Here is a 124668-nt window from a genome sequence, read left to right as displayed (position 1 = left end):
TTGGGTAGGACCCTTGGCATCTAACCTTGATCCAATAGCTAAATAGTTTTGGAAACTTTTAGTTGGAAAATACTTTATTCTAAGGGATAATTTCAGGAAATACTTTATTATGAGATTTCTACACTTTTGCTACCCCGCTCCGAAATTTTAAAAATATGCTTACTTCATTGACTCTTACAATTTAGGAGATTTTACATGGTTATATGGGGGGGGGGCACAATTGAGCCACTTATAACTAAATTAACCATAAATTGGAATGCAATAAATTTGAAAATCTTGAATACTAAATCTTTTAATGATAATTGTTAACATTTTAAGATTCTTTTTCTATATTTTAGTAGTTCTTGTAATTTCTTTCCTGAAAAAAAGATTAATTTTCCTTTTGGTATATTATTACATCATAGAATTTTCACGAGAATAACTAGATACATATAAAAAATACGCAAAAAAGAGGGTGAAGTGTTAAAAGATGTTTACAATTGGATTTTATTAAATTACAAAGAAAATGTAATCACACATAATCTTTTTGTTTCCTTTCTTTTCCAAAATATTTGGTGTTTCTTTTCTTTTCTTTGCATATGTAATCCAAATAGGAAGGTTAGAATTCGATTTTCTCTACTTTGATTTCCTTTCTTTTCCATTAAAATCATTTCCTTTCTATTAATCCAAACATTGCATGAAAGCTGTTACTCTTTAATTACAAACAATGGAAATTTCTTATTAATTATGTGAAATAAAGGAACTCATAAGCGAAACAATAATTAAAAAAAAAACATATTTTAGCATATTTTATGATTAGCAATCTATTGTGGTATTTCTTCTTGAGGAGGCCATACTTTGTCTTGTCTAATTTTTGTTCAAAATCTTTCAAAGACCAATACTAAGAGTTTAGGAATTCTACATGTAAATCTTGATTCCGAAGTAACAAAATTTCCTCTCTAGATCTTTGATTTTGTTTTTTTTTTTTTTTTATGTAGTTTGCTTGAAAATAGCCATTGTTACCGAATTCTACTATAGTCATGCTGGTGTTGTATTTCCCTCAATTACGTGATACTTCCTAACTTTGGCCTTTACTTTTTATTTTTAACTAATATTCCATTTTGATTTTGAATCAACTAACTAGTACTAAGTGGAAGGTCACTTTTGGAATGAAATAATCTTCTCACTCTAGAAATCATTTTTTTATTCTTGATTTTTTTGAATTGGGTAGATTTGTTAAAAGAAAATAAGTTTTAAGGGCGGTTGTGATATTTTTAAAATCTCAAAATAGGACAGTGAAACTGTTAGAAACCCCAAAGGAGGTTTTTGAAATTATTTCTTATTTTGATGGAGAAATTTAAAAAAAAAAAAGAAGGCAAGGAAACAAAAGCCTTCTAGCTAACTAAGGCGCACAACATGGGCGCCCTTGCAAGGAGCTGATTTTATTTATACATATATATATATATATATATATATATATATATATTTATTTATATCAAAGGGTAAAATATAGAAAAATCCTCATGTGATTTTGCCAAGCTTAATTGGCCACCCTATGGTTTTGAAATGTCTATATAATCTCAGCATGTATTAAATTGATATGGAATTTGACCTACAACTAGTGTTGTTATACTCGGATAGGACTGGTCGATTCGACCAGTCCGATCGTGAATCGGTCAATTCGACTGATCCGATCATGAACCGGCCTTTTTCCCGAGTTGGTTTATAGTACAAAACTATTTTGGTCAAAAATTAGTCCAAACCGTTGAAAATTGGCTAAACTAGTGACCTAATTTGATTGGTTGAACCAATTCTCAAACATTTCTTTCTTATTTTTCCCAAACATAATTTTTTTAAACAAAATACTTATTATTATTATTCAAACTCAAAGGAGGTACAAACTACGCATTGGTAGTAGTAGATTTGACCCTACATCTTCGAAAATAAGGAAATGCAAGCTTATCTAACCGATAAGCTCCCTTGGCTACTGATAGCAATTCAGCTATACGTTCATAGATACAAACCAACCGGTCAGGAATAGCACACCCTTCGTTCGACAATACATCTGCCTCCTTGTTAGCTTCCCAATAGCAATGTGTGAACTTGGCACATCCCCGAGCTGTTTGCAATATCTGCTCCACCTCCCCACGGACAGACCACGGACACCGGCATTTTTCCAACAGAATACGTACTAACATCATGGAATCTGATTCAATAATCAGATTATCAATGAAGCCTCTCTGTACACATAACTTCAGCCCAATGAGTAGTGCTTTCGCTTCAGCTTGTAAGCTAGTTTCATCTCCAAGGTACACATAATTTGACTTACCAAAATTGTAACACTTTCATTTATAAATCGAAATAAGAAAATACCACCCACTTAATGCAAATACCAAAATCACTCCCTTTTTTGATTGATCTCTGAATCAAGATGTTTTCATCCCTATCATCTTATCAATTTAGTAGCAGTGATTCCAACTTGGATTAATTTATTTTAATTTAGTTTTTCATGTAGTTTTGGGGAATGGACATATTTTAACGATGAATTTACATTTTTATATATAATTATTAGGTGTATATTTGATTTCAAATCTAATGTTTTTGGAACATTTTGTATGATTGGCCGAATATAACTAAGAACTTAATTTCAATATTTCTGAAACTTATAAAAATATAAAATAATTAAGACATCATGTTGACGTCAACAGATTTTTGAGAACGGTCCAATTGATCCTACTAGTTGACCGCTAATCCAGTAGTTTAGCCGAATCGCTATCCGATCCAAGTTTAACAACATAGCGTAAAATTGGTGCATCATTTGCAAGTGACCCGTAAATTTTTTTCTTTTCTTTTCATTGTCATTCCTTTTCTTTTTGGTCTTTTTGGTGTTAAAATTCCGGTATGGGTTTGACTTTTTCTTCCTTTTCGTTTCATTATTGCCTAACCAGCTTAGGGTGCTTTTAAAAATGTTAGAAATTTTGAGTTATTTTAAAATTATTGGAGGGGGAGAAGGAAGAGGGGAGGAGGGGGGAGGAGGTGATGGTCAGGGAGGACAGAGCAGGAAAAGGGAGGAGATAGCAAGAGGTGGTGGTGGAGGTTCTGGGGTGGTGAATGAAAGCATAGGGAAAAAGGAAGAAAAAGGAATATTAAAAAAAGAAAAAAAAAGGAGGCTGAGGAATAGGTAGTCTTTCTAAATAAAAAAAAGGAATGAAAAGAAAGAAAATATAAGAAATAATAAAAAAATACAACTTGTTTAATAAATGAGGGTATTTTACTTTTTACTGGTAACATAGTAGGTTAAAAATCAACTTTCTACATCTATCTACGGTATATGTAATGGGGGAGATCCCTTTTGTGTAAACAATTTAGGGTAAAATATCAAAAACTCCATGTGGTTTGATAAATGTTTAATTTAACTCCCTTTAGTTTGGAAACCTACACTATAATTCCCTGTGGTGTTGACTAAATTGAAAATTGGACAGAAAGTATCCAATCTAACAGTTGTGTGTGAAATGTCAATATTGCCTCTACTATGTAAAATGCTTTTCATTCAATTTTCAATTTAATCCATATCACAGGGAGTTATAGTGTAATTTTTCAAACTAGAGGGAGTTAATTGAACATTCAACAAACCATAGGGCGTTCACTTATATAGCGGCAATATTGACATTTCATGTACAACCGTTAGATTGGATGCTTTTTGTCCAATTTTCAAATTAGTTGAAACCACAGGGAGTTATAGTGTAGGTTTCCAAACCAGGTGGAGTTAAATTAAACATTTAGTAAACCACAAGGAGTTTTTTGGTATTTTACCCAACAATTTATATAATTTATTGTTATACCAAAATTATCATCCAGAGTTAGTTTTCAAATTACTCAATTTCCCTCTCATTCTCTACCATTATTGAACTTTTAAGTACAACTACCCACATCCCTTCTTTTTCTCTACCACGATTTTAAATATAATAACTTCCTAAATTAAAAAAAGAGCAGTTTTATAGATTTCTGAAAGAAAAAAAAAACATACATGCCCTAACATGATTTTACATAGAACAACTTATTGCTAAAAAGTTAATTATATATTTTTCAAATAAGTATGCATGTAGAGTGTGCCAAAAGCACTAGTTAATTTAGAATACGAAGGGTTATGTGGATATTTTAAAATTATAGGGTGACCGGTTAACTTTTGGCGAAGCCCTTTTCTGTATTTTACCCATATTAAGGGAAATGTTATTTGCACTCTATTTTTGTTATTTCCACTCCTACTATTTGTTTTATCATAGAGTCTAATGAATGAAAGCTATATGATTAAAGTGATAGTAGGAGTGCGATTAATAAAAATAGGAATGCATACAACATTTTCCCATATTAAAAGTTACAAGGGATGTGGGAAACATAGTTTGGCACATCCAGGATTTTTTTTTTCCTTTTAAATATAGGCACCAAATTTGGTAGATATGGGAAAACTAATAATTTTTTTGAGATAATTTCAGAAACCTCCTTTGAGGTTTCCAACAATTTTGACCTAACATCCCTTTAATTTTGAAACTCACACTTACTTCCCTTTATAGGTGGAAAAGACTATAAAAATCTTCCTAAAAGAATGATACTCATCCTAAGCAACAATTGAGGCCAAAATTTGAAGGGTGAAAAATTGAAAGTGTTAGTAATAAAATCAAATGACTAGCAAAATTTAAAGAGTAAGACCCTATTTAATAACCCAGTTAACACTTGAATTTAATGGTTCTAGTATTCTGAAAAAAATTAATGGATTCAGATCGTTTGATAACCAAAAATTGAACATCTGAATTAATTAAGTGGTATTGAATTTTCTAGGCAAAACTTACTCTCAAAATTAAGTGATAAGCTATTCATTTATCACTGAATGTGATATGCACTCAAATGTATTAGATTTAATACTTAACAATTCAATAACTTAATGTATTCAGATTTCAGATTTCAAATTTCAATTTTATCAAACGCATCTTAAATCTTGTATATACTGACAGTGTATACACCAACATTAGATCTATGACATATGTGCAAAAGTTGAATTTCAAATTCAAATTTTACATAGTTGTTATTCATCCAACAGTGATAATGTAAACATTATCAGTGTTGGAAAGATTAATCCAAATTTAAAACAGTTGTAACCAACCATTTCCTTTCACCAAATAGTCCCATCATTGCAACTGTTATTTATTTCTCACAGTTTTGTCCCATCTCTTCTGTCTATCCAAGTTGTTCATTCTTTCCCAAAATTTCAATTTCCGAATTCCATAAATTTCAGAGTTGCTGATTTTTTTAATCCATTTATCTTTCATTCTTCTCATATTCTCATTTTTTTCCTCAATTGTCACTAACTCTTAAGTTGTAATTTACAGAAAAAAAAAATCACTTAAGTTGTAATGTCCATAATTTTGCAATTTTCCCGCGCCAAACAATTACCAACATTACATGAGTTGCTGTTCCTTATTTTTCACAAACATAGGTATTATTTGCTGTGTAATGTAAATATGTGCAATAATATGATACAACCAATTTTTAAATTCATCCACCGGGAGCAAACACCACCATAAGCTCCTGTTAGAGACAAAGTTATAGACCACAAGAAATTTGAATGGCAGTAGAAAGTATTTGCTAAATGTGAAAAAAAAACTTCAAGCTAACAGTTTTAGTAAAGCCAATTATGGAGATAGTGCTGTATATTATAGTAGTAATTCTTATAAGTCCATAGTTTCCAGTATGACAATCTTGGAAAATGATAAACATCAGGTGCAAAATCTATCTTAATCCAAGATGAAACCTAGGCACCAAAACAGAACAAAACCCAATCTAGAATAGAAGGATTAACAGAAGGCGACACGAGGGAGCAAGAAGAAGGTCATTCATAAAAGCAATATCCAGAAGCTGTAGAAGCCCAAAAATCCTCCAGAATTTCCTTCTTCTGCCCACGGTCACTCCATATCGTGGACCAAAATGCCGAGTCACGCAAGGCCATGAAAACCAACCGAGAATCCCATGGGTGAAAATTTTGAACAATGGCGGAAAGTAAATTTCATCAATCCGAAATATTATGTAAAAACATTTAGGAACATCTTTGAGGATCCTATTTGAACTCACCCGATACTTCCTGACCCAAATCCAATCAGTTCTCCTCCTGAATTCCTTCCGAACCCACACCTCAAAATTTACCTTATCGCATCTAGCAAAGTGTACTTTACCCACACAGGGACCAAAGCGATCACTCATAGCCTGAAACTTGTTCCCATCCAGCCTTACTGGCCTCTCTATTACTGTCAAGCGTGGCGTCCTGTCACGGTTGCACAAGGATCATATGCCAACAGGGCATAATCGAAATGACCTATGGCATCATAGTTCCAAGCATTCTAGAAGATCATCAATCACAAATCCGGCTTGATAATCCAATCCACTATTCAGAAGAAAGGTTGAATCAGAAGAAACTATGGTAGCCTCACTCCATTTGTTTGTTAGGAAACTAAACGTTTCAACAAGTAGCGTTTTAGTAAATTGCCTATGATTTGGCACTATTGCTGCTTGAACTACCTCAAAATAAACAGCATCCAGAGATAGCACATATCTCCTTTGCTAATAAAGGCAAGATGGCAAACCACAGCTGGCTTGTGAGTCTTTGGAAGTCGTTGAAATTGTCTTGCGACCATGGTTAGCCATCTGGCCGAGTGGCCCCGAGTCGTGGCCGAGTCCGATATGACTCGACTGAGTTATAATCGAAACGGAAAGGACCAGTATTATACAAGTCCCTGAATCATGGATAATTCCATATTTGTAACGATTCACTGTGACTCGATTGTTATTGACCGATTTGAATCATGATGTATGGAATGAGCTAAAATATTCGAGTCCATTCTGATATTTTTTCAAATTATGATTTTTATGGTATTTTTATTTTCAATAATTTTTTGCATATTTTTTAGCAATTTTTATGTGCTAATATACGTATCACTCGATATTCAACCGATATACCGCGAAGAATGTGGAACAACCGCGACCGCAACACACGACGGCGAACAATGCTTGTGACCGGCTTGCAAATGAAATAGCTTTTTTCTTCACCTTCTGATGTTACAACTGTAACATCCTCTTGGTACTCAACAGTACGGCAAAGGAGAAAACCATTGGAAGAAGCAACGACGACAGTAGGCTCGTCAATAAAGCTTAATGATTCATCCAAATAGCGCCATTTTCCCTCCTTGAGCGCCTGCACTTCCTCAGAGGCATCGATGAATGAAAACAGAATTCGATAAACGTTGCCTTTTACAGCAAATTTTTTCGCCACCGGAAACTGTAATGAAGCGTGGGAACTGGAATGATATCAGAAGTATGCAATAGGAAGTAAGAAAGCTGGAAGCGTGGAATCCAGTAACGGAAGGCGTGATCAGAAGGAGGAGTTCCAGAAAAGGCGCGTCTACCAAACCACGCCTTTGCTGGGGTTTCATCCGTTCTAACAGAAAGCCCAGAGACGCGGCAACTTGAAGCAAATTGCAGCTGTAGTTGGGACACGTGTTCGATTCTTATTAGCATAGTTAATAGTTTGTTAGAAATTAATAGCTTTATAAGCAGGCATGTCTGCTTCATGGAGCTCAGACTTAGAGTTTTGAATTCAGATTTGCTGTATTGACGTGAGGAGCAATCCTCATTTTCCCTCTCAATTTTTCCTTCAAATTCTTCCACCTTCTTAGTTAAATCCATTATCTCTGTTCTTGTAATACGTTACCAGAATTCAATTAATGAAAGCTGAAGTTCATTCGTTCACTATTTCATTGATTCATTGTTGATTGATCCCATCTCATTAAGCTTGATTTATTCTGCTTCATGCAAATTCTGGTTCCTCTGGTTTCTGGTCCATAACAGTGGTATCAGAGCTAGCTACAAGCCATTGGGAGAAATGACTAAAAATCAAGATGAGATGAGGAAAGAGATAACTGAGCTAGGGAGTGTAGTTAGAACTTTTGCTAACAGAAGTGATGGACTGGATCAAGCTGTGAGGATCATGGAACACAAGCAGGAGAACACTGAAAAAGCCCTAAAAAACCTGGATCAGAAATACGAAGGTATGATGAACATGATGGCACAAATGTTAGCAAAGCTGAACAACAAAGGAAAGGAGGTAGAGAGCAGCAACTCAGAGTCTGATTCAGGATATAAGGAAGATAACAGGAGAAGGGAGGCGCAGAAGGGAGTTATGGATAAGTCAGAGGCTAAGGAGAGCAAAATATTCACCAGACTTCCTAAGGTGGATCTACCAACCTTCACTGGAGAGAACCCCAGGGAGTGGATCAGGAAGGCCAACAAGTATTTCAAAATCAATGGAATAGAGGAAGAAACGAGAACTGAAGTTGCAGAACTTTATCTCAGAGACAAAGCAGATATATGGTTCCACGGCATGTTTTCTGGAAGGGAGGTTATTCATTGGGAAGAACTCTGCAATGCACTTTGTGAGAGATTTGGAGAAGGCACCCCTGAAGAAGCTATAGAGGAATTCAACAAACTGATGCAGACAGGTTCAGTAGCTGACTACCTGGAGAAGTTCGAAATACTCAAAGCCCTGGTAATGCCTTCCCTTCCTCATCAACAAGATTGTTATTATAAAACCTGTTTCCTAAGTGGTTTGAAGGAGGAGATAGTAACCATGGTAAAGATGGCCAAACCTAAAACATTAGCAGATGCTATAGAGGCTGCCAAATTACAAGAGAGGAACCTGAGAGCATTGTAAAAAATCCACAAATCCACTACCTATAACTCCAACTTCCAGAAACCCCTGTTCAAAGCCCCAAGCTATTCAAAACCCCCTGACAAGCAGATTCCCAAACCTTATAATAACCACCCCCATACTCAGAACCAATTTAAAAAACTCACACCAGCAGAACTCAACCACAAGAGAGAGAAGGGCCTTTGTTTCAAATGTGCTGAACCTTATACTATAGGGCATGTGTGCAGACAATCACATTTGAACCTATTGGTTATGGGAGATGAGAAGATAGCAGTTACTGAGGTGGAAGGGGAGAAGAAGGAGAAGACTGAAATATTCTGTGACTGTATTGGGGGGGGAATTAGAGAATGAACACATGGAAGTTTCTATCCATGCATTAGCAGGGGGAAGTGAGCACCAAACCATCAGAATAAAGGGAATGATTAAAGGTAGAACCATTTTTGCACTAGTTGACATTGGCAGTACCCATTGTTTCATTGATGAACAAGTGGCTAGAAGCATGAAATTGGGAACAAAGGGTGGGGCTCTATCAGTCAGAGTGGCAAATGGAGAAAAATTGCAGTCTAAGAGCCTTACCAACCCTGTGGTATGGAGGATGCAGGGGTATGAATTCCAACATCAGTTCAATACTCTGAGGCTAGGGGGTGCGATATGATACTGGGAGTGGATTGGTTAGCTAGATATAGCCCAATGGAATTTGACTTTAGAGGACTGAGTATGAAGTTTCAAAAAGGGAAAGCAACAGGTGGAGCTAAGAGAGGAAGGTAACACAGTACAATTGAAACTGATAAGGGGAAGTAGATTATACAAGTGGACTAGGAAACAAGCATATGGGATTCTGGCACAGGTGAGTCCTATAGAGGATAAGGAACCAAACTAGGAGTCAACCCCACAAAAAATGGGGATGTTACTGCAGGAGTTTAGGGATGTATTTCAAGAACCTCAGGGACTACCTCCTGAGAGGAGCCAAGATCACAGCATCACACTCAAAGAGGGGGCAAAGCCATTCCAAATTAGACCCTACAGGTGTCCCTACATCCAGAAGGCTGAAATTGAGAAACTAGTACAAGAGATGTTACAATCAGGGATCATACAACTGAGCAGTAGCCCTTTTGCTTCACCAGTACTTTTGGTCAAGAAAAAGGAGGGCACATGGAGATTCTGTGTGGACTATAGACAATTGAATGACCTCACAGTCAAAAACAAGTTTCCAATACCACTTATTGATGAACTACTGGATGAACTGCATGGATCCAAATACTTCTCCAAAATTGACCTCAGAGCAGGGTACTTTCAAATAAGGTACGTGAAGAAAATATTCCCAAAACAGCCTTCATAACATATCAAGGGCTATATGAATTTAAGGTCATGCCATTTGGGCTAACTAATGCACCTGCAACCTTTCAAGGACTGATGAATCAGGTATTCCAGAAGCAACTCAGAAGGTATGTGTTGGTATTCTTTGATGATATACTAATCTACAGTCCCTCACTGGAGGAGCATGTCAAGCATGTTATTGAGGTTCTAAAGATCCTGAGGCAACACCAACTCTTTGCAAAAGAGAGCAAATGCTCTTTTGCCCAGAAGCAGGTGGAATATCTAGGCCATATTATTTCAGTAGAGGGAGTAAAGGCTGATCCTAAGAAGATAGACAGTATGATGCAATGGCCAAAACCAGGTAACACCAAGCAACTGAAGGGATTTTTGGGTTTGACTGGTTACTACAGGAAATTTGTCAAGGGATATGGTGCTATTGCCAAGCCATTGACTACCTTTCTCAAGAAAGATGGTTACCAATGGGGAGAGGAGGCTGAAGATGCTTTCCAGAAGCTGAAGTTAGCCATGTGTAACACTCCTGTCCTAGCTCTCCCAGACTTCTTCCAACCCTTTGTGATCGAAACAGATGCTTGCTATGGAGGTATAGGAGCTGTTCTGATGCAGAATCGAAGACCATTGGCTTTTCTCAGTCAGAGTCTGGGACAAAGGAACTTGGGATTATCCATTTATGAGAAAGAATTGTTGGCCTTAGTCACAACAGTCACCAAGTGGAGGCACTACTTGGAGGGGCACCATTTCATCATCAACACTGATCACCAAAGCTTGAAGTATCTGTTGGAACAAAGGATTACTACTCCCCTCCAACAGAAGTGGCTGACTAAACTGATGGGATTGAGTTATGAGATATGCTATAAGAGAGGAAAAGAAAATGTAGTGGCTGATGCACTTTCCAGGTTGGGGAAAGAAGAAGCTGAGTGTGTAGCAACTACCACAGTCATACCAGAATGGATGAAGGAGGTAATAGAAAGTTATGTGGGCGATAACTGGGTTCAAGATCTCATCAGGGGAGCCCTGGCATGTCCAGAACCAGACTCAGATTTCAGCTATCAGAGTGGAATTTTAAGGTATAAGGGAAGAGTTGTAGTGGGGAAGGAGGGAGAAATAAGGAAGAAACTTATCACTGCCCTTCATGACTCTCAGCTGGGGGGGCACTCAGGCATACAGGCTAGCTAGATAAGAGCTAAGCAGCTATTCCACTGGCTAGGCATGTTCAAGGAGATCAAGACAGCTATACTACAGTGTGATACATGCAGGAAATGCAAGGATGAACGTGTGGCCTACCCAAGTTTGCTCCAACCACTCCCTATCTCTCAGCACTCTTGGAGCCATGTCACCATGGATTTCATAGAGGGACTGCCCCAGTCAGAGAGGAAAGACACCATCCTGGTTGTGGTGGACAGGTTTACTAAGTATGCTCATTTCATGAGCTTGTCTCACCCTTTTGATGCTCCTAAAGTAGCTAGAGTTTTCCTGGATCATGTTAGTAAATTGCATGGCATTCCACAGAGTATGATCTCAGACAGGGACAAGGTTTTTGTCAGCCAATTCTGGACTGAACTATTCACTCTGTTAGGAACAGGATTGAGCCTTAGCACAGCTTACCATCCTCAAACAGATGGGCAAACAGAAAGGGTAAACCAAGTACTAGAAATGTATCTCAGGTGTATGGCTCATCTAGAGCCTAAGAAATGGAACTCCTGGTTATCTTTGGCTGAATGGTGGTATAACACCACCTTCCACACTGCTATACAAATGAGCCCCTTTGAAGCTTTGTACGGGACCAAACCTCCCCAGCTAGCTCTTGGACCATATATGCAAACTAAGGTAGCAACAGTAGAGGATTAGGTGAGGGACAGGAAAAAAATGGATTAACTTCTGCAGCACAACCTGAAGGTCGCTCAGGAAAGAATGAAGAAATATGCTGATGAACACAGAAGTGAAAGGGAGTTCCAGGTAAGGGACTGGGTATACCTGAGGTTACAGCCCTACAGACAATCATCTGTGATGATCAGAAACAACACCAAACTATCAGCTAAGTACTTTGGGCCCTACTGTATAGAGGGGAGGATTGGGAAGGTGGCATACAGGCTCAAACTCCCTGCCACATCAAGGATTCATCCTGTGTTTCACGTGTCTTTGTTAAAGAAGAAGCTACGGGACCAGACCACTCCTACACTACAATTACCAGACGTTGATGAGAGAGGGCAGATTAGAGTGGAACCTGTGGCACTACTATGCAGGAGGATGATCAAGAGAAGGAATGCAGCCTCTACTCAATGGCTTATTCAGTGGTGGGGCACTGAACCTGCAGAAGCAACTTGGGAAGATGCTGAGCAGATAAGGGAGAAATTTCCTCAATTCCGACCTTGAGAAAAAGGGTCTTAGGAGGGGAAGGCATTGTAATGAAGCGCGGGAATTGGAATGACATCAGAAGTATGCAATAGGAAGTAAGAAAGCTGGAAGCGTGGAATCCAGTAACGGAAGGCGTGATCAAAAGGAGGAGTTCCAGAAAAGGCGCGTCTACCAAACCACGCCTTTGCTGGGGTTTCATCCGTTCTAACAAAAAGCCCAGAGACGCAGCAACTTGAAGCAAATTGTAGCTGTAGTTGGGACACGTGTTCGATTCTTATTAGCATAGTTAATAGTTTGTTAGAAATTAATAGCTTTATAAGCAGGCATGTCTGCTTCATGGAGCTCAGACTTAGAGTTTTGAATTCAGATTTGCTGTATTGACGTGAGGAGCAATCCTCATTTTCCCTCTCAATTTTTCCTTCAAATTCTTCCACCTTCTTAGCTAAATCCATTATCTCTGTTCTTGTAATACGTTACCAGAATTCAATTAATGAAAGCTGAAGTTCATTCGTTCACTATTTCATTGATTCATTGTTGATTGATCCCATCTCATTAAGCTTGATTTATTCTGCTTCACGCAAATTCTGGTTCCTCTGGTTTCTGGTCCATAACAGAAACAACCCTAATACTGTGGAAGGATCTTTGGTTCTAGAACTTGACCTTCAATTCAAGGAAAAAAATAACTAGGGTAAGAAACCAATGAAAATGAAATCTTGAGAATCTATTTGGGATTCGAAGAACAAGTGCAGAACAATTAACAAATTTTGATGTATAAAATCAACAAACGTGCAATAAGTAACAAGAGGAAGACATTAACTATACATTGACTGCAATCTTTTGCAATCACTAAAACCTTCGTGCTAATGAAATCACAATACACCACAAGCTAATTGTTTAAAAGATAATTTACCCAAATTCTACATCAGGTTGTGGCTCCGTGTTCATCTCTTCGATCTTCATTGTACATGCACAAATGACAAAACTCTTTAAATTTTTCAAGCTATATTAGTTTTGTATTAATTTTACCAAAGTCCAATATTAATAAGTTTGAAATTGATTTGATTCCTTAGCTGAATCATTTATGTTGTTGGAACTTAGTATGGTTTTTTATTTTAAGAAATCATATTACGACAAGATGCATTTGAGTTAAATTGAGCTCGAGATAAAATATCTAAGCTCGAGCTTGTTGAGCTCTAGCGAGCTTTTAAAAGTTGAACTTGACTTCATTTTATCATACTCAAGCTCGAGCCAAGATCTCAAGCCTAATCAATCTTACATAAGATAAATTAATATTCCATAAGTTTCAAACAGGAGATTTAATTGATATTTGAAACATACAAACATACATACAAGAGTTTAACATTTCATGACTCGAAATTGACTTGTAGACAAACAAGTAAGCTCAAAATTGACTCCTGCTTGATGAACGTTGAGTTCAAATCAAGTGACTTGGTCAACTTGTACTCCTAAATTTCATTGATCCTTAAGGGCAAGTTGGCAGATCTGGAATGAAAAAAACAAAAAGAAAAACAATTAATGGCTCAAGTATCATAAAAAGATGCAAGAAAGAAAGAAGGAAAAACAAAAAGATTTTACACCCACCAATCATTTTGCCACGATGGCAGTTCTTGCCACTAAGAGCATTATGTATGGCTCGTAGCAGCAAGATATACGATTGTCACGGTGTGTAAATCTATTCCATGACAGGTTAAGCCCGAAAGCTGAATTCAATGTTCAGAAATTTTTTTTTAAAAGAAACTATTCAATGTGGAGATAGCTATCCGACAGCAATACCATATTCTTTTCATGTCAATTCTGATTTAGCCTCGTTTAGAGTTGTGGTGTATTTATAATAAAAACAACACTTTTAAGTATTAAAAATAATTCTAGGGTATTTGATAATCAATTTCCCATAATTTAATGAATCCATTTTTGATAATTTAAAAGTACTTTGTTTGGTTAAAAGTACTTGTATCAATAGTGTTTCTTTATAAGTCATTGTAATCCCAACGGGACCTTAAACAGTTGGTTTGGTTGATTATATCCACTTAAACAAAAGTTCAGTTATCCAATTTTTAGGACAAAAAAAAAAAGAAATACAATTCTAGGGTTTCAAATCCTCTATCCCCAAAGATTGTCTATGCCCCCTCAGTTTCCAGAAGGATTGCCTGCTACGTTGTGAATTAATTCTATTAGTTAGTTATCTAGCTCCTCAAAATAGTAGTCATCTCCTAATAGTATCCTAATTGAATTCTAAAATGGACATGTTGGACTTAATACACAAAATAGTCTTGAAAATGGCTCACAATCATTCATGTTAGTCAAATGAACACGGCTACGAAAATGGCCATTCAGGTGGAAGAACTTTAACAGAGTCAAGTTTCAGAGGCATGAGCAGTAGGAAATGACCTAGAATAGATGCACAGTGGCTTGTTAATTGGAAATTAATTAACTGATAGCAAGAAAAATACTAACTGGTTTAATTGCGATAATTGCTTTTCAATGTGTTCCCTTTGTCTGATGGTCTGTACATATACAATACTTTGTGTCACCATCTTCGGTTCATCATCAGTCCAGATCTACAGCAATCCAAATCGTCATCGAAACATCAATGGCTGCAAGAGGGGCAGTCCTTTCCTGGCAGTTCATGGCCAAAATTTGGCCAAAAAAAGTGCAAGATTCAGATTTCATTTTGTATCTCGTTTTTTACACTATGTGTGGGACCTATAAAATTTTATTCTATAATTACACGTTATTGAAAGTAAGTTATATTGTGTACAAATAAAGTTACGTCGTATGCATTATACACAAAATCATCCCGAACAGTTTTCCTGATAACCGTTCTAGCCTCTTGTTCTCAATGGCCGGAACATCTAATTAAAACTGAATGGAGCTTATAAGAAATTGATGTAGAATGGGTGTCTGATGATTTTTGGACCAATATGGATCTTGGGAAGGAGGCTTGGATCCGCGACTCGACACACGCGGATCCCCCTACGGATCCACATCGGTCTTTTACGTTGCTTTGTTATTTTACATCATTTTTTTTCCTTTATCAACATATATAGAACTAGGAGGGATAAAGCGTGCTACGCACGGTGGGAAAAAGGATGGAGATGCCCAATTTAATAAAATAATTTGTACTAATTCAAAATGGATCATTAATGAAATTTGTTTTTCTTGATGGAATTAGTTACAAATAAACCAAAAAAAATATTAAACCAAAATTAGAGTAAACTTTCATTTAAGTGTGTAATCATATAAAAAATAGTAAGTATCATTCTCATTAAAGAATCAAAATATTATAATACTCTGTCTAAGTTGTCATCTACCCTTGCTATTTCAAGGTTAGGTTGCATTATGATTTAATTACGAGTTCAATTAATTTCCTAATAATGTAGCTACTTAAAACTTATAAGCATCATTAGGGGTTATATTTTACTATCTTTCCATGCTCTCAGATCATTCTCAAAATTAGAAAAAAAAAGGAAAAGTGAAGGAGGAGAGTTAATAGAGCTGTAAGCAAGAAAATGCAAAACAGTAAGGGCCAAAGTGAGTAAGAAAATAAATGAAATCGACTTTATATTATTGATAGAAACAAAATACTTCATCCCATTTGACCTTAAACAAAGGTATAACAACCGTATAATCAATGTTTTAATTCATATCAACCTACAATAAGTTTCCTCACTTATCAACCTACAAATTGCATACAACAAATCTTAAATCTGAATAACATCCACCATACTCATGGTTAACTAAGTACTATGGCTATATCAAAGCGCGTACATAAATAAGATAGTATCACATTTGTGAAACACTATAGTTGGGGCCTTGCTTAAAAGAAGTAATAACAACCAGGAATTGCCGAGAATCTAGCCAAGCAAACTTATTGAAATGTTTGACAGCAATCTAAGAGCCGTCATTTTCAAGCTGCCCTTTGTAGACAAACATTGAGAGCTTTATCCCCATGTTCTGATACAATGTATTCAACTGAGAATCCTGTAGTCGCCATCTTCAGCTCATCTAAACTGCATTCTTTAAGTGATGGTAGTTTCATACTCTCATTTTCTCCACGTTGCTCTAAAACCCCAGAAGAAAAAAATTAGAAAAGGGAAACAAATATTACATTTTTATACATTTAACATAGTTTTAAGAATTACCAAAATCAGAGGAATAAGCGATGTTGGATTTGAGGTTAGAAGGCCACCAGCAAAAGCCTAATTTAGAGCAGCGAGCTCCCATTGGAATGAAGACGAATAATAATGAAAAACGAATCTGGCAATCAGGTCAAGAAAACAGACATAAAGAAATATCACAAATGGATAGAACTAAATTATAGGGACATAAAATGTAACACAAAAATTTTCACCAAGCAAGTCAATTCAAGAGCCATTGCAGCAAAAAACTTGTAAAAAAAATGCGCAAAGAAGTCATAAACGATCAAAACACAAGGACAAAACACGAGAAGCAAAGGTCAAGGGTAAATCCAAAAAAAAGGAAAAAAATAGGGTTAAAAACATAAAAGCCCCCTGTGATATAGCTATTACACATAAAAACCCCTCGTGGTTTCAAATCATACCTATCGGTACCCCATGATTTGAAAGAAAGTGCATTTTCGACGGAAATCGTTAATGAAAATGGAGGTCAGTGAAAAGACATAAATGCCCTAACGATATAAGCGAAAAATTGGTGAAGGAATTAGTCAGTTTGGCTGTTTCGGAGCAAACGAAGAGACAGAACGATTGAAGAGAGAAACAAAGAAGAAGAAAAAGCCCTAGAGAGAGAGAGAGAGGCAAGTATCAGCCAAATTCCCGATTGTTATAGCAATCAAACTCCGACAGCGACAGGAACTACAAGGAAGTGAAGATTTGCTGAAAAAATCGAAGAAAAATGGGTTTGTATGCCGTCCCTCATCTATTTCGATTTGGGGTTTGGGGTAGTTTGGGATTTTTATTGTGATTTACTGGTTTCATACTACATTTTAAGGTCATTATTTAACAAAAATAAGATTTTTGATATATATATTAATGTTGTTAATGAATTTAAGGTTTTTGAAGTATGCCCTACATTTGCTATTTTGATTATCAATTGGCAAATTTGTTAGGATATTGTGTTTGGTTGACTACGAAAAAGAAAAGCCTTATAATCTGGAGTTGTTAGCGGAGATTCTTAGTTGCTGAATCTGAATATGTGATTGTCTTTGAATCTCAGTCAACTAAGTTGTTCGTCTTGGAATCTGTTGTATTATCGAATTAGAGTAGTTGGCAAAAGACTGAATCTGTCCAAATTTGTATTGTTATCAGTTTTCAGGAGTTAATGAAAACATGTTGTAGTCAAATGTGGTCCCCCATCTCATGTATAATGAATTATTTGTTCTGGATCTGTTGTATTATGTTAGCTTTTGTATAATTGTGAAAGATAAATTACTGAAAAATGAGTACTTTATTGTTTGTCATGCAATAACAGAGGAGAACAACAAGGATAAAGTAGATATAAAGATGTACTTTGGTGGAAAATTCAAAGAAAAACCAAGGCTTCACTACACGGGAACCCACATGGCCATTTTCAAAGAAAGAGTTGAAGATAAGGTAGACATAGTGAGTTTGTGCAGAATGTTTAAGAAAGTAGATGAAGGAGCAACGAGAGCAACATTTTGGTTTTGTGCCCCCTTTGTTGATTTGGATGGTGGCCTACATCCAATTAAAAACAATGATGATATTAAATTGATGAATTTGGCATATGAGGGGACACCAGAAAGACTAATTTATGCTTGCAGTGGGGATGGGCCATTTGAAAAAGAGCCTGAAGATGGTGGGGTCAATGATGGTACATCTACAAAGGAAACATCCAGCGACACAACAATAAAAAAGAAAGGCAGTGATACAAAGGATGGTGGGGTAACTGTAGTTACTACAGGGACAGATACAAGTACTGATGATGATAAAGAGCCAGCATGATTAAAAGAGGGGTTGGAAACAATAGAAGATGAGGACATATTTGCACCCAAGAAAGATGCCGCAGGAGACAACAACCAGACCAATATAACTAGTGGAGGCAACAACCAAAAAGCTGATGGAGACAAGGACAAAGCTGATGGGGCCACTATTTCAGCAAGACTCCCTCTGCACGTATTCTCATTTACTGAGAATAAAGATGAAAAAAGTGCTGCTAAAAGTGTGGATGCAAGGAAGAAAAAGACAAGTAAAACCAAGCAATCAAAAGGGCTTGATGTGATTCAGAAAATTCCACCAACTATTTCAACTCAAATACCATTACAAATTCCATCAGAAAATGAAGCTGTTAGAACTGAAAAAGACCCTTCAATAGTTGGAGATCCAGATTTGAGAGCAGACATAGAACATCAAGTGAATGATGATGTCATTGAAGAGAATTGGCAGGAACCAGTGATTTTGGATGAGGAGTTGCTGGATGCAAGAAGATATGATGGTAGAGAAGATGATGATTGCCTTGACTTTAATCTTAAAGTTGAGTTTAAGAAGCCAAACTTTGAGCTGAAAGTGGGGTAGAAGTTTACTAATTTTAGAGTGTTCAGATTTGTGTTGCGTGAATGGCTAGTCAGAAAAGGATATGAAGTTACTTGGGTGAAAAACTACTCCAAGAAAATTATTACCAACTTTGCAAAAGGCTGTACATGGAGGATTCGTGCAACACCAATTCAATATGAATCAACCTTTCAAATAAAGTCATTCAAGGGTGAGCATGTGTGTGCTCGAGAGTATAAAAATAAGCATGCAACAGCTGCATATTTGAGCATCAAGTATCAAGATAAGATCAGGGATAATCCAAGAGGTGATTTGATAGGGCTGAAGAATAACATCAGGAGAGACTTAATGATCAATGTTTCAATTGCTAAGGTCGGCAGAGCTAAGCGTAAGGCAAATGATCTGATACTTGGCACGGACATGGAGCAGTATCAGAAACTTTGGAGTTATGCAGCGACAGTCCGAGACACAAATCCTGGAAATACTATCAAGATTCAGATGGACAGACCAACTGAAGGTTCAAATGGGACATTTGAAAGATTATATTATTGCTTGCATGCATGCAAGCAGGGTTTTCTTGATGGTTGTAGACCAATAATTGGTCTAGATGGCTGTTTTCTTAAGACAACATTTGGTGGCCAATTACTGTCTGCACTTGGGAGAGATGGCAACGACAACATGGTGCCAGTAGCAGTTGCAGTGGTTGAGGTAGAGAGGTATGACTCCTGGAAATAGTTTTTGGAGTTGTTAATGGCTGATTTGGGCATGGGAAAGGATAACATTCCTTGGACATTTATCTCAGATAGACAGAAAGGGCTAGTACATGCTGTGAATGAACTTTTTCCTGATTCGGAACATAGATTTTGCTTGAGACATATGTATCAAAATTTCAACCAAAAGTTCAAAGGAAAGGAAATGAAAGACATGTTCTGGGCTGCTGCAAGTGTTGGCAATGAATGACTTGGAAAAGGCAAATAAAGAAGTTGCTGAATGGCTGAACCGGATTCCACCAACTCTGTGGAGTAGATCACATTTTAGAGGAAGTAGTAAGTGTGACATTCTAGTGAACAACCTAAATGAGTCATTCAACAATTATATATTAGAAGCAAGAGGGTTACCAATCATTTGGATGCTTGAATGGATAAGGAGGAAGTTGATGCATAGAATTCAAACAAAAAGATCTAGAATGCAAAAGTTTCATGGACAAATCTGTCCAAATACAGCAGAAAAGATTGATAAGAATCAAAGGTTGAACTGGACATTTGTTGCGACATGGGACGGACATCACAAATATGAGATAGATTGTGGTCCGAGAAAATGTGTGGTGGTTGATTTGCATGAATGGACTTGTACCTGTAGTTATTTTCAACTAACAGGTTATTCTTGTGCCCATGCATGTGCTGTAATAAAAGTGTGTAGATTACCTATAAACGATTATGTTCATGCTTGCTACACTAGAGTAGAATATCTGAAGACATATGCACACACTATCACACCTGTTCCAAGTGATACCTGCTGGATAACATGTGAACAAGAGGGCTTAAACCCCACTGTAGTTAGGAGAATGCTTGGCAGACCAAAGAAGATGCGTCAAAGAGCACAAGATGAGCCTAAGAAGGGGCAAATATCAACTAGAAAGGGTCTATCTGGGCATTGCAAGAGGTGTTTTCAGGCAAATCATAACTCACGGACGTGCAAGAATCCCATTCACCCTAACTCCAAATTTTACAAGGTAATCTTTCATTGTACACTTAAATGGCATTGTTACAGCATTTATATTTATTATTACTAATGTTAAATGCTCTTTGTAGGCACTTGAAGCAAGTGTTACAGCTTCCATTCAGTCACAGCCAATTGTTGAGTCATCTATTGAACCACAGTTATTTACTGAAGAGGCTGCTGCAACCGGGACTACTACAAAGACAAGCAATAAGGCTCGGAAGGTGTACACTCTTTCCATAACATTCACTGGATGAAAGACTTATCAGTTCAGTGGGACATTTCTAAATTATCTTTTTGTTTTAATTTCAGTCTGTAGACTTATCAGTTTAGTGGGACATTTCTAATTTATCTTTTTGTTTTAATGCATCAAAGCGCACAAGATGAGCCTAAGAAGGAGCAAATATCAACTAGAAAGGGTCTATCTGTGCATTGCAAGAGGTGTTTTCAGCCAAATCATAACTCACGGACGTGCAAGAATCCCATTCACCCTAACTCCAAATTTTACAAGGTAATCTTTCATTGTACATTTAAATGGCATTGTTACAGCATTTGTATTTATTATTACTAATGTTAAATGCTCTTTGTAGGCACCTGAAGCAAGTGTTACACCTTCCATTCAGTCACAACCAATTGTTGAGTCATCTACTAAACCACAGTCATTTACTGAAGAGGCTGCTGCAACCGGGACTACTACAAAGACAAGCAATAAGGCTCGGAAGGTGTACACTCCTTCCATAACATTCACTGGTTGAAAGACTTATCAGTTCAGTGGGACATTTCTAAATTATCTTTTTGTTTTAATTTCAGTCTGTAGCTGGTACAAACCAAGGGTGTAATAGGGCTGATGACACCACTGCACCAACAAAAAGAGCTCTGGCTCGTACTGTTACTGATGTCCTGCAGAAGTTAAGGCCAAAGAGAGCAAAAGCTGTCCAGCCTTAATTACTTGCCTAATATTTGCCTATCTGTATTTACACTTTCATTTTGGAATATTACGTCTGGTTGTAATGATGCCTGCAGAATGATTGGTTGCCTGTAGAACGTCTGGAAATCTTTTGTCTAATTTTTTGTACACTTGACTTGGTAGTAGTTGCCACTATTTGGTTGTACCTTTTGAATGAAATTCTCTATGCAGCCAGGTTATTTTACAGAAATTTTCCACCAAGTGCTAAACCTTTTGTCTGTAATGGCACTTCGTGCCTCTTTGATCACTAGTTATTTTACAGGTTATTGAACATCTGGAAATCTTTTGTCTGTAATGGCACTTTGTGCCTGTTTTATTTTTTTCTGTTCATTTTTTAAAACATTTGCTGCTTATGAGTATTCTATTCAAAGTTTTAAGCTACAACATTTTGAAAGCAGTTGAAACAGTCGAATTATACTTCATCAAGAAAGCATAGCATTATAAGGTTCTAGCTGAAACAGCCAAATGATCAGCTTTAGCAACTCCATACAACTGGCTACCAAATTCCACAGTCTTATTTGGTAGATATCAACAACAGTAAAACAGAAAAAGCAGATACCATAACACAACCTCTAACTAGCAATTTTAAGTTCTTCAACTCATTATCCAAATTTTCCAGTTTTGAGAGCACGCCATTCACATAGGAATGTTTTGCAACAGGTTGGCTCACAAATTGATTTTTCCGATCTGGTTCATCTCTGTAAATGGGATTACACCAAGAAAAGAACCTACATTCATCTTTTTCACACACAAAATATAACATTCCCTTTGATGGCTTTTCCGACTCAACAATCTTTAGTTTCGCCTTCTTTCGACAATTACACATCTTGTACTCGTATCGAAGATCTCTAGCTCCGTTTCTCCCACTGCCTGGTCGAGAGCTTGAGGAAGACATCATCGTACGGTTTCTTAATTATTCCCTTCACTATTTACACAAAGAAAAATATAGAGTTCATTATAAGAATTTATTGATATTCCAAATGGTTAAAGGTTTTACCTTTTGAAACTTGCACTTAAGGAGGCACAAGCCTGCATATTTTCCTCCTGAGGCACGAGAGCTTGAAGAAACCTTCTATCAAGGAAGCTAGACTTCTCCAAAGTCCGAAGAAGCTGATTGGCTTGCAGTTTTAATAAGTTGTCAAGGGCACAAGAGGAATATCAGCTCAAACTTTGAGTTAAAAAACCATTTTCCGAAGCAACCACGCTCCTTTTCAGTGCGTGGATGATAATCGCGTTTTCATTAATGATTTTCGTCGAAAATGCACTTTCTTTCAAACCATGGGGTATCGATAGGTATGATTTGAAACCACGAGGGATTTTTATGTGTAATAGCTGTACCATAGGGGGTTTTTATATTTTTAACCCAAAACAATATTATGCTTCTGCAGAAATCTTGCAGAGGCTACTTCAGAACTTCAAGAAACAAGCAAGGAAAGAGCAGAAAATCATTACCTGTTCCATTCCGCCAGATTGTGTGCCAATATGTCTTTCACATTCACAAGTAAGTTGAGCAAGTTCTTTCTGTTGAGTAAAAGTAAGGTAAATAAATTACACGGACAATCCGTTCCACAATCAAAATAGGCAAACTTCAGCTAAATGCTCATTCATAGCCACATAACCTTTGAAATCCTTATTGAATTGTATGTGCATAAATTACAGGTAAATCATGACTAATTCATGCTTGAAATCATGAATCATCACCACAGAAAGTAAAAATAATGATGAAGCAAAAACCTGAGAATAAAAACATATTTGAAGGAAAGCATGGGAAATATATACTTCAGAGAAAATACTAATTCGGCAACTTCTAAGGTAGAGATGATGCCAGAAAGAGGCATGTCACATCAGGAAAGGCACATTTTACACGGCCACAGATGCAGCTTCTCCAACCCAATAAGCCGTAACAATCTTAAACCTAATTCCAGTTACTCTAATAAATCAGGAGCACGTATAACATAGCACAACAATTCCTTTCCATCAAGAGCATCAGCAACCCGGAGGTTTAGGCTAACACCCTGCAACACTGACAAAGTATAGCCCAAATGTGTAACAGAATTGAAAAGTTGATAATGCAACAGTAAGCATTCAAATTCGGTTTTAAAAAAATTTTTATGCTGGCAACAGATAAGGCAATTAGGTGATGTGGCTTAACTACAAAAGGCAATTAATATATAATTTTTAGAGTCAAAACAAAAAAATAATACATAACAAAGCTCTAACTGAAGCGGTACATATAAATAGCAACATAGCAACTCTAGACTAAAAGGCACAGAGCAAAACAGCAACACAGCACAAAACAACTTCAATATCTCGAGGTAGACGCCATAGGGTTTTTTTAAGAACCACAGAAGCAACGTAAGCATAAAGAGATGCTTAACGCATAATAAGTTCAAAAAGTTACAACTTACTATGCAATAAAGGAAGGCAATATTTACCTCAACTCTATATCTCAAGCCCTCCACAGCATTCTTAGTGAGCAATGGAAATGGAGCTATAAAATTGGAGTCCATGTTATCACTTTCACCGATGATGGGTTTAATATCTTTAAACATGTCATTCTCCTCAGGGGACACCTACTCAAGATCAAGCAAGAGGGAGATAAGAAACATATAAGAAAATGATCACAATAATTTCAAATGCATTACCATAATCAATTTAATCATATTAGGGGAGACATTATTCATGTGCTAACATATATTAGGAATTCTGATATAAAAAAGAACAGCAAAAAATAGGGGCAAAACCTATAGCACAATCCAATATTCGATATAAAAAAACAAAAGGCTTATTTCAGTATGCAATAAACACAAAGAAAAAACTGAAAACCAAAACCATGATTGCGAAGGATGACAGAACTTCTACAACATGGATATATATGAGCCAATGATTTACCAAAGATTCTAGTCAATATTCAAGCAATCCTACTGTTCATCAGTTCTGCTTGCAAAAAAATGAAGATCAACCAAATTCAATCTGGAAGTCAGGGTATAAATTCAATTACAAAAGTAATTCCAATTTAGTCTTTAGAAAATTACCAGAGAGACAGATGCACCAGTGTTATACGCTCTTCCAGTATGGCCAATTCGATGTACATATCCCGCAGCACTTTGAGGCATCTCAAAATTTATGACCTGCAAGAAAGAAAAGAATCAATACAAGTTGATTATCAAACTGACAGCCTCATCAGCCACAGACAAGTAGATGATACGCAAAGCAATTCCTGTATGGAAGAAAGCTCAAGGATATGATAAACCACATACATGGAAAAGCTCAAAATTTTCACTCAATATAGTAACATACTAATTACTAATCGTGCAACCATCCACTTTGATTGTAATAAGAAGATTAAGTAGATATATGTTGTCTGAGTATCTCCAAATATATAATAACCTATGCATAATGATACCCGCGCTTATCGAAAAAATCACATAGCAAAGTAAAGATATTGTAACAAAGAATAAGATACTGCAAGATGACGGCTATATTGTATTGAAAAAAATTAAAAAAAAAATTAAGCGTCAAGAAAAATGTATTTTAGAAAAGCAGCCTACCATGTGAACATTACAACACCAAACTCTGCATCAAATGCTAAGCCCTAAAACAGCACAAATGCAGCCTAAGCGTTACAGACGCGCAAGAGTCCAGAGCATCAAACAGCAGATGCGAACAAGGGAGACAAAGACACAGAAAAGCCTTTAAAAGATAATAAGAGTCCCATTTTTTTGGACGCCAAAGCCATAGAGATTTCCAATAACACAAGCGAAACAGCAGATTAATTAACAACGTTCTAGATTAGAATCAAGGCCAATTTTAATTTGATATGAAGTGGGAATACCCGCTCCTAGGATCTTTTACCTTTTTTATTTTGAACTATATTTCTCTTTTAAATAATGATAAATTTTGGGTAATCATTTGCAACCCAAAAAAAAATGGCGTGATTTATTAGCTCAATGGATCTACCGACTCTACAAGCAGTCATATGAAAATCTTCTCTTCCATTAAGTTCGTAAATAACAAAATTATCTCGGTTTCGACCCACAAACTCCTAACCTCTTGTAATTAATCACATTGCTAACATTGTTTTATATTCTTTTTCATTAAGGTCACGTATTAGTAATCGAATTGTAATAATGTGAGCATAATAAAGGAACAAAATCAAAATCATAAGTCAAGAGCAGCTGAAAACTGTAAATTCAGACCCAAAAATAATAATAGTATACATTCCATATGACCAAATTAAAATTAAAATGACAAACTTTAGCTGTAGAAAAGAACTACATAAACTAAAATCAAGTAAAAGTAATCAATCCCCACAAAATTTTACCACGCAATAAGCTTACCCCAAAGGGGGGGGGAAACTAAAATTTACCATTATATACTGCCACTTGCCTTAGCAACATCACGGTTAAGCTTTTTCACAGTGTTCGATAGCGTCTCATTCTCCTTCAACAATTTCCCCTGTTCAATTAATTAAAACGATGAAGAAGAAGAAGAAGAAAACTTTAGCTCTAACTTATAAGTAGTAATTGGAGAAGTAAAACGGTTCAAGTGGGTCGGGTTGGTTATAAGAATCGGACCTTTTCTTGGTTAGCGAGGGTGAGTTTTTCGGAAGCGTCGGAAAGGGAGGCATCGAGGGACTAAAGCTAGGACTGAAGGTCGGCGATGATGGCATCCTTCTCGGTGAGCTTGTGACGGAGAACAGACGCCTCTGATTTGAGGGAAAATAGCAACTCTAGGCTAAAAAATGCAGAGAGAGCCACAACGAAGCACGATCCAAACGGATGGCAAGATCGAACCTTTCCCGAGAGCAAAATAGGAGCCGCTTGAAAAGGGAAATAAAGGAAAAAAAAAAAACTTACAAGGGAAGCTAACAACGAAGACCGCACCTCAACGTAAAGGAAGAACAAGGAAACGTACAACGGAGGAGAAGGAAGAGAATCGAACGCACCGCAGCTGATCTGGACGACTGAGACCCAGGGAACGCTAGGGACAGAGGTTCGATGGTCCTTGCGTGGCAGGAGAAGGGGAGTAAAGAACAAAAACATCACTTCCAGGCTAAAGATTCACGCAGAAAGCTAATGGCAAAAATTGTACCTCACCGGAAAGGAAGAAAAGGAAGAAGAAGAAAACTCACAACGGAGGAAGAGGAGGAGAGCCAAATGCCTGGACCACTGCAACCCAGAGAACACGAGAGACCGAGGCTCACTGATACCTGTGTGGTTAGAAGAGAACCGGTAAGCTCAACAGGCTCTCGCACCAAGGCTCAGAACAGCCGGATAAGCAACATAGCAACATTGCCCAAAAGAAAGAGAGAGAGAGAAGACAGTGGGAAGAAGAGGCATGTGATACTGCCAGATAGAGAAAGAAGTCTATCAACGCAGCAGGAGGCACATGGGAGGCTGGCAGAGGAGAAGATGATAACCTGGCGTGCAATGCGCGAAGAACATAATGCTGCCAATCCACATGCGCGGCACATGAGGGGACGACGAAACTCCTGGCTGAAGGGTGTTGGCACTTTATCTACTTATCTACTTATGTTGATAAGAGCCGAAGAGCTCTCATGACCTGGAATGGTTTTCGTCGTCCTCTCACGTGCAGCACATGTGAGTCACCAGCCTTTTTTTTTTCCGCGCGATGCGCCAGACGTCTGCATATACTTCCTCTCTAGGGTTTTCTTAAATTTCCTCTGTTGCTGCCGCTTTCTCTTCTCCCCTTCTCTCTTCGCTTCAGCTCATTCTCAGAAGCTCCGTCTCCTCTACTTTGTTTTCTCTTCTCCTTTCTCCTTAGGGGTGTTTCTCGAGCTCGAGTTCGAGTTCAAAAATATTAAACTCGCGAGCTCAATTATATATTTATTTTTTATTTTTTATTTTAATAGTAAAATTACATATATATCCCTAATATTTTATTATTTGTTAAAATATTATTATTTTATTCATTTTTAAAAATAAATAATTATTGTTTTATTTTTTAAAAATAAAATAATAATAATTATTTTTTTTTTATTTTTTAAACTCGAGCTCGACTTGAATTTGAGTTGAGCTTGAGCTCGAGCTTGATATTTTGAGCTCGTCAAGTTCGAACTCGAGTTCGAGTTTCATAAAATTAATTCGAGCTCGGCTCGATTAGCCAAAGTTCGACTCGAACTCGGCTCGTTTGCACCCCTATTTCTTTTGCATTTGTCTTTTCTTCTTTTCTATCTCGTCTTCCTCTCTTCTTTCTTTTCTCCTATTGTAGATGGATTTAAGCTGTTTTCTCCTCCATTCTCCTCTTTCTTCTCTCCGCCGCTCCTTGGTCAGATTTTTCACTCTGCCTCTTGCTCTCAAAATCTTTATTATCTCTCTTCCTTCTTTCCTTCTCATTCTTTGATTTCATTCATAAATATTATTTTCACCTTTTTATTGTTTTTCTTTTTTCTTTAAATATTTTGCCCGATTAATCGGCTGATACCATGAGAGCTGCATATTTCTTTTCAAAAATTATTTGTAGCTTCAAACCTGGTAAACGAAATCGCGGCTACCATAGTTGGCCATACACAAAGTATGTAACTCCACGGTGGTCTTTTCCACTAATCTTTTTTTTCCTGTTCCTTGGCTCGGAGACTGCTGTTTTTTGTCTTGTTTTTCTGGTTGCAACTGGAGAACTAATGTGGATTACTTTTGATTTCTTGACTTTTATTTTTCAGTCTCAGATAGAACTAGAAGTGAAGCATCAACCGCCGCTTCCTCTCTATTGTTTCAGGTAGTACCTTGGTTTTTCCGCTACTTTCCCTTCATTGGTGATTTTTTTTTCTCTCTTTTCTATTAAAACTTTGGTTACATTGATGTTTTGTCTTGTTTTATCTAGAATGCAACTAGAGTGTAGATCTGTGGAGCTTTCAATTTATGCACTATTATTTTCGTCGGAGAAAGAGCTACAAGCACTGAAGCATCTTCTATCCATTAAGGTACTGTCTTCATTATTTTGTTATTTTCTCTCTATTTTTGTTTATTTTCCTTCCATGTTTGAGATATTGTGGTGTTGCTGTTTTTTGCACTTCTCAGCTGTTCTTTGTGCTTGTTTCATGGCTGTTTGTATTGATTTTTACCCCTTAGAATTTTTTTTTTGGATTTTTACCCAGTAAAATCCTTCCTATTATGGCATTTTTTCCCTCCTAGAATTTTTTTGTTTTCCTTTCTTTTAAGCTTTTTTTTGCTTGTTTCATGTGCTATTTGGGTTATTTTTGAGTTCTAGGATTCCACCCTAAAAAAGGCAAAAAAAAAAAAAAATACCCATGACTTGGATTTCCTGCTGGAATACATATTTTGTCTTCCTACCTTAAATTTGCTCTGTATTCATGTTTTTCTCCTCCCTTGTAAAAACTTGTTTGATGCTAATGGTTGTTGTATTTTGTTGTGCAAGCATTTTTTTCATTGCTTTTAGGAAACTGGTTTGTGATTTCTTTGGTGGTTGTTTTCCATTAACAGTTTTTTTTTTGTGTTGCAGCTACTGTACCTTTTTCTTGTGTTGTGTTTGCTCATTTTTTTTGAGTTGTTATCAGGCTTGTGATGCTTTTTCGTCAGTGTTGTTGGAAATTCTTTTCCCTTCTGTTATGCCTTTTACTAATCAGTTTGTGGTTACATTACTAATGCTGTTGTACTGTACAATTTGTAAGTTTTGCATTCAGATCATATTTAGAGTAACAAGTTTTGCATTTAGATCATGAGTTAATTTTGGAAAGAATGAGTTTTGCATCAGATCATATGTGAGGCTACAATTTGTAAAGATTAGAATAATAATTTTTCATACCAAGTGCAAATGATGCTTGAAGTTTCATTCCTTGGAGCAAACATCTTTTATGTTCTGTTTTTTGTATTTTTGTGGGTTTTGCTTTTCTTTATTTAACTTTGAAGCTTTTCGTTCTGTAAGTATCTTTGTGATTTAGTTTCAAGAAGAAAGAAGTTTTGTCCCTCTACAATTTTCCTTAAAAATTGGAAACTTATGTAGTTCGTTAATCTTATTTATCTAATTTTGCTTCTATCTTTCTGTCAACATAGAGAACATCAGGTTTTATGAGACAAATTATGACTTTGTTGTTCCTGTTCTCTTTTGAACATTGTTGGTATTTCTGACGAATTCTTTTGGGAATCTAGAATGCACCTTTGTAGTTGTAGACCGCAACAAATTGAAGGATACGGAGTGGATTTCAAGACAAAATCCTTACATTTGCCTGGAATACGCCAACACTAAATTCCGTACCCGTACCCACATAGGTATGTAATTCATATTATTTCCTCTTTTTAACTCTGTTTGATTGTTTTTTCAATTACTACTAATATTCGAGCTTGTAAGAAAACCCTCCATTTTGTTGCCTAACTATTCTATTCTACTGTACTTAATTACTCATGTAATTCATATTATTTCCTCTTTAACTCTGTTTGATTGTTTTTTCAATTACTACTAATATTCGAGCTTGTAAGAAAACCCTCCATTTTGTTGCCTAACTATTCTATTCTACTGTACTTAATTACTCATGTAGACGGTGGAAAAAACCCTACTTTTCAAGAGAAATTCGTCTTCTCCTTGATTGAAGGGCTAAGGGAGATCACTGTTGCTGTTTAGAACAACAATACCTTTACCTATGATAATTTCATTGGCAATTGAAAGTAATAATGTCTTTTTTAACTTTTTGCTTTTTGTTTTCCCTGTATTCTATTCGTTATATTAGTTTGAGTATTTTCTTTTTTGTTCTATACTTTTAGATGATTTATTATTTTTTTCCTATTATTGTTAATCTATTAGGGTTTAGCTACAGAAAGTGCTTTCTCAGGGATTTGATGAAAATTCTTGGCCACTCCATAAATAAGGTTCTGAATATGTTTCGTCATAAATGGCCACTCCATAAATGGCCTTGAGGATATTTAAGAGGTCTAATTCTCTGGAAGTGATGCATAATTTTGCCATTTTTAACATTGAAAGAAACATTTGTTTCCATTTGTTTTCTTTGTGCAATTTTTTTTAAAGAGAAGGTACTGAAAATTCGAAAAGTGATTGAATACTTTTGAACCATGAACTATTTAAAAAGATTATCTGAGAGATATTTGGTGAATTATGGTCCATAAGAAAGAATAATTGGCACTGAGAATATTTCAAGCAATAAAAGATGAAATCCCTTCAAAAGTTGTATAATTGAAATTACATTGTTGATGTTAAGTTCCAAAGTTTGAACTTTAAGCATCATCAACTCAAACTTCATATTTATAGGATGAGGTGGTGGTTTAAGAAGAATTATTCTCAATTTCGCAGAATGACGTTGGATGTTAATGTAGGAAAAATTTAATCTGATTGAAAAATTCTTTTGTAATAATCCATTGTTCATTCTCTTCTGCTTGTTATACATGTACTTAACCCAAATCGTCATTTGGTTTTTTTGTAGGACTGGTTCCGAAACTGAGCTTGCTCCAGTTTCAGATTCAACGAGTTCTCATACTGATGCAATACCATATTCTGGGAAATATGATGGGGTAGTTGACATGTTGGGTTCAATAGAAGCCATCAACGTTCTAAAGTGGTATGTAGGCTAAATTGGCTTGACTGACTCTTGTTAGCCCTCTTGAGTTCTTAACTTGTACCATGGCCCGAAATTCAAGGTTGCAGTTGTTTGTTGCTCTGCTTTACCTACATTTTTCACTTGTTCCATGGTTGGTATTCTTTTTATGGAGTTGGAATCTTAGAGAATTGCCTTTCCCCCCTATTCCTTTATGTGTTTCTTGGATACTTGCTTTACTAATGCTTTTGAGCTATGCAATGGTCTTAATGCTAATTTTTTTTATCTTTTTTTCCTTGTATGCTTTGTTCTTTCCCTGATACTAAATATCTGGCTGTGATTGTTTGCTGCTTTTTGATGTTTTGTCTTTTCTGGTGTTTTGTTTGATTTCTTTTGCATTTGTCATAAGAGATGTTAAAAAGTAGGAACAAGTTTTTGGATACAAATCTGGAGAAAGTTTCTGGAGCTTCCCACACATTCATTTGGCAACCAAGATACACGTGATGCTTCATCTGCAGCAATCCACCATGAGAACAAAGCTGTCATGTACCACTGCAAATATCTGCTTTTAAGGTTAATTGATGACTTCATTTTCATGTCAACGTCAAAGAAACAGGCCTCTTTGTTCTTCTCCCGGTTGCAAAGAGGATTTCATGGATACAACTGCTATATGAATGAAGGGAAATTTGGTGTAAATTTTGATATGAATCATGTATCAGGATTCAGGTCAAATAGACTCTATGTGGGTGAAGATGGGTCAAATAGACTCTAAATTTTGCCTTCTACTTATTCATGTATATTTATATTTAGCTGTGTACACAATTATTAACTGACAAACATTTTTGTTCCATGAATCCATATGTCTAAGTGGGCATATTTTCTGTTTATCCCAACGCGCGCAGCGCGTTTTATGCCTCCTAGTTTTTACTAATAAATATTATCAACAGAATATACAACGTGCCAAGAGGTTTCGTCGTCGTAATGTGCCGCTCGCGTGAGTTATGTAATGTTCCACTTCCCCGGCTGCTCCATTCGAATGGATCGGGTAATTGGATCGCCCATGGGTTTTCTGCTTTGGAATTAAGGAAAAATACCGGTTTTCATCCCCAAATTTTGGACACAAGACACATTTCGTCCCTCATCTTTCGGACATGACACATCTGGTATCTGAATTAAGAATTTTAGACCAAATGTCATTCTCAAACGGCAATTTACCCACCATTTAACGAAACCGTTCATGTGAGATTCACGTACCGTTAAGTGAAAGTTTCTGTCCGAAAGAACCCAGGTGGAAAAGGATGTTGTCTCCACTTTCCCTTTTCCTTTCCAAATCTGAACTCTCTCTCTCTACAAGCTCGCTTATATTTGTGTAAAACCCTTTTCCCCTTTCCTTTGCCTTTCAATTTTTACACTTTCAAAAGCACATTCCAAAAAATTATTGAAGATCGAAGAAGAAGAAGCTGACCTGCTGGCATCCACTAAGTAGCAAAGCGGAAAAATATGTTGGTGAGAAAGAAGGAGTTGAACGATTGTGCCCCACCAAATTATGGTAAGTTGTCCAGGGTTTAATAATTTGTTGATTAAAGTATTAATAATGAAAATGTTGACCTTTTAGTGGCAAGCTATGTAGATGTGGTCCTTCACATGTGTGTTTGTGATATATTTTTATTGTTTTTTTTAGCTAAAAATACTAGCAGCAGCTTGTCACATAACCTTTTAAGCAATCTTAGTAGGAAAAGTTGAGCTCATATTCATATCATATCAGCTTTACATAAAAGGGCTATATGATTGGTATAAAACATTATTCTTAATGAAATGGAATTACCCTGTTTACCCACAAACACGCTCTACACCAGTACTCGAGGAGCATTTCATTGAAGAAAGAAGGCGGCCGAAAGTAAAAACAAATCTCATGGATCCAGTGTTTATTCCAAATGAAGTGATACTCGAGTACGGTTCTCCTTTGCCCAGTAGCTTCAAAGCTGGTTCATTGTGATACATTATTGTTAATGCTAGGTCCAGCTACAAAGTTTGAACTTTTTTTTTTAATATGATACATAGGGTCCTTGATGTCTATTTTACAGGTGTAAATCTTATTAATGTTTAGTCGACATTGTTTGAAAAGATTAATTTTTGTAATGGTTAGAACATATGTGTTTGAATTATAAATCTATGGTCCCTAAATTATTGCACTTTGCCGTCTTCAAATTATTGTTAAGCTTATAATAATAAGTTTATCCAATATTGTTAAAATATAAAAGTAATGGTTTGGTTGCTTATTCAGTAGTTGATATATTCTTTTTTTTAACTATCAGAAAAAGGTAGCTCACTGATTACACTAAAATGTCACTGTGGAGGGTTGATATTTTACACTCCCCAACCGCATTATAAGGGTGGAGATGTATGTGTCCTTGATTATGTTGAGAGTATAGGCTTGAGTATTTTTGAAATGGATAGATTGACTGAGGATGCTGGTGTGTTTGGTCACAAATTGTACTATGGTTTGGAGAATAATAGCTTTAAAAGGATAGACAATAGTAGAGAATTGCATGGATATATTCTAAGGACTGCTGGTTCAATTAGGGAAGTTATCTTGTACCTTGAAATCTCATTTCATGAAATTTTGGTTCACCGACTTGGCAATGATGCTTATAAGGTTGATAAGAAGTTATCTTGTACCTTGAAATCTCATTTCATGAAATTTTGGTTCACCGACTTGGCAATGATGCTTATAAGGTTGATAAGAATGAAGAAGGTCCTGCTAGTGGTAAAGATGGTAAACATGATCATGAAGAGAGAGGAAATGATAACAGTGACTCTGATTCAGCCAATGAGTCTTTCTTCTCAGCAGTAGATTCTGATTATAATCAAAGTGAAGAAGATGATGCTGATTTCAATGATAACATAGATACAAATGCTGAATGGTTTGGTGTCTCACACTATAAGGAATTGAAAACTAATTTGGCAAAACAAGGACAGGTTGAAGCTAATTTGGTTCAGTGTGAAGATAATGATGTAGCCCCTGACTCTGAATTAGATTTTGAGAGTTTGCATGGGTCTGATGATGAAAATGGTAGTAATAGGTGTGTTATGTTCAATCCCAAGGACATGGATAATCCAAAATTGAAATTAAAGATGTTTTTTAGTACCATCAAAGAGTGCAAGTTAGCTATTACAAACTACAGTGTAAGACAGGGGAGGCCTTGTAAATTTGTGAAGCAGGATTTGGTTAGATTGAGGGCAAAATGTAGAAGTAAAGGCTGCAATTGGCATATTTATGCTAGAAAATTTGGTGGAGAAGGAAGTGTGCAAATTAGGACATTTGAGGACATTCACAAATGTGGCTTTACATATCAAAATCCACTTGTAAATTCTGGTTGGGTTGGTAGAAAGTATTGTGAGGAGTTTACATCTAATCCTAAGGTAGATGTGGAGCATTTTAGAAAAACGGTGATGAAGGAAAACAAATGCCCCTTCACAAAAAAACAAACATATAGGGCTAGAAAAAAGGCTTTGAACATTATTCATGGTAATGAAAGTGACCAATACAACAAGTTACGAGCGTACATGCATGAAATTCAGAAATCTAATCCTGGTAGTTCTATCATATTAAAGACTATGGATGGCACTTCAAAAGGGCAACAAAGATTCCAAAGACTTTACATGTGTTTTCATGGAGTGAAACAATGATATTTGGTTGGGTGTAGGACTTTGACTGGGGTAGATGGCACATTTTTGAAAGGAATAGCAGGGGCTGTTCTATTGATTGCTGTTGGACTAGATGGTAATAATGGCATTTTTCCTATTGCATATGCTGTAGTTGAGGGTGAAAACAAGGAATCCTGGACATGGTTCTTCAAATTACTCAAAGAAGATTTGAAAACTGAAAGATATTATGAATGGACAATCATGAGTGACAAGCAAAAGGGACTAGTTCAGGCTTGTATTCATGTTTTTCCAAATGCAGCTCATAGGGTTTGTGTAAAGCACTTACACAGCAACTTTTCTACTGCTGGGTTCAAAGGGGAAGCTTTAAAGAGAACGTTGTGGGCTGCTGCAAAGGCAACTACACCAGCAGAATTTGTTAGGAAAATGGAAGAAATGGCAACAATTGACTTGGATGCTGCCAAGTGGTTTGATGATAAACCACCATCTCAATGGAGTAGAGCTTACTTTAGCACCCATTCGAAATGTGATATGCTATTGAATAATATTTGTAAATGTTTCAACGGCAAGATTTTGGATGCTAGAGAGAAGCCAATCATTGAAATGATGGAATTATTAAGGTTGTATATGATGCAACAAATGCAGCAGAATAGAGACATTGCAAGACAAAAATGAAAAGAGTATATGTATTGTCCTAGAATCATTGAGAGGGTACAAAAGAGAATGGATAAGGCAACACAATGTTTTCCTTTCAAGTCAAATGATGATTTGTATGAAGTTTCTTGTCCATATGGTGATCATTATACTGTGAACATTAAAGAGCAAACTTGTTCATGTAGGAGATGGGAGCGGACAGGAATTCCTTGTCCTCATGCAATTGCTGCACTTTGGTTAGCTAAAAAGATCCCATGTTATATGTATCTAGCTGGTATACAGTTGAGACATACCTAAAGAGCTATGAAGGAGCTATTTGTCTAATGAATGGGGAAGGAAATTGGGAGAAGACTCATGTTGATGGTCCAAAACCCCCTTTATATGGTAAAACAGCTAGAAGATAAAAAAAACAAAGGAGAAGGACTGCTGATGAGGAACAGCAAGCAAAGGAAAAAAGGCCAAGAAAATGAGTAGAGTAGGGCAGGTAATAAGGTGCAAATACTGTCTGCAACAAGGCCACAATGTGAGATCTTGTAAGCTTAAAAAGGATGAAAACAATGCCTCAGGATCTAGTATAAAGAGCAAAGAAGCTGCCTACAATACAAGATCTGATGAAGTTGACAATGGAGACTACGATGAAGTTAATTGCACTGAGATTCTGGTTACATGTACTCCCCAAATATTCGACAAGAATCCAAATAATAAGTCTGCCAAGCTAGCAGTAAGTCTTGTATACAATTGTTTTGATGTTAAAGTTTCATTTTATCTCCTTCTATTCAATAATCTATAAAAATTAAATTACTTGAGTTGTTTTTCTTACTTTGCAGAAATGTCCACATGCAGAAAGTAGAGTTCAAGATGGATCAATGCATGATGTAACAAAACTTGCAACTTCAACTGTGAGTGCTGTACATGCTCACCACAGCAGCAAAGTTTATCATAGCAAAGTTGATGTTGAGGCAGGCACTATCTAGTGAAAAGTAACAGGGAATTTGTTTTTGTCCACACATGGCCAACCGTTCATTATATATTGGAGTAATTTCTGTTGATGTTCATTATATATTGGAGTAATTTCTGTTCATTGCATCTGCCTTCATTGAGGGGTTTCCTTTTAGAGTCTTAAGTCCTTTCTATATGATCTAGTCACTTATTTGTTATCCACATACCATTTCTGGTGGTGCCAATACAGATTTTTTCTTTGTAATTTATTTATATCTAGTTGTTTTCCATATGTAAAGAAGGTCTTTTATGTCATTTATCCTGATTAAAAGAAATTTAATACATGTTCTTTAATACATTTAACCTCTCAGGAGACTAACCATTTAGAAGATGTTGCTGTTACAAGTTCAGCCCTAACTTCTCATGATTTGTATGAAGTTTTTGGTCTAAAAAGAGCTCAAGTTAAATACAGTCAACCAGTACATGGAACAAAAAGAAAGAGCATGTACAGATACCTGTCAAGACCAAATCTGTCCACAGGGAAGTTGCTGCTGCTGCTGCTACCAAACGAGTTGTTGGTTCTTCAAGAATGAAAGGGAAAAACAAAGCACTATAAATATTGATAGTAGAGCCTTAGATTGTTTTTTTTTTTTGTTTTGATGTAGATTATGGACTGAGGTTGACAATAGGAATGGTCCTTTTTTGAAGCAGACATCATATTTTGGTGTGGTCACTTTTTTGTTTGTTGTCCTCAGAATTAGTGCTACGATGTGAACACATGGTTTTGGTACTTTATTAATGGAAATTGTCTGGTGTAAAAATTTGTCTTGTCCATATTCAAGTGATTGGTACATTTCTTTATCTTCAAACCAATCTTATTGACAGATTATTTGTAGTCTAAACAAGAAAAAGAACAACCAAATTACCAAATTAATGCTACATAAACAAAAGAGGTATATAGAAGCTCAACATTCCACATAAACAAGAAGGATACAAAGAATCAAGACCTAATCCTATATTCTCACTCGGTAAGGTAAGTTAAAACATGCCACCATTTGCAACAACCAGTCAATACTACTACTACTGCTGCTAATCCAATCAAAATTGTACAAACATGGAAATGAACTAGATTTAACAGCTTCAATGGAATAGCTCACTCCAAGCTTAGCACTAATTTTCGCTCCATTGCATGTCCAGTCCTTTTTATAGTGACAGATATAATCAGCAGCATAGCCAACAGTATGATGACCACAATCAAAATTTTTTCCCTTCTACGGCTTTTTGCAATTGTTTCTTCCATCCGATTCACCCTTCTCAGCAAACTCGGTATAATAGTCCTTCCTCTTGTACAAATTGGTTCATCATGCCATTCAAAATATTTGCACCTGTCAGGTCTCTACAAATATAATCCCATTAATAAACATCAGCAAAGCACAGTCACAATTCAATTTGAGTTGAAATAGTAACAAAACTAAAAAATTTCTTACTGGCCATCTTGAGCAACCGTAAAATCGTCTCCCTGGATTATCAGCCCGCCAATATGTTGCCATTTTTGGCCGCAATCCACAACCACACAGCTGGGCGTTGCTGTTTAATGATGATGACGATGACGATGACGACTCAAGATTTCTGGATCTCATTTTAGGGAAATACAGCCACAATGCTGGGGGTTGCCTTATGCAAGTTTCTACTTTATTTCTTGGCAGAATTTGATTTGGAAGAGGGGATTTGCTCTCGGCGAAATTTTCAGATGGAGCTTGAGCTTAGGCTTGGAAATTTGCAGAGGAAGTCGTTGAAGTGAAAGGAAAAGGGAAAGTGAAAGGCAAGCGAAAGGGGAAAGTGAACTTGTAGAGAGAGTGTGAGTTCAGATTCGGTTTTGAACAAGGAAAGTGGAGACAACGTCCTTTTCCACCTGGGTTCTTTCGGACAGAAGCTTTCACTTAACGGTATGTGAATCTCACGTGACCGGTTTCGTTAAATGGTGAGTAAATTGCCGTTTGAGGATGACATTTGGTCTAAAATTCTTAATTCAGACACTAGATGTGTCATGCTCGAAAGATGAGGGACGAAATGTGTCTTGTGTCCAAAGTTTGAGGACGAAAATCGGTATTTTTCCTTGGAATTAATTGCACTGCCAGTTCTTTTCCATTTCCGGGTCTCATAGCTGCATTGTTCGGAGCTGACAGGCGAGCTTTCTCAAGAATGGCAATTGGCATGCTTTATCATGGCTGTGTCTTCCGATGTCATCCGAATTCCAACACGGGTTGGTTGTGCCCTTTTTTCCTAGGGTTTTCTCATCTGGTTTCTCATTTCCATTTTCTCAGATTCATTGTGCCCTTGAACCCGTTCCCCTTTTTGAGCTCCTTCCTCTCGCCGCCTTCTTTGGCCAGCTTGATTGCGAGCTTCTTTTATTGGTGCGTTTTAATCGTAATCGTGGTTCCTCTGCATATTTGCTTCATATGATTTTTTTCCCCATTTTACACTGCAATTTGTTGTTGGCCATGGTGTTTGCTTTAATCCTTGTCCTGCTTTTGATGCTATTTCAATGCTGTATCTCGCCCTTATTCTTGCTGCTCAGTGTTCTTTGCTTATATATGTCAGCAATTTCTTTTTTTTTTTTTGAAAATAAGTTGTAAGGGAGTAATCCTGCCATTAATTATAAAGATCTCTGCGGAGTAGTATCCCTAAGCTTATTTTCCCTTGATATGATCTTTTTTTTTTCTGTGGATTTCGTTGCTGTTTTCCCTTGGGTTTTTATTTCGTTTTTCCAGTAGCCTTTTTGTTTTGTACGCGTCTTAGTAGAATAGAAATGTTAACGTTATGATTTTCTCATGGCTATAATAGATCCTGGAATCGTCTTGCAATGGAAGGTCATTGGTTTTGTTAATGACTGCTTTGATCATTCACCAATATCTGCTGTAAAAATTGAAATAAATCCGCTATTTCCTCTTTATCAGAGAAGGATTCTATAGTTAATTTCCTACTTTTCTTGTTTTTATTTTTAAAGACTATAAAGGACTTAAAATGAGTGGTTGGTTGAGTTTCTGGGTGCTTTGATTTTCAGGAAAGAAAATAGGAAGAAGATGAGCATATTACTAGGAGAATCAATAGGAGGAGCAATGGTTCTCCTCTTGCACACGAAGAAGCTAGAGTATTGGGATGGTGCAATACTGGTGGCTCGAATGTGTTTGTTTATCCATATTGGCAGCAAAGAAGTTTTCTTGCTGCAGTGTCCTTGGAGTTGATATTGATCATGGTGAGTTTTACCAGTTTAATCTTTGTGCCCCTCTATTGACTTTTGCATGCATTTTTTTCTACTGAATGTGAATGGGAAAGAGTTTACCATAATGCATGGCTTATCATGATATATTTGGCATTTCCTTATTTGATTAAGCTTTTCTTTTTGTAGAATCTTCCAGCAATTTAGTAAGAAATATAATTGTGGTTGTTCTTTTAGTTTTTTTGAGGGAAAGACTTCTGAAGTATCTTTTATGTGTTGATCCAAAATGTGTCATTTAATTTCTTTAGCTGATTGGTGAAGTCTAAATTCCGATTGGAATTTTTCTGGGTTGATTTATGCTATTTTTCTTGCCTCTAGGACTTTTGGCCTATGACTAGATTCTTTTCTCATTGCTATGGTGAAGTCTACCATTTTACCCATACTTGATTTATGTTATGGGTTGATTTAGAGCAGAATGATTGAGTATCACAATAGAATTCCTAAGGCAGACTGGGATGCAATCTGGTTTCTCTATTTATTCGAACCATTTATCTTTGAAACTCTAATTCTACATTATTATTGATATTAGTTTTGGGGATAATGATCTTGATTTCAGACTATCTACTCCCCTACATCTCCACAACATTCTTGAAAACAAATGATTTAGCAAGTCTCGGCTCATGCTTTTACATGCATCTTATCGTTTTACAAAGAAAGCATCATATCTAGCTCTAGCTCTGTGTATCCTCAGGTAAGACCTGTTCTGGCTTGTTTCTTTGCTTTGTGAGTCCTTTTACGGAAGGGAATCTACAATTACAGGTTTGTCTTGATTTTGGGTTGGCAATTCCATAACTTAGTTTCCATGGGATGATATCTTCAGGAAAAGAACTCTTGGATCTTGCTCCAACATGGAAGGTAAATATTTTGGGTCTTTCAAGATGTATTTAGAGGTCAGATTTTTAGTTTTCCTAGGATTAAAAAATTTTTTTGAAAAGAGGGTTCTGTTTTAATCATTGGAAAATCTGTATATATGATCACAATATACTATGCTTCAATGACTCATTATAACCAAAATTTTCCTTCTGCAAGTGAGAGTGATCTATTGTGCTATAACTGATGTTTTAATGCTTTTTTCCTCAAATGTAGATATATCAGCAACAGCACAATAAACAAATGAGCACTCCCGCCATGGCTCAGTTGCTGTTGAACACCCTTTACTACTAGCGCTTCTTTGCTTACTATGCTTTTATGTTCTGGGGGAGCTTGATGGTCAGGGTATGCTTTCATTGATAGATGTATATTTTATTCACTTTAATCATCTTCAATTTTCATCTAGTCCTTTTTGCATTGTTAAACAACACTAGGGAGGGGGTGTGTCTTCACATGTGACGCCGTTGAATCCTATGGAAGGGTTGGATATAGTTAACAAGCTTTTGGTTCTACCTTGATCATGCCTTTCTTGGACAACCAACTAAAGTCTCCCAGCCCTCGCTTATTACTTGCAAAGGTCTAGCTTCTCTCTAAATTTTAACAATATAGTTTGGTAATTATTTTGTTTATTCTGACAAAGTTGCAAATCATGAGTTGTCAGTATGCTGTTACGACCTGGCAAAGGCATGTTTTACTTCTGCAACAGAAAGAAATATCTACACCGTAAGTTGATTCTGCCTATTTCCTTTCCCATGTTATTCTTAATTGAAAACGTTCAAGAAACCTCAGAACAATTTCTATAAGTTTCCTGTGTAAATCCCATATGTCCGTAGGGCAAAAAGAGTGTGAAACTTCTAATTTAATTTAGCCTAATGAAGTTAATTGCAAACTCTGTAAGATGGTTCTTTAACAGGATGAATGATATCTTGTGGTGGGATCTACTTATTTGTGTTTACTTAATGAATTTTGTAAGTAAACCATATCTATTGGATATGTGTAAAAAGCTCATGTTTTGTCATCTAGAACTATGTATGCACTGAAAAAAGCCTATTCCCTTCTTGCTCCCTTTTTCTTTTCCTTGTTTGTTAGGTCGTGAATGGGGTGTTAGTTGGGTTGGTAGCCAGATAAAAAATTTTTGGTCTTAAGGTGCATTTGCAGACTTCACTTAGGCTATGTAGTGGTGTTTGATGTCTTAGTTGTAAGTGACATTGTGTTGAAATTTTCTGTTGCAACATCAACTCTTAGATGGTCTGGTTTACTTGAAAGTTGTTTTTGAATAGTGGTGTAGAGTTCCTTATAAATTGTCAGACCACTTGATCGAGGCATCTGTGTGGACTATGGTTAACTTGTTTCTTCCCTTTCATGTTGTATAGTCTTGCCTATTATTTTGTTTTACCATATTTATGGTGCTTGTAGGGTGACAAGCTAGAAATTTTCGTCTTGAATGCTGAGGGAACTCGACGTGAATATATGGAACTGAGGAAGGATTGACGTGTTGTAGTAGTGTGCTGGATCTATGGGTTGCCCCAAGTGTGGAATGCTGCTAGCACAATTCGAGAGCTTTAATTTGGACGTTGGATTCTATGAAGATAGACGCGAGGCATGAAGCTGACATTTTGTTACACATTTCTGAGTTTTATTTTCTTTGTTAAATTTTTATACATCTATGTTTGTCATTTCACTATGGCCTACCGCATACCCACTTTGCTATTCAATTGCAAACAGCACATGGCTGATGATAACTTTTTAAGCCATTTTGAATTATGATTATATATGAATTAGACCCCTCTTGACAATTATACATTTAAAGCACTGATACACTATCCAAGCTTGTGAAATTCCTATGCTAAAAACGTACTTTTTCTGAATAAATTATTATTTTTTATTGTTTCAAAATTGGGCAGGGCAATTTGCATTTCCAGTGCGCAATGCGCATTTATGCCTCCTAGTAATCTATAAATAGCCGAATCCTAACTATTTTCGAGCATTCCTATTCAACTTTATCGAACCTTTATTGAAATTTTCCAATGGATTGAGATTTTCTTTTTTGTTTCTACAATCTCTTGTTCAGGAATTTATTCGTGTGACTCTTTCTTTTGGTTCACGCTTCTGCATCAAAAGCATAAGAGAAGGATATGTATATTGATACATATCACATAAAACATAGTTTGCAATGATTGTCACAGCTCACAAGACTCCAAGTACTGTACCACTCAAATCGAAATGAAACATATTGAGGTGGAGGATTTTGATTATTTCTTGATCCATGGGTAGACATGATGCATGCCAACGAACAATTCCCTTGACTTTTGTTGTAAAATATGCATACAACTTCCATGAGGCATTTGGTTTTTGGCTTGCTCATATGCATCATTCCTATTACAGTAATTTTTAACATCAAAAGTTGCAATCTGTGCACTTGTGCTGGTGCTATGCTACTGTTAAATATCAAGCTCTTGTCATGCTCTTACTTGAAGCAAAAGCTTAGGGAAGAATTTATTCATGCATATACTGCATAATAAACTGGGATTACCAATACTACGCTAACTTGAGATAGAAATCAACTAAAAATATGCAAAAATATTCCATTCTCACCATCCAAACATTCTCAAAATCACAAGGCGGACTCCATGAAATATCCCAAAAAAAAATCACGAATTATCCAAACGATTATTATACAACCACCCTATTGAATGACAAAATATAAACACGAATCTTTTTTTTTTTTTTTGCTTTGAAAATAGAGAAGATGGTAACCATACGTATTCATTCGTAAAATCCTAATATATAATTGCAGAGAGAAAGAAAACAAAAAAGGTACCCATTAATTTTTCTGATAGCGGAGTGCTGATAATATTTGAAATGGAAACTTGTCAATTGAAAAACCCAATTTCAACTTGAAAACCACGTCTATGAATTTTAAATGGGTGATTTTTGTGCACCTTGAAAATATAAATATAAAGTGGCTTAGGTGAGGATGAAGGGGACATGGAGGCAGCTGTGGTATTTGATAGTGGAATGTTTGTGGGGTATAAAAAGACGACCAAAAATCAAATGGAGGAGAAAGAGACTGTATTATACTCCGATGTAAAAGTTCCCCACCGCACTACTGTTATAGGTTGACAATGCCTAAAAAGACGAATCAGTTAATAATTCTGCTGTATAACAGTCAAACGACGTAAGATGATAAAGAAACACCCAGCCACGTCTACCGCACATTATCTCCAAAATCCAGCAATGCCAGCCTATCAAACTTCAACTGAAATTCTGAAACTGCCCACCCACTCAGAGTGTTAATAGGAGATCATATGTACTGTTCATGACCCAACTCACACTTTTCTCTCGTGGCAACGGGGGGTTGGAGCGGGGGAGATTTGGGTAAGGGTGCCCATTATTGCCCCCTGCCTCTGCCCCCATCTTCGTCTCTGGCTTCCCCCGTTGGAGCACTCGTGGGGTTAAAAATTTTTTTGTTATATAATTTCATTATAATTAAATTTTAGTAAATAATCAAGTACTAAAATATCAACACATCACCAACTTATTATTCATTGTAACTTCACAATTGAAACTCATAAAAAAAATTAAACAAAAACAATTTGAATACAATCCAATATGATAAAACAAATATAACTAAAATAATCAAATTTTCACTTTTGATACAAATACAATCACTAAATTATTATTGTGTTTTTTTTTTTGAGAAAAAGTGTTATTATGTTAAGTGTAGTTAGGAATTTAATATAAATGTATTAATAAATTTAGTATAAATAATAAATAATTTTTATTAGTAGACATGTATAATTAGTAGTATAATTGATAATATCAGTTATATTACATATGCTAATATATATTAAATGATACATATAACTAATAATATCATTATTATAAATTTATAACTAATTAAATTAAATATTATATATAATTATGTATATATATATCTTTATTATTTTTTTTAAACGGGTGGCGCCCCGTTTCTAAATGGGGGGAAAAATTCCCTCCGGCCCCATTAGCCCCCCGCGGGCACCCGTCCCCATTGTCATCCCTAGATTTGGGTCTCGCTTTTAAGGGGTGAAGTTGTCAGATACTATTGTAAGAGCAAATCACCCACATAGGGACCAAACTTTTCAAATAGTAGAGTTTTGATTATTCAATTTTTAAGAGTATGTACTTACTTACTAAACTATCATAAGTGTAAATTTTAGACCATTTTTTTTTATTTTCATAGTTAAATATGTTAAATCTGATTATATCTTGTGATTCGTGCAACCCTTAGATATGGTAGATTAAATGGTAAAAATAAATAGAATAACCTAAAATTTATACTTCTAATAGTTTAGTAGGTAAATACATACTCTTAAAAATTGAGTAGTCAAAACTCTACTATTCAAAAAGTTTTGTGACTTTTTTGAGTAATTTGCTCTTATCATAATGGAAATGTTTTGTTGAAAAGCAGCGCGTTCAATGTTATAGAAGGGAGTACTGAAACATTTGTATACCTATAATTTTTTTGGTAAAAAAAAATAAAATTGGGTGGGTTCGATTTCTGTCACCACTATGAGTTAGGACATATTTTCGAAACCATAGATCATTTGTAAAGGCTCTTACAATCATTTATCAATATATCTCTTACATTAACAATAAAATTCGAATACTCAACCTTTTATGAGGAAGTGATCCTTTATTACAAGCTAAGTCAACTTTGTGTTGGCTTTGTAGGCATATAAGTTTACAGTAAAGAAGTGAAAAATAATAATGGTTTGAACCTATTACTAACTGCATATATTTACATAGATGGAGAGTACTAACATAGGGAGATGTTGCATATATTTATATTACATAGATAAAGAGCACTGACATAGCGAGATGTTTTCATATTCTTAATATTTACAGATTTTCACAATCCTAATAAATATGTCTAAGAGGGCTTGGCGACCTGTTTGTACAACAGTGATAGTCTTTTGCAAAAGCGTGCAGTATATATAGTTTGGAGGAAAGCAGCAACGCAGACGGTGATTGTGAGTACATATACTCTACAAACCTGAAGTTGTACGCTTCTGTACCAAACGTTGTAGTAATTTACACCAATCGGTTTGAACTGGACAAATTTTAACTTGTGAGGTCCTGATCCAATGTTTTACACGCAAAATGAAGTCCACGAAGCCCCAGATAAAAAGTCTAAAAAGACCCAAGCATATCTAGTCAACGTCCTCTCCCCTGAGTCCCCTCCCCAGCCCAATTTTTCCTCTAGCTACCCATCCCACACTGTAGCCGTAAGACAGTGGAGTTGAATCTGTAGAATGGCAGAGGCTATTAAGCCCCATGCAGTTTGTATAGCATATCCACATCAAAGCCACATCAAAGCCACAATGAATCTAGCAAAACTCCTTCACCACAGGGGCTACTTCATTACTTTTGTTAACACAGATTTCAACCACAAACGGTTGCTCAGATCTAAAGGTCCAAGTTTTCTGGAGTGCTTGCCGGACTTCCGTTTCGAAACTATCCCAGATGGCCTGTCTCCTTCTGATTCAGATTCCAGCCAAGACGCTAGTGCTCTTTGTGAATCCATTACGCACAACTTTCTTGCTCCCTTCAGGAACCTCCTTGTGAAACTCAACGAGAATCCCTCCACTGAAAATCCTCCAGTGACTTGCATAGTCGCTGATGGTTTAATGTTTTTCACTTTTGCTGCAGCTGAAGAATTTGGCATTCCTGTTGCTGCTATCTTCACCCTGGCAGCTTGTGGAGTAATGGGCTATTACAAGTTTTCTTCTCTCTTTGAAAATGGTCTAGCACCACTGAAAGGTACTAGTATAAATTCAATGGTTAATTACATTATATGTACTAAGTAGGAGTAGTATGAAAAAGATTTGAATTTGAGGACACATCTTAGCTTTGATGATTACCTCTGATGTTGCAGATGTGCGCTACTTAAAAAATGGTTACTTGGAAAACACTAGCATACAATGGACTGCAGAAAAGAGTATTCGTCTGAAAGATCTTCCAAGCCGTCTCCGAACAGCAGATCCTAATGATGTCCTGTTTCACTTTCTGATGGAATCAGCTCAGGATGCTTCAAAAGCTTCGGTAGTAATTATCCACACTTTTGATGCCTTGGAGAAAGAGATATTAGAATTTCTATCTTCGAAGTATCCACTTGTTCATGCTATTGGACCCCTTAGCTTGCTCCTGAATAAGATTCCTAAAGAAAATCCCTTAAACTCTCTTGATTGTAACATGTGGAAAGAAGAAGCAGAGTGTCTTCAGTGGCTCAACAGCCAGAAACATAGTTCTGTTCTTTATGTAAATTTTGGTAGTGTCGTAGCCCCTACACCAGAGCAGCTGGGAGAGTTCTGTTGGGGTATAGTTAATAGCAAACATCCATTCCTGTGGATTATAAGGCCTGATCTGGTTGATGGGAAATCATCAGCTTTGCCAGATGAAATTTTGGCAGAAACTAAAGATAAAGGCTTTCTAGCTGGCTGGTGCCCACAAGAGGAAGTGCTCAATCATCCTTCAGTAGGGGGATTTTTGACACACAGTGGCTGGAATTCGACAATTGAGAGCTTATCATCTGGAGTTCCAATGATCTGTTGGCCAGTTAATGCAGATCAACAGATTAACTGCAGGTATGCGTGCTCAGAGTGGGAAGTTGGCCTCGAAATAGATCAAGAAGTTAAAAGGGATGAAGTCGAGAGAGTTGTAAGGGAGTTGATGGATGGCGAGCAAGGAAAAACACTGAGAAATAATGCAAAATATTGGAAGAAAGTTGCAGAAGAAGCCACCAGTGAATATGGATCATCATCACTAAGCATGGATCAATTGGTAAAAATACTATCCGCATCAAGAAATTAAATTGTTTACTAGCTATTTGTAATGAAGTGGAACTTTAGCTGCATGAAGAAGTCTATATATTATCAAATTTAGAACTAAGACTTGATCTATGATCACAAGTACTAATACAATAATGGAGAATGCTACAATGTGGATAGTTATGGTAATAATATTGGGGCAACCTTTGACTATTGTAGGTTTCTATTAACATTAGCGACATTATTAGGTTTTTTAGAGTCTTTTTCGATATTGTATTAGAATAATTAACATTAATATTAGTAAGTTTTTAAATAAAATTGGTAATTATGTCTCCTAAACAATACTCACTCCGTCCCATATATTTAGTCATATTTGGAGATATGTGCTTTTTATGCACAGTAAACTAGACCAAAAACCTTTTCCTTTAGATTCACTTTTGCTCTTAATCATGTACTAGTCAAAGTAAGAAATAGAAAGCAATCACATTACATTTGTCTTTATGCATTATTAATGAATGATATAAGATGAATTTCAGAGTATAAAATAATTAGAAATGTCAAACATGACAAATATTTTGAGACAAAAAAAAAAAAAAAGTAGGACACTTTCAATGGGACAGAGTGAGTAACTTATATTCACAAATAGAAATTTACACTTGGTGTAATCAGATTTACTCATTATCTAACAAAATTTGATTTTTCTTTAAATTAAACTTACTAATAGTAAATGAAAAAAAATTTTGCTTCTGTAAGTAAAAAATCACATGTTTCCGTACATTATGAAGCATGTTGGGACTATTACTCTCCTCAATTATCTTCCTCCTATTCTGCTCCTTCTCTCTCCTATTCTACTCTCACAATCATCTTGACTAATTTTTTCTGACAAATGTGCACTTTTTCCCTAATGTTATTTTTCGTTGAAAATTTCTCTCTTAATTAACAATCAACTCTAAATGTTTAACAAAATGACATTAATGACCTCAAAATAACAACTAGTATAAAAATACTTTAAAGAAGATCTGGATTTTTTTGGGCCTATTACTCTCCCCAACTATCTTCCTCCTATTCTACTCTCACAATCATCTTGACTAACTTTTTCTGACCATTTTGCACTGTTTTCCTATTGTTAATTTTTGTTGCAATTTTCTCTCTTAATTAACAGTTAACACTAATGGTTTAATAAAATGACACCAATGACCTCAAAATGACAATTAATATAAAATTAGTTTAACAGAAGATCTGGATTTTTTTCGAGAGAATGTTCATAAAAATGAGATCCAACTACTAAATGAAAAAACACATGCATACATATAATCTATTGTGTAATTTAAATTAAATTCATTTCATGTACAAAATAATCCTAAAACAATTAGCACACTATAACACCATGTTATATTAACAACCAAATTTTTTCTATTGAAATTCTCAAATATCCATGACATGTATATGAGAGATATTTTACCATATTATATCTCACACCTATTCAATGATGTTAATTTGAAGAGGAATATTTTTGATAATAGAATCACTTTGGATTTAATTAACAAGTTGAGATTTATAAAAAATAAAAGTGAAATATTTTGCGAAATTAGTTTTTTATTTTCCAAAAAGTTTACAAAATGCTACACTTCATTGTCTAGACCAACTTTTATCAAGGTAAAATTAGTGTCATTAATGATAATTGAAGTTCTATTAGCATTGCTTTATCCAAATGTAAATACTTAACCTTAGTCACAAAATGATAGCTACTTAAAAAAAGAGAAATATATGCTCAATTGATTATATTAAAACTACAAATTCCATTAATAGATAATTGATATATGTTGTTATGTTTTCATTTGTCGGAAATCAATGTCCATTATATATTGTTGAAAGACTAATTGACAAATTATTTAAACAAGTCATACCCAAACTCATGATGTGATACATATTGCATTTGTGCACCTTTATATTCATTCCATTGTCCTTTCTTTCCATTTGTTTTCTAAAGGTGCAAAATTCTTTTGATTATATTGGTGAAAAAGCATAAAATCTTTTACAAACTTATTCTAATTTATTTATAAAATGTTACTACGTATAGGAGTAACTATGTATTGTAAGAGTGGTTTCATAATTTTCTAGTAAACATAACAACTACGCAAAAAGACTTGATTTTACCTTGCTTTTAATTAGGAGTATTTTACCAGTAATAATGGGAATAGTGAGATTGGTGTAAATTTCAAAACAATGTACACATGATTACAGTAATTTTTTTGATCAATCAGACTAATATAATAAATATATTCCATAAAATAGTAAGTTTTAGTAATTTGTAAAATGACAATTTTAGCAATTTACATACCATTCATTTGTACAAACTTAAGATTATTGTAAAATGACATTTTTAGCAGTTTATGTACCATTTGTCCATAAAAACTAATGGTTTTAGTCTCATAAATTTACTAATTCTGGTTGTGTATAAGCTTCACAAGAATAATGTTAAGTTTATACAATAGAGTAATAGCAGAATTACCAAAATTTGGGAAAGATAAAATACAAAATATAACACATGTCTATATTATATATAATTAAATATTCAACACAAAAAAAAGTTTGATGGAAAATGCACACAAATGCATGTATAAACATACAAAATATATTTGAAAGTTATTGAATTTAATATAATTAAAATACTATAACTTTCAAAGATTATGCTACATTAATACAAGTTTAACTTTTATTATTGTGTCCCAAACAATAAATTTATTCAAGCTTCATCATTTTATTATATTCATAGGTATTAAATTATAGAAATCGTGATACATAGAAAGCGCTATTCTATATATAACTAGGAAGATTTGTTGTTATTGTTATCCAAACTTTCAAACTTTTCAAAAAATTGAATAATAATTTAGAATCTATAATACGACAAAATTTTATCACATGTTTTATAGGGTTGTCTGAAAAGTAAAAATATTTTTCATACTAGTTTTAAAATGTATAAAACATAGACGATTTTTAAATGATACGTATAATCGTGTATTATACATGTATATTACAAGTGTTATAATTAATAAAAAATCTTAGCACTATTTCAAATAAACTTCCTAATACTAGTTTTATATAAGTTTTTTTTTTAAAAGTAACATAGTAAATTTATGCCACAAACTTGTAGGTTTTGATCATTAATCAAATGTACTATATTATCAATAAGATATACTAGTTATATATAAAAATTTACTATTACGTGAACTAAACTTACTCTCTAAAAAGTAAGTCTAGAATATAAAGTAGTAATTTATTTCTTAAAAAAAATTAAGCTTCATATTTATTCCAATTTACTTCTCGAGACACAAAAAGTACTAATTTATTATGTTGAACTTACTATTTTAGATAAAAAAATTTACTACCAAATTTTTAGACATTATCTTTTTTAGATGGATGTGTTTAATAGGTAATTAAATGGTTACTAAAAGTGTGACAACCTATAATATCATATAATATCAAGTAAAAACTATTTCATTATCATAACGATTGTTATTGAAATATTTTCCTAAAATAATGCATTTAAGTTTCTAGGGGAGGTTTAGTTTATTTTATTTTATTTTATTTTTTAAATTTTGTCTTGGAAATTGCTACTCTTTTGTTGAATTATTGAGAAAGTCATTAGCCATTTTATTTTTCAATCTGAAAAGGTAGAGATCTCATGAGAAACACAAATAAGGACAGTGAACCTTATCTAGACCAACTATTCCTTTGACATGGTTTGGTAGGTTATGGGAACGATAGTAAGAGGAGATCTAGTTGGTGTTAGCGAGCCGAGCAAGTGCATCTGCCACTGCATTGACTTGTCGAAAGCCATGAAGAATGTGAAATTGCCCAGTTCGGGTGACTGACCAGATTTGGCAAACAATATGATTAATGTGCCACGCACATGTAGCTTTCATTTGAATCACATCGAGCAGTACTTTGGAGTGCATTTCTACCAAAGCCTGGGAGCAGCCGTGCTTCGAGCAAGTAAGAAGCCCTTCTAATAGTGCTCGTGCCTTAGCTTCCAAACTTGTGCAATGGCCTATGCAATCTCGGAGTATTCCACCCTTGCTAGAGTGCCCAAGGTTTCCTAGCAAGGAGATTAGCATCTGAGTTCTTGCATGTCAAAGGCCAAACATGCAAGATCGCCTGTACATCCGTGATGATGAGACGACGGAGCTGAGCAGCTGAGGTGACTACACCGTCAAAAAGATGGCAATTCTTGGCTTTCCAAATTTCCCAACAAACAATGGCTAGCAAAATCTATAAGAGATAGACTCTCGCTGATAAAGCAGAGGAGTGAATCCATAGGCTTTGCAACCGTAGTGGGGCCAATACACGGGCAACACGTGTCAGCTTGGCCCAACCATGCACGTGCTTGGCAATTGAGATCTGATAGCTCGGGCACGTCAGCTCGGGAAAAGGGAAGGCCAGCTCGGCTGGAGTCGCTCCCTCTCCATGCGGTGGGCCTCGTGGGCCGCGGCCTCCGAGCCTTTCGGGGCCATCTTACAAAACCCTAGAAAGACTCCAAACCCTAGGGGATTCTTACTCCTATATGGAAACCACTACCCTCAAACCTATAAATATGGCACCACATTACAATACAAGGTACGTCATCTACAGTACTCTATACTGTTGCCCTCTTCATAAGCTCTACTAACTTGAACGTCGGAACTATCCCGGGGACTCTAGCCCTGCCGTTGTTCTTTCTTTGCAGGATAGCCTGCTCGATTTCCCCCTCAGTTCGGCCACACTCATCTTCCCAGTTCGGAGCAGCTCAGCTCGGATTGCGTCCTTGGCCGTCGAATCAATTGGCGCTGTCTGTGGGAAACACGTAATTCTTCTCTTGCGAATCATGCCAAGGACTAGGTCTCAGAGGAACGCTGACGGATCCAAGGGGAATGAACGAAGCGACCCCCAAAACCCCACCCGAGGTTTGATTCCTGGAGATGAGGGGAAGGGGCTCTCACGAATCCCGCTTGAACAGCTGGTTCAGACGGTGGCAGAAAACCTACCTACTTTTGAGACAATCATGAATTACCTCAAAGGGCAGACAGAAGGTCGTCATGACCAGAAGCCTAAGGTTCAAGGAGAGGAAAGAGTTGGGTTGTCAGAATCCTGAACGGGAAGTCCTAAGGCCCGGCCGAAGTAGGCGCGCAGGAAGTTCACGCGTGAGCACCCGGAGAACTCCCGAACTGAGCACCCGGAGCCCTTTCGAAGGTTCTCAAGGGGAGAGCTCTCCACACGGAAATAGCAACACCAAGTACAGGACGAGTTAGACCTATTGTTGGACCCTGAGGTGGACAAGTACATTGCTTCCCCCTTTGTGCTCGATATTGAGGACTACCTGCTGCCCACGAAATTCAAAATATCGAGTATGAAATCTTACGATGCAACCACAGATCCGGAGGATCACCTATTCGCATTCATGACGCAAATGCGCCTGCAAACGGCCGCGGATGCGGTCAGATGCAAGACCTTTCCAATGTTCTTGGAGGGAAAGACACGTCAATAGTTCCAGGGGTTTCCCCCCAGGTCAATCTGGTCCTTCACCCAGCTCGTACGATTGTTCTCAGTATAGTTCATTTCGTCGCGAGCCTTCTCCAAAAGCACTGCTCACCTGATGACCATCCAGCAGAAGCCTGAGGAGTTACTACGCGAGTACATGGTGCATTTCAATAACGAATCCCTCCAGGTCTGTGATCGGGATGATAAGGTGATCATGACCGCCTTCATTAATGGGCTACGTAAATAGAAGCTATACACCGAGCTCGTGAAAAGACCTCCCAAGTCAGTTCGGGAAATGTTGGACCGAGCTCACGAGAAAGCCAACATTGAGAAGAAAGCCACGAGAAAGCCAATCGCCTGAAGAGCGCGCAGGAAAGGTTGAAGGACGATAAACGCAGAAGAAACACTGACCAGGGAGACGCGCGGCACAGCCAGGGGCGGAAGGATGCTCACGACCGCCCACCTAGGAGTCGGCCCATGGGAGGAGATAAGTCTTAGACTTCCCTCACCACACCTCGAGCTCGGATCCTCGCTATGATGGAGCAAGAAGGGTTCTCCCGGCCTCCCCGACCCCTGGCCGGGGACAAGAGCAGGCGGGATCAGGGTCTGTACTGTGCGTATCACTGTGATGTGGGACACGATACGGAGAATTGCCGCCACCTCAAGAAAGATATTGAAAAGTTGATCAAACGAGATTACCTCGGACAGTTCATACGTGATGAATGAATTGACTCGAGACAGGGGAGGCATAAACGACAGCACCTGGGCTACTCCCGTGACCGACCTCAGGGACCCCGTGGCCGAACTCCCGAGCAGGAAGATCAGAATTTAGCCGGGGTGATCAATACTATTGCGGGAGGATCGGTTGGAGGAGATAGTCATACAACTCGGCGGCACAACCGTCCTCCTCCCAGTGAAGAGAGTTCGAGCAAACGATTAAAGATGTATAAGGAAATCATTTATGGGCCGGAAGATGCAGTCCCTCTGGCCTCTAATAATCACGAAACCATCGTGATAGAGATCATCACCTGTAACTACAAGGTGAGAAAGGTATACATCGACAATGGAAGTGCCATCGATGTGTTGTACTACAAGACCTTTAAGAAGCTGCAGCTGGAGGACAAACAGCTCGTCCTGGTCCAAACTCCATTAATTGGTTTTGCTGGCCCTCCGGTAAGGTCGAAGGGAATGATAACTCTCATGGTCACGGTAGGGGCGTCACCAAAGTACTGAACTATTCCAATGAATTTCGCGGTGGTAAAAGAACGCTCATCGTACAATATGATTCTGGGACGCCCCACCTTGAACGCCCTCCGGGCTGTCTGCTCCATCTTGCACCTCAGCATGAAATTCCCTACTCCTGCGGGGATAGCTGAAGTGCTCGAAGATCCGGAGGTGGCCAGGGCCTGTTACATTGCAACTCTCAAGGGCAAGGAGAAACTGGTTGCTCAAATAGCTTGTTTGGAGCCCTGGGAGCCCAAGGAGAAAAGAGAGAGACTGGAGACAGATGAGGGGCTAGTTGGGCTACCGGTCCGTCGGAAGCGACCTGATCGCATGGTTAAGGTCGGCTCCTGCCTAAGCGAGCTGACCCGGAGCTTGCTAAAATCCCTCCTAGAAGAGTACGCAGAGATCTTCGCTTGGAGTGTTGATGATATGCTAGACATTCCATCCGAGTTAGCAGTTCACAAACTACACGTGGACCCTAAGGTCCGACTTGTGAAGTAGAAAAGGAGGAATTTTACGCCAGAACAAAATGAAGTCGTCAAAAGCGAGGTAGGCAAGCTGTTAGAAGCCAAGATCATGAAGGAAGTCTATTACTTGACTTGGCTGGCCAACCCAATACTGGTCAAGAAGGAAGAACGAGTTTGGAGGATGTGCGTGGATTTCACCGACCTAAATAAGGTATGCCCGAAGGACTGCTACCCCCTTCTACGGATAGACCAGCTCGTGGACTCGACTATGGGATTCGAGATCTTTTGTTTTTTGGATGCATTCAAAGGGTATCATCAGATAACTCTGGACGAGTAAGATCAGGAAAAGACCTCGTTTATCACTGAGCACGGCACCTACTGTTATGTCACCATGCCATTTGGGTTGAAGAACGCAAGCGCGACCTACCAGAGACTGGTCAATAAACTGTTCAAGAGCCAGATCGGTTGAAATATGAAGGTCTACATGGACGATATGTTAGTGAAAAGTCGGACCCAAAAGCAATTCATCGCGGATCTTAGGGGGATTTTTTATGTTCTTCGTGACTCACGGATGCGGCTAAACCCCAAGAAGTGCACATTTGGAGTCAGGTCGGAAAAATTCCTAGATTACATGATTTTCAAAGAAGGGGTAAGACCTAACCCAGATAAAATCAAGGTCATCATGGACATGGCACATCTCCGAAATACTAAGGAGGTACAGCGCCTGACTAGGAAGATGGCGGCCTTGAATAGGTTCTTGTCCAAATCAGCAGTTCGGGGCTCTCCTTTTTTCAAAGCCCTGAGAAGAGATCCACAGTTCGAATGGAATTCGGAGTGTCAAAAAGCATTTGACAAGCTGAAGGTCCACTTTGCTCGATTGCCGGCTTTAACCTCTCACGAACAGGGGGAAACCCTGTTCATCTACCTAGCTGTAAGAGAGGAGGCCGTTAGTGTGGTGCTAGTACGAGAGGAAGACAAGGTCCAAAAACCTGTATACTATGTTAGTCGTGCCTTGCAAGGGGTAGAGGCGAGATATTCTGCAGTAGAGCGGTATGTCCTGACACTAGTCCATACAGTTCGGAAGCTCAGGTTGTACTTTCAAATTTACCCCATTGTGATAGTAACGGACCAGCCCTTGAAACAGATTCTATCTAAGCCTGATATGTCTGAACGGATGGTGAGGTGAGCTGTAGAGGTGTCGGAGTACGATCTGGGGTACCAGCCGACGATGGTAATCAAGGCCCAAGCCCTGGCTGACTTCATAGTAGAAAGCGTTTCCTTTGGAACACACGAGACTAACGCTGACCAGGCCAGGGAAGCAGTTAAGACCGGGACGGCCAAAAAAACTGGCGAGGTCGCACATACCAGACAAGCAGCCGAAGCCCTACGAGCCAGAGAAACTACCAAGGCCACGTAGACTCAAGAAGCAGTCGAAGCCCTGCAGGCCGAAAACGCTGCCGAGGTCCCCCAGGCCAATAAGGTAGCAGAGGACGAACAGGCCAGAAAAACAGATAAGATTGAGCAGGCCAGAGAGGCTGTCGAGGAACAGGCCGGAGAAGCAGCTAAACCCGGATAGGCCAGAGAGGCTACCGAGATCGAACGGGCTGAAGGAGCAGTCAAGGCCAAACAGACCAGAGGGGCTGCTCAGGCCAAAAAGGCTATAGAGGTAGCAGGACAAATTGATCCGGTCTGGACGTTGTACGTAGACGGCACATTAAGCAAAGAAGGATGTGGAGCTGGTCTCCTCCTAATCAGCCCTACGGGGGAGGAACTGGCTTACGCCTTGAGATTTGATTTTAGAGCCTTTAATAACGAATCTGAATATGAGGCGCTGATTGCGGGGCTGGAAATTGCTCGAAAATTAGGGATCGAATCAATAAAAGTCTATAACGATTCGCAGCTAATAGTGAACTAGGTATGGGGGAGATACGAGGTCAAAGAAGAGTTACTAAGGAAGTACGTCACCAAGGCCCATGAGTTGAGGAACCAGTTTAAGCAGTTCACGCTCGAGCTGATCGCACGGAGCCAAAATAAGAGAACTGATGCCTTGTCCAAACTGACCTCTACCTCGTTTGGCACCCTAAACCGAGAAGTACTAGTTGAGGTCGTTAAAAGTCGGATGTATGAGCAGTTTGACACTACGGTTATTCAGATAGTAAGTTCCTGGATGGATCCCATCGTCAAATACCTAGCCAATGGAGAGCTCCCCGCCAGCAGGACAGAGGCCTGCAAAGTCCTTCTCAAATCACAAAAGTATGTGTTCGCGGAGGGAATACTATATAAGAAGTCCTACTTGCAGCCCTGCCTAAAGTGTGTGACACCAGAGGAAGGGAGCTACGTCTTACGCGAGCTGCATGAGGGCATTTGTGGTAATCACGTTGGTCCGAGAGTTCTAACTAAGAAGGAAATGTTGTTTGGATACTATTGGCTCACCATCTTCCGGAACTCGGCCGAACTGGTAGCAAGGTGTAAATTATGCCAGTTGCACGCCCCAATTCACCATGCCCCGACTTAGGAAATGATTCCCCTCCATAGCTCGTGGCCGTTCTTCCAATGGAGAATTGACCTACTAAATCCATTCTCCCGAGCTCGAGGAGGTTATGAGCATTTGATGGTGACAATTGATTACTTTACTAAGTGGGTAGAGGCCAAGCCGCTAGCCGCTCAGCACAATCAATAGCAGGTCGGTTCAGAAGTTTCTTTGAAAAAACATGGTTTGCCGATTTGGCATACCGCAGGTCCTAGTTTCGGACAATGGCCGACAGTTCACTGACAGTTCCCTCCAGGAGTGGTGCTTCGAGCTCGGCATTCGACAATACTTCACTTCCGTGGGGCACCCACAAGCTAATGGACAGGTTGAAAATGCTAACAGAACCATCCTGCACGGCTTGAAGACACGAATAGAGTCTGCCCGAACTGGGTGGATAGGCGAGCTGCCCACCATACTGTGGGCTTATCGGACTACATCTCAGACGGCCACCTAGGAAATCTCGTTTGCCCTGACGTATGGGACCGAAGCGGTAATTCTGGTAGAAATTAGAGTACCCTCAAGCAGGGCGCAACATTTCGTGGCCCAAAATAATGAGGAAGAGATGCGGCTCAACCTAGACCTACTCGAACATCGGAGGGAAGAAGCATTCATAAGAATGGCTAAGTACAAAGGGCAGGTCGCGCGATACTACAATGCTAAAGTAAGGCATCTCTCCTTCAAACCAGGGGACCTGGTACTGTGAAAAAATTTCGTGAGCCGAGCTGTGGGTACGGGCAAATTAGACCCAAACTGGGAGAGTTCCTACGTAGTGAGAGAAACTGATCGCGCGTGGTACTGTAAGTTAGCCCATCTCAGTGGGGATGAAGTCCCACGCACATGGCACAATTCGAAATTAAGGTTCTTTCGTTAGAACTCGGCTCGAGCTGACAGGGAGTAAGTTAGAAGGCTCTTCACGAGATGTTTAGGTAATAGCTCAGCGATTTGTTGGCTCGATACTTGGACTCGTAAGAATGTATCTAAGTTCTATATAAAAAAAAAAACAAAGATTTTTGGCTAAGTGTTGAACACGAAGATTATCTATTTGATTCAAAAAGATATACAAAAGGGGGGTCATACAAAAATGAGTTGGCCAGCTCGATTCCTACCCTGCTCTAATCCCTAGCTACACCTATGCTACGCACTCCCTAATTTTTCCCCTGCTGCTCCTGCTCAGGCTCGGGGGAGGTTGTAGGCAAAGTGGGGTCTGCGATCAGCGCGGCCAAGTCGCGCCCATGCACGTAACCCTCCATGAGCCTATCAATTTGGTGGACTGCTTGTGGGTTGTACTCAGGCCATCTGCCCAGGTCGAATCCAGGCAGGTTCAGAGACTGCACGTCGTGCATAGTCTGAGTATACCCCACTTGTAGGACTGGCCCGCTGAGGAGGGGCAGATCTTTCAGGAAGCCCTCAGACTTTTTGAAGTCCCTGATGCCGAGCTGGCGACCCTCCTCATGAGCAGGTTCAATCTGACCGGGCAGCTCTGCAGATTTCTTCTGCTCAGTTTCTAGCTGCGAGGTCAGCTCAGCTGTCTTTTTCTTTTCCAACTCGTAGGCGGACTGGGCTTCAGTGAGCTACTTTTTCAAGAATTTCAGCTCTGCTTCAGCTGCCTCAAGCTGACTGGACAGCCTGTCCTTGGCCGCATTAGCCTAGGAGAGATTCTCCCCCATGTTCTCGTACCTTTGCGACAGCTCGGCACTAGCAACGTTAAGCTGCAGATTAAGCACAAAGTAAGAACCAACAAGTCAAGGAAATTCCAATAGAGCGCCACTAGTTGAGGAGTTACTTGAGTCGCGCTAAGGTAATAGTGCTCCAGCAGCTCGGAGTTGGATGCGAGTTGGATAAAGTGGTGGTCACGTGGGAGCACTGTGCCCCTAAGGAGTTCCCAAGCTATTTCAGGGAATTAAGCTCGGTCATTCACCGACAACCCCCACTTTGGGCAGAAGTGCATGGGGTGTGGTTGTGCGCTCAGCTCAGAGGGAGGCTTCATAGGTATCACGTTCCTCCGACGCCACATGGCTGGTGGCGACTCTGACGAGACCTGCTGCTCGGCGGAGTTCACCCCATAGTGCTCCAACGGGGCATCGGTAGGGGTTGGTTGCGGCACTTGGGCGGCAGGAGAGATGATCTCGGTTCGGGCTCTCTTGACCATTTATTTCTTCCTCTTCTTCTTGGCCCTGTCCGTAGGAGAGGACTGAGCAGCGGCCTGAAGGGCTGGTACAAGAGGGGGAGCGGCAGGGACCGAACTACCTGGCGCAACGGGTGGCACGATGGCAGGCGTGCTGGAGCTACTTGTTCCCCCTATATTCAATAGTTGGGAGAATCTCTTCACTACAGGACGAAGAAGAGAGGTAAGTAAAAACAACATAGTCGAACTCGTAAAAAAGAAAAGAGAAAGGGGGAGGAGATCAAGAATTTACAAGCTACCAGCTTCTCGGAGGTGAGAGGTCGGAGATCGGGGGCAAGGTTGTTCACCCCTGCCTGAATCAGCCCCGCAGACCAGAGTTGGGCGTTGTTGAATTCTTTCACCTTCAACCGAACTCCCGAACTAATTAGGCGATCCACCTCGGCCGCTGGCAGAAGCGAAAGAATAGAATCAGACACTTGGGTCTCCTCCCTCTAGTTCAGAGGAGGAAAGTCTGTGTTCTTCACATAGAAGAACTAAGCCTTCCAACCCTTAATGGAGGAACGGGCATGCGAGAACAGTTCACAGGTCGGGAGCTCTCCCCTGCTCCTACGAGCGAAGTAGAACCAACCGTGGACTGGTCCGCTAACATTCATTTGAAAAAATGACCTGAATAGGTCCAAGGAGTAGGGGATTTCGAGGATGCGGCACAAGATAAAGAAACCGAAATCAACCTGACAGCGTTAGGGACGAGTTGGGTTATCCGAATTCCCCAAAAGATCAGAATTTGGTAAAAGAAGTGAGGAATTGGAAAACGGAGGCCAGCTACGAGCTGATCTCTATAGATGGCCACAAATTCATGAGGAGGTCGGCGTGCGTACTCCCCTGGCCGGGCAGCCCTAGCCTCGAATTGGGAGGAATGTCATACTTCCCCACCAACTCGTCTACATCCTCTTGATCCAGGAATGGGGGATGATCCCGACTTCCCCGAAGTCAATGTCAGGCCCCCTAGAAGGTCCTGCCCTGGCGCGAGCTGGGACTGCTTCTAGTGGAATCTCTGGGGTAGCAGCTCCAGCTAGGGGTGCAAACGAGTCGAGCTCGAGTCGAAATTTGGCTAATCGAGCCGAGCTCGAGATAATTTTGTGAAACTCGAACTCAAGCTCGAGCTCGACGAGCTTAAAATATCGAGCTCGAGCTCGAGTCAAATTCGAGTCGAGCGCGAGATTAAAAAATAAAAAAATAATTATTATTATTTTATTTTTTTTAAAAAAATAATTATTTTTTTTAAAAATGAATAAAATAATAATTTTTTTAATAAATAATAAAATATTAGGGATATATATGTAATTTTACTATTAAAATAAAAATTAAAAAATATATATATAATTGAGCTCACGAGTCGCTCGCGAGCCAACGAGCTTAATGTTTTTGAGCTCGAGCTCGAGATCGACTTAATTAACTCGAGCTCGACTCGAACTTGATATTGACGAGCTCGTATTCGAGCCGCTCGCGATCGGCTCGCGAGCGGCTCGATTCGCGAAACACCCCTAACTCCAGCGTCATGCTGGGCAGGGTGATTAGGCTGGTCCATGTCGTGGGCTGGAAAACGTATGGGGGAAGGAAGGTACTCAGACCTAGATGGACTAGAGGAAGAACAACTAGAAGAAGAAGAGATTATTTCTATTGGGGCAGGTCGGGCTATTCTACACCTAGGTGCTGAACTAGTGATGTCTGAGTTTGTGAAAGAAGAAGACATAAAAGGGAAAGAGTACTTACTAACACATAAAGGAGAAGAGCTGGTAGGTGCTTAGAAGGGGACGCTACTCTCGGACGAACTCACTAAGCGCGGTGCGAGCTAATGGAGATTTGGAAGGAGAGAAAATGAGGAAGGAAGCTTGAAAGTGACGTCTGGTGGGGTCTATATATATGCCACCTGGGCGGGAAGACGAAGAGTCCCGAATTGAAATTTCAAATTTATTGCTAGAAAACTGTCGCCTTGGGAAACGGTTGAGCTGACAACCGTCATTATGAGTGGACATGACCCTTGAAACGCCGGTTACGACAGCAGACGTGGCAATGACCCGAACAAGGGACGCGACCAGGGGATTGTGGGCCCCACGCCGAACCGATCCGTTGCCTTGAAATTTAGTCTAGACTCACGCGACCTTTCGGTGACTTTAGACTCAAAGGGGGGCTAGTGTAGTGGGGCCAATGCACGGGCAACACGTGTCAGCTCGGCCCAACCATGCACGTGCTCGGCAATTGAGATCCGATAGCTCGGGCACGTCAGCTGGGGAAAAGGGAAGGCCAGCTCGGCTGGGGCCGCTCCCCCTCTATGCAGTGGACCTCGTGGGCCGCGGCCTCCGAGCCTTTCGGGGTCATCTTACGAAACTCTAGAAAGACTCCAAACCCTAGGGGACTCCTACACCTATATGGAAACCACTACCCTCAAGCCTATAAATATGGTACCACATTATAATACAAGGTACGCCATCTACAGTACTCTATCTACAGTACTCTATACTGTTGCCCTCTTCATAAGCTCTACTAACTTGAACGTCAGAGCTATCTCGGGGACTCTAGCCCCGCCGTTGTTCTTTCTTTGTAGGATAACCTGCTCGATTTTCCCCTCAGTTCGGGCGCACTCATCTCCCCAGTTTGGAGCAGCTCAGCTCGGATTGCGTCCTTGGCCGTCGAATCAGCAATCGAACTAAAATGTCATCATTTTGAGAACTTGGAATATCTAAAAGATGCTCAAAGAAAGACCAAAGCTCTTCAGCAAGAGGACATAATGAGAATAAATGATCCAATATTTCACAGCTGAGCAGCTGAGGTGACTACATCGTCAAAAAGATGGCAATTCTTGGTTTTCCAAATTTCCCAACAAACAATGGCTAGCAAAATCTATAAGAGACAAAGTCTTGCGGATAAAGCAGAGGAGTGAATCCATAGGCTTTGCAATCAAACTAGAATGTCATCATTTTGAGAACTCAGAATATCTAAAAGATGCTTAAAGAAAGACCAGAGCTCTTCAACAAGAGGACACGGTGAGAATAAATGATCTAGTGTTTCACAGCTGGTGCAAAAGGGGCATTTTGAAGGCATATTGAACCCCAAGCTTTGGAGAATATCAAGCAACGGAATGGCATTGTTCAAAAGCCACCACATGAATATCGAAATGCGCAGTGGGATTTGTAGGTTCCAAATGTAACGTCTTGATACCATAAGCGATTTCTAGCGTCGTATAAGATCGTAAGTGGACAAGAGCGAGAAGCGACCTGAAGCAACTAGAGACTACACGAGTTCATCCCTCCTGTCAAAGTGCAAGGAGATCTGCCTAATTTTAGCCTGCTGGGCGGGGGAGATATGTGGCTCCAGTGCTCCTAACTGCCAACCACCATTATTGAAAGAGTTGGAGATGCAAGCCCCAGGGGAGGGGGACGGCTGCCAGGGACGTCGCCAGAGGACCATTGCCAAGCCAATTTTCGAACCAGAATAACGATGAACCATCACGAACTAGCATGCGAGAGTTGTCTTCCACAATGTGGCGAGCTCGGAGCATGCTCCGCCAAATCCGTGAGTCTACTTGCTGCAACATTGCGATAGAGGTGTGGTCAAACCGTTTGATGTACTTGGAAGCCATAAATTCTGACCAAAGGGTCACACAAGACCGAAATTTCCAGTAAAGCTTACAACTGAATGCCATGCATACATCATCAAGCTTCCAGAGCCCAAGGCTATTTTCTTCAATCGGATAGCATAATTGATCCTAAGAGAGCCAATGCCTCCTCTGTGCTCCGTCTGAACTACCCCAAAAGAAACAAGCCATCAATTTCTCTAGTGTCACCAGGGTTAGCTTAGGAGGATCCAGTACAGCCATGGTATGCAGAGGTATTGCAGCTAGAATGTGCTTAATAAGCACTAATCGCCCACCGACTATCAAGAGCTTACTCCGTCATCCAGTAAGATGTCGGTTAACCTTATGAACGAAAGGTTCGAAATATGTCCCCTTGGGCTTGCCTTTGAATAGCTTGCATCCCAAGTAATCAATCGGAAGATTCTTGCTGTTCATACCTGTAAAAGAGGATACAGATCTTGCCTTTGCTCGAGGACATTTCTCAAAGAGGACAAAGTAGTTCTTCGACAAATTAACCTTTTGACCCGAGCCCCGCTCCTAGAGGGTCAGAAAATCCATCAATCCCTTGATCGACCTCCTATCCGCCCTGGTGAATATCATAATATCATCTGCAAAGCTTAAGTGAGAGACACTCAAGCACCCTAGGGGCAGCCCATAGCTAGCAATCAAACCGATTGTGACTAGGTGGTTAAGGCCTTTGCTGAGAGCCTCAGACGCTAGAATAAACAAAAACGGTGAAAGTGGATCTCCCTGTTTGCGACCCCTGGAGGATTGGAAGAAACCACACGGTTTCCCATTGATTAACAACGAGAACCAGCTAGCTGCTAAATTATGCATGATAAGGGCAGTAAAGTGGGAGTGAAACCCCGAGCTTTGACATCAACTTAGATAAGAAGGACCATGAGACCCTATCTAACGCCTTCATCATATCCAGCTTAAAAATAATGTTATGTCCATGCAGTCTTTTGTCCAAGGAGCACACTAACTCTTAATGACATTTCAGTCCGAGAAGATTCTCACAAGAAATGCCAAAAGCAACTTCAGTTCACAAAATGCGCTTAATCTCGATAAATGGTTACCCGATCTAACCTTCACCCCGAACCTGAAGTCGGTCCCAATTCTCCATGTCCAATATGTCTATTAATGTAGGAATCTTGCACATGCAACTTTTCCGCAAACTGGTTTCCGTAATTCATGAGACCATGATTTATATTATATTATTTGCATGAATCCAAACTATAGATGATGAAGTCTAACTATATTCCTAGACTAGCAGTTGTAAAATTTACAAATGATGGCCGACCACACAATCACTTTTTTTTTTTTTTTTTGCATTCAACCTACGCTATTGATTGATGCAAATCTTAATTTATATCCATCCAACAGAGTAAATCATTATTATTTATCTATTTATTGGAAAACCTTTATCACTCGACAATCAAATTTAAATGGCATTCTTTTGGATCTAGTTTCACTCAGAACCCTAATTATACAATTACTTTTCAACTGTTAACTAAACAAGAAAATTGAGACGTTACCTACAATATTTGCAGAATTGGTATCTTCTCCACCGTCGGGCCTTCGTCTTATACTTTGTCCAAGTTTTTCCTCGGTCTTCGTCGTTTGCAACATAAGTCTCTGTCGCCTATTATGTTTAACAGTTGTCACGAAGCTTTAAAAAAGTTTAGGTTTATAATTTATGAAACTCTAGACTTGTCTAATAAATTTTCTTAATTCAAATTCGTATCTTCAAGTTTAACACTGACAGAGTAACCCCTACTAACGTATTAAGGACTAATTTGCAATTAAAGCTTTGGGGTCCGGGTATTTCACTCTCGCTATTGCTGCCATCCGAAAGTCTTTGAGTGAACTTATTGAGCTTGCACATCAAAATTTTGAGTTCAAGTTGATTGTTTTTAACTCTAATTCAAGGATTAACTAGGGGCAAGTTTTTGGGTCAACCGGATATTATGCAAACTTGCTTCTTGATGATGATAAGTGTGGGTTCAGGCTGCACTAAAGCTTTTCAAATCACAGAACCGGAGTATAGTCACTTGGCGAATTTATGGTGACTTCGAATTGGATCACCTGTTTGAAGAATTCCTTTAATTAGTACAACATTAGTATTTGAATAACTGGATCCGAAGTTCCGAACTTGATCTAAGACTCAGAGGAGAGGCTGCAAGTGGAAATCATGTGTGGTGTGTATCATGAATCAAATACTAGAGTGCTTATTCTAATGCTCAGTAATTGATCACTTGGTTGGAGTCTAATTATCTAATTATGGCTGGAGTAGGTTGAATAATTTTAGTTCTTAGGAGAGTAAAATGTTAAATGGTTGGATCACGGTTGTAATTGGATTGAATTAATTAGATTCTTCAGTAGGGATGGCAATGGGGGCACGCGGGGCGGGGGGGAATTTTTTTCCCCCGTTTAGAAACGGAGCGCCCCGCCCCGCCACCCGCAAAAAAAATTATATATATAAATAAATATATAAAATTATATATAATATGTAATTTAATTAGTTATAAACTTATGATAATGATATTATTAGTTAGATGCATTATATAATGTATATTAGTATATGTAATATAATTTTTTTTTTTATAAATTATTTTATTTTATTGATAGGAGCAAATTTTACACACTGAGAAAGACCAATTCGAAGTACAGCAATCGACTGAAAAGGTAATAAATCAAACACAAAACCTCCATGTCTCGTTCAACCGCATATTAGCTCCAGTTGTCCTTTGTTCTCAGCCCTTCATACGCTTACTTTTCCGAATTGAAGGCATTCCTAATCTATCAAGTCGAATGGCCCCACGAGCCATAGTTGGGAACCAATTAAAGGCCTCGTAAAGCTTGACTTGATGCTCTGGATGAAATACGCCCACATTGGACAGCGCATCAGCAACTTTGTTAGCTTCCCTATAGCAATGCGAAAAACGATCAGGATCTTTCACCAACTGCCAAATCTGCCTAATCTCTGATCGAATCTTCCAGGGGCATTGAATGCGATTCTGAAGAATTCCAACTAATAATAAAGAATCGGATTGAACATAGAGATTTTGAAAACCCCTCTGTACACAAGATTGAAGACCAATAAGGAGTGCCCGAACCTCTGCACATAGACTTGTAGTTTCCCCAAGATATGCCGAAAAGCCAATCAAAGGTATGCCATTTGAATCCCGAAGAACCCCACCACCTCCACTCACTCCTGGATTGCCCTTAGAACAGCCATCCGTATTTAATATGAACCGATCGGATTCCTTTGCTTCCCAACGAACAAGTTTGTATGTAACCTCAGTATGAGAAGAATACGACCAATCATACAAATGATGAAATGACTGTACTCTGAATACTTGTTTGAAATGAATTCCCATCATGTTCTGGATTTCCGAGAAAATGGCACTACAAATGGCAATCGGCCTCATCTGAACATCCTCAAACATTGCTTTATTCCTTGCTTTCCAAATCTGCCAACAGACAATGCTGGGTAGAATTTGCCCAATAAATCGTTGTATTTCAGAATCATATGAGTTGAGCCACCAACCCACTATACGGGGCCTTAAAGATGATCCTGGAAAGGACAAACCACATGAAGCTCCAAAATAGTGCCAAATTGTCGACGCTATATGGCCATTAGAAAATAAATGTTCAATTGATTCCTCAGATGCCGAAGAACAGCAAAAGCACTTTGAAGGTAAATGTAAACCAAGTTTACATAACCGATTTGGAACCGGCAGTCTCCCTAGCAACAATCGTAGCATGAAGAATGAAACTTTGAAAGGGAGCTGAGAATGCCAAATTGTATTAAAGACCATGGACTTGTTGCGGGCCTGCCTAATATCCCGAAATGCCGAAGCTATAGAGAAGTTTCCAGATGTTGTGAGCGTCCAAATGACTTCAGATTCACCCCCTTCTTCTGGAATCGGGTGCTCTAAAATAGAGGGCACCATTTCCTTCGGCAGTATCTGATATAACAAATTCACATCCCAGTGTCCATTGATGATGAAATTAGCAAAAGACAAATGTGGGACAACGGTCGCTTGGTGGAACAAAGCACCACCCCCCAACCAATTGTCGTACCAAAAATGACAAGCGCCGTCTTTTGCAATCCATAGCATAGAGAATTCCACTTGTCGACTCACATTGACCATCCTGCGCCAGAGTGCGGAGTCCATTGCCTTGATTTCTACCTGACAAGGATGAAGGTGTCTACAGTATTTTGCTTTCATAAATTCAGCCCACAATGACAAACCCTTTCTAAAATTCCACCAAAGTTTGAATGAGAAAGCTGTATAGATGTCTTGAAGCTTCCGAAATCCAACTCCTCCCTCCTCTATCGGATAGCACATATGGGACCAACGTATCCAGTGAAATTTCGACTCCTCGGGTGATGAGCTCCATAAGAAGGTCGAGAAAGCCTTTTCTATAGTTCTAAACACCTTATTCGGGATAACCGCAGCCGACATCAGATGTACTGGCATCGATGCCAAGACATGTTTGATTAGAACTATCTTACCTCCAAAGGAAAGCATCCTTGATTTCCATGATATAATTCTCCCTAAAATAGACTGACACGCTTCTCCAAAATATGATGATTTGCATCTCCCAAAGTAAAGGGGGCACCCCAAATACCGAATTGGAAATGGTTGCCAGGTAAACTTGGTGATACGTTCAATCACCCTTCGTCTTGCCGGTGGTAAAGATGGATGAACCAGGTAACAAGTTTTTAGCACATTTATTAGCTGACCCGAACACCTTTGATACGCCTCTAGCACCTGCATGATGACCTTTAGAGAATAAGAGGATCCGTTTGCAAATATGAGAACATCATCCGCAAACGCCAAATGAGTTATAGTAGGACAAGCATACGGGACTTTGAATCCCACAAAACCCGATTGCATGGCAAGGTTATTCAATCCTCTAGATAACACCTCAGCCCCTATAATGAATAAAGCACCCGATAAAGGATCACCCTGACGGAGGCCTCTCGTAGATTTAAAAAAACCATGAGATGCCCCATTTAAAATGACCGAAAACCAGACATTAGAGATCAATCGCCATACTAAATCAATAAATATTTCTCCGAAGCCAAACCTCCTGAGAACATCAATAATATGATCCCATGCCACCCGGTCATAAGCCTTAGACATGTCAAGCTTCATTACCGCATTGCCTCCTCTATTCTTTTTCCTAATACCCGAAACTATCTCCTGAGCTAGCAGAAAGTTATCTGTTATATTGCGCCCTTCACAAAGCCTGTCTGCTGGGGTGAAATAATTTTGGGCAGTACATAAGCAATTCTATCAGCTAAGATCCTGGATAGTAATTTGTTGAAGAAGTTACACAAACTGATGGGCCTATATTGAGAAAAATCCTGAGGATTTGGCATCTTCGGAATTAACACAATGGAGGTAGATGTGAAGAATCGAGGCAACTCTGCCCCACAGAAAAAGCTGAGTATTGCATTATATACATCTTGGGCGACAACTTCCCAGGCAAATGTAAAAAATGTTCCTGTAAAACCATCTGGGCCAGCAGCACTATCCCCATCCATTGATCTCACGACTCGATAGACTTCTTCAATCGAAGGAACCTCTTCCAATTTTCCATTGTCCTCTTCCGAGATTATAGATGGAATTAGGTACCGCAAATCGGAAGATGACTGTAAAGAACACGTGAATAGGTCAGAAAAATATGTTATTGCCTCAGTTGCTATATCATCATTCTTGTCCACCCAAACACCGTTTGATTTTTTGATGCGGTGTATCATTCCTTGAGCCCGTCTCTGTCTTACTACCGCATGAAAATACCTTGAATTACGATCTCCGTGTTTAAGCCATTTGACCCGGGCTTTTTGGCTCCAAAATTGCTCTTCAATTGACAATGCATTCCGCATCTCCGCCTGAGCCTTGCTAAGCTCAACCTGACATTCATCCGATGCATATTGATCCATAGCTTCCTCTGCGCGTTGGACCCCCATTTCCGCAGAGCGAACAGCATCAAATACATTCCCAAAGTGTTGCTTGTTCCAAGTTTGAATAGCTCTCCTCGTTGCCAAAAGTTTAGAGCTCAAAACGCGCAATGGAGAACCAGACACATCTTGATTCCAAGCATATCGAATTACCTCCAAGAGTTCAGATTTGGTTGTCCAGACGTTCAAAAATCTGAAAGGCCGTGGCGTATGATCTGATCTCTCCTTAAATGAAATTTTTAACGGTGCATGATCTGAAGGGTGTCTTGCCAGGTGAAGCACAGAAATTGCATTTGAGAGATCCAAATAAGCCCCATTGACTAAAAACCTATCCAACCTCTTTGAAACCCGAGCTCTTCCTCTACGATTGTTAGACCATGTGAAGCTAGCTCCTGAAAATCCTACGTCAAAAACTCCGGCATCTTCCATAAAAGACATGAATTCCATCCCCTCCGCTATAACAAATGGACGTCCCCCTCGTTTTTCATGAGGCGCTAAAATAACATTAAAATCACCCCCAATGCACCAAGGAAGAGAAATTGGCTTATCATTTAATAAGGTATACCATAAGACACGGCGCTCCTGCACTGAGCACTTAGCATGAACAAAAGACATGACGATTGGAGAAGAAAGCAATTGACTTTGGACATGTATAGAAATATGCTGCTCCGATCTACCCACAATGGAACATATAAAAGGACTACTATAGAAAACCCAAATATCACCCGAGTTATTAACAAAGGTATGATCAAATAATAATCGTAGACGAATGGAGTCAATTTTGGACTCGTCTAACTTTGGTTCACAAATCACGACAAACTGAACATGGTGAGTACGAACTAATTTAATCAATCTTCGTAGATTAGGGGCCTTAGCTACCCCTCTAATATTCCAAAATATTCCACTAATCATGAGAAAAAACCTGGAATTAGTTATGGGATGATGTTGCCGAACGTAGCTGCCTGTCGGATGGGATGTAAGCTCGCACACCTTTAACCTTTTCTTGTCGGCAATCCCTCTCCAAAGCTACAGATTGGTCAATGTTTAAAGTGTTAATTGATGGCTCCACTGACCTCTCACTTGTTACAACCAATCTTGGAGATAAATTCCCTGCTGTAGTTGGCAAGGCTGCTTCATCAACCGCATCGGATTTGGAATCTTCCTCCTCGACCCCACACAAGTCGACATAAAGAGTTTCAAGCTCAGTGGAGTCGGACTGTTGAAGATATTCACCTGCCAAATGCTTCTCCTCAGCAGGTTGGGACCCGTCACCTTTGTTCCAACTGTGATTGTCGGCATTTTGATTAACCAAGGTGGTAGTGTCGGCCATTTGCTGTTGAACATCTCCCAAGACTTGCTCCACTAGACTATGGGACCCTTCACAATTATGTGCATGGTCTTGGCCTGCAATTGTCGTTTGAACGTTGTGCAATGGTCCCTCCCTGTCATCATCAACCACCGACTGTCCATTTGCATCAGCAGCGGAAGCTTCGGCAGCTTGAGCTTGGGCAGTAATGCTGTTGAGCTTATCATCTTGAGGAGGAGTTGTATTCTCTTTCTCAGCTATCCGATCAGGTCCAACAAATTTCTCCATTCCAGATGTGGAAGCTCCTTGGACTTCAACAGCACCAAGTCGCGCATCTTCAGTCGACACCTCCTTGTTGATTTCAGTCACATCTTCAGTCGTAACCTCCTTGTGGAAGCTCCTTGTTGATTTCCCTTCATCTTTTGGATTGTCCGCAGGAGTAATAACTAACCCATACTGATTGTTCCCAAGTATCTTAGAACCATGCTGCAGCCGGTTGGTTTGATGATTGTGGTATTGAAGTTCTCCCTTGGAAACATTATTCTTGCAGTTGGTAGACGAATGACCCAATCTCCAGCAGGATGAACAATATGGTGGCATGTTGTCTGGAACAATTCTTTGCCAAAATCCTGATTCTCCTTCAACAGCTACCCATATCCTTGGCATAACAATCTTCGCTACATCGATCTCCACGCACACCCTGGCCACACTAGGACGTGTCCCAGCAGCCGTTGCCGAATCCAGGAACAATGGTCTTCCTACTTGAGATAATATGGAGAACAAAGAGTGTTTATCGAAATAATGAATGGGTAAATTTGGAAGCTCTACCCAAATCGGAACCAGAGATGACTCTCTTTGCACATGAAACTCCCTGGTCCAGCGAAATACCCGCATCGGATAATTGCCCAATTGCCAAATCCCTCTTGTCCAAATCCTGTTAAAATCTACTTCAGCAGAGCACTTAATCAGGACATGTCTATAATCCATCAATCCAATGGAGATGTGGTCTTTTAGATTTAAAGAAGCAAAGAACTTGCGAATATCCTCCAACGAAGGTCTCCCATGAGAAAATTTTCCAACCAAAGCCCATCGAAACGGCACTGCTAGTTTTTCCACATCTGCTCTCGAGAAGATGACCGCAGCTTCACCTTTGTAAACAGTTGCCTGCCGAATTTGGATAGGAGATGTTGAAGGCTGTGAGAAAAGTTGGGAGAAAGTTTTTTTCCCTGTAGGAGATCCTTGCCCCTCAGCCGATGGCTGAAGGGCAGCCATGCAACCCTAAAAATATTTGCAGAAAGAGAGAGAAAAGAGGAAAGAAAAACTGTAATAACTATTGAATATATGTTGAAGTAATATAATTAATATTATCAATTATACAAATAATTAGACATGTCTACTAATAGAATTTATTAATTAGTTTACTAAATTTACTAATACATTTATACTAAATTTCTAATTACACTTAATAGAATAACACTTTTTTCTCAAAAAAAAAAACACAAACACAATAATGAATTAGTGATTGTATTGGTACCAAAAGCAAAAAACTTAACTATTTTAGTTGTATTTATTTCATCATGTTGGATTGTATTCAAATAACTTTTGTTTGATTGTTTTATGAGTTTCAATCGTAAAATTACAATGAATAACAACTTGATGATGTGTTGATATTTTAGTACTTGATTATTTATTAAAATTTAACTATAATAAAATTTTATTAACCCCGCGGGGCGGAGCGGGGGGAGTGGGAGGCGGGGGACGGGGCGGGGGTCGGGGGGAATTAATAGAGCCATACAGTGATGGGTCTTATGTCGAGTCTTAAGACGGGCCCCTGTCTTGCAAATGATTAAATTTTGGAAAATATCCAACCATCCACTGTCATTTTTAAAATTTAGAAAATAGACCTCCAAAAAAGTTACAGAATAATCTGATAATCATATGCATAAATAATAGTATCTTTCAATTGAATCACTATTATAGTGAAGGTTATTTGAAACTAATCAATACAAAATGGTAGATCAATTTTGAATCACATGTATATTAGACTAGGCTCATAAACACGTCACACATAAATCAACACACAATCGTATGTTCTTTGATGATACATTTTACGGCTCCGTTCTCGCTAACCGAAAATGGAAATTCCAACTCCGACTTGAATATTCTAACTCTACTTATATATTGACCTATAATACTTTACTTTTCTGATGTGAGACTGGTTATTGCAAGTGTTAATTAGTTCCAGTCACGATAAGTGAAAGTCTTTCTCATTTCTACTGCTTGCACCATATTGAAACAAATCCTCGTGCTTTGTGACCCTATACGAATTGTTTGATAATTTTTTAATAAACTTTCCATTCGTTTCCTTCCGGAGAAAAAAGATATACTACATTTGTTCATAAAAATTATTTGAATTTGTCACGTACTCAAAGATAATTTAAAACGACGACACTTATATGTACTTGTAAAAGTGAAAACAATTTCTCACTTTTCCAGTTCACAAGGAATGACGAACAAAACAGAGAGGACTTTCCCAGCAAGTGTAACTATTTTTGTTGTAGCTGTTCTTGCACAAATGACTTTACACGTGCACGGTCTTAAACTTCCAAGCTAGTATTTTGAATAGTAAGTCCCAATGACTGATATAATTTCTAAATCGTCTAACAAAACTCAAGAAATTAATTCTGCGACTTGGCAAAATAAAATCAAGCTTAAGAACCATTGTGCACAAAATTTAGTAAAGGTGAAAGAATGACAGAGAATCATAGTTGCATAAATGACATACCATCAGAATATCTGATGCAATATTGTCAGAAACAAAGTAGTTGAATAGATGAAGTGTTGATTGCTATGAACATTAGGTGAAAAGCAAACTGTCCTAAAAATCTAATCATCCCAGCCCACTTGAATCTCTGAAGGCAAGGAATTGTTAATCTGAGGAGCAAAAGACATGGAACTTAACTTCACTGGTTGGATAATACTCTTTTTTACAAGAAAGACAATACCATATTCATCAATTAACACAAGGAGAAGTACATCAGAGCAAGATCCAAAGTTCACACCCCAACTTAAAAATACAAGGAAGCAAGACTATGGAACTAAAATCCAGCCTCTCAACTGGAAGAAAATATGAGCTTCTAGATATGATCCAGCTCAGATTCCTTGCAGAAACAAATACCTTCTCACCTTGTTCTTCTAGCACAAATTTGGCCAAGAGATCTGTGGCCTTATTTTCATCACAATACACTTGCTGAAAAGAAAATATGACATTATCAAAGATATTGAAACAAAAACAATTCAAAGAGGTTATATAGTATCTGAATGTTGCTGGCCAGAGCTAGGTAGAAGGCTTTATTAAGGCAGAACAGAGAAGAAAACATGAAGAAGATAGATGCTTCAGCACCTCCTTTTTGAGAATTCATTCAAGGGAGCTGAAGACAAAAGCAAGTGAGCATGATATTCTGCAAAACAGGTTAAATTTCAGTTTCACGCATAATGATATTGCTTTAAGAAATAGATTCAGTAGTGTCAGTAGAAATGTTTTACTAACCTGTAAGAGAAGCACTTACAGAACATCATTACTTATCAATCACTTTTCTGGTGGATAAACACTAAGCTTAATTTGTGGCCTTGATTTTTGAATGTCCTTGGCAGATTTAACTAGCCACCTGTTGGTACGCTCTAGGTCAATCCTCTCGAGGTTCTTCATGTGTTCAAAATCAGATGGCATCTGCTCAAGAGATTTGATACGCTTGAGGATAAGGCATCTCAGTTCTGGGAGATCATCTCCTTCAACCTCCCAATTATCTAAATCTGTATCTCCAATGAACAAAACTTTAAGAGAACGAAAACCCCCTTTTTCTGTCTTCCACTCCGCTCCTACAAAAGCATTATCCTTCAACTTGAGAACCTCAAGAGACTGGAGCTTTCCGATTATAGGCATATGAATATTCCATTTTAGACTGGTCTTTTCTAGACTCAACCTTTTTAGATTTGTCGGAAATTTGTTTGATTTAGGAAGGGCTTGCAACTCGGAATTTATATCAGCACCATGTAACTTCAAATTTTCAATAGTGCTTAGTTTGCACAGATAGTCAAACAAATGAGAATCACCATCAGGCTCCACAAGAGTGCCTAAACTCCCACATATACCAAGCTTCTTGAGTTTCTTAGTCCTTTCAAACACTTCCTTTCTGAGACTGCGAGGCGAAATAGCAGACAGAGTTTGTAGAGGCAAAGTTTGACGGTTTCCACTACTTGAGGATTGATCCTGATACTCTGGCAAGGATGTGGTAGTATTAGTATGCAGATGCCTAAGCTTTGTCATTCCCCAAATATCTGCTTGTATATCAAGGGTTGGTTCCGTTGTGTGAACTATAAGGGTTTCCAAGTTATGCAAGATAGACATGCTCTTCGGAAGTATTTTAAGGTTGAAATTGATGTCGATGAACTTTAGGAGAACAAGATTGGATAGTTTAGTGGGAAGACGACCAGAGAACTTAATGTGTATGGATGAAATATCCAAGATTCGGAGTAGTTTGAAGGGCTTAAAAATACTTGAGCTGGAATCTTCCTTATACCTAGTTTCATCTTCACCAAAGCTCAAGAATGACCGGACTTTCTCCACAGGCTGTCCTCCACGAACAAACTCCGAGAAGTGAGAGTTAATGCAGCAAAGTCGACGGCTGGAAGATGGATTGGTATTCGTGTCAATTGCTTGGAAAAGATCTTCTGCTTCGGCCGTCTTCTTGCAGAATTCACGCAGCGTGTCATGGATACGACAAGTCTTAATCTCACCACCTAAAGTTCTCTGTCCCACAATCAATAAATTCCTGTAAACCAACTCCTGCAAATATTGTTCGGCTATTCTCTCCAAGCTTGCTGTCTGATGTTGGGGAATGAACCCTTCAGCGATCCACAATTGCAACACTTTTGACACTTGGATCTCCAAATTCTCAGGGAAGACACCAAGGTACAGAAAACAGGGTTTGAGTTTGTGGTGCAAGTTACGATAACTCAGTCTTATATAATCATCGATTTGAATCACATTTTCTTCATCTAACAGAGGAACTTTATCAAGCACATTATTCCAATGCTTTAAATCCTTTGGATGATGCAAAAGAATACCTCCTGTTAGCACTATTGCTAGTGGTAGCCCGTTACACTTTCTCAGAATCAACGGTTCAACAGATTCCAGGTGCTTTGGACATTCGTTTTTTCTGAAAACCTTCATCCTTAGTAATTCTTCAGCCTCTTCTTTTTTCATAAATCGCAATGGATAGGCTTCAGTCTTTGGTTGAATGCAGTGGGAAACACGCACATCTCGAGTAGTTATTAACACCCTACTGCCATTGTTTTTGTCCGGGAAAGCATCCTTCAGATCTTCCCAATGTGCTATATTCCAAACATTATCCAGCACAACCAAATACTTGTGCTTCAATTCCTCATGGACCTTTTTGACTAAGCCTATGATGTCCATGTTCTGATCCCTGATGTCACTCTTCAACGACCTTAGGATACTGAGGAGCATTTCTTTCTTCTCGTACTTCTCCTTAACTTCAATGAATATACGGGTAAAAAAATCATATTCAGTTTCTTGGGCCTTGAAGACCTTATTTGCAAGTGTCGTCTTTCCTAGGCCAAGCATGCCATGAATAGTCACTACTTTTAGCTTCTTAGATTCAATTTCTTGCTGTGCCTTGGGCACGCTCTGCTCCACTGCCCCGGATTTCGCACCAAGAAGTATCAATACGTCATCAGCTGCATCCTCAAACCCAATGATTCTGTCTGCCTTTGGATAGCTTCCTAGCTATATTATAGCATCAATATTACAAAATTATGAGACAGTTAAATGTAAAAATGATCAGCATAAATCAAGGGGGGCCAGTACCACCCCTTCAAAAATCTGTCGCACTAAAATTTAAAAATTTATGCATCTTTATAACTAGTGCAATTGTTGTTTAATCACAAAGATCTCTGAAGAGCACAAAGGAAAACAGTTAAGAAAAATGAATACATTAAAATGTCCATGAGTGATATGGTTAGTGCCAAATGACAAAAACTTAGTCGCGTTATTTAAATTGAACAGACGATATTCTGAGGGGGAGGAGGAGGAAGGCGGAGAGGGGGGATGGGTGATGTGGAAGAGGAAGAAGGAGGAAAAGAGAGGAAGAAAGAGGGGGAGGGAGGGTGGTGGCAGTAGTGGAGGGAGAGGGGAGATGGGTGAGGGTGGTAGGTGCTGGTTATAAAAATTTGTTAACAAATTTAAAATATATCTCAATAAAATTTTAAATTTTAAAAAACCCAAAAATACATCCAAAAAATATCCAATTCAGATGGGTCTGTTTTTCAAATACAATCTTATTCAAAACGCTCCTAAAAACACTAAATGCATATGAACTAAAAATTAAATTAGTGCAAGTTGGAGGTGGAGAACTAGAGCAATTTTATTACATTTTGTAGCGGCCAGGATTCCTTTTCACATGTTGGACAGTGACGATCCTCACAAGAAAATTGTTTATTGTTTATTTTCTTGTTCATACATTATGATCACGTCGACCTAGCAAGTTTGCATTTGTCTATTACAATAGGTACTTTTGGGATATTTTCAGAAATTACTCTACATCATTGCATATGCAAAACTTTCATTGTAGTTGTATGTAAGGATGTTTATAAAATTTAAATTTTTATTGTGATAGTTTAAATTTTTTTTTAACACTTCCCACCACACACCACTACCATCCACCACACAAAACCACCTACCACCACTACCATCCCTCCCCTCCTCCCCCCTCCACTGCCACCAACCGCCTTCCCTGTCCTTCCTCCTCCACCCTCCCTTTCTTCCTCCTCTTCCTCCCTCTTTCCCTCCCTTCCTCCCCCACGACCAAATAGATCTGGCCGTGACACCCACCGGACCTGACCAGATCTGGTCACGTGTTACTGAAAAACTGTACAAATAGACATATAGCAACTTAACAAAACCTTCACAAAATTTTCAAGTGTAAGTATGAACTATGAAGTTTTCCAAATGAAGTTGAGAGATGATAGAATTCTAAAAATGAGAAGTTAATTAAAACATAACTGTTTAAAAAGCAGTAAATAAATTAATCAATGAATAGCAGGCCGGCCAGATGCATCCGCACCTGATTGGCTTCAGGAATTGGATTACGTCTTCGGTCCTCGTCTATTTGCAACAAAGTATTGATAATACCCTGGTTGTCTTTGTACGCCTTGTCAACCCTTTCATTCAGGTTCAATATCCTTTCACCTATGGTGTGAAGGCGACTTCTGTATCCGGTGTCTGCCTTTCTTTTGACCCAATTCTTTTCCCCGTGCAGTGCCTCCTCGACGACGTATGTTTCCAGGACATCTTCAACGTCGTTCATCAGTTCCCTGATCTCCTTCGCCAGTTGCATCAGTTGAATGCTTCCATAGTAGTGCTTGTCAGTGTATCGCTTCATTGATGTTTCCAGGAGACGGAGGTTACTGGAAAGCTTGTCGATTTTTTTTTCATTTCGAGTCATCAACGCAACATGATCTTTGATCAGCTGCAGAACATAAGGTATGATACTTTGTGCTACAGCCCCTACAACGGCAGCATCCATCTCCCACCGATTTCCTTTTTGTTTTCTCAGAGGAAATGAAAGCAAGCTAGACAAATTTTCTTAATTTGGAACTATGAACACGTATATATGGCGGCTCTAGTTGAGATTGAGAAAGATGGACCTACTCTTATGAATACTAGCTAGAGTTCACTGATCAAGGCACTTTTTTATTTTTTTTTCTCAAGCATATAAATGTGTGCGTGTCTATATATATCTATAATATATATATCCACACACAAAGTTGATCATCTGGTTGGTCTTGGACTGACTGAGTCATAATACTAAAAACCAAATGCAACACTTTGTTTTATTTTTCATGCATGTATTATGATCTACTCAACCAAGTAATTTTGTATTTTTATTAAGAATTCCGTATTATCGTTAGGTTACTTAGGTAAGCCTCTAGTTTGGTGCGTTGTCGATGAAAACCTTGCTGGGAAAAGAACGAAGTGCACTGCATGTCGTTACCAGTAGGGGTGCAAACGAATCGAACCGCTCGCGAGCGGCTCGATTCGAGCTCGACTCGATCTCGATCAATATCGAGCTCGAGTCGAGCTCGAGCTCGAGTTTAAAACATTAAACTCGTTAGCTTGCGAGCCGGCTCGCGAGCTCGAATATATATATATTTATTTTTTTTATTTTTATTTTTAATAGTAAAATTATATAAATATCCTTAATATTTTATTATTTATTAAGAAAAAATATTATTTTATTTATTTTTTTAAAAATAAAATAATTATTTTTTATTTTTTTCGAACTCGAACTCGAGCTCGAGCTCGGCTCGAATCGAGTCGAGCTCGAGCTCGAGCTTGAAAATTACCAGCTCGTCGAGCTCGAGCTCGAGTTCGATGAAATTAAGTTAAGGCTCGACTCGATAAGGTCAAAATTCGACTCGACTCGGCTCGTTTGCACCCCTAATTACCAGATGCAGTGTAATTAATTGAGTTATTATTCGTCTACCTTGACCCCACCATTGTAAGTTATTCGTAATCATACAAAATAGACAATATAAATTTAAAAAAAAAACATTTTAGTAAGTATGAAATGGGGAAGGAAGAAAGCAAATGCTAGCACACAACTTTTATCCATAAAAAACCTCTCTGGAAGAGAAAAGCGAGTGGCATTACATGGAGGATCTTATTTTTTAATGTAGTACTTTCTTGACGCGCTAAACTATACGTGAATAACGCAAGTGGGCACTGGGAATCTGGTCCATTTTGCAGCAGCCAATCCTACTAAAGAGTGATATATCTATTCTGCAATACTTACAATTGACAGTAGTAGCGCCTAGGGAGGGGATTTCCATCTACTGTGGAAACTTTCCAGACCAAGGCAGAGAAAGAACTCAAAGTTCTTAACACCAATTTTGAAGCTAAACTATTCAAGCCAATTCTACTACAGCCATTTTCTTTTTAATCTTCACCAAACGCCATCAGGCGCGTTAGGATAGGCATTATTTGTATAAAAATTATTTATTTTTATTATAAATATATTTTCAACACATTTTTTATATTTTTAATTATTTTTTATTTCACATACAGTACTTATTTTAAATAATATTTCAAATAAACTTCTAACTAAACACACTAAATCATTTGTGTACTTGACTATCTGTAGTGTAGCCTATTAATTTTTCTTTTAGTAACTCAAAATATGCTCCGATTCGAATTTTTAGGATTTAAGTCGACATACCAAATCGAAGGAGTGTGTCACGATCACACACAGCGACCTCGAACGAGTCAAGAAAGTTTAAATTAAAAATAAGACGTTTAAATTAAAAATAAGATTCGAATCCAAAATTATAAGAATATTTCAGAACTCGCCTACAGCTGGACCACCCTGGTGAGCGCCACAGCCGATTAATTTTGTTGAAGAATTATTGTGCCTCTTGTCCCATCTCGGTCATTTTAGTGCGGTATGGACAGAGTATCCAAGGCAACTATGCACGTACTTTTTTTTTGACCTTTTCTTTTTGGTGCGAAACTATGCAAGTACTTGGCCTAGCTCCTCGTTGTGGGCAAGGAGCTCTAGAGTGAGTGGCTACCGTGAGTCTATGACTGGTCTCTTTTGTCCCCTCTCGGTCATTATAGTGCAGTATGGACAGAGTATCCGAGGCAACTATGCACGTACCTTTTTTTTTCCCTTTTTTTTTTGGTGCGAAACTATGCAAGTACTTGGCCTAGCTCCTCCTTGCGGGCAAGGAGCTCTAGTGTGGATGGCTATCGTGAGTCTATGACTGGCATATAGGTTTGTTTGCTTGTTCAACAGTCAACTTCTTGAATTTGGGTAGGAGCACTATGACTGGCATGTGTCGGCACATTAGATTATTTGAATTTTTTTTAAATATTATAATATTTTTTTTGATGTGATGCATATAAAAATAAAATAAAAGAATAATTAAAAAATGTAAACTTACTTGGTCAACGGTAAACATTTTGAATTTGGATAGTAAATTATTTTAAATAATTTTTTTTAAAAAATATTATAATATTTTTTTAATATAATAAATATGAAATAAAAAAAGCGATTGAAAACTATATTGATTATGTAAACAAATAAAATTTGATAAATAATCTACCATCAAAACAAATATTAGTAATTAGCATTTTGGTGCAGAATCCTTTTCCAAAAATGCAAAAAAAAGAAAGTGTTTTGGTGCACACCCATGATATAATAGTTTATCAATTTATCTTAGACAATGATGATCAGACACTAGTCTTTTAACAGCCATATTTGAACACAATAGTTATATGTAGCTTCTTCTTTTTTTCCCAAACGGCAAATAACACACACAAAATAATAAATACATACACAAGCACTTAACGAGAGAACGGCCCAAAAGATAGTCTAAGGAAATCCATAAATTAATACCATTCAGCCAATTGATGACAGGAGCAACAGTTATATGTAGCTGCTAAATGTCTTTTAAAGCATCTCATTATAGTTGAAGCCTTTTGGCTGTGCAGCAATGTCGCTTTGTGTTTGTCGGCCTCCATCATGGTGGAGAACTGGAGATACATCCATGCCATGCTACGTGCACCTTTGTTGTTTCCCCCCTTTTTTGGGTGCCCCTAAAATTTTCATTAACAATAAATTTGATATGTGATGCCATTCACATTAAACAAGACAATTGAAAAAAATCGAATCTCTCATTTTCAATGGGTTTGTCTATTTGGTGTCCTCAGGCCGCCAAGTAAAAAGAAGTGGGTCCATTGTTATATTTTAAAAAAATTTATTTTCGTTGTGCAAAAATACTGCAGTTTAGAGGGTGGTTGATAATTGTAGAGTATTAATATTTGATCCCGTTTTCTTTTTTAATGTGCTTATTTGGTGCCTAAAAAGAAAAAAAAATTTATGACATGATGATAACGGTGAGAATGTTGACAGTTAAATCGCACTGATGTTCATAAAAATAATAAAGTTAAATCATTGGATTAACTTTTATACATTGATAGAATAGTAAATTTTCTACACTAATAGCTTTAGATGCATATCACATGTACGTGATTTGAATTTCAAAATTGAAGTCATGTTATATGGCATTGATCTAAACCTGCTTGTATAAAAAAAATCTTTACACCAACAATGTATAAAAAGGTTATCTTGAATTATTACCTGTTAAAATCAAATTTGAGGTCATTCTTTATCTATTTGTAACTTCCACTTTAATATCAAACACAATTTTGATTTGCCAATTTTTACAAAAATTTGATTTTTGTTCCCGTTAGAAAGTATAACTGATCCATGCGAACGGTTTTAAGTCTTATGTCATTATTCTAACAAACATTTAGAATGACTTTCACCACAAGCTATTACCCAAATTATATCAATTTTTCTGCCTCTTTATCAATTTAGAAACATAGGACCAGATATACTTTTGTTGGGTTTGTTTGGATGGTAAATTATTTATCAAAATTTATTTGTTTACATTATCAACATATTTTTTAATCATTTTTTTATGTCACATATATCACATCAAAAGGTGTTACAATATTTTTTTCAAAAATTATTTCAAATAATCTACTATCCAAAATGAGAAACATTGCTGACTAGGTTGTCTGTCATTGAAATTTTAAGGGCCAAATGTGCAACTTTTCCGATATAGAAAATCATTGCCAAGACATATTAAGTGTGCATTGGATAAAATTGAAATTTGAAATCTAAAATTTGAATTTATTAAGTTATTAAATTATTAAATCCCAAATCTGATACATTTGAATGCATATCATTTTAAGTAATAAGTAAATAGTTTATTACTTATTTTTCCGAGCAAGTTTTACCTTCGAAATTTGGTGCCAATTAATTAATTAATATATTCAATTTTTTATTATCAAATGTGACTAAACAAATTAAGATCTGAATTCATTAAATTTAAATGTTGAATTAAATTATCAAACAGAACCTGAGTCGTTTGTCACTTAGGGTGAATTTATTAAGTTATTGAATTGTTAAATACTAATCAAATACATCTGAGTTAGGGCTGCAAACGAACCGAGCCGAGTCGAGCTTTGAGCTAATCGAGCCGAGCCTCGACTAAATTTTACCAAGCTCGAGCTCGAGCTCGAGCTCGACGAGCCGGCAAATTTCGAGCTCGAGCTCGACTCGAATCAAGTCGAGCCGAGCTCGAGCTCGAAAAAAAATAAAAAATAAATATTTTATTTAAAAAAAATAAATAAAATAATATTTTTTTCTTAATAAATAATAAAATATTAAGGACATATACGTAATTTTACTATAAAAATAAAAAATAAAAAATATATATATAATATACGTAATTTTATTATTAAATAAAAATAAAAATAAAAAAATATATATATATATACCCAAGCTCGCGAGCCGGCTCGCGAACTAACGAGCTTAATATTCTGAGCTCGAGCTCGAGTTTGACTCGAACCGGCTCGAGCTCGACTCGAGTTCGATTAACATCGAGCTCGACTCGAGCTTGACTCGAGCCGCTCGCGAGCGGCTCGATTCGTTTGCAGCCCTAATCTGAGTGTATATCACATTCAATGATAAATGAATATGTTAACACTTATTTTTGTGAACAAGTTTTATTTAGAAAATTCAATACCACCAAATTAATTCAGATATTCAATTTTTTTATTATCAAACGTGTCTGAATATATTAAGATCTGAATCTATTAAATTTAAGTACTAAATTGATTTATCAAACAGGGCCTTAAGCTTAATTTGTGGTAGGTAGTTTAGGAACTCAATTCAACTAAAAAACTTAAGTATATATTGTTTTAACGTCAAAAAAAAAAAGAATAGAGAAATATAATCTAAATCAGCTCTTCCAATTTTTAGAGGTTATGGTTGTTAGGTCTAGCTCTAGGAAATTAATGAAAAGGGTTCTTAACAATCCCAAAAGATAAATAACAAAGCAAAAATAAATAAAATAGAAACACAAAAATTTACGTGATTTGATCAAATTGACCTACGTCAAAGGGTGAAAAAAAGCAGAATTCTACTATGAAGAAGAGACTATAAAAAATGCCTTAAAAAAATGTTCGTAGACCCAAAAAACACCTAATACTAAAATACAAGAGAGATCAAAACATTTTTACTTAATAAAAGACTTAATGACCGAAAGGTCCAAATAGTTTATTAAAACTCTCCTAGTTTGGTGCGTTTAATTTCATCATGAATCTACTCTATTTATAAGCAACTAAGGGAAAGATTCTCTTGTACAAAAAATGATGTGGGACAAAATCATACATAACAAATCTCCACCTCGGTTAGTCTCCAACATTGACAATAGCTTATCTGCTCCACCTTCTCCACATAAATCCAATGAAGCTAAATCACGAACAACGAATACTAACTAAATCCAAGTACTATTTGAACTTGTAAATTGAAAGAGAGTTCGTGATCATGTCAGCATGATTTTCCTTAGTATTGATTTTCTGAACAAGAATTTTTTCTTTAGCAATAGCATCTCAAATAAAGTAAAATTTCACGTTTATGTGTTTTGTTCTCTCATGATACATCTGATTTTTAGTCAATTGAACGGTACTTTAACTATCATAATAAATAGCAGTAATACCTTGATATAGATTGAACTCGCCAAACAAACACTTCAAGCATAAGGTTTATTTGATTGCTTCAATCATACCCGTATATTCTACCTCCATAGTACATCAAACTACAACAGGTTGGAAACTAATTTTCCAACCAATTGCACCATTACAAATGCAAAATACATAACTTGAAAGTGATCTTCTCCTATCAAGATCCCCAACATAATCAGAATTCACAAAATTAATCAAAGTGCCATTATTTCTCCCAAACTCCTAATAACTGTTTGAAATTCCTCATAAGTTTCTGAGAATCTACTTCACAACCTTTCAATGTACTTTTTCAGGACAAGATATAAATCCTATATATATATATATATATATATATATAAAGGAGTTATAGTTTGTCTGTTGGGTGATTTTTATTTGATATTTTAAGTGGCAATTTAGAGATTGGATAAGCATCATATCCTATATCCTATATCCTATATATATATAAAAAGGAGTTATAGTTTGCATGTTGGGTGATTTTTATCTGATATTTTAAAGGACAATTTAGAGATTGTATATAAAGGGACAATTTAGAGATTGTATAAGTATCATACAAGTAATCCACCTTACAGTACAAGCGGGCCATGCTCATTGGGATATGAGTTTACTAAAGTGCCCTTTGTGAGATGATGATTACATTCATAAATGGTAGTTATGTGTTGTTAATGATAAAACACAAAGGAAGTGAGGTGAATTGGGGGAAAGCCATCCTATTGAATTAAATGTGTTTAAGACAATATTAATTGGCCAAAGTAGAAGAACCATTTGAAAACTCTTGGTGAATTGTAACCGTTGGAAATTTTGTGCTCTTCATCGTTAAAGTTTAAGAAACATTAATTGCATTCTTCCAACAAAACACACTCATTTGAACCAATAATTGCAGCATGTTGAAGAGCTCATTAAAGTGTGAGACATTAAGAATCATTTGAGTTCAACGTTACAAGTTGTAACTGAAGACCCCCTATTTTCTCCACCATTTATAGATTAGTTTCTGAACTGAGTGGTAATAATGGTAGTCATTAATATAAAAACTGTGGGTTCAGATGTTTCTATTTCACACAATTAGAGTCAGATTTGTAGAGGTATGCTCATTCTCACTCTTTCTTCTTGCTTTGTTAACTGTATAGCTTTGTTTGCACAATAAAAATTCCTAATTTAACTTTTGTAATAGCTATTGCAGGTGGGTGAAGTGTGGGCAAATTTTCTTAGATTGCATTTTGTTCCTTAAGGTACAAGGTAATTGTGTATTTCCACTTGATGCATGTCATCTGTTGTTTTAATGTGATTTCAATTTTATTGCATTGATTACAACTATGTGGCGATTTTAGCAAGTGTTTGAATGATTGATCCAGTTTTAAAAATATATTACAGGTGATGCAATTTTTTATTTCAATAGTTAAGTGCATGAGTTGGTGTGTGTGGATTGAAATTACTATTTGAATAGACAAATCTCAACATTCATATGCTATGTTATTTTCTTACTAAATTTAGTTGAACTCATGACACAGAAGTCTTCAGAAGTAACAACAAAACCAAGCTCCACTCTAGAAGTTCCGACCACAATTACTAAACTCAAAATTCTGCAGAAGGTGCTCAACTACCAATTAAGAAGTACCGTACCTAGAGAAGTAGAAACCTAATTGTGTCTTTTCTCATTCCTATATCACCTACTCTTCAATAGAAAAGATTGCGAGACTGCTACCCCAGTTATTTACTTAAGCATCAACCCTCAATTTGAACTATAACTATGTCTATTATCCCTTCACTATGGTTGCGGAAACTTTTAAAATTCTCTCAACTGATTGCCTATTATAATAATATGCAATGTTTAGATAAACATGGTATGACATTTTTGGCTACCATTAATAGTATGCCTTGTCTAAGATAAAAACAAATTATCCAACATTACCAAATTATTTAACAAAACCATAGGTATAAACTCCCATGCTTTGCATGGGCCTTCTCCCTAGTCTACTAATAATACTGACTACTTGTGCACTATTTGGATGAGTGCAAATCATAATACTACCAACTGCACTGAAATAAGGAACCCGTGCTATATAATATTTCTCTTTAACTGATTGTGGTGATTGAATACTAGAGAGTCAAAAATGACTAGTAAGAGGAGTAGTCACAGGTTTAGCATCTTTTATGTCAAATTTCTCCAAAACTTTCTCAATGTAATTTTCTTGAGCCAAGAATAACTTTCCAACTCCTCAATCTCTCTTAATCTTCATGCCAAGAATTTTTTTAAATACTCCCAAATGCTCCATTTCAAATTTACTATTTAACCGCAATTTTAAAGTGTGAATTTATGACAAATTCTTGGTAACAATGAGCACGCCATCAACATAAAGTAACAAATAAATGAAAGAGTCATCATCTAACTTTCGAAAGTAGGCACAACAATCATACATGTTCCTTGAATAACCATGACCCAACATGAAAGAATCAAACCTCTTATACCACTGTTTTGGAGTCTATTTCAATTCATATGAGGATTTCTTCAACAAACAAACATAGTCTTCGTTTCCTTGAATTCAAATTTATGAGGTTGTTTCATATAATTATTTTTTCAAATTCACCATCAAAAAAAGTTGTTTTAATGATCGATGATTTCCTGCAAGCGCACAGGTTCAATAAAAGTAATAAATCACATGGAATATTCCAAGGGTCAAACTCACAGAGACAAGTTAATTTTCTACTTTAATTATTCTAACAAAGTAACAAAGTTAAATTCAAGGAGTGATATTTTCTAATTAGGCAAAAATAATAATCAATTTAAATAAAATAGTGGTGAGAAAATAATAGATGCGAGCCTAGGGTTTCAGATTTTAATTCAAAAATTGAGAGTCAATTATCTAGTTAATTTCTTACCAAACTATGAATGCATCACACAATTGTATTTTACATTATCTCTCGATACATCTAGTGTATTTAGTTAAATCTTACGTCTCTCTTGAGATCACAAGTATTCAATTAAATCTTTCAAAAACTTTAGTGATTTATGCACTTCATATAAATCCTAACTTACTCTCGTGATTAGCTTAAATATATTTATCTATCTAGTGCATGGCTACATATCCCTTATTAGTTCAATACAAACCCTAAGAGCATGTCTATGGTAGTCAAGCATAAATATGTAATTAAATCAAAATAAATATATCATAGCAAAAGGCAAGAAATTAAACTAAAAAAATTAATCAAATTCCTTCATAAAAATCCTAACCCTAGAAACTATATAGTTCAGCATGATTTGAAAATTAAAATTATGAATTCAAAAAGTTACTACAAAGATAAGAAAAAGAGTAAGAAAACTTCTCAGTTGCTTGCTCCAATATTCTCCTTGCGCGCTTCGTTGATTCTCCTCCGTTTGATTTTGATCTCTCAAGAATAAATTATAAAAAGATGTTAAAACTAATCTAAACTAATGTTTTTCACCCCTAAAAACGTCCTCGATGGCACATATTTATAGTTTCTTAGAGTAGTATGCGAAATGAGGTAGGATTGGATTTATTGGAGTTGAAAAATGATAATTTCGTGCATTTTTCAGATGAACACCAGTGCAAACACCAGCTAAAACTCCGGCACCAGTGTTTCATCAGATGACTTGACCAAAAGAACTCTAGCATGAACATTGATGCAAGTTACAAAAGATCCACGAACCGATCACTTCGGATCCACGCATGGATCAAATTGAAGGCCAAAAATCGCCATCAACGAGGCCAAATCAACTCTTGCTTAGAACAAAAATAGTAGCCCTTTGAATTAACTTTGGAAAGCCATAAAAAAGTCATTTGGAGGTCTAGACATTGATATATGCCTAAAATACTAAGACCTGATCGTAAGAGTATCGCAATGCAATATACTTCAGTAATTTGGATATTTGGCTGTGAAAACGTGAGAATCAGACTTTGATTTGTCATAAAAGTTGTAGAGCATTCTCTTAACTTCAAAATGAATTAAGATTCATTTCAATCCAATTTGTGTAGCTCAAGTTAATACCAAAATACTGAAACATGTCAATCCTGCCAATCTCCTTTCTCTTCATATTTTGTTCTTCCATTGCTTCTTCATGCCACATTTTTAGTTCGTTTTCTTTCCAATTAAACTTTTCACCTATTAGAACAATATAAGAGAAAAATTAAGTACCTTCCATTCAAAATAAAGTTTAAATAATATAGTTAACTAACAACTTGTACATATAAATGTAATACAAAATATGCCCTATCAAATTCCTCCACACTTAATCCGTGCTTGTTCTCAAGCATAAGAACAAACCTATTAACTACAAACAATAGCTATATTCAAGGCTATTATTATTAAAGCAATCATTCTTAACAAGTGCCAAGTGTCAATAGTAAAAACCAAAGAGATACTTTTTTAGTTAGCCTTTAATACCATACTTAACAAGTGCCAAGTGTCAATAGTAAAAATAAAAGAGATACTTTTTCAGTTAGCCTTTAATACCATAGACTTTTTCCACCTGGCTAAGTAAATATTTAACAAGCATTTCCTCACAAATGGCCTAATTATTAAGCAAAATCTCAAACATATAACCACATGGATTCACAGGCTATTATTATAGTCCATATATTTTTGTTTCTCTTTTATCTTTATTTTCCCTTTGTTTTCTTCAAATTCACCCACACTTAAGCATTTTCACATTTTAACAAGGGGGATATACTTAATTCTTAGCCGTTCAAGTCTTTTGACGTGAACTCCAATATCTCCCAAATGAAGGAACCCGATTACTCAACTTTTCACCATTAAAGAATCACATACTCATAGTTATCGCCACTTTTTGACACAAAAGTCGACACTTTTAAATGAAAATCCTTGGTTATTAAGTAACGACAACCAACGGAGTATAGTTCAACTTAATAAAATGGAGAGTTCTATTTTGGTCCAGTACTTGGGGAGGGACCCATCTGATCACGCTTCTCTTCTGATTTCGGCATCAACAAGGTTGGATGACAAGCCACGAGCATTCAAATTCCTAAATGTTTGGATGACAAAGCTAGGTTTCCTGGATGTGGTTTGGGAGGGTTGGTCTGTTCCCTCCCCTGGATCGCCCCTCCAGGTATTGTCGGCTAAACTGTGAAGAGTTAAGCAGGCACTACGAATATGGTCGAAGGAATCTATTGGTGACATATTTTTGGCAACTCGGACAGCAGAACAGAGGGTGTTGGAAGTTGAAATAGAGCATGATAACCATCCGTCAGAAATGCCTTTGGTGAATCTATAGGAGGCACGAGCAAGATTGAAACACACTCTGGTGGTGGAGGAGGAGTTCTGGAGGCAGAAGGCTCGTGTCAAGTGGCTCTCAGATGGGGACAAGAATACCAAATTTTTTCATGTGGTGATGACAGAGAGGAGAAGGAAGTCAATGATTCATAGAATTCGGAAGCCAAATGGTGACTGGGTGGCTGACAAGGCGAACATCTGTGATGAGGCTGTGTCGTTCTTTTGGGAGTTGTTTACAGACGAGGGAGGACAGTCATTGGATAATATGCTAGACATTATTGCGGGTTGATCATTGAGCAGGATAATGACCTGTTGACGGGGGTTCCATCGCTGCAGCAAGCAAAGGAGGTCATTTTTGCAATGGATAAGGATAGTGTTGCGGGTTCAGATGGCTTCAAGGGAAAGTTTTTCACAGCTGCGTGGGAGGTGGTCGCTGAGGATGTTCACAGGGCTATTGTGAATTTCTTTTGTGGCGCGACGTTGCAACGGAGTGTCTCTGCTACTTCAATTGTTTTGCTTCCCAAGGTTCAATGTCCACAAAATTTCACCCATTTCCGGCCAATAAGTTTATGCAACTTTATCAACAAGGTCATCTCCAAGATTTTATCGTCCCGCTTGGCTACGATTCTCCCTCGCATTATCTCACCGCAGCAAAGTGGTTTTGTGCAAGGGAGACAGATGACAGATAATTTTCTGTTAGCTCAAGAGTTGTTGAGTGACATTAAAAAGCCTAGTCGGGGAAGGAATGTGATGCTCAAGATGGACATGATGAAGGCATATGATAGGGTTATACCTGGAAATTATGTCCAAAACCCAACAACCCACCCAACCCATCCAACCCACCCACTAATTTCAGAGGTTGGGTTGGGTAATTTGAGTGTTGGGTCAATTTTGGGTTGGGTAATAAAAACCCAAATATATTTTGAGTGGATTGGGTATTTATGTTGGGTACCCATTACCCAACTTCTACTTTCATTTGACAGAGATGTAAAACATGTTGTTATACTATTGTCTTCTTTAGTTTGTGCAAATTATAAATATTACTACTCAGATTTCTGGTTAGCATCAAATTTGACTCTCAAGCGGATTAAAATTTTTCTTGAATAAGAGAAGAATAATTTAAGTCTTGGCATTCTTCGTTAAACGTTTACTAGAATTATATTTCATGTTACACTATGAATTAGGTGACACCCATAATAAGGATCATAGGAATGACCAACTAATCGTGAAGGATATATGGCGTAATATGGAGTATAACACAAAAATGTTGAACGGAGGATCAAATGCCAAATTCTATTCTACTCATGATATATTCAAAATAAATTTTAGATGCAAATTCGGAAGTTATCTTTTAGGATGCAACATGATTCATTTTGTGTTTATTTCTAATTTCTAATTTCTCCATTTTACAACAGCTCAGATGTGTTATCATGTATGATTCTTTTGTGTTTATTTTTTGGGTCAAAATTTCAGTTTATAACTTTCTTTAAAGTGTGATTGGATCCAAGTAGTTTAAACAGTTAGTATGTGTGTGTATTTGTGAAAGTATATTAGTGTATATTTTAGTGTGTTTGTATGTGTAAAAATAACGTATTTCAAAAAAACTTAAAAAGTGAGTGTGTGTTTGTATCTGTGAGTGTTTTAGTGTGTGAAAATATATCTATCTATGTGAAAATGTATTTATGTGTGTGAAATTTTTTTTTTGTATGTGAAAATATATTTGAGAGAGTTTATGTATCAAAATCTATTATTTAATATATTGGGTCATATTTGGGTCATGGGTTTGAGATAACCCAATATGACTCAATCCAAAATTAACCCAACCTAATATTGGGCGGATTCGGTGTAATCCATTTAAATGAAAACCCAACATCAACCCGCCCAACCCGCCCAATTGTCAGGTATAGATAGGGTGTCCTGGTTGTTTTTTATTCAAGTGCTTCATTGGTTTGGGTTTAGCGAAATTTGGATTGATATGGTATGGAAATTGATATCGAATGTTTGATTTCCTGTCATTGTGAATGGCTTGCCCCACGGTTTCTTTAAGTCCTCACGGGGTTTAAAACAAGGTGATCCGCTTTCGCCGGCCTTGTTCGTTATTGGAGCAGAGGTCTTGTCTCGCTCGCTTAATGCGCTGGCGGAGCATCGAGGATTCACTCCCTTTAAAGTCCCGAGAAGTTGTCCTATGGTCACGCATTTGGCCTATGCAGCAGCATTAAGGCTTCAGTAACATTGGTCAAGAGAGTAGTGGATGGATACTGTGCTGTTTCTGGACAGTGGATCAATTGTCAGAAGAGCTACTTTCTGGTACATCCTACCTTGCCTTTACAACGTCGTGCGATGATTGGAATGGTAGCTGGTTTCTCGCACAAGTCTTTTCCAATCAAATATCTTGGGTCTCCCCTGTATATTGGAAGAAGACAGATGCAGTATTTTGCCGAACTTTGCGAGGTGGTGGCATCTAGAATCCTATCATGGAAGAATCGGGTCCTCTCATTTGGGGCAAAATTGTGCTGTTAAAGAGTGTTCTGTCTTCGATGCCAATCCACCTGTTGGCAGAGACGTCACCTCCAAAAGGAGTCATTGCCTCCTTAGAACGGGTGATGGCGACTTTTTGTGGAGCTCGACGAATATGGACCATAAGTTTCATTGGATAAGCAGGGGGGAGTTGTGTCACCCGCAGCATGAGGGGGGTATTGGTGTTCGCAGCTTGGCGAAAGTCTATGATGCTTTTTCCATTAAACTCTAGTGGAACTTTCAGCGGCGGAGTTCCCTATGGGCTGGATTTTTAGCAGTCAAATATAGTAGTGGGATGCATCCCTGTTTGGTAGCCGGGGGTTCTTCGCTCTTCTACTTTTGGAGGAGACTATGTTCGGTCCAACAGTTGGCGGAGGAGCATATTTGCCGGATCCTCGGTGAGGCATCGATGGATTTCTGGCATGACAATTGGTTGGGAACTGGGGCTATATGTCAACAGGTTGACATTTTTCATGAGCATGTGGTGTCGGACTTTGTCTCTCATGCACAATGGAATATGCGGCTTCTTAATCAGGTGCTGGGGCCTGAGTTGGTTAGGCAAGTGGTGCAGGTCCCCCCTCCATCTGCTTGCAGCTCTGATTGAATGGTGTGGGTTTTGACGCAAGATGGTTCGTTCTTGGTTCCTTCTGCTTACTCACTTGTTTCGCAGGCTGCTAATTGTTCTTAGGTGGTTTTGCACGTATGGTTAAAGGGGTGTCCTACCAAAATCTCCTTTTTTATGCTGCGATTGTTACGTTTGCATATTCCGTTAATGGACCTGTTGTGTCGATTTGGGGTACAGGGTCCATCTAAGTGTCATTGTTGTTCTGAGCCGGCAGAGGAGGAGGTTAATCACATATTTTGTACAGGGGATTTGGCTAAGGTGGTCTGGAGTAGGCATATGAGACTTGGCAATGGTTTCCACATTGAGACACGTGGTGTTGCAGTGGTAGTTGCGCAAGGGGCACAACGTGTACCTCAAGTTTGTCTATCACGTGTTACCTATGCTTGTCTGCTAGAAATTGTGGAAGGCGAGAAACCGGGGAATGTTTCATGGAAGAAAGGTGGGGTGGACGGAGGTGGCAGACCAGATATTTCAAGAACTGTGTGATTTACTGCTTTGTCGGTTTCCGGAGATAGCACATGGTTTTGTCTCTTGGGAGGTTCTTCAGGATTCGTTGGTTGGCCTGTAGATGAAGGTTTCCATTTTGCCAGTTTCATGGTCGGATCGTAGGGTAGGGATTAAGCTGAATTCGGATTGCTGTGCTAGGGGGAACTAGGGAGTGGGTGGGGGTGGGGGAGTTGTGCGTGATGGGGAAGGGAGATTCATCGTCGGTTATTCTTTTTTTTTTTGGATACTTGACTAGTTTACACGCGGAGCTCAAGGCCATGCTCTTTGGGGTGCGGTTATGTGTTGCTCGTAGCTTCCAGGAGTTGTATGTCAAATCCGACCGCTTGTCTTGGTGCATATATTGCAAGGGACACATGGTTGGCCTTGGAGGCTGCAACAGGAGGTGGATGAGTTGCTCAGTTACAAACAGCATTTCCGGAAGATAACCCATTGCTATAGAGAGGCGAATAAACCCGTTGATTATCTAGCTAATTTGGGCGCAAATACGGAGCAAGACGGCGTGTTTGACGACTTTCGGGCTTTGCCGACTACTGTCCGTGGGAAGATTACCATGGATAGGATAGGTTTCCCTAATTTTCGTAGAAAGTTGCTATAGCTTTGCTGAAAGGTTGTATCCCTGGTTTTCACACGATTGAATAAAAAATAATATTAATTGCCAAAAAAAAAATCATATAGGCACAAGTAAGAACACAAAACCCTTCTTCATATCCCAAAAATATAGAAAATTAAGATTAATAATTAGATCTAATTCACAAGAAAAATGTTAGAAAAATATTTACAATACCTAGAAAAATCAGCCAAAATTAAAAAAGATTCAAAATACCAAATATTCATCAAAAAAGCACTTTAAAACAACACCATTTAATACTTAACACATTCATACAAATAAATTTTAACAATAATTACACTTAAAATATATGCCATTGAATATCAGGGAATAGACAATAAGAACAAAATTTTGAAAATTTTAACCAAAAATTTCACTTCACTCTTTCACCCTGTGAGGACCCAAAAATTCTGTGTAAATTTCATGCTTTTATTTTAATTTTTATATACCTTATTATTGATGAATTTAAGTGTTTAATTGTTTTTACCACTTGAGAGGTAAATAATAGAAGTTTGTAGTGTGAGATTCCAAAAAAAAAAAAAGATAAGAAACATAAAAATGACACTTGTGCTACACCTGCTCTAATGCATGTAAACTACTAGTACTTATAATTTGTCTTCCATTAGAAACCGAGGGAAAGAGTTATGCAAACTACTAGTACTTCTTATTTGTCTTCCATTGGAAACCGAGAGAAAGAGTGGTAGAAAACACAACATTTGCTTCTTTCTTGGCCTGCCAAAACTGAGAGGAAACAACAAGAAAAACTAGGAGCTTTCTTCATTCCTTCAACCATGAGTACCAGCCAAGAAACAATAAAAACTCCAGCTCATTTAGCTAAGGAATCGAGGAAGAGAAACCAGAAATTGTTCCAACCTAAAACCGTAAAGAGCAAGAGCTAATTTACTAAGTTTTCCTTCAATTTCCTTCTACTTCCAGTTAGCAATGTCTTAGGTTGAGTTAGAACCAAGAAAAGAAGATATTTATAGAGGAAAATTCGTTCAAAGCAGGAAAATTCGTTCAAAGCTGGAAAATTCTGTTCAAAGTTATTGCATGCTACCCGATGATGAGAAACTGCAACTTTTGGGTCATTTCTCCTTCAAAATCCGTTAGATTATGTCTTCATGCATTACATATGATCCCTAGTTTACATATTTTGACATGTGTCGTGCCCCATTTTAAAATGAAAAAATCACGTTACGATTACGGGTTTATAAAATGACTTTTTTGATTGACTTTGAGTGAAAATGAGTTTTTGATTTTTAGAAAATAAATAAAGAAAATGGACCTAAATAGAACTAAAAAATGCGACGATTTTGACCCAAAAATAATAGTTTAAAAATGATTTTTAATGAAAAATAGGAGTCGCTACTTGGTATTGAGTTAAGATGTACCAAGTCAGCTAAAATAAATTTTTTTAAAAAAAAATAGAGAAAACCCTTTTTAAACGACTCCAAGTCTGTGAAAATCAAGAGAAAAGGGGTCGGGAGTCACATTTGAAGAAATGGAAGACAAGGATAAAATCCAAAACACCTTTTCAGCCTAGCAAGGCTAGTTGCGTGATTTAGTAAAAAATTTTCTTATTTTAATCTAAGAATTTATCACATTTGAATGTCACTGTATGGATGCAAACCTAGACCTAATGGTTATCAGAAGGGTCGAAATATGTCTCTTCGAATTTTAGTTGGTGCAAATCGCATTAATTGTGACGCCAAAAAGTGATTATTTGAAAAGGTCACGAATATGCAAACATATGAGACTTGAATAAAAATAAAAAAATTATAATATACAAATATACGTGACCTAAAGGAATGCATAATAACGGGCGCGGAAAACTAGGATTCGTGACTAGATTTCCCTTTTTATAGAGAAGATACGAGCGTGCTAAAACTAAGAAACTATACTCGTCCATATCCCATATTCGAAGGGTAATTTCCTTAGTTTAATCAAGCAAATGTACTAATCTATTCCTAATTTTCCTTAAATGAAGTGCAAGTCTAATGTCATGTCTCACATATAGGGATAAGGGGTATACATAGGGGAAATATGGGATAAGGGATATACATATAGGGGAATATGGGATAGGGGATATACATATAAGGGGGAATGTCATGCAAAATGATAAAAAACCATAAAAAGTAGAAAAAATATGCATGAAAATGTAGTGATTGTCATACAAACATGATCTAGCGCGTGGATGGTCCCTAAGGGTCTAGCGTTGGACTAGCCCATATCTATAAGCTCTCATTAGCGTTGAACTAGTGAAAAATTAGAAAGGAGGGCCACACCTAGCTTTGGACTAGCGTGGACTCGAAAAAAGGGGCACAACTAGCGTTGGACTAGTGTGGTAGCGTCATGCATTTATTACAGTCAAATAAATCATATAAAACATGATAAAAGCAAATAAACACATAATATCACATAAACACATAACACATAAGCATGATATCTAGATGCAAGTCCCTAAGAAAGCGAGTAATACGTAAACACACAAGCATGCAAAACACACAAAGCAAATAAAAAGCTAACTATTACATTTGGGGGTTCTAACTACAATCTAAAAGGGAAAGGAATAAAATAAATGATAAAATAAATACCTAACTATTACATCTTGGCATTTAAATGCTTTTCAAATGACTAAAATTAAATTAAGATAAATATACAAAATTAAAATAAATAAAGTGAATAAAGAAATAAATGAAATAATAAAAACATTCAAAAAAGCATGCAATTTCACACATAAAATCACATAGTAGCACATAGGATCAAGTAAAATCAAAATAAAGGAGTAGAATGTACTTTCCTTGAATTGGTGACCTAAAAAAATGATATTTTCTTTATTTACCCTCCAAAACAAAGAAGATGGTCAAGACATCACTTTAATTAACATATAATCACAAGAAATGGAAATAAACATGAAATTGAATCAATCAAAGCATTCCAAGGAAAGTAAACTACTCATATTTAACAAATTAAGACAAACAAGGATCCAATTGAAAGAATTAAAGAAGTTTGAGGGGTCAAATCATTATTATGACAAATATTGGGGGACTAAAATGAAATAAATTAAAATTAAGAGCTTAAGGTGAAACCTATCAAAACCAAATGATAAAATTCACAAAAAATAAACGAAAATCCATTTGTTATAATTAAACAACAAAATTACCCAAAATTTCATTAGAAATCCAAATCAAAACTATAAACTTATCAAAAATTATTAAACCTCCAAATTTCATCCTAAAATTCACACATAATCTGTCCAAAAATCACATTTGAGAGTGCCAAAGAATAAGAACATATTAAAGGGACAAAATTGATTAAAGTTTTCAATTTCTGGGCCATAATAGCATTAGTTGAAAAATCTGGGGTCAAAGTGCAATTGCTGGAAATTATTTCTTGCAGCCTACGAGGCTTTCTTCTTCTTATTTCTGCAACATCAAGCCATTTAGTAACCCAGGCAGCTTGCAAAAATTTGAAACAAAGCTTCGAACCCAACATTCATCAGATTCCATAAACCCTCATCAAACACAAGATTAAACATGCAAACAAAGGAAATCTAAGATGGGAAAAACTGGTAAGTTCCGAGTTCATTCACAGGTTTCTAGGTTTCCTTATCAAATGTGTAGATCATGCGAATCAATCTCCAAGCAAAAAAAACTTGCAACTTACTCCATTTAACACTAAAACCCAACATCAAAATTACACAAACAACAAGAAAAGGAGGAGCAGCGATCAAGGAAGCATCAGAACATACTTGCCCGAAGTTTTATGCCATTTTTTTGGGTTGCCTGTTCAAACACATGAAGACCAGCCATAAACATCAAGCAAGACTCATGGATTCATCAGATAACCCCCATAGGAAACCCTAAACCCATTTTCTTAATAAGACTCGTCCCATGAACTCTTATTAAATCAGATCTTATCAACCAAACAACATGGCCAAGACACAGAACCAGCAAAAAACTCAAAACAACAGCAGACATTCAAAAGATTCACATCCGTAGCCTTATCTTTCATAAAAGCATGTTTAAACCCACAAAACAAGAGTCATTTTTTACCTGAGGATGTTAGCACAGTTGAATGAGAGTGAGATCTGCCCAAAAATGTGTGCTGATTCCAAGAAACGCGATCGAGTGCTTTCATCGTAGAGATTGCAGCCTTGGCGAGCAGGCTAATTTGAGCAATGATTTGGGCGTCTTCCCGTAGTTATTTTGTAAAAATCCTTGAACAAGAGTTCAAGATCTGCCTTAGTAGATGTTTTAGATTGCCTAAAATCTCCAAGAAGTAGCCGATTTAATGGTGAAAATCGCCTCCCAAAATGGCGAAAATCAGCCTGAATAGCGAATTTTTCTGGAAAAATTTCTTCAGACGTTTTCTCTTTGTTCTTGCTTTGTTCTATCTACTGATCTTCCTCTTTCGTCCCCAGATTCTCCCCCAAGCTCTCCCCTTTCTGGTTTCTTCCCTTTTCTCTTTCTTTTTCCCTTTTTTTCCCTTCCTTTTTCTCTCACGAAACCCTCTTTTTTCTTCTTTTCTGGTTTTCTTTTTTCCGTTTCTCTCTCTTTCTGGTTTTTTCTTTTGTTTGATCTCCCCAGATCCTCCCTTGTTCTTGTTTTCCTGTCCCTTGCTTGCTCAGCCACCCTCCCTCTATCTCTCACTCTTGGTTCCTCTCTATCTCTTCCCATCCGGAACCCTCTTTTTTCTTCTTTTCTAGGTTCCCTTTCTTTCTTGCCTTTTCTCCCGTTTTTCTCTCTTTTTCCAGTTTTTCTCTCCTCCAGCCCATAGCCTCTCCTTTGCTTTTTTCCTTTGTTTTTTTGTTTCCAAATTTTTCTAGGCTTCCAAGTGTCTTGCCACCCTACCCCCTCCTTGCATGTGGTGTCAACAAAATGAGAACACTTGTCCTGTTTGCATGTACTAACACTTGTCTAATGCTTCCCTAACACACTTGTCTCCCACCTATCTTCTTATTTTTATTTATTTATTATATTTTTATTTTTCAAAATCAATTTAGATAAACAAGAATGTTAATTCCTAAATGCAATTGAGTTGCAAATTTTTCATTTATTTTAAAGAAATTGAATCTAAGAGGATTAAAAACAAATTTTTTTTGAATTTTTGTGAAAATTTGTCTTTTCAGAAATTTAATGCAAAAATATCTTAAAAATAAAAATGATGAACCTGATTTATAAAAATAAGCAAAAATACACTAACTATCATTTTACAAACTTAATTAATTAAAATAAAATAAAATAAAAATAGAATGAAAACAAGAATAAATAATAAGAAATAAAGCTAAAATTAAATAAAATTGAAATTTTCGTGTCTACAACATGCATGCAGTATTTGACCCGAACTCAACATGGATGGCTGCTCCAAGGGTAATCTTGGGCTAGGCGGGGGGGGGTGGGGTTTTACGGGACATTGTAGGGCGACCCTTGGTGGGGTTTTCGGCTTTCTTATGGGTGATGTCTAGTCTTCATGCCGAAACACTAGCTCTCTTGACGGGCCTTCGGATATGTGTTCAGAAGGGGGTTATAGATGTGAGCATCCAGTTAGACTCTTTGGTCTTGGTTGGAATTCTTCAACGTCGTTTGCAGTGTCCTTGGCATATTTGTGGGGAGGTCTGGCAGATTTGGAACCTGGTTAGGGACCCGTCTAGATTCTCTCATTGCTTCAGGGAGGCTAACAAGGTAGCAGATGCTTTGGCTAATGTAGGGGTAGCCCACCCTCATCAAGCTGTTCATCTCTATGAACATTGGAGTGACTGGCCGCGGCTGGCCCGTGGAGGAGTTAGCCTCGATAGCATGGGGCTTCCTTCCCTCAGGATGGTGCGAAACCCCTAATCCTCGGTCTTCTGTCCTCTGATCTTCTCTCTGTACTACAACTTCCATTATGAATAAAAGCGGGGGTGGCGTCCCTTCCCTTTGTCGGGGTTAGTCGGGAAAAAAAAGGTATAAAATATGAAGAAACCTAGCTGAATATCTGTTTTGACACTGCATGAAGGCCGGCAGGATGAAGTTGAGAGCTTCCAGCTTTACTTCCTGAAAATTTTGTTAGTTTGGTTAAAAACTCACTTCATATATCATTCATTTTTCCTAATCTAGTCATGCATGTGATATTTGAGGAGTTAAAAGCAAGAAAAGATCAATTTTTGAGGAATATCAAAACTGGAATTTATGGACAGCAAAATGAGAGGGAAAAAGCTGCAGTTTTGGTTATTTATTTCAAAAATTTTACTAGATTATGACTAGAATCGATGCTTTATGTCATGTATAATGTTTATAGGGTGATCATGTGAGTTTCTATGGTGAAAACTTGAGTTTTATGGCTAGTTTCTGCTAGAATTTCCAGCTTTGGCCGAGAGGAAAGAAAGCTTGGTTTTTTTCAACCTTTCATCCAAAATATCTAGGAAACTTATGTTATATGTTCTGTACAATCTTTATTTAGTGTTGCATGCTAGTTTACCTGCTAAAAACTTCGATTAATGGGGCTGAAATGGCTATAAAATGATTGTATATTTATGAGACAATTATTAGTTTGTCCGATAACAGTCTAGCTGCAATTCTTGTTTTAAACAGAAATTTCTTAGAAAATTTTGCTGGATTTTGAAGCTACATGTCCTCATTTCAATGTTTTTTTATGTGATTACATGTTAGATCTTGGGTAATAATTTAGAAGATTGAACGAAAAGTTGGAAAGAAACATGGCTGGCTTTGCTGATTTTTAGCCGAGAGAGTGGCTGTGTGTTTGTTTCAGTTAATTTCTGTATGTGAACTAAAATTGTGCAAATATTGGTCAAGAATACTCTATAATTATCTATTTTTTCCTTGTATTTTACGCTTACCCTGATTGGAACAGGAAACATTAAGTTTTTGGGAAAGAAACTTGAATTGGTTAGCTAGTTGAATCTGTTTTGGACCGATTGGAATGTTTGAGGATTTCAAACTGTTTTCTAAACTTTCTCTGGGAGTTTGACCAAACTTTTAGCTTAGAAGAACCTATAACGTATGAAGGTAAAATACATGTCGAATTGAAGAAGGTTTAAGCGAAGAAATAATGAACTTTAGATGGAAAACATAAACACACTGTGCTGACAATTCTGTTTTGAGTAATCCTAAACTAGTGTTTGGATTTTGGGTTTTAACTTTGAACTCTATCTTCTAAGAGTTTTACTCATAAAATGATCTCTATGACTTAAATTCCAACTTATATAGTGAAAAAAAGAGATCATAATTGCTATTAACCACTCTACTCTACTATTTTGGCAAAATATGGAGTCTTAAGACATAAGAGATTAAACTGCTTGAACTTGAGAACTTTAGACTATTATGATAAATAAGTGCTAAGATCATTTTAAAACTCTACATATATATATATATATATATATATATATATTAGCTAAAGTATTTTTTTAAATAAAAATAGCGTTTTATTCATCAAGAATGAAAAGAAAGCGCAAGTTCCTCTTACAAACGCCTAATTCTCCGAAATGAAGGCACCCCTAACCTATCTAGTCTGACCCCGATGCACGCCTATTCCTAGCTTTCCAGATGTGCAGCGGATGAAACTGGGAAGGACAAAGCAAATGAACTGCTATGTCGTAGATTGCTATGACTGCAACCACCATTCAACTATGTGAGCGCACAATGAGGATCCAGAGCTCCTAACACCACACGAACCACCAAAATAATTCCAGACGTCCAACGCTATGTGACCCCTATAAAAAACATGCTTGAGAGATTCCTCAGATACACCTGGGCAGCAAGGACATTTCGATGGCAAGTGAAACCCTAGGCGGCGTAGCATATCCGGCAGTGGCACCCTCCCCATCAGCAACCGTAGCACAAAGAAAGACACTTTCAACTGGATTCGAGGGTGCCAAACTTTAGAGAGAACCACAGACGTATTACAGGCCTACTGGACGTCATGGAAAGCTGGCGCCAAGGTGAATTTTCCAGACTGTGTGGGCATCCAAATTACTTCATCTGCACTTCCTCCATCTGGAACCGGGTGGTGTAGTATAGAAGAAACAACGTCACTAGGCAAAAGGTGAGATAATAGACTCATAACCCAAATCCCATTTTTGATGCTACTATGAAACGAAAGATGCGGGATAACTATTGTACGAAGAAACAAAGCACCACTGCCCAACCAATTATCATACCAAAAATGGCAAGACCCATCATTTACTAGCCATAACATAGAGAGCTCGACCTGTAGGCTCACGTTCACCATTCGTCGCCAAACCGGCGAAGCAGTCATCGTCAATTGTGCTTGATAGGGGTGAATTCCTCTGCAATATTTTGCTCGCAAGATCACAGCCCATACCAACGTCCTTGTTCGAAAGCTTCACCATAATTTACAAGAGAAGGTTGTATAAACGTCTTCGAGTCTCCGAAACCCCACCCCGCCCTCCTCATCCGGGTAACACAACTGAGACCACCGGATCCAATGAAGTTTTGTTTCGTTAGGCGATGAACCCCATAAAAAATTCGAGCAAGCTTTCTCTAGAATACCAAACACCGAGCGAGGAAGCACAGTAGCCGATAGTAAATGGACTGGTATCGCTGACAACACATGCTTGATTAGAACTATCTTACCTCCTGAAGACAATAGCTTTGATTTCCACGACAAAATCCTCTACAAGATTGCCTGACACACTTCCCCAAAGTATGACGACTCACACCTCCCAAAGTATACAGGAAATCCCAAATAGCGTATGGGAAAGGCCTGCCAGACAAACTCCGTGACGCGCTCAATCATCCTTCTTCTGGCTGGTGCCAATGACGAATGAACCAAGTATCCACTTTTCTGAGCATTTATCAGCTGATCCGAACACTGTTGATATTCTTTCAGCACCTGCATGATGTCCTTTAAGAAGGAGGTGGACCCATTTGCAAATATAAGAACATCATCTGCGAATGCCAAATGAGTTATCGGGAGGCACCCATACGGAACTCGGAACCCCAAGAAACCCGACTGCAACACAAGGTTGTTTAAACCTCTCGACAGAACCTCAGCTCCTATAATAAACAATGCCAGTGACAGCGGGTCCCCCTGGCGGAGCCCTCTCGTAGATTTGAAAAATCCATATGAAAAGCCATTGATAATTACTGAAAACCAAATATTACACAACAGCCGCCACACCAGATCTATAAACTGCTCTCCAAACCCAAACTTTCGTAGGACTCCAATGTTATGCAACCATGACACCCTGTCATAAGGTTTAGACATGTCCAGCTTCAGAACGATGTTTCCACCCCTAACTTTTTTGCCAATACTCGATACCACTTCCTGCTCGATACCACTTCCTGAGCAAGCAAATAATTCTCTGTTATATTGCGGCCTTAACAAAATCTGTCTACTGGGGAGAGATAAGCTTTGGCAAGATGCCAGCCAATTGATCAGCCAAAATTCTAGATAACAACTTGTTGAAAAAATTGCACAGGCTAATCGGTCTAAACTGAGAGAAATCCTGAGGATTCGATACCTTAGGAATCAACACAATCGAGGTAGAAGTGACAAAACGAGGCAGTTTTGCCCCATAAAAGAAGCTTAGTACCGCATCATGGACATCTTGAGCAATAACCTCCTACACAAAGGTAAAGAATTTGCCCGTGAACCCATCCGAGCCGGCAGCACTATCCCCATTCATTGCCCTCACCACTCGATGAATCTCCTCTATAGTAGGCGCTGCCTCTAAGAGCCTGTTGTCCTCCCCCGAGACCACAGGTGGAATAAGATGCAGCCTATCAGAGGAGGACTTCGACATGCTCGAGAAGAGGTCAGAAAAGTATGCTATTGCCTCACTCACTATATCCTCATCCGACTCCACCCACACTCCATTGGCCGCCTTTATTCTATGAATCATACCTTGAGTCCGTCGCTGCCGCACCACTGCATGGAAGAATCTAGAATTACGATCTCCACTACGAAGCCATTTAACTCGAGTCTTTTGACACCAAAACTGCTCTTCAATGGACAACGCCTGACACACCTCCGCTTGAGCCTTGTTGAGTTTGACCTGATCCTCCTCCGACCTATCTTGATCCATGGCCTCCTCTGCCTATTGAACCGCTGCCTCCGCCCCCCGAACAACATCAAATACATTGCCAAAACAGTGCTTGTTCTAGTGCTGAATAGCCCTCCTGGCTAGAGCCACTCACTTCTTGATCCCAAGCACTGCGAATCACCTCCAAGAGTTGTGGTTTGGACGTCCAGACATTCAAGAAATGGAATGGACGTGGTTTATCATCTAAGCGAGAGGTAAACGAAATCTTCAGCGGCGCATGGTCTGAAGGGTGTCTCACCAAATGCACTATAGAAATTGAGGTGGGCAAGTTCAAGTATTCCCCATTAATTAATAACCTGTCCAACCACTTTGAGACTCTAGCACTTCTTCTCCTGTTATTAGACCACGTAAAACTAGCCCTTGAAAAGCCCACGTCAAAAACTCCAGCCTCTTCCATGAAGGATATAAGCTCTACCTCTTCAGCTACACCAAACAGCCAACCCCCCTCCCTGCGTTTCTCATGGGGTGCCAAAATGGTATTAAACTCTCCCCCAATGCACCAAGGTGCCGAGCTAGATTTATCAACTAATAGGTTTAGCCATAAGTCCCTTCGGTCTTCCCTAGAGCATTTGCATGAAAAAAAGGCATAGTGACCGAACTAGGCAAAAACGGATGTTGAACAACCAAAGAGATATGTTGATCCGAATTTTCCACAACCGATCACACAAAATGACTACTATAGAAAATTCAAAGATCATTCGATCGATTCACAAGCATACAATCAAATGATAATCATAACCAAATTGACACAATTTTAGACATATCTAGTTTAGGCTCACATATCACCACAAATTTAGCATGATGCAATCTTACTAATTTAATCAATCTATGTAGGTTAGGGGCTTTAGCCACCCCTCTAATATTCCAAAAATATTATTAATCATGATATAGAACCTAGAAAGAGTTTTGGGAGGATGTCGCAGACCGTAGCTGCCAGTCAGAGGGAATCCGAGCTCGGACACCTTTCCCTCACGCTTGTCGAAAGCCATGCTCAACTGCCACAGATTGATCAACGTTCAACTCCACAACCAACGACTCCAGCGGCTGCTCTTGGCAGCCCACCAACCTTGGTGACAGATTTCCTGCGATGGTAGGCAGCTCAACCCCAATGCCGTTCTGTTCCCCATGCGCCGCATCCTCGTCCTCATTCAGTATGGCACTCATGCTTTCTAGATCCCCGTCCTGGAGAAAACAAAAGCTGCCCCTCGGCTAGGAGCTTATGCCCAGCACCCAAAGAGGGTACCGCGAGGACTTGCCGCTTCTCCAGGTGCTCCCCTTCTTGCCGCAGCAGCCTCTTCTTGTCGCCTTTCCAAAGCTCCCTCCACCCTCTCATATGCCGCCGGAGGACCATTGGCATCACAGGTCGCGCCCATGCAACATCCCTCCATCTCAGCCACTACAATGTCCCTTGCGCAGCACCTAGACTCACTGCCTTGCTGCTTAGGTGCGTCATCTGCTCCAGCTCGCACACCAGATACAACAGATTGGTTCCCCTCTGCTGCGACTAGTGCCCCCGCAGCCGCCTGCATGGCTTCCGTTTCCTTAGCCATGACAATCACTGGGTTGCTCACAGGGACATACACTTGCTGGTGCTGCCTCCTCACGGTTCGATTTTGCTGGTGCCGAGCCGCGAACTCAGAAGAGTTCCTCTTGCACTCCTCATGGGAGTGATGTGACGACTGAAAAATTCATTCATATTTTCTTAAAATTTCTTCTTATTTTGATTAAATTACTTTCTAATAGCCTTACTACTCGTTTACTCTCTTAATAGTTGCAATGAATCATCAACTCAAGAATTTTACTTTTAGTTTCGTAGTTGGTGTAAATTAGGATTTTTGCGTATTTCAGTAGTGTGATAACTTGGTGAGGTGTGTGTACTAAATTTGGTGAGTAAAAGTGAGTTTTAGATAAAAGAAAGGGTATGATTAGAAGTGATAATAATAAATTAGTGAATCATAAGTTAAAACACTAGTACGCGCGAGTTAGGGAAAAACGGTTTGAACCGACGTATACCAGTTATTACCGATTGAATACACCATTTGAACACTACTTTATTACCTCAATATCCTTGCTTTTATTTCAGCTAATTAACCCTAAAATATTCCTTAAATCAGCCACAATCTTTAACCAAAGAAAAGAGGAAAAATGAAAAATTTTGAGCTTTAATCCTACGATAACACTTGGCAACCATCCAAGGGTTGTTTGACCAACCATTTTCCTATCTTCTTATCGCCAAATTAACTTCATTTCTTCTTCATTTTCTATATTTTGTTGGCCGAAACTTGAGGGAGAGAAAGGGAGAGAAAACTTCATCTTGCACTTCAATTTCAAACCTTAATCTTGAGTTTCAACCGATAATCTTGCAAACTCCTCCATAAAAGTTGATCACTAAGGAAGTTTAAGGGTTTTGGTGGAATGATTTGGGAAGAGGAAGGTCTTGGCAGCCTCTTTGCATTGGGATTAAGGTGACTTTGGCAAGAAACTTCCCTCTACTTCATATATGTGTAAACTAGTAGGTTAAAGTTGTAGTTTTGGTAGTTTTATGGGAAAATTTCATGGGTTGAAGTAGTGTTATGGAAAATTTCAGTTTTATGGAGACTTTCTGCCTTTATATGATGCTTTATGATTGGCGATGGTTTGATAACTTTGCCATGTGTAATATTGATGTTTTATGTGTTAGTTTAACTTGTTTAGAGGAAATTCCAGCTTTAGTTCCAAATTTCCAGCATTAATGGTGGAATCTACCTTGTTACTAACTTGTATGTTTGTCCATGTTAGAGGCTGAATCAGGCCTAGGTTAAAACATGAAAGTTGTAGGGAATGGAGTTAGCTCCCTGCAAAATTTCAGCTCAATTGGAGGAATGTATCATGTGAAATGACTAAAATACCCCTAACTGCCAAATGCACTGTTTTGCGGACAGTTTTCTATTTTATCTAAAATTACATATTTTGACCTTGAAAATGCATGAATTAGATATTGATGTCTTCATAGGAAATGTAGTTCTCTGTCCAGTTCTCTGTCCAGTCTAGTTTTTAAAAATTTTGCTAATTGCCAGATACCTCTCGTCCAGATTCTATTGAACTCTGCCTCCGCTGCACATTTGATTAATACATGCCTGTAGTCCATCAGTCCAACTGAGACATGGTCTCTCAGATTCAGTGCCGCAAAGAACTTCCGAACATCCTCCAAAGCAGGACGACCATATGAAAATTTTCCAACAAAAGCCCAACGAAACGGTGCGGCAAGTCTGTCTACATCTTCTCTGGAAAAAACCACCGCAGCTTCACCTTTATATACTGTCGCCGGCCGAATCTGAATGGGGCGCGGCTGTGAAAATAATTGAGAGAAAGATTTTTTTGCTGAAGGGGATACCCCATGCCCCTCAGTCACAGGCTGAAAGGCAGCCATGAACAACCCTAATGCAAACTTACTCTACGATAAACCCTAGCAGCTCACCGTGAGAGAAAACCCTCTTTCTCTCAAAAAAATTAAATTATTCATGTATTTTGTTAGCTAAAGTATATCATCTCAAGTTGAATCTACTAAAAGAATCAAGTAAGTTAGAATAATCACCTAAACCTTTAATTTTACCTAGTACACTTAAACATCGCTTAAGGAAATTTAACCAATAATCTAATCAATTTACAAATATCTCAAGGGTCGAGGATGAACTGAAAGAGGGGCCGAGCACCAAGGAGTGAACTCCAACTACTTTGGTGAGTATTTCTGCATTTGTGTGTTTAAATTGCCTATGTGTTATTTAAACAATGTTTATGTAATTATGCCAGTACTTTATTATAATGTGTTTTCAATTGTCCCTTGCCTTCTAAATTGAAAGTATACTTTATCACACTCGACTTAACTTGAGATTGAAGGTTGATAATTGATCAAGCGTTATTATAAGTGTGCATGATTGTCAGTTATGTTTGTACTTCATCGTATTGGCTGAACTAGGTCCCAAAACCCTTTGTTCAACAGACTATTCAAACCAGCAAAGGGTTTGATCGGATAGGACGGTAGTTTTGGATAAGTGTATTGGTATGCTCAAGTATTACCATCGAATAGCAGAATACTGATATAGCCATCTAAATGAGAAAAATGTTTATTGTTTTGGAGGTTATAAAGAGAAGTTTGACGCAGTGTGTAGTGCATTGAAGTGGTTCTATTGCGAGTATCGTATTTTTTTGAAAGTGAATGTTCAGTGAAGTGTTCTTTACTTTATTCAGTGAAATGTTCTTTTCTTGCTTAATTTTTGGTTACAAGCTAAATGTTTATTGATTATTGCTTGCTTAGGAAACCTCCTGGGCAATAGCTCAACCTTTTGGTTTCTTTTCATTAACAGGGGTTCGAAATGTGAAATCGGAGAATAGTGAGTTTGAGAGTTGAAGTCTTTCTTTTAAGTAAATTGTCATCCTATTTGTACTTAGTGAATTAATTAAACAACTTGTAATTTAATCTGTTTAGTTGTACATATAAGTATGAATGATATGGAATGTTGGATGGTTTGTAATGTTTAATTGTGGTGTTTTAATGCTTACTTTGGAATTAATACTACTGATTAGAAGATTTTGAATGAGTTCCGGCGAGACTTGGGCAGGCAATCCGCTAAACCTTAAGGTACGCCCTAGGGGGATGTAAGGTCTTCATGCACCCATCTCCCACACTTAAGATAACATTGTCCTCAATACTGGGGATAAAATAAAGGAATAATAACAAGAAAACAGTTGAAAGTGAAACTCCCCTAATAACAGATAGAGTGCCAAAGACCAAGCGGAATGGGAGGGAAGTTGCTAGTTACCATCTAATAGTAAAATTTAGGAAGCCATCCTACTAACCAAAATGAACAAATGAACACTATAAATAGGGGTTAAACACACCACCAAATAACCCAAACTAGAAAGCAATAAAATTTTAAGGAAATAAACACCACCAATAATCCCAAAAAATAAGAAAAATATTAAATGAATTAAAAAGAAAGTTGGGTTGCCTTTCGAGAAGCGCTAAATTTTATATCTTCCACCGAACAAACTTAGACAAGCTTAAGGAGGATAGAAAGTTTTAGCCCGTCTCATTACTTCCACGTTACACTTTGGAAGGCCCTCAAGGTATGGCTGAGAAAGCAAACTTTTCTCTTTTCTTCACGACTATGTTGCGCTTCTGTACCGCACAATAAGATTACTTGCGAAGATCCCGTAGGGGTGCAAGTAGTAGATTTTGTTCCATGCTCAAAACATTTACAACCTTCACATTTTTAGCCTTACCTGAAGCAATGACACCTTCTAATGGATCAAATAATGACTGAATATATACTCCATTAGAAATAGTATTAATAACATCAAGATGACAACAAGACTCATCATATGAGGAACACTTCAAAGTTTCAAAAACTTTAAACTCTTGAGCATTTTTACCCACTTTTAAAGTAAGTTTCCCTTCAGAAACATCAATAAGAGCCCCTGCCATGGCTAAGAATCCTCTACCTAGAATTATAGGCATCCTAATATCTTTCTTCATATCCAAGATGAAAAAATCTGTAGGAAAATAAAATTTGCCGACTTTTACAAGCACGCCCTGTACAATACCAATAAGATATTGAATTGAACGATATGCCAGTTGTAAAGTCACCGTTGTGTGTGTGAGCTGAGCAAATTTTAATTCCCTAAAAATGACAAAGGCATTAGATTAACACTGGAACCAAGGTCACATAAGTACCTTTCAACTAAAATATTCTCAAAATAACATGGAACTATGAAACTCCCTGGATCCTTCATTTGACAGGAGGACGATTTTGAAGTACTGTACTACACTACTCGGTAAGTGAAACTCTTGCAAATGCCTCCAATTTCTTCTTCTTCTACATAATTTTCTTCAAAAATTCCACATAGGAGGGCATATTTGCAATAGTTTCGGTAGTTGGAATATCCACATGTAACTTTTGTAACCTATCTAAAATTCTTTGATAATAACTCTCCAACCGCTGAGGAAAGCGAATGGGTGACACATAAGCTTTAATCTCAGGCACTTTAATGGATTGATTTTCAACTCGAAACTTTTTGCCCGAATTAAGTGCCTCCTCTTGAGTCTCGGTTCTCCTGTCATCTACTACACCTTACTCCTTGAGTATACTTTTCAACTCGATAATAGGATCATCCAACACCTTTTTCGAATAAAGGGATAATGCCATAGTGGACTCCATATGAGTCATCTCTATATTATTGTGCAATCCCCTCTGCTTCCTTTGAATCAATGCCATAGATAATTGGCCTACTTGCTTCTTAAGGTTATGAATAGATGCCTGCTGCAATTGAGCCAATTGATCCATTTTCTGCATATACTACAACATCATTTCCTCCATCCTGGGATTTCATTCTTGTGTAGGTAGAGGTTGACATTGAGGCCCCTATTGCTGATTGAAAAACTCTAGTGGTTGTCGCGCCCCACTTTTTGATGGTGTGTGTGTAGTGTGTGTGAGATATGTGTATGAACGTGTGAAAGTGAAAATAAAGGCCGTGGGATTGTGAAATGCGACGGTTTGGCCAAACAAAGTTCAAAAAAGGGTTTTTGAATGGAGTCGCCACTTGGTATAGAGTTAGGGTGTACCAAGTCACCCAAAAATGATTTTTGTTTTTGAACGAAAAACAGTAAATAAACCCTTTTAAAAACTTTTAGGTCTACGTAACCAAAGAAAGGGATCGGGGGTCACATTTGGTAAGGGAGAAGGCAAAGGCGGAGCCTAAGGCACTCCCTTACCCTAACCAAAGTTAGTTGCGTGACTTAGCCCCACTTTTCTTAATTTTTCTACCCAAGGTATGTATCGCATGTTGGATATGACTAATGGACGCGAAAAGGAAAGAAAAATGCAATCCTAAACCTAAAATGTTTCTCATGAGGCTTTTAGGTCCCAACCACATGAATTGTGGTGGCCAATAAGGAAAACTCTCATGGAAGTCGTGATTAATGCAAGTGAGGACTTAAGTGCAAGTGTGCAAGTGTGAGAAAATAAAGGTGTTTGTGTGTGCAAATGAATGAAAATAGGATATTAGATACGTATAAGTGCAATTTGAATGCCATTTGTGAGGTAGAAAAATAAATAAGTGATAGGAAGAAAGTGGTGAGAAAGTGTAGATTGAGAAAAAGTCTAAGTAGTGAGAAAATGTGGCTAAAAGAGTGTGGATGTGATATAAAAAGAATGCAAGTGTATGACCCTAAGGGAATGCATCAAGTCGGGCACGGGAAGGACTTCTAACTTTACGACGTTAATTTTCCCTTGGATTAGAAGGAAGAACTAGCGTGCTAAGGCTATTTGGTAGCCAAACTCGCTCGTTTCCCTTATCGAAAGGGGACTCTCAAGCAAATGTACCCTATAACTAGCATGAGGATGCAAAAAGCCTAAAGTGAGGGAAAAAGGATTGGAGGAGCATGCCAAATGATAAAAACTAAGAAAAATGCATGGAATGTAATGAACATGCAGGTATGCACTAACGACAGGGAAATCCCTAAGGGTCTAGCGTTGGACTAGTCCTTTCTATGAATTCCTAACGGAATAATGAGCCACAACTAGCATTGGACTAGTGTGGTGACGTACATTCATCCATCACATTCATCTACGATTATAGAAAGCAAGTAGACATGCCAAACACTTATAAACACATAGCACATAACACTTAGCATGCTCGACTAGATGCAAGAACCTAATAAAGCAAATTAACACATAGGAACAAAAGCAAGCAATCAAGCTAAAGGACCTATAACATTGGCTAGCTAGGCACACGACTTCAATAGGTCTTCATCAAATTCTCCTCCAAGCCCTATCTATTACAAGCCAAGAGGTGTACACATACCCCATAAAGAATAACTTAAATAAAAAGCAAAAGTAAAAATGAAATAAATGAAAGGAATTAAGAAAAGGCAAGGGAAGCAAGTAGACATGCAATTTTCACTTAGCACGTTGGATCACATAGAAGAGAATAAAAAAGATAAAAGAAGTTATACCTCCCTTGGAATGGTGTCCAAATGAAAGAAAGAAAAAAATGGCTTCAAAACAATAAAAAGGTCAAGGTACCACTGTAATTGAGAAAAATTAAACAAAAACGCAAATCCAAAGCTCACTTGATCGTAAAGCCCCTAAAGTCATGGTTTAAGTGCAATTTGACAAAGCATGGTAGTTAATTGAAGCAAAGCAAGCAATGAAATTGCAAAAACTAAAGCTGCCAAGGACCAAATTGAGGATATTATTCAATTGGTTGGGTCATAGTGACATAAGGGAGAACTTGGAGGGCCAAAGTGCAATTTTTAAAAGATTTTCATGCATGCAAACGAAGGCTTCTCGGGAAAACAGGTTCTGCTTCTGTATTTCTGCTATAGTTTTCATCCCAAAAAAAAAAAAACTCTGCAACTCCAAATGAGCTTTCGGCAAACAAGATTCTCATGACATTTTGAGTCAAATCCAACCAACATGGCTAAACACTTATTAACAATGGAATCTTTGGAAGCACTTTCATGTAGATCATGTAAATCACAGAGGAATTCTGCAATACCAAAATAATTTTAACAGCCCAGATAATCTCATTAGCAAACTTCATTCACAAACCTTTATCAAACAAGACTTTGAACTAACAATAACTCAACGCCTAAACTCTACTTACGTGATGCAAATGGCTTGGAAGAAAATCATGTAAAGTTTTCATGCAAAATAAAGCTTCAGGAAAACCGAAGCCATGTCTGTTTTTTTTGCAACAGAATGAACCAAACTACTGTATTTTTACTTTCCAATATCAAATTCAGACTCCAAACGCATACTTAACCGAAGTTTTCTTGATCTAACATCCAAACTTTGAACTAAACAAACAAGACATGACTTTGACATCCAAACAAACAAGAAACATAGAAAGAACTGGTGCAAAAGGTCACGAAGAAACTCATGCATTCTGCAAATTCTAGCCAAGGTTGCTTCCGCAACTCTTTGCTCTTAAGCTCTTGGTGGTCACAACAAAAATCTGGATGCAGCTTGCTCAACAATTTTCAACCAAGATCATAGTTTTTAAACTAAACAACAAAAACACTCGGCTCTGTCATCCAAACAAACAAGAAAACATAGCAGAAATTGGTGCAAAAAAATCTGGACAAAACATTCGTGTGACAGTGGCTTATCAACCTGGAATTTACTTTTCATCAAGCATTCGAACATGATTCAAGCATTTCAGCCCCTAAGCGTACAAACCCAACGCCAAATCATTCCATTTCTTCCATTGAACATCAAATTAAGCTAGCAAAAGAAGATTAAAACTAGTTTTTGTGAGCTGTTACAGGAAGAAAAGAAAGCAGCAAAGTGTGAGGGTGAAGTGTAGCTTTTGGACAGAACCATGTGCAGGAGTAAACGAAATGGGAGCAACGGGAAAACAACACCAGTGCAACTAACAGAACCTAAAACCAGATGCATTGCTCTTAACCAAAGCAAACAAAACCAGAAAAAACAAGTTAGATGGCTCCAACTTTCCCCTGTTCATTTTTCTTCTCGGCCTTTGCAAACAAAAAGGAAACTGCGTCCCTTCTAAAACACAGCAGGCTTATGAGCAATCAACAAAACTCCACCGAAACCCGAGAAAACAGCTACTTGAACAAATAAACAAACAGGAGCAAGGAGAATGAAGACACCATAACAAAAAGGCAGCAGGGGCAAAATGCAGCAGGCAACATGAGGATCTGCTGCAATTTCGTTCAACCCAAAACTCCCTCAATAACATTGTTAGGAAAAACACAAGCGCACCTATTTACTCCCAGCAGATCCAATAAGGCTACTGGAAAGCGAACAAAACAGCATAAATGCAAAAATTACAACTTAACCACAATGAAATGGCTACAGTTGCAATGAGCCGAAAGCCTCAAGCTCACTGCAGCCGACTTGTGCGCACCATATCCCACCCCCCAACGTCATCTGATCCCAAGAGACAAGATTATCAAGCAAAAGCTGCGCCCAAAATACAGGTAAACAACGAAAAGGAAGCATCTTTGTCTTGTAAAATGCAAGCAAAACGTAAAGAAACAGCAGCAGGCCAACTGAACTCTTCCCATAAGCAAACATCGGAGAAAACAAGCAAGTTAATAACTCTGATTTTCATCCTTTTGCTAGCAAATGTTAAGGATAAGAGAGAGGAAGAATCCATTACAGTGTTTTTCTCGAAATCTCGATGGCGATGGCAATGGGTCACGGCAAACGACGGCTACTTTCAGCTCTCCATCCGTTATTTTGTTACTGGTTCAAAGCCTCCCTCCGTTGGCCTCTTTTCTCTCCTCTAGAACCTCTCTCCCAAACCCTAGCCTCTTCTCACAGCCGACCCTCTCAACTCCCCAGACTCCCTTGCATTTTTCTGTTTTTTCAACCGTCAGCTTGCTCCCAAAACCTCTCTACTCCTTTCGGCTGCCCCCTTTCTCTGGTCTTCCTTTTTCTTTCTCTTCGAGACTTGCAGCCGTCACACTCCTATCCCTCAGGTTTATAGCTTTCCAAAAAAAAACTTAGACGCTCAGCTCTCGTTTTTGTTTTCAGTTTCTTCCTTAGCCGTCTCTTTCTCTTGGCCTTTCCGGATTTTCCAGCCGTCTCATCTCTCCCCTCCTGCGTTTTCTTTTTATATGGGACCCTCAACCCTAAAAACCTCAGCCATCTTTCCCAAAATTGCAACTAACGGGGCTGTCCGGTCCTTTCTTGCAAGCTGCGAAAAACGCAGCTTGCAAGTCGCGTATCCTCTTTTTTTTTTTTTTTTTTTAAATCACAATAAAAATAATAATAATTCAAACAAACTTAAGCTTAAATAAAATGTACAAAATTAATAACCAAAAGATAAAAATAAAAAGCTAGGATTTTCCTCTTTTTCTTTTCTTCTTTTTCCCTTTTTTTTTTTGAGCAATTTTATGCTAGAAACTAAAAAATTTAAAAACTAAAAAACTAAAAAGTGAATAAAACTTAACACGACAAATAAAAACTAAGAAATAAATAGTAAATTATACTAAAAAAATTTGGTGTCTACAGTTTGCCACTCTTTGTCTGAGTTTTGAAAAAATTTGAGACAAAGAAGTAGACACCAAATACTTACCTGTGTTATTTGGCTGCATTAAACTTGAACGACTGACAGTCTCGAAATGAGGATTGACCTCTTTTGACAAAAATTTTTGAACTGGGACTGACCCAGACAATAAAATTAAACAGAAAATTTTAATCGGGACTGACCCGAGATAGGAAATTTAAAATCGGGACTGATCCGAGACAGGAATTTTAAAACGGGACTGGCCCGAACAGGAATTTAAAACTGGACTGACCCGAACAGAAAATTTAAAACGGGACTGACCCGAACAGGAAATTTAAAACGGGATAGACCCGGACAGAAATATAAACGGGATAGACCCGGACAGAAATTTAAATGGGATAGACCCACGGGATAGACCCGGACAGAAATGTAAATGGGATTTCTGTAAATGGGATAGACCCACGGGATAGACCCGGACAGAAATTTAAATGGGATAGATCCAGACAGAAATGTAAATGGGATAGACCCACGGGATAGACTCGGACAGAAATTTAAATGAGATAGACCCACGGGATAGACCCGGACAGAAATGTAAATGGGATAGACCCAAACAGAAAATTTAAAATGGGATAGACCCGAACAGGAAATTTAAAACGGGATAGACCCGAACAAGAAATTTAAAAATCATAGGATTGGTCCGAATAAAATAAAATCATGGAGTGCTCACTAGTGGGACTGACCCACAGCTAGTGGCGGTGCAAAAAAGGAAATGCTCACTAGTGAGACTGACCCACGGCTAGTGACAGTGAAAATGAAAGGCACGCTAGTGGGATTGACCCAACAGCTAGCGGCGAAATAAAAGAAAATGCTCACTGGCGGGACTAACCCACGCTTCAGTGGCTGTGAAAATGAAATGCTTACTGGTGGGACTAATCTACGCTCCAGTGGCTGTGAAAATAAAATGCTTACTGGCGGGACTAACCCACGCTGCAGTAGCGATGCAAATGAAATGCTTACTGGCGGGACAAACCCACGCTCCAGTAGCTGTGAAAATGAAATGCACACTGGCGAGACTAACCTCACGCTCCAGTGGCTGTGAAAATGAAATGCTCACTGGCGGGACTAATCCCACGCTCCAGTGGCTGTAAAAATGAAATGCACACTGGCGGGACTAACCCACGCTCCAGTAGCGATGTAAATGAAATGCTTACTGGCGGGACAAACCCACGCTCCAGTAGCTGTGAAAATGAAATGCACACTGGCGGGACTAACCTCACGCTCCAGTGGCTGTGAAAATGAAATGCTTACTGGCGGGACTAACATCACGCTCCAGTGGCTGTGAAAATAAAATGTCCTGACAATCGGACAGTGGGATCAAACTCGAGTCTGCCGTGATGAACTTGATTTGATTTTTGATTTTTTGATTTTTCCTGACTGAGAGAGACTTGTCGAAATAATTTGCCCCAGTGTGATGAATTGGTCAGTGGGATTAAACCCGATCTTGCCCAATGAAATGTTGGCGGCACGAAATCCAGGCCCAACGTGATCTTGTGAACAAGAAATTGAATTTGATTTGTCAAGAAGCAAGAAGTTAAACTTGAGTTTTTTGATTTTTGACCTTTCTGATGATGATTTTTTGATGATTTTTTATGATTTTTTTTTCCTTTTGATTTTTTCCTTCCTTTCGGATTATTCCGAGAGAATTTTTTCAAAATAATTTGCCCCAGTGTCGGGTCCATTTTTCCCTCCTTCTTCTTGCTTCTCTTTGCAGTATCGGCCTTCTGTCTCACTGGATGCTTTTCGTCATTTTGAACCATGAATACCTGCACAGGGGGGCTTAACAAAGCATGACATGCACTTAAATTCCATGAAAAGAGCAGCGGGATTGATTCGAAAAATGTTATTATTTGATTTTTGGACAAAAGTCTCAAATGTATTACAAAAAATTTGCTCCAGTATGGGCTTATTTCATGAAATCTCACAAATAAAATTTTTCCCCCAGTGTGGGCTCCCTTGATTGCAAAAATTTGTTCAGATGATTTTCCATTTATTTGAACAAAGAAAAACCGCACTTTCTAAAATTTAGAAAAGAATGCACATATACAACAATGTGAAGAAACTTTAAACGTCAAGTTTGAACTCATGCAGAAATTTCATGATGAATTCCTCGAAGTAACACCAAATTCAAGAAGATTTCTTCCTCACTTTTAGCATTGGTGCTTAGGGTAACGGGTCACCACTTCTGGTTGGCTCATCTTTTAGGACCAATCAAGTGACTTTATTTTTGAAATGGCTAAGGAAATGGGAGGTCAGAATTTGTTTTATTTTTTGTGCCCAAAATTGTATGTAATCCCTTCAATACCACATCTTAGTGAAAGCAAATAGTTTGTCACCCTTATTTCTTAAGAAAACGTAGTCCACATATGAGATTTATAGGCTTACAACAATACGGATAACGATAGCTAATCATGTGGGAACAGGCTATAGCCTTAAGATCATAAATGATTGATGGATTTCTTATGAGCATAATACTCACTTTGGGTTGTCATGAAGTAATAAGTCAACGATGGACTTTATGAGCTTGTAATGTGGCTTGAAAACGATAGCTAAAGAATAAAACTTTCAAGGACATTGCACCGAAAATTGCATTTCCCCAAAATTGCCCCTATTTTGAACTCAAAGATCTCAGACTTTGTTTGCATTTTTCTCATCACTCACCAGGGACTTCAGTGTCGAATTTTTTCCTGCATTTTTCTTGCATTTACTTTTCTTGCTTTGCTTTTTGCCTCTTTTCCTTTCCCTCAACTTGGTGGGTTTTCACATGTTGAGTAGCGTCAACCCCATACCCAGGCAATTCAGAAATACAGCTAAAATTTTCCGACATCAGAAATTTTCTTGACAGGGCCATTGCAAAGAACAGAAGTCAGGACTTTCGGCTTTTGTAATGGGGTCAGGTGGGGTGCTTAGAAAAGTTAAGGCTTGAAAGCGGATTTCAAAAGTGGTTTAAAGAATCTGAGACCGCATTGTTACGCCAACCCTATTTTAGGGTTAAATCAGAATTTGCCCCAATTTATGCTCAATTGAGGCTTTTTCACTTTCATTTTCTTTCTTTTTTTTTGATTTTTCGGCCTTCTGCCATTCTTTTGAACTTTCACAAAATTTGCCCCAGTTTATTTGTGAACTGAGGTTCTCTTTTCTCTTTTCTTTTGGATTTTGTTGCTTTATCACTTTTCACTTCTTGAAACTTTTTCTTTTTCAACTCAAACTTGCCCCAGTGTGGGGTTTGCGATTCTCAGGGGTTACCAAATGAAGTATTTTATTTTGAAGGCTCAAAAGGGATAACTAGGGATATAATGTTTGATCGGAAAAGAAGAGGGTCTGACTTTTATTCTGTTCCTTACAATAACTCTGAAAGGAAACTTTCATTAATGGGAAATTTCTGACATGTATCTGAATTAACTGACTGAGGAAGACCCTTGTTCATCCATATTTGTAAAACATAGGCGATCCACGCGGACAAAACTCTTCCTTTTCTTTCTTTTTTCTTTTTTTTCGAAATTGGACCCCAAGTGGAATCAAATTTCCCCAATTTGCGGTTCCCTCCTTATTCTAGCATTGTTGCTTTTCCCTTTTTCTTTTTCAAAATTCCCCAATCTCCTTCCCCAATGTGAGGTGGGATCATATGTGCACTCAAAAAGAACCACCAATTTTTAGCTCAAATGAGGATGCAAGGGATGATCAGTGTTTAAGTTGTAGAAACGACGGCCAAAGTATCATTCTTACACCTCATGACAACCAAAGTAGCGAAATGGTCATTGAAAATCCATTCCTCTTTTGATATTTGAAAATTTTCCAATGAAGGGTAGTGATCATTAGGGCTCTTATTTGAAACGAAATTATTCTTTCAAAGGCTCAAATGGGAGAGCAAATGATTAAATGTGTATAGGTAGAGAAAAGAATGCTCAAAGTATCATTCCAAATTTTCAAAACAAACAAGAATAATGCACATTTTTGCTTTCACTTAGATGTGAGTTGAATATAATTAGACACAGCGGACATTTTCAAGCCAAGGTTGCCCCAATTTGCAATTTATCAATCAATGTGACTGATTTTATTTTGGGGTTAAGTGAAGGAGAAAAGGTATCTCATTGAGTCTTTTGAGTGACCGTTCACCCTTTTCTGAGCACTCTTATTGTATAGCTCGGATCACCAACCTAGTATACATGAGGATTTTAGAGAGTATACACTTGCGAAATTCAGGCTATAGGTTGAAAAAATCTCAATTTGGTCTTATTTCTTAAAATTCATCATGAAATCTCTAATGAGTAAGAATAAAGAATGAAATGTACATATACACAAGACAATAATTGTCCAAAAATTTTATTGCTGAAAAAGTTTGAAATAAAAATTCTTGTTCAATTACGATACAAATGAAAAGAGAGAAACTTGTAAAGAGCTCCACATATACACTTTTTGTCTCCTTTTCTTTTGGAACAAAATGTATTAACAAATCAAATAAACAGAATTTCCCTTTGAAAAATAATTACAAAATCTCTCAGAGACTTTAGCGTAGAGCTTCCAGATAGATCATTTATGTTTTCATTGTAGGATCTGTCCAAAAATCAAATAACACTTGCAGTTTTGACACTTTATTAGATTGGAAGTGCCATCAGGCATAGAAAAATATTTTCTCTTTATTGAAGTATTTTTATGAATGCAGGGAAGGGGGGAAAACAAAAGAAAAATACCCTGAGTTAGTAAGAAAGAATATAAAATCGGTATGCATGTCCTATGGGGGAACCCTTTTTGTGCCAAGGGTAGGCCTAGCATGAAAATGCAATCCTCTAGGGTAGGCACTATACCATACCTGATGGATCTGATCAACTCATAGAATTAAAAAAAATTTGGCTAATTGGAGTGACGAGAGACACTTGTCAAAATGAGATCAACGTCCGAATGGATTGATCACTTTTGATCGATACAAGAATTTGCAAAAACGCATTGGTTTGACCTTGATAAACTTCCTATCGAAGAGATTGGAATTTATTGACCAAATTTTCTCGGTGAAGCACGGGTCAAAACCCCAACTGATCAAATGGCTGAATGCAATGGATGGCTTTCTCAAAAATCGACTAGGTTTCCCAAGTTGAAATTGACATCGAAACCCTAATTGGTCAAATGGGTTGAATGCCATTGATAATTTATTTAAAATCGACCAAATTACCCTGAAAAGGGAAACGGGTCAAATGAATTGAGTGAAATTTAAAACTTACTCAAAATTGACCGGATCATCCTAAAAAAAAAAAACTTGATTGAATGACATTGAAAATTTTATTCAAAAATGAAATTGGTCAAATAAATTGAATGAAATCGAGAATTTATTCAAAATTGACCAGATCGCCCTAAAAGGGTAAACTGGTCCAATGAATCGGACGAAATGAATGATTTATCGAAAATCGCCAAAATTGCCCTAACTAATCAAATGAATTGAATGAAGTTGGTGATTTATTCAAAAATCGACTAGATTGCCCTAAAAATGAGTGAATTGGCCAAATGAAATGAAAATTTATTCAAAAATCGACCGGATGACCCTAAAAAGGGTAAATTGGTCAAATGAGTTGATGATTTATTCAAAAATCGACCAGATGACCCTAACAAGGGTAAATTGGTCAAATGAATTGATGATTTATTCAAAAATCGACCGGATGACCCTAAAAAGGGTAAATTGGTCAAATGAGTTGATGATTTATTCAAAAATCGACCGGATGACCCTAACAAGGGTAAATTGGTCAAATGAATTGAAATTGATGGTTTATTCAAAATTGACTAGATTGTCCTAAAATGGATAAACTAGTCAAATAAAATCAAAATCGACTAGGTTGCCCTAAAAATAAACAAATTGATAAAATGGATTGGATGAAATTGACGAATAAAATGATCCAATGGACTGAATGGAATTGACGGCTTATTGCGATGCATTAGTCTATAAGCCTTCTAAAATCAAATTTTGGCCTCAATTTATTTATCGTCTCAATAGCGAGGAATGATTTGTGAATTTCTTCAAATTAATGTCCTTTTTGCAAGGGATTTTTACCAATTTGATAAAATGGCCAAAAAGTGATTATTAAACGCTCATATTCCAAAGATTACTTTATGAAAATGATCAGATCCTACCTTATCTTGTGCACTATCCCTTTGGATGGTACAAAATGTAAACGTGCAAGTCTCCTTGGATTAAGTATCCGAGACACAAGGTGGCTTATTCCTAGCACGGGATCGCCTAAATGGCATTCCCTTTCTAGGGTTTATGCGTGATGCCAATTTATTAAAGCAGTAAAATATGCAATTTGAAATGAAACATGACCTAAGGAGCCCTTTATATGCCAGGATAGGCCTAAAAATGACATGCCATTATTAATTTACGAATGAAATATACCAAAATTTCTAAACATGCAATGGCCTATCTATAAGGGTAGGTCCTAAAAGGAGGCCATGCCAGACCTTTTATCTCTTAATGTTTGTGAATGCCGAAGACAGAAGACAAGAAACGTGAGTTCAACACATAATCACATAACACGTTTGGACAATTAGAAAGCGACAAAGATAGATAAGAAAAAAGGGTAAGACCCCTCCCCTCGTGAATGTTGTTTCCTAATTTAGGGCAAGGTCGACTCTACCCTAGGCAATTCTAATATGGATACGTGAGGTTAGGGTTCACTAATGCATCTAGACTCGATAAGCTCAGGTCCCCGAGCCTTCAGACTTAGAATCCAAGGGTCATCAATCCCAAGGTTCTTTGTCGGTGGCTCTAGCGATTCCCCAAACACCGCTACGCACACATCGTGTCACGGCTACGTGTTTGAGTGAATCTATCAAAATCCTCAACTTTCGACTAAAAGCTAAAGGCTATCAACCCATAGCTTAAAGCGGAAGATTGAGTGACCCATTGGATCATGCTACACACACATCGTGTCGTGATCACATGTCCAAGTGGGTCGCCTAATCCTAATAGGGTGGAGTGGCGTGACAAGCCACTAAAAGAAAAATAAATGAAGGGTGAAAAAAAAATTAAAGCGTATGCTCGTATGCTAGTGCTCGTTTGGAGGGGAGGGATCAAGAACCAACGCGAGGCTCTAAGGTGACACACCCCCCCTAAATGCAATGCAAGCGAGAGATAAACAAGTAAACATACATCCAATCAACCAATTATACATTTGGAAGCGATGGAGTAGTTTGAAATGCGAGCGAGGCAAAGAGTCCTAAAAAAGAAAAAAAATGCAATCCTAATATCCAAAATGCAATGCATAAAAGGGGTAGAAAAAGGAAAAGAATGGCTAAATCAAATGCTTGGACCCACTTAGGAAATCCCCAATGGAGTCGCCAAGTTGTCGCGCCCCACTTTTTGATGGTGTGTGTGTAGTGTGTGTGAGATATGTGTATGAACGTGTGAAAGTGAAAATAAAGGCCGTGGGATTGTGAAATGCGACGGTTTGGCCAAACAAAGTTCAAAAAAGGGTTTTTGAATGGAGTCGCCACTTGGTATAGAGTTAGGGTGTACCAAGTCACCCAAAAATGATTTTTGTTTTTGAACGAAAAACAGTAAATAAATCCTTTTAAAAACTTTTAAGTCTACGTAGCCAAAGAAAGGGATCGGATGTCACATTTGGTAAGGGAGAAGGCAAAGGCGGAGCCTAAGGCACTCCCTTACCCTAGCCAAAGCTAGTTGCGTGACTTAGCCCCATTTTTTCTAATTTTTCTACCCAAGGTATGTATCGCATGTTGGATATGACTAATGGACGCGAAAAGGAAAGAAAAATGCAATCCTAAGCCTAAAATGTTTCTTATGAGGCTTTTAGGTCCCAACCACATGAATTGTGGTGGCCAATAAGGAAAACTCTCATGGAAGTCGTGATTAATGCAAGTGAGGACTCAAGTGCAAATGTGGAAGTGTGAGAAAATAAAGGTGTTTATGTGTGCAAATGAATGAAAATAGGATATTAGATACGTATAAGTGCAATTTGAATGCCATTTGTGAGGTAGAAAAATAAATAATTGATAGGAAGAAAGTGGTGAGAAAGTGTAGATTGAGAAAAAGTCTAAGTAGTGAGAAAATGTGGCTAAAAGAGCGTGGATGTGATATAAAAAGAATGCAAGTGTATGACCCTAAGGGAATGCATCAAGTCGGGCATGGGAAGGACTTCTAACTTTACGACGTTAATTTTTCCTTGGATTAGAAGGAAGAACTAGCGTGCTAAGGCTATTTGGTAACCAAACTCGCTCGTTTCCCTTATCGAAAGGGGACTCTCAAGCAAATGTACCCTATAACTAGCATGAGAATGCAAAAAGCCTAAAGTGAGGGGAAAAGGATTGGAGGAGCATGCCAAATGATAAAAATTAAGAAAAATGCATGGAATGTAATGAACATGCAGGTATGCACTAACGAAAGGGAAATCCCTAAGGGTCTAGCGTTGGACTAGCCCTTTCTATGAATTTCTAACGGAATAATGAGCCACAACTAGCATTGGACTAGTGTGGTGACGTACATTCATCCATCACATTCATCTACGATTATAGAAAGCAAGTAGACATGCCAAACACTTATAAACACATAGCACATAACACTTAGCATGCTCGACTAGATGCAAGAACCTAATAAAGCAAATTAACACATAGCAACAAAAGCAAGCAATCAAGCTAAAGGACCTATTACATTGGCTAGCTAGGCACACGTTTTCAATAGGTTTTCATCAAATGCTCCTCCAAGCCCTATCTATTACAAGCCAAGAGGTGTACACATACCCCATAAAGAATAACTTAAATAAAAAGCAAAAGTAAAAATGAAATAAATGAAAGGAATTAAGGAAAGGCAAGGGAAGCAAGTAGACATGCAATTTTCACTTAGCACGTTGGATCACATAGAAGAGAATAAAAAAGATAAAAGAAGTTATACCTCCCTTGGAATGGTGTCCAAATGAAAGAAAGAAAAAAATGGCTTCAAAACAATAAAAAGGTCAAGGTACCACTGTAATTGAGAAAAATTAAACAAAAACGCAAATCCAAAGCTCACTTGATCGTAAAGCCCCTAAAGTCATGGTTTAAGTGCAATTTGACAAAGCATGGTAGTTAATTGAAGCAAAGCAAGCAATGAAATTGCAAAAACTAAAGCTGCCAAGGACCAAATTGAGGATATTATTCAATTGGTTGGGTCATAGTGACATAAGGGAGAACTTGGAGGGCCAAAGTGCAATTTTTAAAAGATTTTCATGCATGCAAACGAAGGCTTCTCGGGAAAACAGGTTCTGCTTCTGTATTTCTGCTATAGTTTTCATCCCAAAAAAAAAAAAACTCTGCAACTCCAAATGAGCTTTCGGCAAACAAGATTCTCATGACATTTTGAGTCAAATCCAACCAACATGGCTAAACACTTATTAACAATGGAATCTTTGGAAGCACTTTCATGTAGATCATGCAAATCACAGAGGAATTCTGCAATACCAAAATAATTTTAACAGCCCAGATAATCTCATTAGCAAACTTCATTCACAAACCTTTATCAAACAAGACTTTGAACTAACAATAACTCAACGCCTAAACTCTACTTACGTGATGCAAATGGCTTGGAAGAAAATCATGTAAAGTTTTCATGCAAAATAAAGCTTCAGGAAAACCGAAGCCATGTCTGTTTTTTTTGCAACAGAATGAACCAAACTACTGTATTTTTACTTTCCAATATCAAATTCAGACTCCAAACGCATACTTAACCGAAGTTTTCTTGATCTAACATCCAAACTTTGAACTAAACAAACAAGACATGACTTTGACATCCAAACAAACAAGAAACATAGAAAGAACTGGTGCAAAAGGTCACGAAGAAATTCATGCATTCTGCAAATTCCAGCCAAGGTTGCTTCCGCAACTCTTTGCTCTTAAGCTCTTGGTGGCCACAACAAAAATCTGGACGCAGCTTGCTCAACAATTTTCAACCAAGATCATAGTTTTTAAACTAAACAACAAAAACACTCGGCTCTGTCATCCAAACAAACAAGAAAACATAGCAGAAATTGGTGCAAAAAAATCTGGACAAAACATTCGTGTGACAGTGGCTTATCAACCTGGAATTTACTTTTCATCAAGCATTCGAACATGATTCAAGCATTTCAGCCCCTAAGCGTACAAACCCAACGCCAAATCATTCCATTTCTTCCATTGAACATCAAATTAAGCTAGCAAAAGAAGATTAAAACTAGTTTTTGTGAGCTGTTACA

General features: G+C 37.9%; 4 protein-coding genes and 1 long non-coding RNA gene across 6 annotated transcripts; 3 read left to right on the top strand and 2 right to left on the bottom strand.

Annotated features, from left to right (window-relative positions):
* The first annotated feature begins 11977 nt into the window (after window positions 1-11977).
* LOC140015815 (uncharacterized) lies at window positions 11978-12439 on the top strand. Its single transcript, XM_072068639.1, has one exon. The coding sequence runs from the start codon at window positions 11978-11980 to the stop codon at window positions 12437-12439; it is 462 nt and encodes a 153-aa protein (XP_071924740.1).
* A 33300-nt stretch (window positions 12440-45739) lies between these two features.
* Window positions 45740-47570, top strand: LOC113714300 (7-deoxyloganetin glucosyltransferase). The gene is made up of 2 exons (XM_027238083.2): window positions 45740-46350; window positions 46466-47570. Exons 1-2 carry the CDS (start codon window positions 45843-45845, stop codon window positions 47398-47400), a joined length of 1443 nt encoding a protein of 480 aa, XP_027093884.1. The 5' UTR covers window positions 45740-45842; the 3' UTR covers window positions 47401-47570.
* Window positions 47571-68096: 20526 nt separating this feature from the next.
* LOC140015814 (uncharacterized) lies at window positions 68097-69449 on the bottom strand. Its single transcript, XM_072068638.1, has one exon. The coding sequence runs from the start codon at window positions 69447-69449 to the stop codon at window positions 68097-68099; it is 1353 nt and encodes a 450-aa protein (XP_071924739.1).
* A 3642-nt stretch (window positions 69450-73091) lies between these two features.
* On the bottom strand, window positions 73092-77747 carry LOC113714403 (putative late blight resistance protein homolog R1A-3). Of its 2 annotated transcripts, XR_003453707.2 has the most exons (4): window positions 77286-77747; window positions 73691-75949; window positions 73544-73601; window positions 73092-73390 (listed from the first exon to the last, which is right to left on the bottom strand). XR_003453707.2 is itself a non-coding variant. In XM_027238220.2 (3 exons), exons 1-2 carry the CDS (start codon window positions 77745-77747, stop codon window positions 73730-73732), a joined length of 2682 nt encoding a protein of 893 aa, XP_027094021.1. In that variant the 3' UTR covers window positions 73092-73601; window positions 73691-73729. The 2 variants fall into 2 exon arrangements, 1 of the variants encoding a protein (XP_027094021.1); XM_027238220.2 differs by having other exon boundaries at window positions 73092-73601.
* Window positions 77269-77905, top strand: LOC140016139 (uncharacterized). Its single transcript, XR_011822490.1, has 2 exons — window positions 77269-77393; window positions 77481-77905. It is a non-coding gene; the product is annotated as an uncharacterized lncRNA (long non-coding RNA).
* The last annotated feature ends 46763 nt before the right edge of the window (window positions 77906-124668 follow it).

Source organism: Coffea arabica, chromosome 10c (assembly GCF_036785885.1).
Source record: "Coffea arabica cultivar ET-39 chromosome 10c, Coffea Arabica ET-39 HiFi, whole genome shotgun sequence".
In the NCBI taxonomy this organism is placed as follows: Eukaryota; Viridiplantae; Streptophyta; class Magnoliopsida; order Gentianales; family Rubiaceae; genus Coffea; species Coffea arabica.
This window is presented reverse-complemented; position numbering and strand designations above follow the sequence as displayed.

Bases quoted from the DNA above. Each gene is read 5' to 3' on its own strand.
- LOC140015815 (XM_072068639.1), top strand. From the start codon at position 11,978: ATGAAGAAATATGCTGATGAACACAGAAGTGAAAGGGAGTTCCAGGTA.
- LOC113714300 (XM_027238083.2), top strand. From the start codon at position 45,843: ATGGCAGAGGCTATTAAGCCCCATGCAGTTTGTATAGCATATCCACAT. The intron at 46,351-46,465 runs GTACTAGTATAA...CTGATGTTGCAG, and splicing joins TGGTCTAGCACCACTGAAAG to ATGTGCGCTACTTAAAAAAT.
- LOC140015814 (XM_072068638.1), bottom strand. From the start codon at position 69,449: ATGTCTTTTGTTCATGCTAAGTGCTCAGTGCAGGAGCGCCGTGTCTTA.
- LOC113714403 (XM_027238220.2), bottom strand. From the start codon at position 77,747: ATGGATGCTGCCGTTGTAGGGGCTGTAGCACAAAGTATCATACCTTAT. The intron at 75,950-77,285 runs GTGCGGATGCAT...GCTATAATATAG, and splicing joins CAATTCCTGAAGCCAATCAG to CTAGGAAGCTATCCAAAGGC.